The 131,288-nt window shown below is 44.9% G+C and overlaps 3 protein-coding genes and 1 pseudogene across 35 annotated transcripts; all 4 read right to left on the bottom strand.

The window, feature by feature from the left end:
• Positions 1-9,077: 9,077 nt before the first annotated feature.
• On the bottom strand, positions 9,078-12,782 carry LOC100341715 (ADP-ribosylation factor 4 pseudogene; annotated as a pseudogene). Its single transcript, XR_016221082.1, has 2 exons — positions 12,690-12,782; positions 9,078-12,093 (listed from the first exon to the last, which is right to left on the bottom strand). The product of XR_016221082.1 is annotated as an ADP-ribosylation factor 4 pseudogene (transcript).
• An 8,895-nt stretch (positions 12,783-21,677) lies between these two features.
• KIFBP (kinesin family binding protein) lies at positions 21,678-51,239 on the bottom strand. 10 transcript variants are annotated; one of them, XR_016222230.1, is made up of 7 exons: positions 50,682-51,239; positions 41,703-41,801; positions 35,055-35,134; positions 34,293-34,476; positions 31,639-31,735; positions 26,497-29,725; positions 21,678-23,113 (listed from the first exon to the last, which is right to left on the bottom strand). XR_016222230.1 is itself a non-coding variant. In XM_008270032.5 (7 exons), exons 1-7 carry the CDS (start codon positions 51,105-51,107, stop codon positions 22,238-22,240), a joined length of 1,878 nt encoding a protein of 625 aa, XP_008268254.1. In that variant the 5' UTR covers positions 51,108-51,238; the 3' UTR covers positions 21,678-22,237. The 10 variants fall into 10 exon arrangements, 7 of the variants coding, with proteins under 7 accessions (XP_008268254.1, XP_002718494.1, XP_089171110.1 ...); XR_016222231.1 differs by having other exon boundaries at positions 31,651-31,735; XR_016222232.1 differs by having other exon boundaries at positions 26,497-26,631; positions 31,651-31,735; positions 50,682-51,238.
• Positions 51,240-56,605: 5,366 nt separating this feature from the next.
• Positions 56,606-79,012, bottom strand: DDX21 (DExD-box helicase 21). The gene is made up of 15 exons (XM_002718570.6): positions 78,255-79,012; positions 76,062-76,499; positions 74,065-74,140; positions 72,298-72,476; positions 70,927-71,044; positions 69,547-69,732; positions 68,432-68,577; positions 67,643-67,792; positions 66,399-66,560; positions 65,042-65,161; positions 63,791-63,864; positions 61,294-61,453; positions 60,739-60,873; positions 59,575-59,619; positions 56,606-59,029 (listed from the first exon to the last, which is right to left on the bottom strand). Exons 1-15 carry the CDS (start codon positions 78,339-78,341, stop codon positions 58,763-58,765), a joined length of 2,343 nt encoding a protein of 780 aa, XP_002718616.3. The 5' UTR covers positions 78,342-79,012; the 3' UTR covers positions 56,606-58,762.
• A 4,851-nt stretch (positions 79,013-83,863) lies between these two features.
• DDX50 (DExD-box helicase 50) lies at positions 83,864-129,995 on the bottom strand. 23 transcript variants are annotated; one of them, XM_089314972.1, is made up of 17 exons: positions 129,442-129,647; positions 124,488-124,599; positions 123,496-123,786; positions 123,151-123,195; positions 120,255-120,330; positions 119,327-119,505; positions 113,056-113,173; positions 112,755-112,940; positions 112,117-112,262; positions 107,482-107,631; positions 94,951-95,112; positions 94,450-94,569; positions 93,621-93,694; positions 93,237-93,396; positions 88,925-89,059; positions 87,407-87,451; positions 83,864-84,361 (listed from the first exon to the last, which is right to left on the bottom strand). In XM_089314972.1, the coding sequence occupies exons 8-17, from the start codon at positions 112,813-112,815 to the stop codon at positions 84,083-84,085; spliced, it is 1,332 nt and encodes a 443-aa protein (XP_089171098.1). In that variant the 5' UTR covers positions 112,816-112,940; positions 113,056-113,173; positions 119,327-119,505; positions 120,255-120,330; positions 123,151-123,195; positions 123,496-123,786; positions 124,488-124,599; positions 129,442-129,647; the 3' UTR covers positions 83,864-84,082. The 23 variants fall into 23 exon arrangements, 19 of the variants coding, with proteins under 19 accessions (XP_089171098.1, XP_089171100.1, XP_069913871.2 ...); XM_089314974.1 differs by having other exon boundaries at positions 124,488-124,541; positions 129,442-129,584; XM_070057770.2 differs by lacking the exons at positions 123,151-123,195; positions 129,442-129,647 and adding an exon at positions 129,897-129,995.
• Between the last annotated feature and the right edge of the window lie 1,293 nt (positions 129,996-131,288).

Below are 131,288 nucleotides of genomic sequence, written 5' to 3'. Positions count from 1 at the left end.
TCCTCCAAGTGGTCTGGACCCCCCACGAGGTTGAGAGTCCCGAGCAGTGGGCACAGACCTACAGGGCTGACAACCAAGGCTTCCTTTCCTGCAGTACAGAGGTCTGAGGTCAGAGAAGGGGGAGGGTGCCTGTCTGAGACTGCACTTGCATCACCACACGGCTGGTACTGGAAGCCACTTTTCAGGGCTGTCAGCTGCCCGCTCGGCCCTGCCCAGCCCTGGCAGGCAGTTGAGATTCCTGGCCAGACAGCAGCATGGGGAGGGCGGGGGTGGGAAGTGAAGTCTGCGAGCTGCGCTTTCCACAGCTTCTCGCATCTACAAGGTGAACCACTCTGCACTCAGTTCTCACAGAAGTTTCCACAGAAACACACGACTTCCTCTTTTAAGTTCTTCTCCATCTTACTCAGCAAGAAGCTACAACACATCTGAGTCCCCATCTGCCACTCAGCGAGAGGCTCCCAGGGGAAGCCTTGCACCCTGGCCCCAGGCAGGGCAACAAGGGCGGGCCTTAGAGCCATCTGGCCACCAGATCCGATCCACAGGGAAGACTCCAGTTCTCCTGGTGCCTCCAGCTGTGTCGGCCTCGGTGCACTATTGGTTATGTCCCAAAGTAAGTGGTGTGGCTGAGAGATGAGCTCTGTGGGCACCTGATTTTTTTTTTTTAATTTATTTATTTGAAAGGCAGAGAAAGAGAGAGAGAGAGAGAGAGAGATTTTCTATCTACTGGTTCACTACCCAACTACCAGTAAAAGCTAGTGTTGGGCCAGGACAAAGCCAGAAGCCAGGAATTCCATCAGGGTTCCCCACATCAGGGGTAGGGGCCCAAGCACTGGGCCATCATCCTCTGCCTCCCAGGCACATTAGCAGGGAGCTGAATCAGAAGTGGAGAAGCTGGGACTCAAACTAATGCTCTGATGTGGGGTCGTGGCATTGCAGACGGCAGCTTAACCCACTGTAGCATGATACCAGCCATAGCTACCTGAATTTTGAAGTCGGACTCTTACTTTCTAGCTGGGGGCACGCGTTCTCTCAGCTCTCGAGTCTCCACGTTGTCCCCTGCTGAATGGACAGAATGTGAAACTGAATTAGTCACAGACACAGGAGCCCTGTGCTGGGTGCTCCCAAGCACCAGCTCTGGTCAAGCTCCCCTCTGCAGGCCCCCACCCTCCTGCCTGGCTTCCCCACCTGACAGAGAAATGTGTTCTAGTAACCTGAAGGGCAACCAAGCATTTCAGACACCAGCACATTTGGGTACAAGACTGATTAACCCCCAAGAAGCCAAAATAAAAATGACTATAGCAGTCAGCACTGTGGCATAGTGGGTAAGGCCACTTCCTGCAGTGCCAGCATCCCATATGGGGTTCAAGTCCCAGCTGCTCCACTCCCAATCCAGCTCTCTGGGGTCCTGCACCCGTGTGGGAGACCTAGAAGAAGCTCCTGGGTTCTAGCTTTGGATCGGCCTAGCTCTGGCCATTGTGGCCATTTGGGGAATGAACCAGCTGATGGAAGATTCTCTTCCTCTATCTGCCTCTTTGTAACTCTGCCTTTCAAATAAATAAATAAATATTTTTTTAAAAAAAGAAGACTATAGTTATTTCATCCAAAGCATGAAGAATATTCCTGCAACCATTTTTTTAGAAAAGATTTATGCATCTGAAAGGCAGAGTTACTGACGGAGGGGTGGAGCAGAGAGAGAGATCTTCCATTTGTTGGTTCAGTCCCCAAACGGCACAACAGCTGAGGTTGGGCCAGGCTGAAGCCAGAAGCCTGGAACTCCGTCTGCATCTCCCACATGGGTGCAGGGACTCAAGCACATGGGCCATGTTCCGCTGCTTTCCCAGGCACATTAGCAGGGAGCTGGATCAGAAGTGGAGCAGCCAGGACTCAAACTGGTGCTCATGTGGGATTCTAGCGACACAGTTGGTAGTTTAACCCGTTGAGCCACAATGCCAGCCCCTACTACAACCAATTTTTAAAGTCCACAAATTCCCACTAACAAACTGTTTCAGAAACTCCCAAGGACTCCTAAGGCAGGGACGTGAGGAACAGCGTGGATTTCCCTACCCCCTCCTGCTTGCCAGGTGGATGATGGGCAGAGGCAGCAGCTGGACACACTGACACCCACATCCTCGTCCCTTTCCCTGCCTCTGGGGACCGTGGCAGTCCTCATCACCACGTGGCCTCTTTTCCTCCCCGCCCACCTAATCCTTCAAGTCCCTCCTCCCAAGTGGATCCCAGGCCTCTCCAGCTCCTGTGTTTGCAAGTGTCCTCCTCGGAGTTCCCAGTGCTTGGATAACTTGCATCCCCTCCTGGCCTCGTCCCTGCAGGCTGGAAGCATGGGTGCCCAGCCAGGCCTCGGGGCAGGGGCCTGGCACCCAGCGGCACTCAGCCAGGCTTCGCCAATGGCTGGGTGGGACAAGCTGCACCACGAAGTGGAAGTAGAAGCACAAATCAACTCAAGGCCTGCACATCTCATGCTTCTGTCAAGCCCCACTGAACCTGAAATTGCAAAAGAGAGGAAACAGTGTTGCTGAAAACCACAGTGTGACACATCCCGTTTGTTATCAGCATGTGATGCCTTTGGTTTCAGAAACACAGCCCTGCTGTACCATTCGTTCTCTGGCCCAGAAGACAGGTCTTCTCTGCTGAGTCCCTGGAGACAGAGACAGGTGGGCCTCCCGAGGGGCAGGACAGCCTCCACGTTCAGAAACTTTCCCACCCACAGTCTTCCCATCAGCAAAACGAATGCCCAGGTCAAGAAGGCAGCATCATGAGAAGGAAACTCCTGCCGCTGTGTGTTTCTCCTGAACCGCAGCTTTGATGTCATAGCTGACAGTGCTGACTTGCATAATCCATCCAGTTTCCCTTTTCTCCTCAGCAACAAGGAAGCTCAGAGCCAATCCTGGGACCCACCAAAGTGAAGGTGTTCATTTCTAAGTTAGATTCTTGGTTGGCCCCTTTTCTGTTCAAATCATTTTTCCACTACTTTTCCCTTCAACCTGCTGAAATGTGTCCTCTTTCTAACAAGGAGGGTAAGAGAAAGGGGAAAATGGTACTTGCCTTGAGTCATCGAGAATAGATAAGTAAGGAGATCAATGACAATGATGAAACCACTATAAAAATGAACATTTCTGGGGCCGGCGCCGTGGTGCAGTAAGTTAATCCTCCACCTGATGCACTGGCATCCAATATGGGAGCCTGTTCTAGTCCTGGCTGCTCCACTTCTGATCCAGCTCTCTGCTGTGGCCTGGGAAAGCAGTAGAAGATGGCCCAAGTCCCTGGGCCCTGCACCCACATGGGAGACCAGGAAGAAGCCCCTGGCTCCTGGCTTCAGATCAGCACAGCTCCAGCATTGTGGCCATTTGGGGAGTGAACCAACGGAAGGAAGACCTTTCTCTCTCTCTCCTTCTCACTGTCTGTAACTCCACCTCTCAAATAAATAAATAAAATCTTAAAAAAAAAAGAAATTAACATTTCCTTAGCACTTCTGCAGGAGACCATAAATTAGCAAATACTCCAATCAACCCACCAGTTCACATTAGTATCACAGGTGAGGGAAAGGAAGCTGAGCAAGGCTCAGTCATGAGATCAAGGTTACGGTCCCACTGCTGGGGCGGGCACTGTGGTACAGTGGTTAGGCTACCACTTGGGATGCTGACATCCTACACCAGAGGGCCTGGTTCAAGTCCCACCTACTCTATGCTTTCTTTTTTTTTAATATTTATTTTATTTATTTGACAGGCAGAGTCACAGAGAGAAGTAGAGACAGAGAGAGAGGTCTTCCATCCGATGGTTCACTCCCCAGATGGCCGCAATGGCCGGAGCTGCACTGATCTGAAGCCAGGAGCCAGGAGCTTCCTCCAGGTCTCCCATGAGGGTGCAGAGGTCCAAGGACTTGGGCCATCCTCCACTGCTATCCCAGGCCATAGCAGAGAGCTGGATCAGAAGAGGAGCAGCTGGGACTTGAACCAGCACCCATATGGGTTGCCTGTGCTTCAGACCAGGGCGTTAACCTACCGAGCCACAGAGCCAGCACCACTCTATGCTTTTGATCCAGCTTCCAGTTAACGCACACGCTGGGAGGCAGCAGATGGCGGCTCAAGTACTTGGGTCCCCGACACTCACATGGTGGACCTGGAAAGAGTTCCTGATTCCTGGCTTGTGCCTGGCCCGGCCCTGGCTATTGTGAGCATTTGGAGAGTGAACTAGTTGATGGAAGATACCTCTCTCCCTCTCCCCCTTTCTATTAAATACATATTTTTAAAATGATCACAAAGCTGAAGGGGAGAGGGGCCATTTGGTGGAGTGGTTAAGATGCCACTTAAGGGGGCCAGCGCTGTGGTGCAGCAGGTTAAAGCCCTAGCCTAAAGCATCAGCATTCTATATGGGCACTGGTTCGAATCCCAGCTGTTCCACTTCCAATGCAGGGCCGACACCCACCCTCTCCCTCTCTCTCTCCCCCTGTATCGACCTCTCTCTGCAACTTTCTTTCAAATAAAAAAATAAAAAGATGCCACCTGAGATGCCTGTATCCCATGCCAGGGTGCCTGGGTTCAAGTCTCCAATTCCATCTCTGTTTCTGTCTCTCTGCCTTCGAACAAAGACTTTACAGCTGAAGATGGTAAGGCTGGGGTCCAAGCACAGAGTCTGGGTGATGCTGAAGTTTGGGCTCGTAGGCACCACAGTGATCAAATCACACATTAGGAGGCAGAAAGTGTAGGTGCCCTTGTGAGACTCAGAGTTGAGGACTGGAGAGCTCACTTCCGGCCAGCCAGTTCTAAAAACTACCTGTGTCTTTGACTCAGTTGCAGGATATTAGTAGGTACGTGGTACCTTGGTTGTCATGGTAAACAGAGCCTGTGGAGCCCCATTCTAAGGCTCCTCACTTGTCCTCAGAGCCAGGCCTCAGGGATGACACTTAGACTTCATGCAAGGACTGTGTCTGGCTCCCCTTCTGGTCCCCAGGAGCCAGCACAATGCCAAGCAGAGAGGAGGGCCTGCAGAACACATGTGGAATTAGCAGAGGAAGGATGGCCCAAGTGCTTGGGCCCTGCACCCCATCGGAGACCAGGAGAAGCACCTGGCTCCTGCCATCGGATCAGCGCGGTGCGCCGGCTGCAGCGCGCTGGCCGCGGCGGCCATTGGAGGGTGAACCAACGGCAAAAGGAAGACCTTTCTCTCTGTCTCTCTCTCTCACTGTCCACTCTGCCTGTCAAAACACACACACACACACACACACACACAAAATCATAGTAAAAAAAAAAAAAAAAGGAATTAGCAGAGGAAGCGGGTGGGTTCCCTTCACAGGCACTGACACTGGGCAGATGATGGACCAAGGCACAGACATGATCTGAGCACACCCGCAAGGCAGACACAGACGCAGGCACAGCTTCAGCTTCCTACAGCGCACCTGCTTTTGCCATGAGGACAGGGGCCAGGTAAGTGGTACATGGCTTTTCCAATTCTAATGAGGAAAAAAAAAAAAAAGAAAGAAAGAAAGAAAGAAACCTGGATACTTGATATACAAAAATAACAAAATTGAAGCAGCCTGCCTCCAGGGTCCCACAGAAGACTCAAGGGCCTGAAGTAGACAGATGGCACTCAGAGGGCTAGAGCGTGACTCCACCCTCCAGGAAAGCTGGGGCCGACATGGAATCAACCAGGGATGAGGGTTAGCCCTCGGGAAGCCCTCTGCAGGCAAGGCCATGCGAGTCTTTGGACTGCTCCTTCATCCTTAGTGCTGTGCTTGGTTGGGTCCTGGGCCAGCCTTCCAGACACATACAAGCTCTGTATGCACATGGGGCGTGGGGTGCGGTGGGGGCAGATGGAGTCATCTCAGAGCCCATCTTAGGCCCTGCGTCACTCAGGGCTCTCCACAAACACAGAATGTATATATAGGAGCGAGCCAGCAAGAGAGTTATTTAAAGAAATTGGCTCAAGACTGTGGGGGTTGGGAAGTCCAAAATCTGCAGGGCAGACCAGGCCGTGGGAATTCCAGCAGGAGTGGGTATTGCAGTCCTGAGTGTAAAGTTTAATCTGGAGACAGAACTCCTTCCTACTCTGGGGCCCTCAATCTCCGCTCGGAAGGCCTTCACCTGATCAGGTGAGGCCCACCTACATTCTGGCAGATCATCTGCTTCATTTGAAGTCTGCTCATTTAAATGTTACTCTCATCCCCAAAATACCTTCATAGCAACATCGAGAACAATCGCTTTCTTTTCAATTTGAGAGGGAGAGAGGGCGACAGACAGGATGGGGTACTTCTATTCACCGGTTCCCTCCTCAAATGTCCACAATCAATGGCCAGGAGCCAAGAACTCAATCCATGTCTCCCACATGAATGGTAGAAACCCAAGGCCGGCGCCGCGGCTCACTAGGCTAATCCTCCACCTAGCGGTGCTGGCACACCGGGTTCTAGTCCCGGTTGAGGCGCCAGATTCTGTCCTGGTTGCCCCTCTTCCAGGCCAGCTCTCTGCTGTGGCCCAGGAGTGCAGTGGAGGATGGCCCAAGTGCTTGGGCCCTGCACCCCATGGGAGACCAGGAGAAGCACCTGGCTCCTAGCATCGGATCAGCACGGTGCGCCAGCCGCAGCGCACCGGCCACGGCGGCCATTAGAGGGTGAACCAACAGCAAAGGAAGACTTTTCTCTCTGTCTCTCTCTCTCTCTCTCACTGTCCACTCTGCCTGTCAAAAAAAAAAAGAAAGAAAGAAAAGAAAAAAATAAACCCAAGTACTTGAGCTGTCACTGCTGTTCCCCTCTCAACCCCCAGGGATGCCGCAGTCAGGAGCCAGAGCCGAGAGGCACACCCAGGCACTCTGAGGTGGGAGGCAGGCATGTCAATGGTGTTTTAACCACTATGCCAAATGCCCGCCCCTAGGACAATGTTTAACCAGCTGGGCCTCACAGCCCACGCAGGCTGACACACAAAATTAACTACCACATGACTTACTGGCCTTGCATGTGACCTTGATAAAGATACCTGCTTAGTCAAGGCGTTGCAGAGTCTGGCGTGTGGTGTCAGGTCAGGCCTGCACAGGGTCCAGGCAGCACAGCATGGAGGGGATTCAGGCGTCTGGAGTCCCGTGTGTGTCAGTGGCAGCTGAGCCGCCTTTCACGCTGGGACCTGCAGCCCACCAGGTTGCGTGTTCAGCGTGGGAGCAGGGGTGCAGCACAAAAGCCACAGGGTCAGCAGCCTCTCCTCCTGGCGCTGCTCTGAGGGTAACAGAGCCATTCATATCCACAGGAGGGCCAGCTGCAGTGAGCGGTCCATGTGCCCTGTGACAACCTGAAGGGAGGACCAGGCCACCAGAGGCAGCCATCCCAGGCGGCCTTGCAGATCACCAGGAGGCCCCTGGCGGAGTCCACGTTGTAGGACGAGGCCAGATCCAGCAACACCATTCACAGCAGTAGCACCTGCTAAAGGATTCTTTCCCTCGTAATCAATGTACAAAGTATATAAGTTCCCAGATTGCCACTGTCCCCTTGTCAGCTGATGACAATGCCCAAAGCACCAGAAATATACTTTAACATTAGGAAACAATGACATTGTTGAAATCATACTGACCTTAAAAGTGGTCACAGTTTGCAACACCAAAATCCCATATAAGAGCGATGGTTCAAGTCTCAGCTGCTCCAATTTCGATCCAATTCTCTGCTAACGTGTCCAGGAGGTAGCAGACAATGACTGGAGGGCTTGGGCTCCTGCCACCCACAGGAAAGACCCAGATGGAGTTCCTGGATCCTGGCCCCAGCCATGATAGCCATATGGGGAGTGAATTAGTGGATGGAAGATCTCTCTTTCTCTATATGTGTTACTCTGTCTTCCAGATAAATAAATAAAGTTTTAAATTAAATAAAAATCTTAAAAAAAAAAAAAAATGGGGGCCGGCACTGTGGCACAGTGGGTTAAAACCTCAGCCTGCAGCACTGGCATTCCATATAGGTGCTGGTTCAAGTCCTAGCAGCTCCATTTCCAAGCCAGCTCTCTGCTATGGCCTGGGAAAGCAGTAGAGGATGGCTCTCAAGTTCTTGGACCCCTGTACCTATGTGGGACACCCAGAAGAAACTCCTGGCCCCTGGCTTCAGATTGACTCAGCACTGGCCATTGCAGCCATTTGGGGAGTGAACCAGTGAGTGGAAGACTGCTCTCTCCTGTCTCTACTTCTCTCTATAACTCTTTTAAAAAAATAAAATAAAATGGGCTGGCACTGTGGCATAGTGGATAAAAGTTGCTGCCTGCAGTGCCAGCATCCCATATGGGTACCGGTTCCAGTCCTGGCTGTTCCACTTCCAATCCAGCTCTCTGCTATGGCCTGGGAAAGCAGTAGAGGATGGCCCAAGCCCTTCTGCCCCTGCACCTCCATGGGAGACTTGGAAGAAGCTCCTGGCTCCTGGCTTCAGATTGGTCCAGCTCTGGCTGTTGTGGCCATTTGGGGAGTGAACCACTGGATGGAAGACCTCTTTCTTTCTCTCTGTCTCTGCCTCTACCTCTCTGTAACTTTGCCTTTCAAATAAATAAATATTTTTTAAAAAATAAAAAAGTACAATGTGAAAAAATGAGAATTCCAGGGCTTGACGGAAAGTTATAGGGAAACGTGGGCTGCTTCCTCCAAGATCATAGCCTGCTGGCGTTGTCATTCACAAGCACATGTTATTAGTTTATGACAACATAGACACTGAAAATAACCTGAGTGTTCACTATGAAGTCAGAAGCAGCTTCTAGAAAATTGCATCCGTAAATAGGGAACTAGGGAAGATTTATGAGATATGAGTGGGGAGAGAAAGCAGCACAGTAAGATGTATGATTCCATCTTGTAAAAGAACAAAGTGAGGGATGCAGATACGTGTTTTTATGTTTGAATATCCTTCACAAACAGATGCTCGCTATTCAGTTAGACTGGGGAAATAGGCTACTATTTGGGATCAACACTGGTGGAGCAGCAACAGGCAGGCCCAGGGCGAGGGCTGAGCTCAAGCTACAGCTGGAGAGCAGTCCGCCTGCACTACAGCGGGAAGCAGGTGGTCCTGAGGGGGCTCTGAAGGGGAAGAATCCCCGAGCAGGTGACGGTGACCGTTAGCTGGGCTGGGAGCCCACATCCCGTATCAGAAAGCCCAGGTTTGAGTCGCAGCTCCACTCCTGATTCCAGCTTTCTGCCAGCAGGGATGCCTCCAGTGAGGTTCCTTCCACCCACCCACCTGGTACATCTACACTGAATTCTGGGCTCCTAAATAATAAATAAATAAATAGATAAAAATGAGGACACTGCTGACTTCTCTAGTAAAGGCTTTAGCTTATTCACAATACCCCTCTCCCCTTCTTACTGTACCCCATGCATCTCCCAGTATAGTTTAACATTTTTTGGTTAAACTGCATATGAAGGACTTCAAAAAGTTTACGGTAAATGGAATTAAAAGATAAACTTATTTTGGTGCAAATTTTTTTAAATCCACGCATGAACTTTTCAAAAGCTCAAGAAAAATGCATATTATGAAAGTACTTCAAAAAGTTCATGGGAAGCATGTATTATGAAAAAACTATGCATGGGTTTCAAAACATTTTTGCACCAAAAACAAACTTTAAAAAAAAAATTCCATGTTCCCATGGACTTCTTGAAGTATCCTCACATGAAAAAACTGTGTATGAATTTCAAAAATTTTTGCATCAAAATAAAATTATCTTTTAATGTCATGTTCCATGATTTTTTTGGCTTTTTCATAATACATATTTTTAATGAGCTTTTTGAAGACCCCCTTATATGCATGGACTTCAAAAAATTTTGCATCAAAACAAGTTCATTTTTTCAAACTTCACTTTCCATGAACATTTTGAGGTAGCCTTGTAATTTTAAAACTCATTTCAAAAAACTGTGTGAGACCTAAATGATCTTTTGAAGTATTCTTGTATTTTCATTTATAAGAGGTTGCTAAATATACATTTCATTATGTAGTCATAATCAAGTTTTTCTCTGTCCACAGTGAGATTCTAAAATCTGGTAACCAATAAACAGTATCTACGTTACAATGTTCATAGAAGCACTGCTCCTTGCAGACTCAAATAAAACACAGTATGATTATATTCCTTTCCTGCGCAGATCTGTGCTCTTCATGGACGTCTTCGTTACTTCAGTATCTTCTGTTTACCACTCTTTGTCACAAATGTACTTATTTGAAAGGCAGAAAGAGAGAGACAGACAGAGAGAGAGAGGTCTCCCATCTTCCCAAATGTCCACACCAGTCAGGGCTGGGCCAGGATGAACGCAAGAGCTAGGAACTCTGTCCAGGTCTCCCACATGTGTGGCAGGGACTCAACTACTTGAGCCTTCAGCTGCTGCCTCCCAGGATGCACAGTGGCAGAAAGCTAGAATCAACAATGGAGCCGGCTCGAACCCAGACACTCTGATATAGAATGTGGGCATCTCAAACAATGGCTTAACCATTAGGCCAAATGCCTACTCCAGAAAATGTTCTACATCGATAAATCAAAAAGCAGAGGTGGGAATTTAGCCTAGAAATTGAGACACCCACAACCCATACTAGAGTGCCTGGGTTCAATGCCGTCTCTAGCTCCTGACTCCAGCTTCCTGCCAGTGCACACCCTGGGAGGCGGCAGGTGATGACTCAAGTGACTGGGTCTCTGCCACCCGTGTGGGAGACCAGCACTGGGTTCCCAGCTTCCAGATTCTGTCGTGGGCATCTGGGGAACAGGCAAGTGGGTGGGCACTTTCTGTCTGTCTACTTGTCACTGTCTCTGTCTCTCAGACTCTCAAGTTTAGAAGAAAAGAAACAGTGATAAGAGCATGTTGTTACAACAGATCCAGGTAACCTCTCAAAGACAGTTAAACAGGTCCCTTCCTAGCAGTGGTTACCGAGAGTAAAGCGGGAAGGACAATACTTGGGGCCGCTACTTTTAAGTTCCTTGAAATTATTTTTTTAGTAAGGTTATTATTAAATCAATAAAAGTATAATTTCAAGTAAAATAACTTATTTTTTTCCCAAGGAGAATTTCTTTAAATCCAAGTATATTGCTTACCAGCAACAATATACTTGGTGAACAATAATTGGCAACCAAATCAGTTTAAAGACTGTATTATTGGCTGGCATCGTGGCTCACTAGGCTAATCCTCTGCCTGTGGTGCCGGCACCCCGGGTTCTAGTCCCGGTCGGGGTGCCGGATTCTGTCCCGGTTGCTTTTCTTCCAGTCCAGCTCTCTGCTGTGGCCCAGGAAGGCAGTGGAGGATGGCCCAGGTACTTGGGCCCTGCACCTGCATAGGAGACCAGGAGGAAGCACCTGGCTCCTGGCTTCGGATCGGTGCAGCGCGCCAGCCATAGCGGCCACTTGGGGGGTGAACCAATGGAAGGAAGACCTTTCTCTCTCTCTCTCTCTCTCTCTCTCTCTCTGTCTGTAACTCTACCTGTCAAAAAAAAAAAAAAAAAAAAAAAAAAGACTGTATTATTCTGCCCAAACCAGTCCCAGATACTGTTTAACAACAAGATGCAAACTAACAGTGTGGTAATAAGCCAAGACCAGTTCTGGGAAACATCTCCGAGGTCAGGTCCAGTGTAACCTTTGGGAAGCTCCTCGGAGGCCAGTCAAGTCCCTCAGACAGACCAGTTCCTTGTGCAGCACCAGTCGCCTGAACATACCATGTTCTGTTACACAGAGATCGAAGACCTCATTTACTGTCATTTCACCGATGGCCACAGCATTTAGCAAAGCCTGTTTGTTCACAAAAAGCAGCAGCACTGCATGCTGAAGCTTGTCTTTCTGAAGGATTTTCTGCAGCTCTGCTGTTCCTCCCCGAATTCTTTCACGATCACTGCTGTCTACCACAAAAATAGGACTCTGGGCGTTCTGGAAGCAATGCCTCCAGAGAGGCCTCGTTTCATCCCGATCGCCAACAGCCCTTACCAGTAAACAAGTGTTCTTGCAGTCCACTGCTTCTGCCTTAAAACCCAAGATGGGAACAGTGGTGAAGAAGAGTTGTCTTGCCACCAGCATCCCCTCCAACCAGCCACATGCACATGTGCTTCTGGCCCAAGAGGAGAGAGAAGAGACAGGAAGACAGTGAGGCCCTTGGTGGTAGTGGCACCTGCTATGGGCAGAAGCACAAGAGGACTGGGCCTTCTTCCACCCTCCTGGCAAACTGAACGAGAAGGACCAGAAAGAGATGAGAAGAAAGAAGGTGGGGATGGCTTGCAGGCCAGCGCGTGGGAAGAAGCTCCGGGCTTCCGGTCAGGTCCCAGTGGGGCAAGGACCTGCTCGGCAACTGGCGCAACAGCTTAGGCCCTGGCTGTAAATCCTCGGCTGTGCTGCCTCACGCGGCAGCTTCGGCGACTCCAGCAGCTTCCCGCTAAAATGACTTTTTGTAGGAAACGAATGCAAGTGTGTGTGTGCTGGTCGAATTCAACAAATTCTGCCAACTTTGAGAGCAGAGAACAAACAAGATTAAGAACCAGACGTGGATGGTAAGCGATGTCTTAAGAATGGAATCCGTTGCCCTGGGGAGCCTGGAGAGATTAAGAACCCAGGTCAGAATCCTAAGGAGCTTCACAGGCAAGTGCCAGGTTGAAGAGCTCTTACGGGAAACACAAGACAAGGCTGATGAGATGGAAGAAGAGTGGAAACGGCGGTGCTGCACATGGAGAAGGGGAGAGCTTCGAGGAGCAGTCGGCTGGTCAGACACCATACTATCAAGAGGTCAGGGGTGAGCACTGAAGCATTCCTGGGCTCAGCAGAGAGGAGGCCCTCAGCCCCCAAGTCAGGGGCTGCTGATTTCTTCATGTCTACGTGCACTTAAATCTGCGGATAGAACCCCATGCATGAATAGAGACACATTGAACTGTCTGGCTGCAGAGATATGAGAGGGGGACCGCACTTTTCTCATTCCTGGAGTTTCAAGCACATGACTCTCACCCTCTCCCAAACAAAGCCAGCACTTGTGGCAGGTCCGAGAGGCACACATATGTCTCCATGCTGCAATCTGAGGAAGTCCCCCAGGAAGAGATGTTCTGTCTACTATAGGGAAAGGATTTCTTTCCTCAATTTTCATCTTAACCAGACTTCTCAAGGATGCAGCCCTTCTGGGTGAATCCCAGAATACTGGCTGGACCTGAGAGAGGGTCCTGGCTCTATATTGCAGAGTTAACAGCTTATATCACACCACTGGGACAACCACTGGGCATTTCCATTCAAATCTCCCAAGAATTGCTGCTCACCCAGTTTGTGCTCCTTGTCAAACAACCTCTCTCTCCCTTTCCTCACCTCCCTTGAGACACTCCAGTTTATTCTGCAGGCGTCACCAGGGAGTGTCTATATTCCACCTAGATGTCTCCTTGGGCTCTGAGACCCAGTGCTGTGGTAACCAGCTTCAGCCCCTGCCTGGCCTGCCCCCAGCAGAATTCTTCTCCCAGTACCAAGAGTTCCAGGAAGGGTGAGTGTTACAGCTCCTAGGTTACCTAAAGCCACTAGGAATGTTCATGCTGTCCCTTGTCCCCAGCTGGGTTCCCCTTGGGGAACCAAAAGCACAGAACAACTTTCTGTTCAGGAGGCAGTCCACGCCAGCTCCAGCTTCCTTCTCTTAACTCCAAGAGCAGGTACAGTTGGTTGTACCTAAGAATCACCTGGGGCTGTACTAAAATGGAGATTCCTGGACCCCAGCCCCAGAGTCTCTGATTAGGTCTAGGCTACAGTCTGGGAGCCTGCATATTAATAAATGTCTCAGTCTCTGATGTAAATATTCCTGGGAGTTGACTCTAGGAAACAATACACCTTACAGCAGATGCTAATACAACCTACTGTTAAAAACATGATCTAAGGATAATTATCCCAATTGATCAGTAATTGTTAACTATTAATTGCATGAACAAAGCCCTGCTGCTAGCCCTGGCCCTAGTGAGCAGCAGCCTAATTAGCAACGGATCCTTGAATTTGGAGTTCATATTTGAACCCTATTTGTCTTCTCCGCCTGTGGCAGCTTAGTACCATCTCTGCTGAAGCCCGCTCACCCTGGCACCCTCGCATTTTATCAGCAGACCTGATTAGCATCCGGAGGCTGTCTGCTTGGTTTTCTGAGCACCCCAAAGGAACTCAAAGTGACCTTCCTTTATGACACATGATCGCGTGATCATACTTCAAGTCAGATCATTCCAAACATACCCTCTGTATCTGGTCTACATGCTCTGTCAGAGTCATATGATAAGACAGGTACTGTTTTTTAATTAAAATGGTAAAAAGGCAGACCTGTGGAATTACCTATTTTCAACTTAGGACACTATAGTACATCTTCAATGAATGAAACTTAACCTACTTTCCAGGCAAACTTGAGAAATGCTTCTCCTTAGTTCTAAGTGGAATGTAATTAGATTTTTGTGGGCTCAGGAAAAAAATACAGGATTAACTACCCAGAAGCAGGGCTCTAAACTCTTGAGTCTAAAAGGCGTTTTGCACATTCGGCCATCCTACGGTTTTACACAGTCAATGGAGCAAATTGTAGGTGGCTGCTTCCATTGTTAACATTGTGTACGTGACTGTGCCATTTTCTTAGTATCCGAGCCAAGGCTTTTGGGCGTAAATGAAAAGTATAAAGATCACGCACTTGAGATCACAGAGGACTGTTTGGGCTGATAACAGCATCTGACTTAGGGTGGTAACAGGAAAAGGCAAAGTGATTGAGATCAGCAGCAGGGCAGAGCGAGCGGGCGGCGTCGGAAGGTAAGGGAGAGCGTGCTGGACTGATAGACCTGGCATGCAGCCGTTGCAGACCTTGTCAGATCCGGCACTCATTATCATCCAGCTTGCTCTCAGGTCTGCTGCTCTTGACTACATTTTTAATCCCGTCTTCACACAGAGCACGTACAATGCCTTCTAGTCGCTTCCTGTAGATAAGAGTAATTCTGAGAAAGGTCCTGGTTGGATCACACGGCTTACATGGGTGGGGTTTTATGACAGCTACACTCTCTCTGGGATTTCACACTGACACTCAGCTCCTGATTGCTTTCTCAAAATTTCTTTTCCATCTTAGGTTTTTTCAAAGTCTAATAGCCACAATAATAAAACTAGTAATAAAAAAAAAAGGAATGGACAAAATGGGCTCTAATTAATTTTTTTTCTAAAAAAAATGACCTCTCTGGAGTGCAAAAGGACCAAAGAGTCCATCTGTGTACTTCCTCCTACAATAGGATGTAAGTATATGTCTGGATTATTTATTTATTTATGCTTGTGTCATTTAAAAATGTTATTGTTGACATGGGCATTTAGCCTAGCAGTTAAGATGCCTGATTCCACACTGCAGTAGTTTTCTTCCTGGCTCTGGCTCCTAATTCTGGCTTCCTGCTAACACAGACTATGGGAGGCAGTGGTGATGGCTGGAGTAACTGGGTTCCTACCACCCAACCATTGTGGTCACTTGGAGAGTGAACCAACAGATGGAAGATCTCTCTCTCTCCCTCTGTCACCCTGCCTTTTTTTTTTTTTTTAAGGTTTATTTATTTATTTGTGTGAAAGACAGGGTCAGAGAGAGAAAGATCTTCCAACTGCTAGTTCACTCCCCAAAAGGCCTCAATAGCCAGAACTGGACCAATCCAAAACCAGGAGCCAGGAGCCCCCTCTGAGTTTCCCACATGGGCACTGGGGCCCAAACTCCAAAGCCATCCTCCATTGCCTTCCCAGGTGCACCAACAGGAAACTGGATGGGAAATGGAGCAGCCTGAATCCAACTGGTGCCCACACAAGATGGCAGGTGGTGGCTTCCCCTGCTCAGACACAGCACAGGCCTCCCCTGCCTTTCAAATAAATAAATGTTAAAAACATACAAAACGTATCAAATAAAAATGAGAAAGAAGTAAAATATGTATCTCTTTGCAGCTCCCCACCACCACCACACCCCCAGGATTCAGGAAGAACTAGTAGGATGGGCTCACACTGCATGGTCTAGGGCACAGAGATGAACAAGACAGAGGTGACCCAGACAAGCCCAGTGAATGACACAGTTGCAACAAATTTCCCCAGGAATGAGAGGAAAAGTCTTTCCATCACCCAATGCGGAATGACACCATAAGAAGAATAAGGCAGGGGAATGGCATTTAAACAAATCTAATAATAACTAGGAGTTCCCGCAAGATAGTTCGTGTTGTCAGGAAGACCTTCATATTCACACACACATTTCAGCATTTTTCTCAGCCAGCTGCTCAGGATGGACAGTAATGTGCAGTCTCCTGGTAATGGGCATTCAGTGTTTACCGCTGAAGAAGTCAATCAATGGATTAAGGAAGTGAATGAATGAATGATACCATTAGCCTATCAGGAATGAATGATGCCATCAGCCTATCAGTCATCTGTATCTCCAAAGCCTGAGAAGGAAACTGCAAAGCACAGTTGTGTTAAAGAAGCATTTTTTAAAAAGATTTATTTATTTATTTATTTGAAAGTCAGAGGTACAGAGTGGGGTTGGGTAGAGAAAGAGAAACAGAGAGGTCGTCCATCTACTGGTTCACTCTCCAGATGGCCACAATGGCCAAGGCTGAGCCAGGCTGAAGTTAGGAGCCTGAAGCTTCATCTGGGTCCCCTACATGAGTGGCAGGGGCCCAAGCACTTGGGCCATCTTCCATTGCTTTTCCAGGCACATGAGCAGGGAGCTGGATGAGAAGTGGAACAGCTGGGACACAAGCTGGAGCCCATATGAGATGCTGGCGCTGTGGGTGGAGGTTTTACCCACTATGCCACAGTGCCAGCATGGCACCTACAGAAGCATTTAGTTAGCTCAGTGTGCAGACTTTGTCCCTGTCATTGGTTTTAGGGGCGAGGAAAAGAGTAACAAAAGGTTATCTGAACTGAGTCTATGGCTCTGATGGGTTATTAGCTCTGCCCCAAATTCTGTCATGTACTTCTAAGAGTTCTGGGTGTACGAATTTCAGGGAAAATCTGGCAAAATTAGCACAGAATATTGAACCAGTTTTAAGGGTGAAAGCAAGCCCCTCATTCCCTATCAGCATCTTTTTTTTTTTCTTTTTTTAAAGATTTATTTAAAAGGCAGAGATACAGGTAGAGAAGGGGAGAGAAAGATTGAGATATCTTCCATCCCCTAGTTCACTCCCCAAAAGGCCACAACAGCTGGAGCTGGGCCGGTCTGAAGCCAGGAGCCAGGAGCTTCATCCAGTTCTCCCACATAGGAGCAGGGGCCCAAGGACTTGGGGCACCTTCCACTGCTTTCCCAGGCCACAGCAGAGAGCTGGATTGAAACTGGAGCAGCTGGGACTTGAACCAGCGCCCAAATGGGATGCTGGCACCGCAGGCAAAAGCTTAACCTTCTACACCACAGCGGCCCCCTCCCCCTGCCAGCATCTCTAAGTGACAGAGATGAAAACAATGAAACACCTAGCTTTACAGAGTTCAAGGAGGTGGCACAGCATTAATGAATCCAGTACTAGGGGGCCAGCGCTGTGGCACAGTAGGCTAAGCCTCCGCCTGCGGTGCTGGCATCCCACATGGACACTGGTTTGAGTCCTGGCTGCTCCACTTCTGATCTAGCTCCCCACTAATGCCCTGGGAAAGCAGCAGTGGTCAGGTCCCTGCACTGGTGTGGGAGACCTGGAAGAAGCTCCTGGCTTCGGATTGGTCTAGCTCCAGCCTTTGCAGCCATTTGGGGGGTGAACAAGCGGATAGAAGACCTCTCTGTCTCTCCCTCTGTCTGTAACTCTGCCTCTCAAATAAATAAATAAATCTTTAAAAAAAAAGAAAGAAAGAAAAGTAAAGCTATGATTTGAGAGGCTGTATTGGGGCCAGTGCTGTGGCGTAGTAGGTTTAGCCTCTGCCTGTGGTACCAGCGTCCCACTGGAGGGTCCGTTCAAGTCCCAGCTGCTTCACTTCTGACCCAGCTTGCCGCTAATGTGCCTGGGAAAGCAGTGGAGGATGACCCAAGTCCTTGGGCCTCTGCATCCACATGGGAGGCCAGTAAGAATCTCCTGGCTGTTGGCTTCACATTGGCCCAGTTCCAGCCGCTGCAGTCATTTGGGGAGTGAACCAGCGGATAGTAGATCTTTTTCTCTGTCTCCCTCTCTCTGTAACTCTGCCTCTCAAATAAATAAATAAATAAAAATTAAAAAAAAAAAAAAAGGCTGTATCTTAGAGATAGTATTCTCAGAGCTTAGTCCAGTGACTAGCACGTGTAGGGAGCCCTTCAAAGAGGTAATGAAAAATGCATGAGAAAACTATGCAGTTTCAGAAATGTCGTACTAAAATAAATTTATCTTTTAGTTCCATTTTTCCACCAACTCTTTGAAGTACCCTCTTGAATGCATGAATGAATATATAAATGAAGGCATGTAGTTGAATAAGTCTAGTAGGAAAACGGCTCTCTCAAGAAAGGCTCATGAGGGCCGGCGCCGCGGCTCACTAGGCTAATCCTCCGCCTAGCGGCGCCGGCACACCGGGTTCTAGTCCCGGTCGGGGCGCCGGATTCTGTCCCGGTTGCCCCTCTTCCAGGCCAGCTCTCTGCTGTGGCCAGGGAGTGCAGTGGAGGATGGCCCAGGTGCTTGGGCCCTGCACCCCATGGGAGACCAGGAAAAGCACCTGGCTCCTGGCTCCTGCCATCGGATCAGTGCGGTGCGCCGGCCGCAGCGCACCGGCCGCGGCGGCCATTGGAGGGTGAACCAACGGCAAAGGAAGACCTTTCTCTCTGTCTCTCTCTCTCACTGTCCACTCTGCCTGTCAAAAAAAAAAAAAAAAAGAAAAAGAAAAGAAAAAAGAAAGGCTCATGAGAATGTATCCCAGAATCAGTTCTCCAGGGAGCTGAGATGCAGTGCCATGTCCCTGTCCTCAAGAAACCCCTCCCTCTCACCTCTTCTGGATCCTCCTTGCTTTCTGTTGAAGTCTGATGAAATCAGTATCAAGCAGCACAGTTTCACCTCAAGCTTAGCATCCTAAACCCAATGTGACCTAAACAGAACTCTCAGCCCAGGAAAAACGCTTTGCCTGCATTCTTTCCCCCTCATGCCCTGCACTTAAACCCCCTGGCATGGCCTGTGGTTCTACTTCCAAAACACATCCTGAATTTACCCATTCCCTATTTCCTTACCCCTTTGCCCTTGTCCAAAGCATGTAACAGAATCTAGCTTATCTCCCTGCTTTCTCTGGTTCCCTCTGTCCCACCCTCTTTCAATCTATTCTCCCACTAGGAAACAGAATACTTTCTCCAAAATTCCAATCAAATCACATCACTCCTTTTCTAAAACGTCACAAAGCTTCCCATGACGCCTAGAAAAAGACCCAAACTCCTTACCTTGATCTGCAGAGCCCTCTAACTGGACTCCCCACCCCTGCTCCCCCCATCCCACTGCTTACTCTCCCCTGCCCCAGCCATATTGGCTTTTCATGTCTTTTAAAATGCCAAACTCCTTCCTAAGTGTGTTTTGGCCCAGCATTCCCTGAGCATTCTACCAAAGGTTTACTTGACATTTTTTCTTTCTTGTTTTATTCTCAGCTCAATATCACCTTCCACCTTCTCAAAGCCCTTTCCAGATTACCACAGCTAAAACAGCACCCTTCCCATAAATGTTTATCCATGTCACTCTATTTTCCTTCTTAATTTCTGTGACCTGAAATTATCTTGCTTATTTGTTTACTTGCTCATGAGAGCAGGACCTTGTTTATCTTGTTCATCACTATATCCTCTGGCCTCAGAAAAGTGAGAACAGTGCCTGACCCACAGCAGACCTCAGTAATAAATATTAGTCAAGGGGCTGTGATGTGGCAGGTAAAGCCTCTGCCTGTAGTGCCAGCATCCCATATGGTATCTGGTTGTGTCCCAGTTAGTTGCTCCACTTCTGATCTAGCTCCTTGCTAATGTGCCTAGAAAAGCAACGGGAGATTGTCCAAGTTTTTGGGTCCCCAGAAGAAGCTCCTTGCTTCTTGCTTCAGATGGGCCCAGCTCCAGCCATTGTGACCATCTGGGGAGTGAACCAGCAGATGGGAGACCTTCTTCTTTGTCTTTTATCTGTCTATAACTCTACCTCTCTTATAAATACATAAAATCGGGCCAGCGCCGCAGCTCACTAGGCTAATCCTCCGCCTTGCGGCGCCGGCACACCGGATTCTAGTCCCCGTCGGGGTGCCGGATTCTGTCCCAGTTGCCCCTCTTCCAGGCCAGCTCTCTGCTGTGGCCAGGGAGTGCAGTGCAGGATGGCCCAAGTGCTTGGGCCCTGCACCCCATGGGAGACCAGGAGAAGCACCTGGCTCCTGCCTTCGGATCAGCGCAGTGCACCGGCCACGGCGGCCATTGGAGGGTGAACCAACGGCAAAGGAAGACCTTTCTCTCTGTCTCTCTCTCTCACTGTCCACTCTGCCTGTCCAAAATAAATAAATAAATAAATACATAAAATCTTAAAAAAAAAAAAATACTAGCCAATGGGGCCAGCACTGTGGCGTATCAGGTAAAGCCGCCACCTGCAGTGCCGGCATCCCATATGGGTGCCAGTTCAAGTCCTGGCTGCTCCACTTCCGATCCCGCTCTATGCTATGGCTTAGGAAAGCAGTAGAAGATGGCTCAAGTCCTTGGGCCCTGCACCCACGTGGGAGACCCAGAAGAAGCTCCTGGCTCCTGGATTCGGATTAGTGCAGCTCCAGCGGCTGTGGCAAATTGGGGAGTGAACCAGCGGATGGAAGACCTCTTTCTCTCTCTCTCTCTGCCTCTGCTTCTGTGTAACTCTTTCAAATAAATAAATCATTAAAAAAATTAGACAAGTACAGAGTGAACCACATATTGTTGACTGCTATACTCAAATGCATTCTTTTACTGGCAAATTTATCTCAAAGGAAAAGCAAGGTAATTATCCTACACATACACATGTATACACATACATGAATGTACTCATTTATATATGAATCTTACAGCTGACCTAGTCCTAAGCTTTCAGAGACAAATGAATGGGTAGCCAAACTGTTCTTATTTTTTTATATAACTAAATTTTTTAAGGATTTATTTATTCATTTGAAAGGCAGTTACAGAGAGGCAGAGGCAGAGGCAGAGAGAGAGAGAGAGAGAGACAGACAGAGGTCTTCCATTCGCTGGTTCACTCCCCAAATACCCACAACAGCCAGAGCTGTGCCAATATGAAGCCAGGATCCAGGAGCTTCTTCCAGGTTTCCCACATGGGTGCAGGGGCCCAAGGACTTGGGCCATCTTCTACTGCTTTCCCAGGCGATAGCAGAGAGCTGGATGGGAAGTAGAGCAGCCAGGACTCGAACCGGCAATTATGTGGGATGCTAGCACTGCAGGCGGCAGCTTTACCCACTACGCCATAACACTGGCCCCTAAACTATCCTTTGTACTAAATTTTACAACTGGTCCTGACTATATGCAGGATAAGGACTCCATCTTAATTCTGTATTTCTTAAAATGACAAATATATATATCAACAATGCTTAATTATGACATGCATGTCCTTTTGCAACAGGGTTCAAAGGGTTATAAATACACAAAGATTCTCTGATGAGAAACCACAGCCAATAAAGTTTTCTGGCACACAATAACAGCTTAATAAATTTTCATTAAATGAATGACATTTTAAGGTTTTCTAACTGTGCAATGTTGAAGAAATATTCTCTGGTTTCAAATGAGCTGACATCTTTGAAGTGTCAAAAGTAAAATCAGTTCTTACAAGAAAATAAAGGAGAAAACGGAAGTTTTTATTAGGGAAACAGTCAATTTATTATATTCCCAATAAGGTCTTTTTCTTCTATAATGGGGACAAACCATTTTACAACACTTTAAAATAACATAACTTAGCTTTTAGTATTCTCAAAAAGGAAAGGTTTCTTTGAGAATTTAGGAAAAAAATATTTTAGAAGGAATAATTACAGGCAATTAATTTTTCAATTTTATAGAGTAACAGGCTCATCTACCAGGTGTACACTATCCAGCATGTTCCATTGTAAGGAGTCTATCAAGTACCAGCCAACAAAGAACTTACATTTCAAGATGGAGGTGGGAAATGTTTATAAGTAGGAAAAAAAAGCAACCTAAAGGATAAATCACATGTCATTTTAACAAGGTGATTTACATAATTAGGTACAAATTATTGACTCTATGCTGATTAAGGTCCTAGCAGACAGTTGATGCAGCTGTCTCTCAAGCTCAAACTGCACTCATCTCCCTCTGCAGAGAAATATCACAAGGAACTGGGCCTGTTTAACTCGGGAAAGAACCACCTCAATATTGCACATTTCCTTTTTACAAATAAGAGTTAAGTTTGGGCCATCTTGCTTCTGAATCTCTCCATTTTTGTTGGGAGAAGGCTGACCATTTCTTTACTAAGTTCTAACTCAACTTCTATCTCCTGGGCAGCCTCAGGGTGCTTTTCACAGTAATCAACGATAAATTTGTAATGTTCTAATGATGTTGCCAAATTTTCTAGCTCTTTCTTGGGATCTGCAGTGATGATTTTGCCATAGAGACGGGCAACTCGAAACTTAGCCAACATGGCAGGGCGGAGAACATCTTCCCCTATGTGCTCAGGGAAAACTTTATTTGGGTCTCTCAGGGAGTCTAAGAAGAGCTGGTAGTATTTCAAGGCTGACTTATTAAGATTATTTATTTTTTTTACAATGTGTGAGTCAGGATCCCTTAGCTTGTCGGCAATGGCAACCTTCAAATCCATCATATCATAGTAAGCATGTGCAATTTCAAACTGAATCTGTCTATTGACCAACAGATAATACTGTGGATTCAGGTCAACAATTAGGGGCTCTAACATGGCTATTCTGCGTTTATGCATCTTGCACCGTCTCTCTAGGTCAGTTTCAAAGAATGCAAGCACCTTAAACAGAGCACTGTGGTCTTGGACAACCTCAATATGGTCAGTGACATAACCATCAATCTGAAAGAATTCTTTTGCCTCAAAGACATACTGCTGCCCTGTTAAGAAAAGTTCTCTGGCCTCTTCAAAATCTAAAGGTCTCAGATAGCTCACTTTTTCTTCCACTGCAGAGATGGCGTCACACAGCTCACCGGTTCCAAACTGCACAGCTTTCTTCCGAATGCTTTCTTCCTCATCTAGTTCTTTTTTCCTTAAAGCTCTGAGTTCACACTGTTTATCAAGATCAAGCTCTCCTATGTTGTCCTGAGAGAAAAACATAAATTACGGTTAAGTAGACTACTCATCTCGTGCTGTCAAATAACACAAAAGCAAACTTTAGAGTCAAGGAAATTCTTACTTCCCAGCATGGTAAAGGAAGACATTATCGTAAATACTTCCTAAAATGCCTTTCTTTCTTCCAATTACTTCTTTTCTTCCAAAAAATGTGGAAAAAGTATTTAAATAAAAAATAAATAAACCTCTTATAAATTACTTTTCCTCTCTGGGGAACTCAAACTCATTTATAATGAGTCCTCAGAGTACATCTGAAAGCACTCTGAGTGGCCAGTGTTGTGGCACGGCAACTTACGCTGTTCTCATATTGTGTGCCAGTTCAAGTCCTGGGTGCTCCACTTTTGATCCAGCCTGGGAAAGCATCAGAATATGGTTCAAGTACTTGGACCCCTGGCACCCTTGTGGGAGATCTGGATGGAGTTCCTAGCTCCTGATTTTGAACTGGGCCAGTCCTGGCCATTGCAGCCACTTGGAGAGTGAACCAGCAAATAGATGATCTTTTTCTCTCTCTCTCTTATCCCTCCCTCTATATATATTTCAAATAAATTAATAAATTTAAAAAATCTTTTAAAAAATCTGTCAGCGCAATACTCTAATGGAATGCTTCAGGAGTTTGCCATCTTTGTATGAGACAACTGCTCATTGTCTCTGTTATCAGTCTAATTTTACTACAGGTGCTGCCAGAGTGAGTGCTGTACAGTCTTCAAAGCTTGAATTAAATAAGTCTTTCAGAAAAATACAGATGATCAAAAGATGAAGTTAAGGTTTAAAAAGTCAACGTAAGGGAAATTTGAGTAATTTCACAGCATGGCAAATGTCTAAGTTTATCACATGATGAAGTTCTAGTTCCAATCTGGAAACATCAACTAAATGAAGGCTAAGGGTTCAATCATAATGCATTTCACTTGACACCATTTCTATGCAGGCCCTGAGCCTCTAAAGCTCATTTACTTGCTTGTTTCCTGGCTGCTTGTCTATTTACATGCTCTCCAGGCCTCTTTCTCAAACTAGCTCCCTATTTTGCTCCAATGGCCCCTGCAGCCCCCATCTCCTCAGTCTCCCATGCCTGATCAGAAGAAAGCTGGCAGCTCTTCCTGGCTCCAACTTCTCTAGACATAAAACCCTGTAGTCCTTTCTCCTAATTCCTTCCTTTCCCTAACACCTCTCACCTTTACTTTCTACTTCTAAAATGAGCTCATCTTTTCAAGACCTATGCTACTAGAGTTTTGAGATTTCTTTTGTTTACCAGCTTCATAAAGTTTTATGTTATTTACTGTTAAAATTATTACAGTTTATGTTGAAATCCTTACTTAATGTATACTAAGCTGATCTTCTGTATATTAAGATAATCGAAAATGAATCTTGATGTGAATGGAAGGGGAGAGGGAGTGGGAAAGGGGAGGGCTGTGGGTGGGAGGGACGGTATGGGGGGGAAGCCATTGTAATCCATAAATCGTACTTTGGAAATTTATATTCATTAAATAAAAGTTAAAAAAAATTATTACAGTTTATACATGCAAATTGAAAAGCAAAAGCACAATAACTCCCTCAGGAAATTCTTATTTATTTTCCTCCTTAGTCATTAGGAACTAGGACTAAATACAGACTAGTAATAACAATGCTAATGATGATGGTAGTTAACATGTCCTGAGGATTTAGTATGTACCAGGTAGTTTTCTGACACCTTTATACATACTGATTTAGCTCTTGTAACAGCATTAGGTACTGTGATCTCTGCCTCAACAATGAGGAAACAGAGGCACAGAAAGTGCCAAGAACCCACACAGGTATGATGCAGCAGACCTGGGATTCACACGTAAAGTGTTTCTAGGGTTCATGTTTGCCACTGCAATCAGTGCTGCTCAACATCTGAACTGTTACATAAGCTATGTCCTAAAAGTCTCTTTTCAGGGCCAGTGTTGTGCTGTAGCAGGTAAAGTGGCTGTCAATGACACTGGCATTCCATATGGGCACTGGTTCATGTCCCAGCAGCTCCACTCCCAATCCAGCTCCCTGCTAACAGTCTACAAAAAGCAGAAGATGGCCCAAGTGTTTGGGTCCTGTCACCCATGTGGGAGACACACATGGATACCCAGGCTCCTGGCTTCAGCCTGACCCAGCACTGGTCATTGTAGCCATCTGGGGAGTGAACCAGAGGATGAAAGACCTCTTTCCCTGTCTCTCCGTTTCTCTCTGTAATTCTTTCAAAAAAAAATTTAAAAAATTCTATCCTTTTGTATTTTATCAAATCCATATAATATAATGCTGCGAAGTATATAAAGATCGGTGAGAATTAGCTCCTGACCTCAAGTTGGCTTATATTATAAAAGGAAATAAAGGAGTAAGAACACAAAGTGGGAAAAAAACAAAAGAGAATTTCAATGACTTATGAAAGAGCAGAGAAGTTCTATGGAGTTTCAGGGAGGGGATAAAGAACTTTGACTCAATTATTATATATTGAGAACCTATTATGCCGAGTGATAATGACATGAATGCAATACAGAGCCTCCTCTCAAAGCTTATATTTTAGCCAAAAGAAAGTCTTCAAGGAAGAGGTGCTATTTAACATAGGCCTTCAATGAGTAAGATATTTAAAAGGTAGAGATGAGGAAGGCAAGAAATAAATTTTATGAGTACATTCTCCATGACTTTCATAATAAATACACAGTGAGCCCGGTGAGCACAAGCCCACTGTAAGCTTTTATTTACATCTTGCTCATTTAAGAAAGAAAAAGAACAGGATCAGCATTGTGGCGTAACGTGTTAAGCCTCTACCTGAAATGCCAGCACCGATGGGTGCTGGTTTGCATTCTGGCTGCTCCATGTCCAATCCAGCTCCCTGCTGGTGTGCCTGGAAAAGCAGCAGAAGATGGCCCAAGTGCTTGGGCCCCGCACCCATGTGGGAGACCCAGATGCAGCTCCTCAATCTTGGCTTCGGCCTGGCCCAGATCTGGCCACTGCAGCCATTTGGGTAGTGAACCAGCAGATGGAATTCTCTCTTGCTCTCTCCCTCTCTTTCTCTGTAACTTGCCCGTCAAAAAAAAAAAAAATCTTAAAAGAAAGAAAGAAAAACATCTTTCTTTTTTTTCCCCCCAGATGGCCATAACAGCCAGAGCTGTGCTGATCTGAAGCCAGGAGCCAGGAGATTCCTCTGGGCCTCCCATATGGGTACAGAGGCAAAGGACCTGGGCCATCTTCTACTGCTTTCCCAGGCCACAGCAGAGAGATGGATCGGAAGTGGAACAGCCAGGACTCAAACCAGCATCCATATGGGATGCTGGCACTGCAGACAGTGGCTCCACCTGCTGTACCACAATGCCAGCCCCAAAAAACACATCTTTCAACTGCATTACCTGCATGGAGAGCTGAGCATTCTGCATGAGAGTCAAACAGTACTTGATCCAGCATCTTGCTATTTCCCCTTTTCTTTGATGATAAAGTTCTGGCACATCTCCTTCAGCTTCGGGAGCTAAAATCACACAAAAGTACTACTGATATTAATAGGGACAGCTGTAATTTTCATGTGTCCTCTGTTGTTTCTAAAGTTATTTTTACTTTTATACTTACTTATTTTCACTTTTATTTGAAAGGCAGAATAAGAGAGAGAGAGAATGAGAGAGAATTTTTCATCTGCTGGTTTACCCCTACTCCTCTCCTGCCCCAATGCCCACAACATCCAGGACTGAACCAGGATGAAGCTAGGAGACCAAAATCTTCCACATGGGTCTTCTACATGGGTGGCTGGGACTCAATTACTTGAGCCATCATCTACTGCCTTCCAGGATGCACATTAGCAGGAAGTTAGATCGGAAGTGGAGGCAAGACTCAGTTCTAGGTACTGCAATATAGGATGTGGGCATCCCAAGCTACAGCTTAACCTACTGTACCACAGCCTCCACCATCAGCTTCATTTTCAAGTACGGTATTATATACAACTAAATAGATACTCCATACTTGAACCACTCTTCTAATACTGAGAGGTCATTATTTCTTTTTTTAAAAAAAATCTATTCGAAAGGCAGAGCAACAGAAAGAGAGGGAAAGATATCAGTATCTTCCATCTGTTGGTGCACTATCTAAATGGCTGCAAAAGGGATAGGCTGAAGCCAGGAGCAAGGAGCTCCATCCTGGCCTCCCACATAGGTGGCAGTAGTCCAAGCACTTGGGCTACCTTGCACTTCCTCCCCAGACACACTAGCAGGGAGCTGGATTGGAAGCAGAGCAGTTGGGACTTGAACTGGCACTCTTGTACAGGATGCTGGTGTCATACACAGTGGCTTAACCCACTGTGCCACAAAGTTGGCCCCCTCATTATTTCTAATTCTTTACTATTACCAACGACTACAAACTCAAAGATCTTTGTGCATAAATCTGTCTGGACTTTGATTAGATCCTGAGGATGGATTTCTAGCAGTGAATTTACTGAGTCAAATAGTTTCCACAACTTTAAATGTCCTTATCATACTGCCAAGTTATTTTCAACTAAGACTCAAACCAACTATGAGGATACTCAATAAAAGCATTTTGAAAAAACTGAACATTGTCACTTTCTTCAGCTATTTTGAAGAGTAAAAACAAAGGATATCTCACTGGTGGTTTAGTTTTAATTAATTTTTGAGACAAAAGCCTTTTGGGTTTTAACCAATCTACAATTAATTCAAAGCTATTTAATTTGGTAATGTACATTCCTTTAACTCTTCAGAGCAGGTTAAAGTCCCGGCCTACAGTACTGACATCCCATACACGCACTGGTTTGAGTCCAGCTTCTGATCCAGCTCTCTGCTATGGTCTCAGAAAGCAGTAGAAGATGGCCCAAGTCCTTGGGCCCAGGCACCCACATGGGAGACCTAGAAGAAGCTCCTGGCTCCTGGCTTCAGATCAGCCCAGCTCCAGCCGTTGTGGCCATTTGGGGAGTGAACCAGCGGGTGGAAGACCTATATCTTTCTTTGCCTCTGCCTCTCTATAACTCTGCCTTTCGAATAAATAAACCTCTTTTAAAAAAAAAAGATAATATTTTATACACATCACTTAAACATGTCATATTCCAACTAAAAACATATAATCTGGGGAGCCAGCACTGTGGCACAGTGTGTTAAGCTACAATCTGCAATGCCAGCATACCATTACCACAGTTCTAGTTCAAATCCCAGCACTTCCACTTCAGATTCAATTTCCTGCTAATGGACCTGTGAAGGCAGTAGATGATGGCCCAGTTACTTGGGTCTCTGACACCCACATGGGAGACCAAGATGGAATTCCTGGCTTCTGAGTTCACCCTTGTCCAGCCCTACATGTTGCAGCCATTTCAGGAGTGAAAGAGCGGATGGAAGATCTCTCTGTCTTGGTCTCTCTGAGGCTCTGACTTTCAAATAAATTAATTAATAAATATTTAAAAAATGTACAGTCTGCATCTTAGCACAGGAAAATAATAGGCAAACTCCAACTGATAGAAATTATACAAAGTAAGGCCGGCGCCGCGGCTCAATAGGCTAATCCTCCACCTAGCGGCTCCGGCACACAGGGTTCTAGTCCCGGTCGGGGCGCCGGATTTTTTCCCGGTTGCTCCTCTTCCAGGCCAGCTCTCTGCTGTGGCCCAGGAAGGCAGTGGAGGATGGCCCAAGTGCTTGGGCCCTGCACCCCATGGGAGACCAGGAGAAGCACCTGACTCCTGCCTTCAGATCAGTGCGGTGCGCCAGCAGCAGCGCGCCCGCCATGGCAGCCATTGGAGGGTGAACCAACGGCAAAGGAAGACCTTTCTCTCCGTCTCTCTCTCTCACTGTCCACTCTGCCTGTCAAAAAAAAAAAAAAAAGAAAGAAATTATACAAAGTAATTGGCCTAAATGGTGTGTGGATGAAAGATAAAGACAGGCTGAGGAAGTATTCCAGATGAAAGACTAAAAATGCAGACCGGCGCTGTGGCCCACTTGGTTAATCCTCCGCCTGCAGCACCAGCATCCCATATGGGTGCCAGGTTCTAGTTCCGGTTGCTCCTCTTCCAGTCCAGCTCTCTGCTGTGGCCCGGGAGGACAGTGGAGGATGGCCCAGGTGCTTGGGCCCTGCACCCGCATGGGAGACCAGGAGGAAGCTCCTGGCTCCTGGCTTCGGATCGGTGCAGCGTGCCGGCCATAGCAGCCATTTGGGGGGTGAACCAACAGAAGGAAGACCTTTCTGTCTCTCTCTCCCACTGTCTACAACTCTACCTGTCAAATAAATTAAAAAAAAAAAAAGACTAAAAATACAATATGCAAAAACCCATATTGGGGCTGGTGCTGTGACGTAGTGGGTGAAGCACTGCCTGCAGTGCTGGCATCCCATGTGGGTGCTGGTTTGAGTCCTGGCTGCTCCACTTCTGATCCAGCTCTCTGCTGTGGCCTGGGAAAGCAGTGGAAGATGGCCCAAGTCCTTGGGCCCCTGCACCGGTGTGGGAGACTCAGAAGAAGCTCCTGGTTCCTGGCTCCGGATTGACGCAGCTCCAGCCGTTGCGGCCATCTGGGGAGTGAACCAGTAGATGGAAGATCTTTCTCTCTCCCTCTTTCTGCCTCTGCCTCTCTGTAGCTCTGCCTTTCAAATAAATAAATAAATCTTAAAAAAAAAAAAAAAAAAAAGGAAGGCTGAGGAACTATTCCAGATGAAACACTTTAAAAATGCAATATGCAATCTTGAAAACCCAGTACTAGAAAAAATAGCTATAAAAGATATTATAGGGACAACTAACAAAATAAAAACACACACTGAATAAAAAGAATTGTATAAGGGACCATGCTGTGGTATAGCATGTAAAGCTGCTGCCTGAAGTGCTGGCATCCCATACGGGCACCAGTTCAAGTCCCGGCTGCCCTACTTCTGATCCAGCTCTCTACTACGGCCTGGAAAAGCAGTAGAAGATGGCCCAAGTGCTTGGGCGCCAGGCTTCTGGCTTTGGCCTGACCCAGCTCTGGCCGTTGTGGCCATTTGGGGAGTCAATCAGTGGATGGAAGACCTCTCCCTCTCTCTCTGCCTTTATGTAACTCTGCCTTTCAAAAAAATTAAATAAATAAAAAATTTTTAAAAAAAGAACTGTATCAACGTTACATTTCCTGAGTTGTAAACTGTTTTATGATTATGAAAGAAGATATTCTTGGGGTCGGCATTGTGGCATAGTAGGTAAAGCCGCCACCTGCAGTGGCATCATCCCATAGGGGTGCCAGTTCAAGTCCCAGCTGCTCTACTTCCAATACAGCTCTCTGCTATGGCCTGGGAAAGTAGTAGAAGGTGGCCAAAGTGCTTGAGCCCCTGCACCTGCATGGTAGCCCCACAGGAAGCTCCTGGCTCCTGGCTTTGGATCGGCACAGCTTCACCTGTTGCAGGCATTTGGGGAGTGAACCAGTGGATGGGAGATTCTCTCTCTTTATGCCTCTGCCTCTCTATAACTCTTCCTTTCAAATAAATAAATATGGAAGATGGGATGGTTGCGGGTGGGAGGGAGGTTATGGGGAGAAAAGCCGCTATAATCCAAAAGTTGTACTTTGGAAATTTATACTTATTAAATAAAAGTTGGAAAAAAAAAAGCTTGAAAAAAAATAAATAAATCTTTAAAAAATATTCTTGTTCATATGAAATACACAGTGAAGTACTGAGGACAAGGAAGCCTAATGTATGCAATCTTCTCTCAAATGGTTCAGAAAGAAAAGTAAATTGATGGCAAATGAGGCAGATATTGAAAATTGGTGAATTTTGGAGGAGGGCATATGGTAGTTGCAACTTTTCTAAAATTAATAATTTCAAGGTAAAAGGATTTAAAAATTTTTTAAAGTATCTGAGAGGCAAATATATAGAGAGAGAGACAGAGAAAATATTCGTCTGCTGGTTTACTTCCCAAATGTCCACAATGGCTCCTAGCTGGGCAGGAACCAGGTTCCAGGATCCAGGAACTCAATCCAGGTCTCCCAGTTGGGTGGCAGGAACCCAGGCATGAAGCCATTATCAGCTACCTCCCAGGGCACACATTAGCAAGAATCTGGAATCAGGAGCAGAGTCAGGAATTAAACCCAGGCACTCCAATATAGCATGTGCCAAGTACCCAAGGGTATCTTAACCATTCTACCAAATGTCCATCCCAAAATAAAAAAGTTTTTAAAAGCTTCATCACGGGGGCCAGCACTGTGGCGTAGCAGGTAAAGCCACCACCTGCAGTGCTGGCATCCCACATGGGTGCCAGTTAGAATCCCAGCTGCTCTACTTCCGATCCAGCTCTCTGCTATGGCCTAGGAAAGCAGTGGAAGATGGCCCAAATCCTTGGGCCCTTGAACCCTCATGGGAGACCCAGAGGAAGTTCCTGGCACCTGGATTTGGATCAGCACTGTGGCCATCTAAGAGAGTGAACTAGCGGATGTAAGACCCCCCCCCCCGCCCCCTCTCTCTTTCTCTCTCTCTGCCTCTGCCTCTCTGTAACTCTGTCTTTCAAATAAAAATAAATAAATCTTAAAAGAAAAAAAACTCCATCACGAAACACGCACATGTAAACGTACTGTCTTCGGTGGTTGAGATCTTTCCAATTTGACCAAAAATGACATTTGCAGCTGACAAACAGTGCCTGGCCTCCATGAAGCACAGCTGTTGAGGGGGAAACGAGTAAAGATAACTATCAAACAGCTTTTTTTGCAACTGATGCTTGCAAAAGTCTTTTATCATAGGAAAAGCTACAAAATCATGTAAAATACATAAAGCAAGCCCTGCGTAGTTGCTGAACATTAAGGTATATCACACATATCCTAGCATTATCTATCTGGTTAAAAGGCTACCTCAAAGATTAAAATGACAATGCTCGCAAACACTTAGTAATTGGGTAAACTGGCTGGGTGATGACTGCTAACTGATGTGAGCAATCTATCTATAGAACAGTTGTCATCTCAGACTCAGACTGCCACAGAGTCCTTCAGGTTCAGTCTGAGCAGCCATGATAAATTCTTGACCATTTATACCCTGTCAGAGGACTGACAAGTTAATTTTTATCAGGTTTAGAGATCCCTTTTACCTCCTACAAGTCAAAGGCACAGAGGATTCACTCTGAGAAGAAAGTATTCTGTCTTCTAAAATCTTAGGAGGAATTTAGTTACAAGCAGGCTTCTCATCAAGTTTTAAAGTCAACAGATCTACAGATGAACTTTATGGAACTGCCTTACAAACACACTTCCAAGACTTCATCATCCAAATCTGGCATAGTACATGTCTCAAACACTTAAACACCCCCTTGTTAATATATACATCTTGGCTTGTGGTGTAAGTCACAGGACCACAATGTTAAAGTCCAAAATTGGTTGGACACCACCCTCAGTCAATAGAATATCTACTTTATATTAGTTGTAAGTGAAAGACTTTAAATAGTTGGTGATGACTTTAAAACCTCAGCACTGAACGTTCTGCTCCACTGGGCTGAATTCAGATGTCATCTCAGGAACAGCTGAGTACATGTGTAATATTAGCCCAGAACATGCGTGGATCAGATTGTTGGTGTTAAACCCAGAAAGCCAGAAGTTACAGTTTACATAAAGAAACTTGCATTGTTCCTCTACACTCCCTTAACCATCATTGTCTCTTCCATTTGGTCCAGAATGGTTCCCTGTGAGCACCACTACCAGAACGAACAGTGAGTGCCTTATGCTCTACAGATGGCTGGTAAATGTGGGACTTTAGCACCTGCCAGGTTGGCATTCACGGAGTAGCAAAACCTCAGCACTAGAATCAAATGAAGATGATGATGATACAAATGACAACTGCATTTTCTAGCGTGGTTCAAATCCCTCTGTTAGCAGGTTATAAAACTTAAAAAAAAAAAAAAAATTTGGTAAGAGAGTGTCGAGAGAAGGGGCCAGCACTGTGGCGTAGCAGGTAGAGAGGGAGAGGTGCTCATGAAAATTACCTCACGTTCCACTTAAGTAACGCTTAACAACTTCAAACTTTATATTTTAAATTAATATCTAGAATTTTAGCACTGTCAATATCCATGGAGTTTTAAAGTATTGATTAAAATCATAGTAAACACATAGTTTTAAAGTTGCTTAGCAAACAAGGGGCATCCACAGCTATAAAGAAGGTGCCACAAGCAGAGGCACTGGACACACTGTTGGATGATGACCACAGTGAAATGGATTCAGTAGAATTAGATTAGCTGAATGCTCTGTTATATGCTGTAGCGTTACTTACACAATTGATCTTAGACCAAAGTCCTAGAAGCGAAGCTACAGTCACCACAGCCCTTTCTCCTGCTAATAGCTTTTTTGAATGAAATTCTGTGGGCTAATACTTTAAACACAGGGCACATTTACAGAACCAACACTAACATAAAGGTCAGAAAGGATAAGGGCATGTGGATAAGGCAGCTGTTAACCAGAGCTGAAAGAAGGAACTCTGATAAGCAGAGAATTACCAAATTTCAGAGAGGCTTGTGAATTAGCAATAATTTCAATTGCTAAAATAACTTATTAAGGATTAACAGTGGGAACACTGGCTTAAAAGAGTTGTCGGATTGGAAACTCTTCAGGACTAAAGAAATAAGTCAATTAAGAGTACAACAACACGACTCTGACCAGTTCTGATAAACAACGAAGAAGCTAAAATGTGTCCCCATATGGCAGTCCAGAAGAAGCATGTCATAAAGGCCTGGACCTTCAGAATTCAGCAGAAATCGCCAAAATTGAAAAATAAGCATGAAGTTAATTCTGAAAAAAACTGAAATGCATCACATGCTTTTATCAAAGCCCACATTTAACAGTCAACTTCCTCAGACAAATTCTCAGTTACCAGATTATCATTACATAAAGATAAAGTTTTATCTACAGGATAAGATCTTCAATTTACTGCAACATCTCCCTAAATGAATTGAAATAGTGTGCCCATATCAAAAAATATTTGGTCTTCAATAACATGTAGCTTTACTGACTAGCAACATATGAGACAATGATAAAAATCAGAACTTTAAGACTTAAAAGGATTCATGAAACAAAAAAGGTAAAAAATGTTAGTTTACTGGCAAATCGAGCTGCATTTTCCTGTCTCATTTTACATTATAAAATATAAGCTACCTGGTTCTAAAAGATGATCTTTTTCATGGTACTACTGGTTCTATTCCTTTCACTATTGGTTCCCTGTTAGATAACTTGGAGAAGCCTACCTTATTGATGTAAAACTGTGATAAGGTAGCGGCATTAATAGCCCATTCCATTGGATGGTAGGCATTATATTCAAGTTGGCGTTTGAGTGTACTGTGGCAATAGTGAGCAGCCTTCTCAAACATTTCCATGTGCTGGTAGACTTGAGCCAGGTAATACAGGTTATGAGTGTAAACCTTCTCAAATCTGTGAAGGGAAAAAAAATCTGTATAATGGCTTACAATTTATAGGTAAATCTCTCATATATATATATAGATAGATAGATATAGATATCTATATATATCTAAAATTAATATATATATATATATTTATCTTGATTTTCCCACCAACCCTTGAGATGGGTTTGGTTATTCTATCTATTTGATAGATAAAGAAACTGAGTCTCAGAACAAAAACACATAATTCATAGGTAGAAAATGGGAGTTACACTCATGTCAGAATACATATTACATAACATTTAGACTTGCCTTGAAGCAGAAAGCACTGTGATTTTTTTAATCATCTTATTTATACTTTGTGGAAATACCCTTTGAGCTGGAAACTCAACCAGTTCTCCCAAGTGGGTGACAGGAACCCAACTATTTGAGCCATCAACCCCTTATCACTGCCTCCTGAGGTCCAGGAAGTTGGACTCAGAATCCAGAGCCAGGAGTCAGATGTAGGCACTTTGATTTGGGACACAGGTTTCGCAACTGGCATCTTAACTGCTAGGTGAAATGCTCAACCCTCTATAAGAATTTGGGCTGACTTCTATACCTACTTACCTTTTTGATCTCTCTTGGTCAGTAAGTTTCTCTTCTTCAGGAAGAAAATGCTCAGTAGGATCAAGGGGAGGACTCCCAATCTAAAATTAATCAAAAGCTCTTTAAAATGTTAAACTGTAAATGTCAAGTGCCCTCTTCTGGAGGAAGTGGAGAAATCAACTTTAGAAAGCCTGATATACTTCATTTTTTCCTAGTTTACTTTCATGTTCCCCAATAATTAATTTTCTTTTATTTTTTAGAAGTAATTTTTAAAATCATAAAATCCAAAACACTCAAATAAAACGAGACTGCCTACAAGATCACACTTGACAAAATTTTAACTGCTTTTGCAGTTAAGCTGCAAATACATAAAAAAAAAAACCATAAAACACTAACTTGCCTTTACAGATGTATAATTTAAGTGATTTTTGTTGAGAGGCAGAGAGTGACAACACAACATAGAAAATAAGACAGAGAGAGTACTCATCCACTGGATCACCCCTAAACTCCCTTGCAGAGTAGGGAAGGAAGCCAGGAGCTGGAAACTCAACCAGTTCTCCCAGTGGGTGACAGGAACCCAACTAGCTGAACCATCAACTCTTCATCACTGCCTCCCAAGGTCCAGGAAGTTGGAATCAGAATCCAGAGCCAGGAGTCAAATGTAGGCACTATGATTTAGGACATAGGTGTCCTAACTGGCCAATGTTCACCCCTCTTTAAGAATTTGAAATCTTAATTTTGTCTGGTAAAAAGTCTCTTACATAATTTACATAAGGGAGCCAGCACTGTGGCGTAGTAGGCTAAGCATCTGCCTGCGGCACTGGCATCCCATATGGGAGCCAGTTCACATCCTGGCTTATCCTCTTCCAATCCAGCTCTCTGCTTCTGGCCTGGGAAAGCAGTGGAAGATGGCTCAAGTGCTTTTGCCCCTGCACCCATGTAGGAGACCTGGAAGAAGCTCCTGGCTTCGGATAAGTTCAGATCCAGCTGTTGCAGCCATTTGGGAAGTGAACCAGCAGATGGAAGACCTTTCTCTCTGTCTCCCTCTCTCTGTCTATAATTCTACCTCTCAAATAAATAAATAAAATAAAAAAAAATACACAGGGGCAGGCATTTGGTTCAGCAGTTACTTATGACTTGGGATGCCTGTAATCCATATCAGACCTGGTTCAAGTCCCAGTTACTCTGATTCCATCTTCCTGTTAACTTGCATCCTGGAAGGCAACAGATTATGGCTCAAGTACTTGGGTCCTTGCCACCCACATGGAGACCCAGGATAGGTTTCAGGCTCCTGACTTCAGCCTGGCCTGGTATTTGGAGAGTAAATCAGCAGATGGAAGATCTCTTTCTCTCTCTCTGCCTTTAAAATAAAATGAAAACAGGGGCTGCCAAATCAGCACAGCTAGTTAAACCACCATCTGAAGTGCCAGCATCCCATATGGGTGCTGGTTCACATCCTGGCTGCTCTACTTCCAATCTAGCTCCTTGCTAATGTATCTGGAAAAACAATGGACGATGGTCCAAGTGCTTGGGCCCCTGTCATGTATGTGGGAAACCCAGATGAAGCTCCTGGCTCCTGGCTTTGGCCTGGCCCAGCCCTCCCTGTTGCAGCCATTTGGGGAATGAATCAGTGGTTAGAAGATCTCTCTTTCGGGCCGGTGCCGCGGCTCACTAGGCTAATCCTCCGCCTAGCGGCGCCGGCACACCGGGTTCTAGTCCCGGTCGGGGCGCTGGATTCTGTCCCGGTTGCCCCTCTTCCAGGCCAGCTCTCTGCTGTGGCCAGGGAGTGCAGTGGAGGATGGCCCAGGTGCTTGGGCCCTGCACCCCATGGGAGACCAGGAAAAGCACCTGGCTCCTGGCTCCTGCCATCGGATCAGCGCGGTGCGCCGGCCGCAGCGGCCATTGGAGGGTGAACCAACGGCAAAGGAAGACCTTTCTCTCTGTCTCTCTCTCTCATTGTCCACTCTGCCTGTCAAAAAAAAAAAAAAAAAGATCTCTCTCTCTCTGTGTCTCTGCCTCTCTCTGTAACTCCGAAATTCAAATAAATAAATACAGAAATAAATATTTAAAATTGTTTAAGTGAAAATAAATAAATCTTCTAAAATAAGAAGAAACCTAAGTAAGTATAACAGATAGGAAATAAATATTTTTGTTCTGAACTATCAAATGAAAATGAAACCAAGATTTTTAATATTTATTGTTTTTAATATTTAGTTTTCCTGTTTTTTTTTCATGTTTATTCTACTATTTTTCCTCAAGGAAACAAAAAAGTACTATACAGATTATCCTCCTTTTTTAAAAAAAATTATTTTATTTATTTGAAAGACAGTTACTGAGAGAGGCAGAGACAAAGAGAGGGGTCTTCCATTAGATGGTTCACTCCCCAGATGGCCACAACGGCCAGAGCTGTGCCAATCTGAAGCCAGGAGCCAGGAGCTTCTTCTGGGTCTCCCACGTGGATGCAGGGGCCCAAGGACTTGGACCATCTTCTACTGCCATCCCAGGCCATAGCAGAGAGCTGGATTGGAAGAGGAGCTGCTGGGACTTGAACTGGCGCCCATATGAGATATGGTGCTTCAGGCCAGGGCTTAACCCACTGTGCCACAGAGCTGGCCCCCCTCTTTTTTTTATTTGAAAGGCAGAGGTACAGAGAAAAGAGACAGTGATCGTCCAACTGCTGGTTCACTCCCCAGATGGCTGCAATGACTGGGATGGGCCAGGCTGAAGCCAGGAGCCAGGAGCTTCTTCCAGATCTCCCCCATGGGTGCAGGGGCCCAAGGACTTGAGACATCTCTGCTGCTTTCCCAGGCACATTAGCAGGAAGCTGGATCGGACACGAACCGGTGCCCATATGGGATGCCGGTGCTGCAGGCCATGGCTTTAACCCACTGTGCCACAGCACCAGCCCCAAGATTACCCTCTTTCAATACAAGGACATTAAAAACCAATGATTCCATTGGTTATATATTTTATTTTTAAATTTATTTTAAAGGCAGAGTGACAGAGAGTAAGAGACAGAAAGATATTTTTCATCTACTGGTTCTCTCCCCAAGTGTCCACAACAGCCAGATCTGGGCCAGGCACAAGCTAGGAGCCCAGAATTCAATTGGGTCACCCAAGTACTTGAGCCAACATCTGCTGTATTCCAGGGTGTGCAAAGGCAGGAAGCTGGATTTGGAAGTGGAGTGGCTGGAACTAGACCAGGTACTCTGATATAGGATGTGAGCAACCAATGATTTAACCATGCACCAAACACCTTTCCCTCAATATTAGTTTCTAATGAAACACTATAGGTGTTGGGCACCTTTACATTTTAAATGAACAACTTCATGTACAAGAGTGAGACCCTAAAAGCGTGAAAGGAGACCAACATCTCTGTTTGGCTTTGTGGTGCTGTTATCTTAGCATTTTAGGTAAAAATTAAAATGTCAAGGCAGAAGGGCCATGAACTTAAAAATTCTCCAACTTGGGGATATGTTCCTTGTGGGGAAGGAGGAAGGTGTTGTAAAACAGGCCAGCGCCACGGCTCACTAGGCTAATCCTCCGCCTTGCGGCGCCGGCATCCCGGGTTCTAGTCCCGGTCGGGGCGCTGGATTCTGTCCCGGTTGCCCTTCTTCCAGGCCAGCTCTCTGCTGTGGCCAGGGAGTGCAGTGGAGGATGGCCCAAGTGCTTGGGCCCTGCACCCCATGGGAGACCAGGATAAGTACCTGGCTCCTGCCATCGGATCAGTGCGGTGCGCCGGCCGCAGCATGCCAGCCACCGCGGCCATTGGAGGGTGAACCAACGGCAAAGGAAGACCTTTCTCTCTGTCTCTCTCTCACTGTCCACTCTGCCTGTCAAAAAAAAAAAAAAAAAAAAAAAGCTTGTAAAACAATGTACATTCTAAAATTCCTTGTGGTTGTAATTTACATGTTGGTTACTCCGATCTTTATTCTCAAGGGGAATGGTAAAACCAGATTTTATTTACATTTGATTACTGGGCATTTTGCAGTGCCTGGTACACAGTAAAAACAATAAATGTCTGGTGAGTTAAGCTAACAAAACAAATAGAAATGGTCATTCCAAGCATTTTGCTCATAGCTCTTTTCCTTTCATGTGCTAGCATCCTTTTGGTATAGCTATGGGAGTCCTCTAACTGTACAGCTCTTAGAGAAGTACCTTGCACTTGTATTCACCTAGTAAGTGATACAGTAGAAAGTAGGAGTTCTGGGGGCTGGCATTGTGGTGTAGCTGGTTAAGCTGCCACCTGTGATGCTGGCATCCCATATGGGAGCTGGCTGACATCCTACTTCTGATTCAGCTCCTTGCAAATGTGCCTGGGAAGGCAGTGGAATATAGTCCAAGTGCTTGGGCCTGCACCCATGTTGGAGACTCAGAAGAAACTCCTGGTTCCTGGCTTCGGCTTGGCCCAGCGCTGGCCTTAGTGGCCATCTAGGGAGTGAGCCAGCAAATGGAAGATCTCTCTTTCCCTCTCTCTATGTAACTCTGACTTTCAAAGTAAATAAATAACTTCAAAAAAGAAAAGTATGGGTTCTAGAGGCAGATCATGTGGGCTGGAATCCCAGCTTCATCATTTACTAATGAGTCAATCTCTGTCGCTTCTGTTTCCTCATCCATAAAAAAAAGAATAGTACCTACTTCACAGAGTTCTGAGGATTTTATTTTACTTTTTTTTTTTTTTTTTAGATTTCTTTATTTGTTTGAAAGGCAGAGTTAGAGAGAGAGACACACACAAAGAGACAAAGAAAGCAAAGATCTTCCATCTGCTGGTTTACTTCCCAGATGCCTCTGCCTCTCTGTAACTCTGCCTTCCAAACAAATCCATCTTTAAAAAAAAAAAATGTAGATATTCCTGGGCTGGCACTGTAGCACGCCTGGCTCAGCCTTGGGCCATTGTGGCCATTTGGGGAGTCAAACTGCTGATGGACAGTCTCTCTCTGCCCCCTCATTCTCTGTAAACTCTGCCTTTTTATTTATTTAAATGGCAGAGTTACAGAAAGAGGTAAAGACAGAGAGAGAGAGAGAGGTGTTCCATCCACTGGTTCACTCCCCAAATGGCCACAATGGCTGGAGCTTTTTCTGGGTCTCCCATGTGGGTGCAGAGGCCCAAGCACTTGGGTTGTCCTCACTGCATTCCCAGGCATATTAGCAGGGAGCTAGATGGGAAGTGGGGAAGCCAGGACTTGAACTGATACCTATAAGCACCAGCCCAATTAATAAGTTGTTTAAAAAAAAATTTTTTTTTTGACAGGCAGAGTTAGACAGTGAGAGAGAGAGACAGAGAGAAAGGTCCTCCTTCTGTTGGTTCACCCTCCAAATGGCTGCCATGGCCACCACAGCTGGCGCACTACAGCCGGCACTGCACCGATCCGAAGTCAGGGGCTTTCTCCTGGTCTCCCATGCGGGTGTAGAGACCAAGCACTTGGGCCATCCTGCACTGCACTCCCGGGCCACAGCAGAGAGCTGGACTGGAAGAGGAGCAACCGGGACAGAATCCGGTGCCCCAACTGGGACTAGAACCCGGGGTGCTGGCGCTGCAGGCGGAGGATTAGCCTAGTGAGCCATGGCGTCGGCCTTAAATTTTTTTAAACACACCGACTTTAGTATATAAGAATTTCAGCTGCAAGGTGACCTCTCAGCGATGCAGCAAGGATAAAAGACTTAGATCTAGCTTGGACTCCCACTTGTGTGACTGAAAACGGGCCCCCAGTTCCCTGCATCCTCCTTCAGCTGGCTCAGCCCTGCCTTGCCTCGACTGCTGGCCACATCACTATCTTAATAGTCCAGCCATTAACCCAAGCTCTCCCCACCATCTTAAGAGCTCAGCCTTAGTCCAAACCCTCCCAAGCAACACCACTACATTGAGGGATCAGCTGCTACCCCAAGCTCTCCCCACTATCTCAAAAGCTCAGCCTTGGGCCAGCGGGTAAAGCCGCTGCCTGCAGTGCCGGCATCCCATATGGGCGTCAGTTCCAAGTCCTGGCTGCTCCACTTCTGATCCAACTCTCTGCTGTGGCCTGGGAAAAGAGTAGAGGATAGCCCAAGGCCTTGGGCCCCTGCACCCCTGTGGCAGACCTGGAAGAAGCTCCTGGCTCCAGGGTTTGGATTGGCGCAGCTCCGGCCAGTGCGGCCAGTTGGGGAGTGAACAAGCAGATAAAATGGTCCAAATCCTTGGGCCCCTGTACTCGTGTGGGAGACCTGGAAAAAGCTCCTGGCTCCTGATCAGCGCAGCTCCAGCTGTTGTGGTCATCTAGGGAGCGAATCAGCAGATGGAAGATCTGTCTCTCTCTCTGCCTTTCAAATAAATAAATAAATAAATCTTTAAAAAAAAAAAAAAACCAAGCTCAGCCTTAGCCTTAGCCCCAACCTCTCAAGCCTTCCCAACTACTTTATGCCAGGTAAGCCACTAGTTTGTGCGAGCAGGTGCTCTCTCTGCCATGCGTTCACTGGCGGTGAGCACCTCCCAGGTTTGTGAATAAATCTTTTCTGGCTGTGAGTCCATGTTCTGTCTGCTGCTTGTCCTGCTCTTCTTTTCTTAAACCCAGACAGCACTACAGAGAAGTTCTTCAGTACACAGAAGAGTTGTATCAACGTGATGAACAAGAAATCTTTATTATTAATTTTTCACTAGTTTAAATTAAAACTTAAGACATCTGGCACATCACATACCTCTTTCATATACTGGTTATATAGTGCTTCTGATGATTCCAGGTAAGCTTGTGCAGTTTCAATTTCTTCTCTTTCAGACCACAAGATACCCAGGTTATTCTGGAAAATAAAAATAAAGAGAAACAATGATGATCTAACTCTTTGAATTAAAGTGACTTTCAAAGTCAATATTATCAATAAAATAGCACTGGAGTTTTATTAACAATGAATTAATCATTTTTTTTTTTTATTTTTTGACAGGCAGAGTGGACAGTGAGAGAGAGAGCGACAGAGAGAAAGGTCTTCCTTTTGCCGTTGGTTCACCCTCCAATGGCCGACCGCGCTGATCCGATGGCAGGAGCCAGGTACTTATCCTGGTCTCCCATGGGGTGCAGGGCCCAAGCACTTGGGCCATCCTCCACTGCACTCCTGGGCCACAGCAGAGGGCTGGCCTGGAAGAGGGGCAACTGGGACAGAACCCGGCGCCCCGACCGGGACTAGAACCCGGGATGCCGGCGCCGCAAGGCGGAGGATTAGCCTAGTGAGCCGCGGCGCCAGCCCGAATTAATCATCTATACTAATAGGGTCCTTAAGTATTGGTGGGCAGCTGCTAAAATGAACCCCCCACAGATGCATGCTTCCTACTATTCTCACCCTTCTGGAATCTCTTACCCTAGTAGTGTTGGGATTTAGTGGCTTGGTTCTAAAAAACAGAATATGGCAGAAGGGATAGAAAGTCATTTACAAGATTAGATTACAGGGCCGGTGCTGTAGCACAGTGGGTTAAACCCTGGCCTAAAGCCCCCGTATCCCATATGGGCATCGATTCTAGTCCCAGCTGCTCCACTTCTGATCCAGCTCTCTGCTATGGCCTGGGAAAGCAGAAGATGGTCCAGGTCCTTGGGCCCCTGCACCCACATGGGAGAACCGGAGGAAGCTCCTAGCTTCAGATCGGCGCAGCTCCGGCTGTTGCGGCCAACTGGGGAGTGAACCATTGGTTGGAAGATCTATCTCTCTCTCTGCCTCTCCTCTCTCTGTGTAACTCCAACTTTCAAATAAATAAATCTTTTTAAAAAAGATTAGTTTATAAACATGGTATTGTGGTACAGCAGGTTAATTTCTTTTATTTTTAAGATTTATTTATTTATTTGAAAGGCAGAGTTACAAAGAGGCAGAGGCAGAGAACAAGGTCTTCCATCCACTGGTTCACTTCCCAAATGCTGCAACAGCCAGAGCTGATCTGATCCGAAGCCAGGAACCTGAAGCTTCTTGTGGGTTTCCCATGTGAGTATAGGGGCCCAAGGACTTGAACCATCTGCTGCTTTCCCAGGTGCACTAACAGTGAGCTGGATCGGAAATGCTGAAGCCAGGACTCGAACTGGTCCCCATATGGGATACTGACATTGCAGGCAGTGCCTTTATCTGCTATGCTATAGCGCAGGCCCCCAAGTTAATTTCTGTGACCTGAAATTATCTTGCTTATTTGTTTACTTGCTCATGAGAACAGAACCTTGTTTATCTTGTTCATCACTATATCCTCTGGCCTCAGAAAAGTGAGAACAGTGCCTGACCCACAGCAGACCTCAGTAATAAATATTAGTCAAGGGGCTGGTGATGTGGTGTAGCAGGTAAAGCCTCTGCTTCCAGTACTAGCATACCATATGGGCTCTGGTTTGTGTCCCAGCTGCTATAGTTCTAATCTAGCTCCTTGCTAATGTGACTGGGAAAGCAGTGGAAGATGGCCCAAGTGCTTGGGCCCCTGTACCCAGAGACCCAAATGAAGTCCCTGGTGGTTAGGGCTATTTGGGGAGTGAATCAGCAGATGGAAGATGCCTCTTTCTGACTTTCCCTCTCTCTCTGTAACTGCCTTTCAAATAAATGAACACATTTTAAGAAAACAAAAAAAAACCACCACAGCTTCCATCTTGGGAGCTTGGTCTTCCTTGCTCTGAGGGAAGCCAACTGCCACACTGGGTCAGAAGTGCAGCAGCTGGGACTCCAACTGGCACTCTGATATAGGACGCCAGTGTCACAAGCAGCAGTTTAACCCCCTGTGCCACAACACAGCTCCAGATAACTTTTCAAAAGCCTGTGAGGAACTAAACCCTGACAACCTTGTGAGTGAGCTGAAAGAGGATCCACCCCAGGGAAGCCTTCAGGTGGGAATGCAGCCCCAGCAGGGCAACAATGTGATGAGGAACCAGGAGCCAGAGGCAATTAGCTACACCTGTGAGACTCCTGCGCTAACAGAGACAAACTGTAGGTAAACTCACTGAGACCTCTTTTTTTTTTTGACAGGCAAAGTTATAGACAGTGGGAGAGAGATCTTTCCTTCGTTGGTTCACTCCCCAAATGGCCACCATCCGAAGCCAGGAGCCTCCTTCTGGTCTCCCATGTGGGTGCAGGGCCCAAGCACCCGGGCCATCCTCCACTGCACTCCCAGGCCACAGCAGAGAGCTGGACCGGAAAAGGAGCAACCGGGACTAGAACACAGCAGCCATTTGGGATGCCACTGCGGCAGGTGGAGGATCAACCAAGTGAGCCACGGTGCCGGCCCCAACACTGAGACCTCTTTAAAACATATAAGCAGTCTCAATAGTCACCGTTAGTTTGAGTCAAGTCTGAAAAAAAAAAAAAAAAGGTGAACTCTCAGGTTCCAGAATAAGCCAAAATTGAATTATTATTATTATTATTTTTTTTTTTTTTTACAGGCAGAGTGGACAGTGAGAGAGAGAGAGAAAGGTCTTCTTTTTGCCGTTGGTTCACCATCCAATGGCCGCCGCACCGCGCCAATCCGAAGGCAGGAGCCAGGAGCCAGGTGCTTCTCCTGGTCTCCCATGGGGTGCAGGGCCCAAGCACTTGGGCCATCTTTCACTGCACTTCCTGGCCTGGAAGAGGGGCAACCGGGACAGAATCCGGCACCCAGACGGGGACTAGAATCCGGTGTGCCGGCGCCGCTAGGCAGAGGATTAGCCTAGTGAGCCGCGGCGCCAGCCGCAAAATTGAAATTATATTGTTTGAAAATTCTGAAGACACCACGTGCCTTTTCTCATCAGTTAAGACTCCTCACATTTACCATTCCAAAAACTAAAACATATTTGCATTTTCCAGAGTTTTTTTTTAATTTTATACAAAAGTGATTTTTTTGAAAGTTTTAATAAATATAAATTTCATAGGTACAGTTTTTTGGAATACAACAGTTCTTCCCCTCATACCCTCCCTCCCTCCCCCACTCAAGTCCCACCTCCTACTCCCTCTCCCATCTCACTCTTCATTAAGATTCATTTTTAATTATCTTTATATACAGATCAACTCTATACTAAGCAAAGATTTCAACAGTTTGTAAAGGTGATCTTTGTTTTTAAAGATGTATTTATTGGAACGGGTGCCGATTCATGTCCCGGTTGCCCCACTTTTCTTTTTTTTTTTTTTTTTAAAGATTTATTTATTTATTTGAAAGAGTTACACAGAGAGAAAAGGAGAGGAAGAGAGAAAGAAAGGTCTTCCATCTGCTCGTTCACTCCCCAAATGGCACTGCAACAGCTGGAGCTGCACTGATTTGAAACCAGGAGCCAGGAGCCTCTTCTGGTCTCCCATGTGGGTGCAGGGGCCCAAGGACTTGGGCCATTTTCTACTGCTTTCCCAGGCCATAGCAGACAGCAGGATTGGAAAAGGAGCAGAAAGGACTAGAACCAGTGCCCATATGAGATGCTGGCACCGCAGGCAGAGGATTAACCTACTGTGCCACAGCGCCAGCCCCCAGCTCCACTTTCATTCCAACTCCCTGCCAACTGCAGTCATCTGGGAAGTGAGCCAGTAGATGGGAGATCACTGTTCTCCCTCTCTCTGTGTAACTATGGCCTTCAAACAAATTTTTAATTTTTAAAAGATTTCCTTATTTATTTCAAAGGAAAAGTCACGAAGAAAGAGCTCTTCCATCTACCTGTTCACTCCCCAGTGGCTGGGGCTGGGCCAGGCTAAAGCCAAGAGCCAAACACCCCATTCAATGCTCCCATACGGCTGGTAAGGACCCATGCACTTGGGCCATCTTCCACTGTTTTCTCAAGTGCATTAGCAGGGAACTGGATAGGAAGCAGAGCAGCATGGATTCAAACCAGCACTCCAATACGGGATGCCAGTGTTCCAAGTAGCAGCTTAACCTGATATGCCACATTAGCCTCCAAATTCTTAAAATTATAGTTTTAAGCAAAGTGTAAGTTGACTGGATTTGGAGTTATAGGCTATATAATATTTTGAAATTTATTTTTGAGAGGCAGAGACAGGCAAAGCTTCCATATGCTGGTTTACTCTCCAAAGGCCTGCAACAGCTGGGACTGAGCTAGCCAGGATTTGGTAACTCAATCCAGGTTTCCCACATGGATGGCAGGGACCCAATTACTTGATCTATCACCACTGCCCCCCAGGATCTACATCAGCAGGAAGCTAGAACTGGGAGTTGAGCCATGACTCAAACCCAAGCAACTCCAATACAGGAAACAGGTATTCTAACTGGCAGTTTAACCATTATGCCAAATGCCCACTCCCTACATAATGCTTGTTTGTTTATTTATTTAAGATTATTTATCTGAAAGGCAAGTTACAGAAGGAGAACTTCCATCTGCTGGTTCAGTTCCAAATGGCTTCAATGGCTGAGGCTGGGCCAGGCTGAAGCCAGGAGCCAGAAACTCCATCCGGGTCTACCACATAGGTACAGGGGCCCAAGTATTTAGACCATCTTCCAATGCTTTTCCAGGAGCATTAGCAGGGAGCTGGACTGGAAGTGGAGCAACAGGGATATGAACTGGTGCTCATAAAGGATTCTGGCATTGCAGGCAGTGGCTTAACCCACTAAGTCACAACACTGGCCCCATAACATTTCTAAAAAAAGATTTATTTATTTCAAAGGCGGAGTTTCAGAGAGAAACAGAAAGAGATTTTCCATCCAGTGGTTCACTCCTCAGATGGCCCTATGGCTGAAGCCAGGAGCCTGGAACTCCATCAGGGTCTCCCAAGTGAGTGGCAGGGGCCCAAGGCCATCTTTCACAGTTTTCCCAGGAGTATCAGCAAAGATGGATTGGAAACAGAGCAGACAAGACTTGAACCGGTGCTTATATCATACAGCAGCATTGCAGGTGGTGGCTTAACCTGCTGAGCCACAATGCCAGCTCTGCTATAAAACATTTTTAAAATCATATTTTTAAACCAGGTTTTAAAAACCAGTTTGACCCATTAAATGGTTCTCTTATCAGGCTCTGCAGGACAAACTGGGCCCACAGGTGGTCAGAACTCAAGAGTAGAGGCTGAGCTTCCCTTAGACAGTGGGATTAGACTGTCTCCCATTCCTTGGAATAGTCCTTTAGACACAAGGATACTTTGCCTGGCCTTCTACCATCTTCTGATCACTTCCCTACGGAAGGGAAAAGGATAAGGAAACAGTTTTTAATGTAGATCCTTAACCTCAGATCTATGAGCTGTCAAGGAATCCATGAAATGAATTCATAAATTTGCAAAGGGAAAATATTACAAATCTAAATGCTGACATTGTGGCACAGCAGGTTAAGCCTCTCCTTGGAATGTCAGCATCCCATACCAGAGTGCTGGTTCAAATCACAGCTACTTTGCTTCCAATCCAGCTTTTTGCTAATGTGCCTGAGAAGACAGCTAATGATGGCCCAAGGACTTGGGTCCCTGCCATCTATGTGGGAGTCCAGAATGGTCTCCAGACTTCTGGATTCAGCCTGGCCTACCTCTGGCTGTTGTCATTTCAGGAGTGAATCAGGGGATGGAAGATCTCTGTTTTGCCCTCTTTCTCTGTCACTCTGCCTTTCAAATAAATAAGAATATAAATCTTCAAAAAAAAAAAAAGCTAAAATTCAGCATTTTAAAAAATTATGAATGCAGGAAACAAACTGCAGGTGTATTATAGTACCTGCAACTTTGACCAAAAGAAATGGAAAATTTTTTTTACATTATGCTAGCTTGAAGATATCTCAAAATATCACTTAGTGCATTAGAGTTATTGAAGCTACTAGATATATTAACATTATTTAATGTGTTGATAAAGAACTATTACTGAGTCATATGTTTTAAAAATATCTTGGTAACTGTACTTCTATATTATTGGGTTTTTTGTAACGTTATGTATTTTACTTTATAGATTAAAAATCATTATTTATGGGGTCCGTGTTGTGGCTTAGCAGGGGAAGCAACCACCTGAGATGCCAGCATCCCATATCCTGGCTGCTCCACTTCCTATTCAGTTCCCTGCTAATGGCCTGGGAAAAGCAGCAGATGATGGTCCAACCACCTGGGCCCCTGCCACCCATGGGAGACCTGGAAGAAGCTTCTGGCTCCTAGCTTTGGCCATTGCAGCCATCTGGGAAGTGAACCAGGGGATGGAAGATCGATTTTCTCTCTCTGTCCCCCTCTCCATTCCCTCTTTCTGTAACTGACTTCCAAAATAAATAAATCTTTATACATATATTTTAAAAATAAAATCATATTCATTTATATAAAATTCCAGCTTCTCCAGACTGCCAAAGGGGGCATGTGAAATAAAAAAGGTTTAGAAACCCTACAGTTTAAAAGTGACTTGGGGGGGCCCCCAACACTGAGGTGCAGCAGGTTAAAGCCTCAGTCTGCAGCAGAAGCAGCTCCTGGCTCCAGACTGGCACAGCTCTTGTCATTGCAGCCATCTGGGGGAGTGAACCAGCGTTTGGAAGACTCCCCTCTCTCTCTCTGCCTCTCTGTAAGCCTGTCTTTCAAATAAACAAAATAAATCCTTAAGAAAAAAAAAAGTGACTTGGTCATTCCACAGAAACATAAAATATATCAACTCAATAATTTTATGAAAAAGTGACTTGATCTGTCCTCAGTAGTTAGCACTGTAGGTCATACTGATAATATAATGAGATTGGGCAGTTCTCTGTTCAACATTATTTACTTATTCTTTTTAACAGATTTTTTTTTATTTGACAGGTAGAGTTACAGACAGTGAGAGAGAGAAAGAGAGAGAGAGAGAGCAAGGTCTTCCTTCCGTTGGTTCACTCCTCAAATGACTGCCACAACTGGAGCTGCGCCGATCTGAAGCCAGGAGCCAGGTGCTTCTTCCTGGTCCCCCATGAGGGTGCAGGGCCCAAGCACTTGGGCCATCCTCCACTGCCCTCCCAGGCCACAGCAGAGAGCTGGACTGGAAGAGGAGCAGCCGGGACTAGAACCAGCGCCCATATGGTATGTCGGTGCCGCAGGCGGAGGATTAACCAAGTGATCCACAGTGGCATCGGCCTTTAACAGATTTTTTAAGATTTATTTAATTTATTTGAAAGGCCAAGTGACAGAGACGGAATAACAATAGAGAAAGAGATCTTCCATCACTGGTTCACTCCCTAAATGGCTGCAACAGCTAGGGCTGAGCTAGGCCAAAGCCAGGATCCAGGAGCCCCATCTGGGTCCCCCATGTTGACGCAGGAATACCTGCTGTCTCCCAGGGAGCACATTAGCAGGGAGCTGGATTGGAAGTGGAGCAGCCAGGACTCCACATCAGGGCTCCATGCCTCAATCAAGTATGCTGGCATTGCAAGCAGTGGTGTAACCCGCTGCGCCACAACAACCACTCCTTAAATAATTTTTAAAGTACTTATTAAGATCTGAAGTTATGGCCGGCGCCACGGCTCACTAGGCTAATCCTCCGCCTTGCGGCGCCAGCACACCGGGTTCTAGTCCCGGTCGGGGCACCGGATTCTGTCCCGGTTGCCCCTCTTCCAGGCCAGCTCTCTGCTGTGGCCAGGGAGTGCAGTGGAGGATGGCCCAAGTGCTTGGGCCCTGCACCCCATGGGAGACCAGGAGAAGCACCTGGCTCCTGCCTTCGGATCAGCGCGGTGCGCCAGCCACAGCGCGCCGGCCGCGGCGGCCACTGGAGGGTAAACCAATAGCAAAAGGAAGACCTTTCTCTCTGTCTCTCTCTCTCTCACTGTCCACTCTGCCTGTCAAATAAATAAATAAATAAATAAAAAATCTGAGGTTATATGGTTAAGGAAAACTTCAGATAACTGAAGTTTAGTTTGAATTTAACATATTACAAATTTCAATAGTTCCTCATCCACTCAAGAGATATTTAGAATCTGCACACTATGGGCCACCTACTGGGGTGAGTTTAAGAAAAGGTAGTCTCTGTTACTGTGTGGCTTTCAAATTGCTGGACCATGACAAAAGAATATGATCCAGTATGAGTTGTCTCTTAATTTTGAGGTTTGTCTTTGAGACCTACTTGCCATCAAATCCACTTTGGTAATATTCCCTCAATCACCTACACTGGGTCCTGGAACTACTGGCTGTGAGAGTAAGCAAACATCCTGGCACACACAGGAAGCTCATGCATCCTTGTATTTTCAAGAGTTTTGTTCCCAATGCAGAATGTTGGTTTATTTCTTATCAAGCACCATAAAAACGGGAATATTGTAAGTATTCAAAGGTGGTAAAGAGATCAGTCTGAACCAAGATGATCCAAAGAAAGTTACTGAAATGAGGTGATTCTTGGGATGGTTTTGAATGGGCAGGAATCCCCCGGGGGGGGCGAACCAATGTAGCAACGGAAACTGAAGACTTCAGACATTTTGTTTTGAATTATTAATGTTTTACGGTCACTGTCATTTTCACGACACCTTAAGTTAAGATTTACATTAGTCTGGATTTTAACAGAATGACCAGTCTCTGGACAGCGGAGAGCCGGCGGGCACATGACACGCAGGAGGGCCCCGGAAACCAGCGTGCTGCCCGTGGGCAAGCGAGGCACGGAGAGGGAGTATGGAAGCCAGCGCAGGGGGATGCGGTTACACGGCTCCAAGTCCTAAGGCTGGCCTTTCCCACCGCTTCAAACACACGAGCAGAAGTCGTGCCATATCTAACACGGCCCGGAGCGGGGGCTCCTCTCCACGCCCTCGCCTCGCACGGCCCGGGGCCGGCTCTGGGGGCTGCACGGCGGCCGGCCGGGCTCGCTCTCACCTGCGCCTGGATGTAGAGGGAGATGCAGCCGTGCGAGAGCCGGTACCTGCGCAGCAGCCGCAGGCATTTCACCAGGTGCTCCTCGCCCGCCGACAGCTCCTCGGTGTCGATGTGGTTCACCCCGAGGTGGAACTCTATAACCGCCAGCCTGACCGCCCGCTGGGCGACGGGCCCTTCGGCCTCCACCACCTCCGTGGGCAGCCCCAGGGCGTGGTCCCCAGCGCCCAAGCCCTCGTCGGCCTGCAGCCGCTCATCCTCGTCGTCGGGCGCGGGGCCGAGCAGCGCCTTGACCTCTTCCAGCAGCGCTCTGGCGCTGTATTTGGACTTGTACGGTTCCTTCTCCGGGTTTTTATGCAGTTCCACTCGCGACAGGGCCAGCGCCGCCTGGAATTTCTCTCGGACCTCGGCCCACTGCGCACTCGCCATAGCGGCCCCTACAGCCGGGGCTTTCTCAATGTTTGCAGTCAGGACTCCCGCCTTCCTTCTGCTTTGCGACACTTCACTTACGGCTCTCGACAGGTCGGGCTGCGGCAGATCGGCAGCCAATTAAAGTCCGCTTGGGGAACCGCAATAGGTTCGGCAGTGACCAATGGGAAGGCGAGGTGGTAGCCATGGCAACTGCTGTCTAGAAACTAGGTCCCCGAGGGTGTCCCGCCTCCAGCCCCGCCCCCTTACGTCGTGATGTCGTCTCCTGTTAGTTCACCCTGTGAAGTGTGTGTATGTATAGTGCATATTAAAATGTTTAATATCCGCTTACTTTACCGAAACATTTTGGAATATAGTTTACAAAAATATCAGGGCCGGCATTGTAGCGTAGCGGGTTAGGCCCCAGCCTGTACCCCCGGCATCCTGTATGATCACCGGTTCGAGTCCCGGCTGCTCCACTTCCAGTCAAGCTCCCTCCTAATGTGCCTGGAAAAGCAGTGGAAGAAGCTGCCTCCACGAGTGGGAGACCTGGATGAAGCTCCTAGCTCCCTCCTGGACCAGCCCTGGCCATTGCAGCCATTTGGAGAATGAACCAAGCCGATGGAAGATTTGTCAGTCTCTTGCTCTCTCTGTAACTGCCTTTCAAATAAAAAATAAATTAAAAAAATTTTTTTAAAAGAAGGAAAATAGCTAATGGATGTAAACTGGAAGGCAACCGACCTTTGAGATTAAGGTATACCCTACCCATCGCTGGTTAAGTTTCTTTGGAAAAGGCTCTGCTCTCTAACAGGGATCGCTTACTAGGACATGAATTCTTGATGGGAAGTTATGGATATGAGCACTCACCGGTAGGTACCTATTTCACTGAGCCTGGAATACAGAGGTGAACTGCCCGAGGTAACGGGCTGGAAGACCGGTTACCACTGAAGTAACCAAGTGGGGAAGGGAGACTTTTACCAAGCTCTAGCTGCATGAAGTGCCTTGAGATAGGTATTTTTATTTTTTAATTATTTTATTTTATTTATTTATTTATTTATTTATTTGACAGGCAGAGTGGACAGTGAGAGAGAGAAACAGAGAGAAAGGTCTTCCTTTTGCCGTTGGTGCACCCTCCATTGGCCGCTGCGACCGGTGCACCGCGCTGATCCGAAGGCAGGAGCCAGGTGTTCCTCCTGGTCTCCCATGGGGTGCAGGGCCCAAGGACTTGGGCCATCCTCCACTGCACTCCCTGGCCACAGCAGAGAGCCGGCCTGGAAAAGGGGCAACCGGGACAGAATCTGGCACCACGACCGGGACTAGAACCCGGTGTGCTGGCGCCGCAAGGCGGAGGATTAGCCTAGTGAGCCGCGGCACCGGCGAGATAGGTATTTTTAAAAACATACCAATTTGGGGCTGGCGCTGTGGTGCAGGGGTTAATGCCCTGGCCTGAAGCACTAGCATCCCATATGGGCACCGGTTCTAGTCCTGGCTGCTCCACTTCCAATCCAGCTCTCTGCTATGTCCTGGGATAGCAGTAGAAAATGGCCCAAGTCCTTGGGCCCCTATACCTACGTGGGAGACCTGGAAGAAGCTCCTGGCTCCTGGCTTCAGGTCGGTGCAGCTCCGGCTGTTGCGGCCATCTCGGGAGTGAACCAGCGGATGGAAGACCTCTCTCTCTGTCTCTACCTCTCTCTGTAACTCTATCTTTCAAATAAATAAAATAAATCTTAAAAAAAAAAAGTACCAATTTAGGAAACTCCCAGACACATTAAAGTTTGAATCTTAGATCCATGTTAGCTCTTCTAAGCTTCAGTTTTCTCATACTGAAGTATCACTGGTATCACTGATCTCCACGGGATCTGGAACAATCACACCTGAATGTTTCACCTGCTTCTGCACATTAATAATCCCTCAGTACCTGCAGGGATTGGCTTCAGGACCCCAAGAGACATCAAAATCACTGGATGCTCTAGTTCTTTATGTAAAATGGCCTGTTGTTTGCATATAAGCTCCCCACCCCTTCCTTTAAGCCATCTCTAGATCATTTTTATTTTAAAGATTTGTTTTATTTATTTGAAAGACAGAGTTAGAGAGAGAGGTAGAGACAGAGCGAGAGGTCTTTCATTCGATGGTTCACTCTCCAATTGGCTGCAATGGCCAGAGCTACGCTGATCCAAAACCAGGAGCCAGGAGCTTCTTCCTGATCTCTCACGCAGGTGCAGGGGCCCAAGGACTTGGGCCATCTTCTACTGCTTTCCCAGGCCATAGCAGAGAGCTAGATCAGAAGAGAAGCAGCTGGGTCTTGAACCGGCGCCCATATGGGATGCTGGCGCTTCAGGCCAGGGCGTTAACCCGCTGCGCCACAGCGCTGGCCCCTCTAGATCATTTTTAATACCTAAAACATGTAAAGAAAGTTTGAATTGCTTATTATACTTTTTTAATTAAGATTTTTATTTATTTGACAGGTAGAGTTACAGACAATGAGTTAGACAGAAAGAAAAGTCTTCCTTCCATTGGTTCACTCCCCAAATGGCTGCTACGGCCAGAACCGCACCAATTAGAAGCCAGGAGCCAGGAGCTTCTTCCTGGTCTCCCATGCAGGTGCAGGGGCCCGAGCACTTGGACCAACCTCCACTGCTTTCCCAGGCCACAGCAGAGAGCTGGACTGGGAGAGGAACAACCGGGACTAGAATCTGGTGTTCAAATGGGATGCCAGCGCCGCAGGCAGAGGATTAACCAAGTGAGCCACGGTGCCAGCCTCTATTATACTTTTTTTCCCAAATATTTTAAATCCAGTTGGTTCAATATACAGATTGGGAACCCAAGGATACGGAGGGTCAATTCTATGATCAAATCAGAATTCATTACTTTCTCCTTCTCATACACCCCTTCTCTCCTACACCGTATGTGCCACATTTGCCTTTGATATCATCCACCAGGCTGGGTTTGTACTGTTCTCTTTTAAAGTGTAAAAATACTGCTCATCCCACCTCCTCCTAAACAGCTCTTTCCTCGTCTCTGTCTTTTCATCTCTAATTTAAGCCACCATCATCTGATTACTACTAAGAGGCACTCTTGCTGCCAGTCTGGCCTCCTGCCACTCCATGTCCGACAGTACTGAGTGATTTGTTCGCTTATTCAGTATGTAGTGTCTATGATTTGACAGGCACTGTTGTAAGCACTAGGAATTCAGTAGCTAGTAACAAAAACCCCTGCTCTGCTAAGGGAAAACATTCTATTTTTTGCAACATTACATTCAAAATCACTTCAGGGATGTGCCTTTAGGATGCTGCCACTGGGGTGCCTGCACCCCACACGGGAGCGCCTGCTTGGGTCCCAACAACTCTGCTTCTGACCCAGCTTCCTGCTAACCCATCAGGGAGGCTGATGACTGCCCAAGTACTTGGGCCCCTGCCACCCAAGTCTCCAAGAGGGAGACCTAGATGGATTTCCTGGATTGTGGTTTCAGTCTGGCCTAGCTCTTGGCTGTTGCAGCCTTTTTTTTTTTTTTTTTTTTTTTGACAGGCAGAGTTAGACAGTGAGAGAGAGAAAGGTCTTCCTTCCGTTGGTTCACCCTCCAAATGGCCGATATGGCCAGCGCACCGCACTGATCCGAAGCCAGGAGCCATGTGCTTCCTCCTGGTCTCCCATGCAGGTGCAGGGCCCAAGGACTTAGGCCATTCTCTACTGCCTTCCCGGGCCACAGCAGAGAGCTGGACTGGAAGAGGAGCGACCGGGACAGAATCTGGCGCCCCAACCAGGACTAGAACCCGGGGTGCTGGTGCTGCAGGCAGAGGATTAGCCTAGTGAGCCGCGGCGCTGGCCCTGTTGCAGCCATTTGAGGAGTGAACTTGCAGATGGAAGCTGTCTTCCTGTCATTCTGCCTTTCAAATAATATTTTATAAATTAAATTACTTCAAAGTATTTATTTTACTGTACCACTCTTTAAGACTCATTCATTTTATTTATTTATTTATTTATTTTTGGACAGGCAGAGTGGACAGTGAGAGAGAGAGACAGAAAGGTCTTCCTTTGCCATTGGTTCACCCTCCAATGGCCGCCACGGCCGGCGCACCACACTGATCCGATGGCAGGAGCCAGGTACTTCTCCTAGTCTCCCATGGGGTGCAGGGCCCAATGACTTGGGCCATCCTCCACTGCACTCCCTGGCCACAGCAGAGCTGGCCTGGAATAGGGGCAACTGGGACAGAATCCAGTGCCCCGACCGGGACTAGAACCCGGTGTGCTGGTGCCGCTAGGTGGAGGATTAGCCTAGTGAGCCGCGGCGCCGGCAAGACTCATTCATATTTTAAGACATGGATCAGTAACCTTTATAACCTTGGTGGTAATTTTCCAAGACAGCCAGAAATAAGATTGGTGTTCACAATGACATAAAAACACATTTTTCATGTCAAACACCCTACAGTTGAGATGGGTGTGTGGCCTAGCAGTCGGGATGCTTGCATCCCAGGTAGGAATGGCTGAGTTCGTCTTGGCTCAACTCTGGATTCATTTCCTGCTTGGCCATACCTTGAGAAGATGGCTCAAACTGGCCCCACCCGTGGCTGTGGGCACTTGAGAAGTGAACCAGCAGATGGGAGCTCAGTCTCTCAAGTAAATAATATTCTACAGTTAAAAGATAAATAAAACCCTGGAAAATATATTTGCTATATAACAAGTTCTGCTAACTTGTTAACAAGAACTCCAAGCAGAAAAAAAAATGACAGGTCAAAACAAAGACCACAAATACGGCTGCTTTGAGATGTTAATCCTAATTAAAAGAGGCAGATAAAAATGATGCAATTTTATTTTGTCCTACCAAATGGATAAAAGGAAAACAAGTTCTGGCCGTGGCTTTAAACTTGAGTTGATCTGCACCAAGGAAAACTACACCAAAATTTAAAATACATTCTCTCTAACTGCAATTCTGTATTTAGAAAACATATCCTAAAATGACAGGCAAGTATGCGAAGATTTATATAAGAATATTAACTCAGGGTTTTTAATAGTGAAAAATTATAAATAACTAACACAGTGTTGGGTAAATGTATATTGGTGTATATGTAAGACGCAATATCTGGTCATCAAAAATTGCTATGTGGGGCTTGTGGCTGCCACCTGCAGCACCAGCATCCCATATGGGTGGTGGCTGCTCCACTTCTGATCCAGCTCTCTGCTATGGCCTCAGAAAACAGTGGAAGGTGGCCCAAGTCCCTGGGCCCCTGCATCTGCAGAGATCTGGTAGGGTGAACACCTCTGGTTCTCTGCCTCTCTGTAACTCTGCCTTCCAAATAAATCCTTAAAAGAAAATGCTACATTATATCTGGATCTACAGAAATATGCATACTTGTGGAAGGGCAAAAATGCAATTCTCCAAACAGAACCAATTACTGCAATTTTATAAACAAATACATGGAAAATTGCTGACTAATATTGTATGAGGTGACTGGTTTTTCCTATGTTAAGATTTCTTTACTAGCTGTTTTAATAATTTCAATATTAGAAAACCACCACAAACATAAAATACTAATACCTTTATTACAGCATAAAGCAGTATTTTAAACATTAGTTCATATTACAGTAAAAACATTTTATGTACAACTGTAGAGAAATCGCTGCACATAGCTCCAACCTAAAAATGGGTTATAATTTAAAAGTGAACTGAATTGTTTGATACATAAATTTAAAATATTTTTACTATAGAAAACAGTAAAAATGGTAACATTGTCCAGGGTAGCTCAACAAGCCCATTTAAACTAAACAGTAGCTGAATTATACATTTATAAATATATGGTTTGAATTCTGGGATAAAGAAAAAATGTCAGCTTAATTTATCAAAATAGTCGTTCTTAAAATTAAGTTGCATGAAGCAAAAAATCCTCATGTTTGTCCCTCATAGTCTTGATTTACGCCTATTTTTCTTCTGACTACCCACAATCCACAGCAAAGTTCCAGGTTTTTCTTTCTAGGAGAGTTTTTGATCTGTTTGCTGTAAGCACCTATTCCTACCCAAATCATGAAATGTTTTGGTTATTATTAAATCATGCCCATATTTGGGCAAAACCAGAATCTAATAAATTTTAACCCACAAGGCACATGTGGGCCATCGACACCTTACCCTAATTCCCCGTGGCTTCATGGGATGCCACAAATAAAAGTGATGAGACTGACAAGAGGGCCAGGGAATAAACACCAAGAACAGAGGGCAGGAAGGTCTCAGGATTCAAGGAAAGAGCTGAAGCTCAAAGAGAAAAGGTTGTTGTCTCAAGGACAATGGAGTTGAGTTGGCTACCAGAGCCCGACTGCAAGGTGACCAACTCAGAGGCAGTGAGAGACAAGATTAAATGAGAGAAACTGGGGCCTAGAATATCAAGTTGCTAAAACTATTTGAATGAAAATGAAGCAGTGCATGAAGTTTTAATCTTGTAATAGTTTGTTCCAAGACTGCCAGGGTGAGTTTCTAGAGCTAAGGCAAGAAGACAACACATAGCATTCTTAGTCCCCTGTACAGAATGCGTCCTAGAGAAACAGGCATCAGTCATCTCTCTAGGGCTATATTAAGTTCTTCAGTTTCTCCAAATCAATACCTTAAAATAATCAGTTTGCCTCAAAAGGAAGTCTCCAAGCAGCTAGATGCAGTTTAACAGAAATAGGTACTACTCTGTGGTTTTCTCAACTATGCCACTGAAAAGTAAAGTGGATCTTTCTACCCCTAAACCCAGCATGCCCACTAAGTCAACCCCTAGAAATATTAACAATCCACTCAAATTTCCACCACTAACGGGACACTTTACTTGTTCTTCCCTTTGCTCTCCACAGCTTGGAATCTGTCTCCTCCTAGCATGTGGAGAATACTTGCAGTGGGTTTTTTGACATAATCTTCAGCCATGCAAACCTGTGCCCTCTCTTTTCTTGATTTCTTCTTGTAAAATAATGTTAATCTTCCAATAGGAAGAAGAGCAGTACATAATTATTTAAACACCATTTATCCAGCCTCCTTACATACAAAGAAGGCTGTGGAGCCATCTTGTGTATTTGCAGTTTAAAGATACTGGCTATATGGTATCTGCTAAGAATTCACTGAAGCAGGAACCACCTTGTAATGAGAAGCTAAAACACATCAAAATGCATACAACCACAGATCATCCCTAGAAAATGGATTATATCCTCCAAATTTAGAGCATACTGTGTTATATACTCAGCCAAGTCTGAAATCTCATTTCAAAACATTGCTCAGTATCAACTCTCAGAAGACACTTGCCACAGGACCACAGCAGTAATTATCTGGCAGGTGGCTGGGGAATGCCAGTTACAGAACAAAGCCTTGACTTTTCCAGGCTTAAGTGGTCCTTCAGAGACTGCTGCAAGCCCTTAGGCATTTACTTTAGGGAACGAAGGGACACTAGAGTGAGAGACATTCAAGACATCTCAACTTACAAAATACAGGCAGACTGAATGATTCCAAATAAAAATGTAATGAATTCATATGTCTTTCAAAATCTGACAGACGCAGCACACCACAAACCATAACGAGCGGATGAATAATTTACATGAGGCTTGTCCCTGTGGAAGAGATGGGAACCAGGCAAGTGGTCGAGAGGAAGCACAGAGTGCTCTGACTTTGTGTAAGGAGTAACGGCAGTCCCACGCTGTGAGCAGTTCTGTTCCTCCACTAATTAATTACCAAATGCTTTACTGAAGCTGCGCTTCTGGCCTTTGTTCTGGGACTTGTTTCTGTTGCCACCTCCTGCTCGCTGTCCCCTGAAGCCCCTGCTTCCATCCCGCTGTCCCCGGAAGCCCCTGCTTCCTCCTCGCTGTCCCCTGAAGCCCCTGCTTCCGTCTCGCTGTCCTCTGAAGGCCCCATATCCTTCCCGGGGGCCTTCCAGCTCGGGCTGCTCGGTGGCCACGGACAGCTGCCAGCGCCGTGAATCGTGCCATTTCTCCTGTGGAGAGAAGTACATATTTTCATCTGCTTTGATTTTTACTGGATTTGGTTTTGTAAGCATTAGAAAAGCAATGCTCTGCTGCAATTTTTCCAAAGAAAAACCAGGCTGACAACTTAAGTGCTAAGGGCTGACCAAACACAGCATTACCCTTCTTGGTTGAAAAGGCCAGTGTCACTGAGGTGGGGAAAGCAGCCCTTGTCACTAGGTCATTTATCCAATTCAACTGTTACAAGGTGTCTAGAGCTGTCTGTGGCAATAAAACAGGTGCCAACAGGTTTCTCATAGCAGTACTGAAGAAAGATGGAGAAGTGAAAAATGTCGATGAAAACATATAAGAAGTAGAGGGGAGAACTCTGAAAACAGATAATAGACAGGCTCAAAGACAAAACATCAGAGTAAAGGCCAGGATAAAAAGTGCCAAAATATAACTCTGAACTGCCTTTTACCAAGGAGACAGGAGCTGTTGCTTCCCATTCTACTATGCTGTATTGGGCATTTTACTAGTTAGATACATTAACTTTAAAACCCAAGAGAAATAATACCTGTATTTCAGTAACTGCTGCAGTGGGAACATCAAAGCAAACACCCTAGAAATCAAAGCAAATGGAAGTGAATCAAACATAAAGCATATTAAAGTGATACCTCAAAAGACAAGGTTTTAGGGCCAGGGTTGGGCAAAGGAAGTTGTCACTTGATTCTCCATAACTGACACAGGCAACCCTCTGGCCTGCTCTTTAATTTCAGTATTTTACAAGGAACACCTCCTTCCATTCATTTAGCCAATGATAACAGAGCTGTCACCATGTAATGAATACCACCATCTGCAGGAGTCTTCATTCTCATATTTACCAGAGTTTCAGAGAATAATATGAGGCATTCATAGGGACATACGAATAACCAGTAAACAGTCTTTGCCATTGAGTAGGTCATAGTGTTCTTGAGACTCAGCCAGCAAGGACAGCAAAGTAGTATTTAACTAAATAAACCAATGTCCCGAATACTGAAGTACAGAGAAGGATGTTCCTAACTCAGTCCGATAAAGCCAAGGAAAACATTATAGGAAGACTTAAGGTTAAGCCAAGTGATAACACACCATGGAGGGGAAAAACACTATAAACACTATAAGCAGCCAGCAAGCAGGTGGATGACAGCATGGTGTACTTGACACTGCTGGAATGGAGGGGACTGGTGGTGGTGACGGGGAGATGAGCTGGTGCAGAGGAAGGAGCCAGCCCATGAAGGACCTTATCCTCAGTGTGGAAGGGTAGGGGCTTTCTCCCATAGCTTATGTGGCACTCCTAAAGGAGACACAACCCAGTCACAACATGATACTCTGAGTGGGCCTGTGATCCTCCAGATGTAGTCCACTGACCCCTAGGGACCCAGTCTTGCAGGGACCCCACAAGTTACTTTCATAATACGTAGACATTAGCTGCCCTTTTCACTTCCACATTCCCTCACAAGGGTGCAGTGGATTCCCAGAAGTGAGAGGCAAAATCTGAAACTCAAGATTCTGAGTCAGTTACTTAATAATCTATCTAGGTAGAGATGCTAGGGACAGTGCAATCTCCAAGTCTGATGATGTGCGTAGAATGGGTCAGGCTGGCAATGACTCCCCTACAGGACAGGTGGAAGCCACCTTGCTGCTTCCCTGCCCACATTAAGCCACAGAACTGAAGTGATGCCATAACAGAGGCCTATCTTACCAGCTTTCCTTTGAGAAACACCATTCCCTTTATTTTGGAATCAACATCCTCACCCAGTTGCTCTTTAAGTTCTTTCCAGGCATAACTGATGTTTGGCATTTCAATTGAGCAGCGCAAAATCATAGTCACAAAACCCTTATGGAAGAAAGGAATAAAATTAAAAGGGTAATTTCTGAAGTTTCTAAATATGTTGGTTAAATGTACTGTATGAATTCAGGGCTATGTATAGACTAAAAAACTAAGATGTAATTCACATACTATAAAACTCATTTTAAAGTGTGGAATACCGTGGTTTCTTTTTCCTTTAGTATATTCACAAGGTTTACAACCATGACCACTATGTAAATTTCCAGAACATTTCAATCACCCCAAATGAAACCTGATACTCATTAGGAATCACTGCTAGTCTTCCCTCCACCCAGCCACTGGCAAGCACTAACATATTTTCTCTCTATGAATTAGCTTAGAAACCTCAAAACACAGTTAGTTCCTCCCTGGCTCAAGGAAGTGAAAGCACCCCAGATGACAGTGTCAGCGTCTGACAGGGAAGTTTACCGCGTCTGAGTTGATGAGGGAGCGCTGGTCCACTGACGTGGCCCCTGAGATATGGGCCAGCGCTGCTGCCAGGGCTTCCACGGCTCCCTTCTCCTCGATGAGCTTCTCAGCAGACTGCTTGAAGTGGCTGATGGCAGTGGGAGGCACAGAATCCAAAAGCCTATAATGTGCGAACACATTTGTTAGGAAAAGTAACAGACGTCATTCCAAGCCAACAGCACCTCAAGGTAAATCAGTATTTTCAAACAACCACACACATACACGTTGACACCATTTTCATGCCTATACGTATATACACCGTTGGCCTTCTCTGTTATTAGATTCTACACCTTTGATTGAACCAACCACAAATAGAAAATAAAAAATCCTCCACCCCAAAAATTCAAAAAGCAAAATCTGAATCTGCAGCATACGATATACTATATGCTTAAAGCACATGAATGAAGTGATGTGCAGGCACCATTTTCGGCATCAAACAACCTACTGATGATACTAAGTATAGAGGAGCACGTACATGGGTAAAATGCAAATATCCCACCATTTTCTGTTAAGTGATTTGAAAATGACAGAATTATGGTATCTAGGCCAGCGCCGCGGCCCACTAGGCTAATCCTCCACCTATGGTGCCAGCACCCCGGTTCTAGTCCCGGTTGCTCCTCTTCCAGTCCAGCTCTGCTGTGGCCCGGGAAGGCAGTGGAGGATGGCCCAAGTGCTTGGGCCCTGCACCCGCAGAGGAGACCAGGAGGAAGCACCTGGCTCCTGGCTTTGGATCGGCGCAGCACGCAGACTGTAGTGGCCACTTGGGGGATGAACCAACGGAAAAAGGAAGACCTTTCTTTCTAATTCTGCCTGTCCCCCCCCCCCCCCAAAAAAAAGGTAACCACGGGGGTCCTGGAACCAATCTCCCATGGATACTGACAGATGACTATAATTATTACTTTTCTGTTGCAATAAGTCCACCCCTTTAAACGATCAATTCTAACTTACCACCAAACCACTCTCCAAATGTTTTATTATAAAGAAAGCAATTATATTAAAATATTTTCCAGTGTTACTGATAATTACAGAAAATGTGAACAATTATAATAAAATGTGTGCCAATAGATACAATGAACAAATCTTTAAATAACTCTTGGGGGAGGGGGTCGGTGCTGTGACACAGTAGGTTAATCCTCTGCCTGTGGCACCAGCATCCAATATGGGTGCTGGTTCTAGTCCTGGCTGCTCTTCTTCCAATCCAACTCTCTGCTATGGCCTGGGAAAACACTGGAAGATGGCCCAAATGCTTGGGCCCCTGCACCCACATAAGACACCGGAGGAAGCTCCTGGCTCTTGAGTAGCTCAGCTCTGACTGTTGTGGCTATTTGGGGAGTAAACCAGCAGATGGAAGACCTTTCACTGTCTCTCCCTCTCACTGTCTGTAACTCTACCTCTTAAATACATAAACAAAACTACACAAGGTACCTCCTTAAAGGTGGCCTCTTTACCTTTCCAGCATTGTTTAGCTTGTTTCTTTCCTGATCACCTAACCCTAAAATTTCCTGAAATGTCATCCCAAGGAACCCTGGCCTGCAGGACACAAAGCAGGCAAGGCTAAAATAAATCCAAAAACTGAAAAAAGTTAAAATCTTCTCATTTGCTGAACTTTCTTAAGCTATTGATACGCTGATACCTAGCATTAAATGTTATCATGAACTCTCCCTGTTTACTTTTTAAAGATTTACTTAATTATTTGAAAGGCAGTTACAGAGAGGGAGAGGCGGACAATCTTCCATCCTCTGGGTCACTCCCTGAATGGCCACAATGGCTAGGACTGGGCCAAGCTGAAGTCAGAAGACAAGGACTCCCTTGGGTCTCCCATGTGGGTGCAGGGGCCCATAATGGAAGCCAGTCAGTCACAGGAAGCAGCTTAACCTGCTGTGTACAATGTTTGCCCCTCCCTGCCGATTTTTGAAACAGGCATTTTACATATCTATAATAGCAAGTATGGAAAGCACTCTAAAAATGATGCTCAATGTTCAGTGGATCCTCAGCAAGGCATACCACCACCAGTAGCAAGCAGAAAATGGTTTCACGCTTTCATGGTGCCAACCCTTCTCAGCCCTGGGAGAATGCTGCACAAAGGCAACAGCCAGAGATCCTGAACAGCTAAACATCCTTCAAATTGTAGGACAATCTGACATAATTCTCCTGCCCCTAATGCCAATAAGCACATATAAACTGACAAACACTGGTGGTTAACCCAACCCTACTAGTTACTGACTATCACTCAGCCTACTAGGCTGGGGACTGGATTAATGAAGGTTTGGAATGTAACCTGCAACCCAATCTAACCAGTTGCCAGATGCAAAATACCTACACTGCATCCAAAATGCCTTTCCTTAAAATTTCCAAGACAAATCCAAGTATTAATAATGGTCTCCTCTGGTGAACAGGATTGGGTAGAGATCAACATCAGACATGCATCAGAAGACCTCAGGAATGACAGGGAACATACCTGATGGCATCTTTGCTGGAAGCTTTTATTATTTCTGTGGCTGAAGGAACACCTATTCGTTTAAATTTAATTCCCTACAAAAAAATGAACCATATTTCAATGATTATGAAGTTTCCATCGAATTTCTCAGATGTACCAAATATCACTTAAAGTCTTATTTGCAATATAGTATAGTTCATTTACAGCATCTATCAAATTTCCACTACTGTTTCATGTTACTATGTTACCTATTACAAGAAAACAGCACTGCTAAATTACTATTAACTAAAACTAGACTTTATTCCACATCTGTCTCTCCTTGTGTTTCTTGACCTTGACATTTTAAAATTTTTAAATTTCATGTATTTGAGAGACAGAGACAAAGAGAGTTCCCATTCAGGGGTTCATATTCCAAATGCCTACAAAGCCCAGGGTGGGGCTGACCATGGGAGCCAGAATCTCAATCCTGGTCTCCTATGTGAAGAATCTGTATTAGCAAGAAGGCAAGAATCAGGAGCTGGAGCCAGGAATCAAATCTAGACACTCTGATGCAGGACACAGGTGCATTAACTGCTAGGCTAAACACCTGTCCCAACCTTAACCATTTTAAGGACGTCTGGTTAGGTACTTCGTAGAATGTTACCACAAACTGAGGCCATGCTTGGACTGGGATTACAGGTTTCAGGGATGATCAGAGGTTAACAACTGTCTCCCCACCTCTTGTTAGGGCGCATACTTATCACTGATGATGTGCACCACGATCACCATTCATATGGCCCAGAGAGTGTTTGCTGGTTTCTCTCCTGTCAGGTTCTCATGCCTCACCATACTCTATTCAAGTACAGTCCACGCCAGGTGAAGGGGGTAGGCTAATCTCTACCTCCTGGAGCGGAAACTATCTATTCACTAGAATTGTGTAAGTAAAGCTAATCTCTTCCTCTTTGTCCTTCTAATATACCTTGATATTTTTGTTTTTTAGCAACTTCTCTACTCATTAGACAAACTAGAAACATTTAAGCAAAGACTAAGTTTATATTAATCGGTCTTACAATTGCCTTTCAATCACCTGGAAATGAATCCACTGCTTTCAAATGCAAAGATATTTCAAAATAGGCCTTATTTCACAGAACAATATTCAAAACATGTACCCAACAAGCATTCAGTCACAGCCACATGCTAGAAATACAATCTAAAGTTAATAAAACTTGAATGAAGAAACAAAAGACTGGCTCTAAAACTCAACATTTGCTAAATGAAAATTAATAGTTTTACCGCTTTTTGTTCCACTTGTGCTAACTGATATTCCTCCTTGTGCTGATAAAAGCAGATGCAAACGCCTGTCCTTCCAGCTCTGCCCGTCCGCCCAGAACGATGAATGTAGGACTCCACATCCTACGGAAATGAAATAGGAACGACACTGAACCACAGAAAAAGACAAACGCCTGAGCAGCCCACGCAGAGGTTGGTGACTAAGACCAGGCTAGTGTAGTTCAAGACCTGGAGAAGAGGGACAAGGTCCTCCTATTTGAAGACTTGTCACAACTAGCGAAACCTCTACAACAGTGGTCCCTATCCCACAAGCAACTTTACAAAGAGCACTGGCTAGTGCTTGTCTAACAGAGCCATACATATGATTCTAATTTTCTAGCAGCCATGCCAAAAAGCTAACAAGCTAAATTTACTTTTATATTTTTATTTAACTAAATACAATCAAGTCTTATCACTTTAATAAGCCACCTATATAAAACCAGCTACCAAGATATTTTTAAAATTATTTCCTCACATCTTCAAAATCCAGAGTATACAGTAAGTTTAAAATTTTTAAAAACTCCAGTGTCTGATATTTATAGCATACAAGCAATCAACTCAGACTAGCTACACTTCAAGTGCTGACCAGTTGAAGGTATGGTTAATGGCCACCACCCTGGATAACACAAGTCTATATATAGGTTCACTGCATTGTTGCATCCATGTCTACTGGTTTTCCTTTCTAAGACAGGTTAAAAAACAAAAGTGAATTCAGAGTAATCAAGTGTTTTTTCCATCACTGTAAGTAACTTTTAATTGTGATTTGCAGTTAGGCATGCGCGTGCACGCGCGCACACACACACACACACACACACAGACACACAAATCTTTCATTTGCTGGTTTGCTCCCAAGATGACCACAATGGCCAGTGCTAGTCTGGCCAGGCTGAAGGCCAGGAGCATGGAATTCCATTCGGGTTTCCCATGTGGGTGGCAGGGGCCCAAGTACTTGGGCCATCTTCTGCCTTCCCAGTAACATCTACAAGGGGCTAGACCGGAAGCAGAGCAGGCAGAAAGATTCAAACTGGCACCCTAATATAGGAAGTCGGTGTCCAAAGTGATAGCTTAATCCACTGTTCCACAATGCTGGCCCCTTTCTACCCCTACCCATCTTCAAGATCCAGCTCAAAATGGCACCACCTCCACTCTGACCAAAAGCCAGCTTTCCATCCTTTAGCCACTGACTGCATTTGAGGGGAAAGGCTTACAACAGGTTCATTTTAAAATCACCCTTGGCATCCTGGCAATCAAGACATTGCTATTACCGACTGCATGCAAATATACAACTTCGTATTTATTAGTTACAATACACAACACATACCTTTGGTGGACAGCTTTGTACAACCAAATCAACCTCAGGGATGTCTAACCCACGTGCAGCAACATTGGTTGCCACCAAAACGCCAAAATCACCATTTCTAAAACCTTTCAGAGTGATTTCCCTTTGCTTCTGTGGAATGTCTCCATGTAATGACTGGGCATCCTGCCAAAAAAAAATAAAATGCGTAAGAATTTCAGATCCAACAACACATCCTCAGTTAGGTCTATAAAAGATATTCATAATTTGGAGCTATCTTTCCTGAAAACAGTATCAGGGAGAAAACATGTGTCTTAAAGCAATTCAGAGCACTAATCAAAAGGGATGGAAGCTACTTTGTCAATTAATTTTGAGCCACCCATTCCTCATCTGTAAAATGAGACAAGCTCTTGCATGTATATATATCCTTTAAAAAAAAACAATTTTTTAAAAGTTATTAGGAAGACAGAGAGAAATTTTTTTTTTGAGAAAAAAAAATTTTTTTAAAGATTTATTTACTTGAAAGTCAGAGTTACAGAGAATAGAAAAGATAGAGGGAGGGAGGGAGGGAGGGAGGGAGAGGGAGAGGGAGAGGGAGAGGGAGAGGGAGAGGGAGAGGGAGAGAGAGAGAGAGAGAGAGAGAGAGAGAAAGATCTTCCATCTGCTGGTTCACTTCCCAGTTGGCCGCAACGGCAGGAGCTGTGCCAATATGAAGCCAGGAGCCAAGAGCCTCCTCCGGGTCTCCCAGGACTTGGGCCGTCTTCTACCGCTTTCCCAGGCCATAGCAGAGAGCTGGATTGGAAGTGGAGCAGTTGGGGCTAGAATTGGCACCCTATGGGATGCTGGCACTGCAGGTGGCAGCTTTACCTGCTAGGCCACTGTGCCGGCCCTGAGAAATTTTTAATCCTCCATTCACTGGTTCACTACTCAAATGCCTGCACAGCCAGGACTGAGCCAGGCATAAAAGCCAGGAGCCCATATCTCAAATTGGGCCTCCCACTTGCATGGCAGGGACTCAAGTTTTTGAGTCATCACCTCACTAGCAGGAAACTGGATTGGGGTGGAATAGCTGAGACTGGAACCCAGGCATTCTGATAGAGGATGCAGGTGTCCCAAGCAACAATTTAACCACTGTGCCAAACACCAACCCCCAATAAGTATATTCTGACCACTAGAGTTCAAAGGAATTGGGTCAATGAAAAACAGACCATGAGCAGCAACAGCCAAAGAAAAGACACCTCTGGCTTGGCAGGCAATAAAGGACCAACCTGTTTTATAGAGGAATTCTGTGACAGCTCCTGGGCTTCTTTCTTGGTCTCACAGAAGACAATCGTGCGCCCTTGATGACCACTATACACTCGGATCACATCTCCAATAACTGCTGCCCTCTGAGACCAGTGGCACTTGATAGCCAGATGCTTTGAGAAGAAGAAAAACACATCTATACAGAGCACTGCCAGAATCTGTAATTACCTGCTCAACATGAATGGTGCTGGTAGTGAGCAGCCTGCTGCCACCACTGCTTAGAAAAGACAATAATAAACTATCAAAGGAAAGCGTTACATGGTCCTGTCTCCTCATACTTCCCCCCTTTCTCCAAAGAGCCACTGGCTTCATTAATCAGGAAAAGAAATGCCATTCCTTAAGAGTCTTAGAGGAAACCAAGTAACTGACAAGAGCAAAGTTTCTGAATGCTTTGCCCTCTCATCCACTGAAAAGTGCAACCCGCAGTCAGCTACTGTCCAGGTCTGTTCCTTGGGTAAAATGAATTCATCTAGGTACCGGACCCTAGGAGGAAGACAGCTTCAAGACAAAGTATTACATGTCTTTGCTGCCCTGTAATGTCCACAAATTCTAGGTTTAATCTGTTTACATAATTCAAACAGATTTATGTTCTATCAGACAAAATTTAGAAAACACACACAACTTGAGTAGAATGTCTTCACTGGGCCCTTTACATGGAAAGCATTTATATTTGCCAGTCCTAATTACCCTCAGACATGAAACAAATGATATACAATTTCACACTAATTCCGGCAACTAAATGAATCATTTACCTCCACAGTTATTGCTGTTTTCTGAGTCTTTTTACCAATCAGGTCCACCTGTTCATATGTAGCTTTCATGTATTTCTTAGCAACATTAAATACCCAATGAGGGCATGTTGCAGAAAAAAGCAATGTTTGGGGGTTGTCTTCAGAATCTTTGGGGGGAAAAAAAATCAGTATGAATAATCAAAACAAACCTACACAGAATTCCACTTCACTCAGTTCTTCCAGGGTTCCCAACAATCATTAGCAAGCCTCATACTGAAGACACAGGTAACACGTTTTCCAATGGACACAGAAATAATGCTTCAATCATTTATGCAATGGTGAAAGTACTTTAACTTACTTTGTTTTCTGAACCCTGGCCTTAATGAAACACCAAGGAAATCCGTCCAATACAGTGAGAACAACCAAGTGGACAACAGCAATTCAAGAAGCCCAGCAACCAGTTAATACAGATCACCAGACAAACACCCTCTCAGACACACCAGAACTGTGTCTGAACTCATCTCTATACTGCCTGATGTTTGAAACTGTACCTTATTTGTTCTTTGTGGTCAACTACTATTTTTTGTTTGCACACAAAGTTGCATCATAGTCTCACATTTCAAATGGCAGGGTAAGCTGGTACAACCCTTCTGAAGAATAATTTGACGATGTACACTGAGTTGCAAGAGCTATTTACAACTTAATTCCACTTATGGAAATCCAGCCAAAATAACCAACTTCAGATATTGATGAGGTGTGAGGAAAGCTATCTGCATAAACATGACTACAAGAATTATGAAAGTGACAATAAACAGAAAATAGAATTAAATCATGGCCAATTACTTCATGAAGCAAATCTATGTGGAATTTTTATATTTACAGTAAGATTATAACTAGCAAAAACCTACACAATAACATGCACCAAGTCAGGGATATATCATAAAGCAAAGGACAAACTGGCAGGACATATTATTTTTCTTCTCTTACTTTCCCATGTTTCCCTACTATAGTTATGTGATAAAGTAAGTCCTCTTTCAATTTCCCAAGGCTTTGCCTTTTTTTTTAATCTCTTAGATGACTATTTCATCATCTTCCTTTGGTCTCTTTTATATTGGTTTCTTGAATTTGGGGTTTACCTTTCTTATATGCCACTTTTAAAATGTCTTCCACTTGATCAGCAAAGCCCATATCCAACATCTGGTCAACTTCATCAAGAACAACATGCTTAAGTTTGGAGAGATCGAGCTTGCCATTCTCTAGATGGTCTTTGATTCGACCTGGTGTCCCAACCAGGATATCAATCCCATTCCGCATGCGTTCAACTATAAAGAACATCAATGATAAAATTTACTGGATTTTTAGAAGTCCTTTTATCAGTCTACACAATTAAATATAACATGCTAAGTAATGAAGATGAAGACCATCAAAGCATTCCATCTAGTAGAGAAATCATGTAAGAAGTCACAGTCTAGTGTATTAAGTGTCATAACACATGTCCACATAAGCAACTGGAAAGAAATGACTTCCTTGGCTGCAGAAATTATCAAGACACAATGAGAATTAAGAATCTTAGTGCCAGCGCCGCGGCTCACTAGGCTAATCCTCCGCCTTGCAGCGCTGGCACACCGGGTTCTAGTCCCGGTCGGGGCGTCGGATTCTGTCCCGGTTGCCCCTCTTCCAGGCCAGCTCTCTGCTATGGCCAGGAAGTGCAGTGGAGGATGGCCCAAGTGCTTGGGCCCTGCACCCCATGGGAGACCAGGATAAGTGCCTGGCTCCGGCCATCGGATCAGTGCGGCGCACCGGCTGCGGCGGCCATTGAAGGGTGAACCAACGGCAAAAGGAAGACCTTTCTCTCTGTCTCTCTCTCTCACTGTCCACTCTGCCTGTCAAAAAAAAAAGAATCTTAAAAAAACAGGAACTTTCTATGAGGTGAGACAGACAGAAGTGCAAACTTGCAAGACTATACAGAGATTCGTAAAAGGAGCTGTTCAGTTTTAACCAAGAAGAGATGGTACACTAGTGTATTTCCTGAGCTGCTATTGCCGTCAAGGGGTTCAGTCAAGGTCTTCAACAGAAAAACAATGAAATCATGGAGCAGAGGGTGCAACAATAAGCCCTAGCACCCCCAAGAAAAGCAACCTTAACCGCATCAAGAAAAAAGCAAGGATACAGAAATAGGCAGAGATCCAAGGTCTTGAGAAATCAAAATAAATAAAAAATAGTAACCTTGACTTCTGACTTTCTAGCTCCCAGGGGTCTACTAGATTCTGCCTTTTGAATTCAATAAATTGCTTCTGCCATCTTTAAGTAAATACTGACAGAAAACACAGAAGTCTTAAGAATCATATACAGATATACAGTCCACAGGACTCAGTTTCTTGACCACCTTTAAACAATGGCAAAAGCAAAGCATCATCTGTAACTAGACCAGCTAAAGAAAAAAATGCCAAAAGGTCAAAAGGGAATCTACTCTGCATCTAAGGCATTTCCCTCCCCCTGTTTTTGAATTTACTTACTTTGATTTCCATACGGAGTTCCACCGTAAAAACAAGCTACTGCCAGTTTTTTTGTGATATCACTGAAGTCTTTGCTTACTTGATTTGCCAGCTCCCTTGTAGGTGCAAGAACCAATACCTGTAAAGGAAAAATTGATATCTGAATTCAAAGCATTATGCAGTACTGGTTTCCTAATTACTGGTTTTCCTAATTACCAGAAAGCTCAATGCATCCTACCCTTTTTGATATTTTCAAAGCATCTACTTTGCATATTGCAATAGCTTGCATAGAAGGATCCTATAGTTCTTGATAATTACACTCAGGAGAAAAACTTGCGACCACACCAATCCCAGGGGCCCAAATGCACTAAGCAGCCTGCTTGAACTGGGGCAAGTTTCACAGAGCTGCTAATCCTTCAAGTACAGCATTCTAGTAAAAGAACAATCTGATCAAGGAGCAATACTGATGATGACAGTTAGCTACTATCTGTGCTTTTACTGTGTCTGAGGCTCACATAAACCCTTATATGCATTATTCTGATTTAATTCTCACAACCTTTGGAGGTGGGTATTAGAAGGTAATTAACAACCAAAACCAAAAAACCCAAGAAGAGGCAGAGCCTGGATGTAAACTCAGGCAGTCTGACTCTAAAAGCTGTAATCCTCATCTCTGCACTACATTAAATCCTAGAGCTCAAACTCTGGAGTGGTCTTGAGCCTGATGTGGGACACACAGCACAAAACCACTACAGATCCTCAAGTAGAACGGCATAAACCAACCAACTCAGGCACTCACCCAGGTGATATTTACTACCCTCTATGTGCCAGGCACTGTTTTACACAGTGATAAACAAATTAATTGAGGAGGAGGAATGGACACTAGAGGGCAGGGAGCTAGTGACGTTAAGACAGAAAGGCAAGTGCAAGAACCCACAGCTGAGGTAACAACGTGAACATCATCAGTGATTAAAGTTAAAGGTCGTCAGATGGCAGCTTCTCTGAAAAATGAGCCCAACAGCACTATCCTGATAAGGAGGCTTGGCCTAATCTTTACTCAGGTGCCCTTCCTCCTATTCCTGTCTCTCAATTAAAATTAATTTTCTCCAGGCAAAAATGGTCACTGAACATTTTAAATCCCAGGGACATGGAATGGTTCTAAGGGGCTATGAGGCACACAGGTGACCACAAGCATGGCCAGATTCTAACATTTAAATACACAGGGCTTGTCTTTCAAAAATGATCTCATTTACCTTCCCATAAAGAGCCACTGCAAATACAATGAGTAACTTTAACGGAAACTCAATTTCAAAAAATAGGGCACAAAAATAATTCCCAGGATGTTTTTCCCTACGCTGCCTGGAGCCTCTGAGGCCTGTGTTTTGAGATAATTACCTGAGGTGGACGGCCCCTTTTCCTGTCTTGCAGTTCTCCCTGAAGTTTCTCAATCAAAGGGATAGCAAAGGAGAATGTCTTCCCAGTTCCTGTCCGTGCCTGTGCAATCAAGTCTCTCCCACTGTAGACATGGTGAAACGTCTTTGCTTGTACAGGGAACAGGAAGGTCACCCCCCGGGCTGTGAACAAATCAACCTTGTTATCTGATGTCACAATTCTTAAAATATACAAAGAAGGACAGAAGCACGCTCATGTTTTCTGTTCCTACAGAATTAAGAATTCTAAATTTTGGTCATCATCTGCAAAGTCAAGCACAAATATACTCTGGTAATAAAGAATTTGCTCAACTGAAAATATCATCAAACTTTAAAGCATCAAAATACAGTAATTATTTATTACTATGAGATTATATCACAAAAACAAAATTTTTTTTTTTTTTTTTTTTTTGACAGGCAGAGTGGACAGTGAGAGAGAGACAGAGAGAGAAAGGTCTTCCTTTGCCGCTGGTTCACCCTCCAATGGCCGCCGCTGCAGCCGGCGCACCGCGCTGATCCTGGCAGGAGCCAGGAGCCAGGTGCTTTTTCCTGGTCTCCCATGGGGTGCAGGGCCCAAGCACCTGGGCCATCCTCCACTGCACTCCCTGGCCATAGCAGAGAGCTGGCCTGGAAGAGGGGCAACCGGGACAGAATCCGGCACCCCAACCGGGACTAGAACCCGGTGTGCCGGCGCCGCAAGGTGGAGGATTAGCCTATTGAGCCACGGCGCCGGCTCAAAAACAAAAATATTAACATGGCATCAACTCACTGCTTAATGTCACCAGCACTATCAGCTGTAACATTTCTGAATACAGAATAAACTGTAATCACTCATTTAAGTGGCAGCATAGGCTATCACAGCCATAGTGCTACCTGAATATATGAGAGCACTTCAAAGAGGAAAAACGGAAATAAAAAAGTTACTTCTCAAACAAATTTTTTTTTTTTGACAGGCAGAATGGACAGTGAGAGAGACAGAGAGAAAGGTCTTCCTTTTGCTGTTGGTTCACCCTCTAATGGCCGCTGCGGCCAGTGCACCGCGCTGATCCGAAGCCAGGAGCCAGGTACTTATCCTGGTCTCCCATGGGGTGCAGGGCCCAAGCTCTTGGGCCATCCTCCACTGCACTCCCTGGCCACAGCGGAGAGCTGGCCTGGAAGAGGGGCAACCGGGACAGAACAGGTGCCCCAACCAGGACTAGAACCCGGTGTGCCAGCGCCGCAGGTGGAGGATTAGCCTAGTGAGCTGCAGTGCCGGCCTCAAACAAAATATTTTGAAACCCATGAGTGACAAATTAATTTTTTTCACACCAAAAAACCTTACCTTGTTTGGGTGCAGTTCATTATATGGCTACATATATGATCTTACAGTAAGGGTATGTCCTTGGGGCAGGCATTTAGCCTGCTGTTAAGATGCTCACATCCCACACTGGAGTACCTGGGTTCAATTTCCAGCTGCGGCTCCTGGGGATCTAGCTTTGGGGGGCAGCAGTGATGACTCGGGTAACTGGGTTTTCTACCAGCTATGGAGACCTGGACTGAGTTCCAGGCTCCCAGGTTGAGCCCCAACTGTGGGGCCACTGTGCACTTGGCTGTGAAACAGTGGGTGGGGTCCTATATGGTTGCCTCTCAAGTAAAATCAGAACCAAAAAAAAAAAACAAACCAAAACAAAACAAAACAGAAGCATATTTCCAAATATGTTCCAACATTACAAAATACTTTCAAGAACATTACCTTTGAGAAGCTTAATAGTCTCTTCAGATATAGGAAAATTAGAGAAAGCACCTTCCTTTTGCTCCACAGGGATTTCCTAGCAAGCAAAGGACCACAACAGAAAATTAATATAAGCCATACAAGGTAATACAGAGAAGACTTCAGAAAAGAAACATTGTCTGTAACTCATCTAAACCCATCAGTTTAAAAATCAACCAAAAATTACCAAAACCCTCCGGAGGCAATTAGACATTTGGCAGCAGCAGTTAAGTCACCTGGGATGCCCATACCCCATACCCCATGCCGCAGCACCTTGGTTCGGGCCCATGTCCACCTCCTGCTCCAGGTTCCTGCTGATGCAGACCCCGAGAAGCAGTAGGTGATTGCTCTAGTACGTGCCTCCTGTCCACCCATGTGAGAGACAGACCGAGCTCTAGGCTGCTGCCTACAACCGTTAAGGGCATTTGGGGAGGGAACTAGCTGTGTCTACCTTTCAAATAACTAATAATTTAAGAAAGCTTTAAAAAAAATCCTTGATAAGTAAATTTAGATATGAAAAGGAAATGCACCATAGTATCTAAAATTCAACAAAATAAAAACCTGCAGCAAATACATACTGCACACATGCTCTGGGTGACCAGTGAGGGCAGACTATTTCAACCAAGAACTACTCTATACTCATTCCAAGCCAACAGTTCCTGGTGAATGTCATCAGCGCTTCTATAGAGCAACCTCCCTCATACACATCCAGACACGTGTGAAGTCACTATCGCATTACTGGATTGCAAAAATCCTGACTGCTCAACAACAGAGGAATGAAATGAATTTCTAAACATTCATGCTGCAGTATGCAACCAAAGAACACATTTAATATTTAATTTAAAAATCAGTTGCTGGCGCTGTGGCATAGCAGGTTAACCTGCCTTCTGCAGCACTGGCATCCCATAAGGTCCCAGCAGCTCCGTGCTAATGACCTGGAGAAGCAGTGGAAGATGGCCCAAGTGCTTGGGTCCCTGCACCAACATATGAGACCAGGTAGAAGCTACCGGCTTCAGATTGGCCCAGTTATGGCTTTTGCAGCCATTTGGGGAGTGAACCACCAGATGGACCAGTGGATGGAAGCTATGTCTTTCCCTTTCTCTCTCTGCTTTTCAAATAAATTTTTTAAAAATGAAAAAAAAAAAAAAAGAAATGCTAATATTAAAATGCAAAAGGATATAAAATGAAGTATAATGGACCAGAGTTTGTGGCATAGCAGGTAAAGCTGCAGTATGGGACACGAGGATCCCACATGGGTGCTGGTTTGTGTCCCAGCTGCTCCATTTCTAATCCTCTTCCCTGCCTGGGAAAGCAGCTGAAGATGGAAGCGCATGGGCCCCTACCACCCACTCTCACCATGCGAGAGACCTGGAAGAAGCTCCTGGCTCTGGCCTGGCCCAACCCTGGTTGTGTAGCCATCTGGGGCATAAACCAGTGGATGGAAGACCTCCCTGATTCTGATCTGAAAGTTATATACCTCTGTACTTGGAAAGTGGCTAGTATTGCTTTAACAAATAAATGCTGAAATTCTGGGGCGTTCTGTTTTTGGTTAAATTTTGACATTTTCTAAATTCTCTAGATCACTTTTTTTTATAATCAGGAAAAGAACTCTAAGTGTTGAGCATGACAGCAAACAGAACATTTATTAAAGTTCCGATTTCTTACCTGAGTTTCTGAACAACCCTTTCCAGTGGATCCATTTAACGATTTGGCAAAACCTCTTCCCGGGAGGGAAGTTAGGGCCCATTTACACAACATACCACTGTATCTCCCCTGTAGAGCTGACTTGCAAGTAAGCAGACCAAGTCGATCTCTACCTGAGTCGCGTTGTAAAGAAGGCATTCGGACACTATAACCTCTAAAATGAAGTCCCTCTTTGCATCTCAAGGGACCACCCCACCACAAGGTGCTGACATACCGGATTCCTCTACTACTAACCAGTCTGCCTAACAATCCTGCCTACTAAAGCGTAACTTCACCTTCTCTGCCTCACTGCTGCTTTCCTCACTGGCAGCTCCATCGGCATTCGAGTCAGGTTCGGAGTGCGGGAGGCCATTCTTCATCTTGGGACTCTTCTCTCCAATTTCTCCATTCACTTCCTTTTCTTTCTTCATCTTCTTGGGCTTAGGAGCGCCTATTTCTTCTGACGGCTCTTCACTTTTTATTACTTTTTTGGTTTTAGAAGAAGCAGTTTTCTTTTCAACGTTCTCCTTTTTCTTACTTTTGGCTTTAGGAGAAACAACTTCATCTTGAGATGGTTCCTCTTGCTTTTTCTCCTTTTTGGACTTAGGAGGATTCATGCCAACCTCAGATGGCTCTTTCTTCTTAGCTTTTTTAGCTTTAGGGGAAACCATTTCTTCCTTTTCTTCTGCTGATTCTTCGATTTTATTAGATTTTGGCTTCTGTTTTTTATCTTTCTAAAAAGATAATGAAAACGCAAACATTGAACAAAGCAGATAAACGTTTGCACAGTCCATCAAATATGGATTATTTCAGGATCGCTTTCAATGATAAATAACACAATTCAGGGGCATTTCAACAGTTGTACTTTATCTGTGACAGATACAAATCAAACAGTATGCTTTTTTAGTACTGTGTCTTAGCTAAGATGGAGATAAAAAGTTCATGAAAAAGTTTATTTTGGTGCAAAAAATTTGGAAATCCTGTAGTTATTTTGTTACCTGTATTTTCCATAAACTTTTGAAGCCCCTTGTTTATCAAGTTTCATTAGCTTGAGATCAAGGGTGTCTCTTAGTAACTGTTCATATTGGTCGAACTTTGACAATTGTAAAACCAGATATGATTAAGGGAATGACTCATAGTGGCTCAAGGGATGCTCCAACAGGCTCTAAACTAAATACTATAAAAAAGTGATCAAGTACAGTTCCAATTCTGAAAGCAATAATGCTATATATGTACACAGATGGAGGGTGTTAAATAGATTTTATTTCTTCCTGTTAAAATTTTTGTACAGACAAAACAGGAACTCACACCATTTGCACCTTGTGTATCTCTCACAATGGCAAATGAACTTACATAAAGACACTGCTTCAAACATAATCACATAAACTCACAACCCATCATCCCCTTATGTAAAACAAAATAAATGCACAAGTTACAAGTACATGGAAAGGATAAAATCTCAAAAACCAAATTAGGTGACTACAGCTCTTCCTGAAATTTCTGATTCTCTCCATCTTTTCACATTACTGAAAACTTTTAACAACTGGACAGGTGCAGCCACCCTACAAACTCTCTAGCAGCACCTCGGCCAATTCCAGCAGGATGGAGACTACTGCGCTAACCAATGTGTCTCCCTAAAACTTCCGATCCGACCTGTGGACTCAAAGCAAGCACGAGGGGTAACCCGTCCACCACATGACCCCCTGGACTTCGGTTTTTCATCCCTTAGTTTCAAAAATTAAGAGGTAATTTCCTATCTGTAAGTCCAGACGGTTGCTCCTGCTCTGACTATCCCACAGAGGAACACACTGACTGATGCAGAAACTTAAACCAGGACCTCCAGTAACAGCAAAGAAGCTGACGACGACGACCCGGGGAATTTAAAATTAATGCACACTGCTGCCCTATGTAGAACAAAAACAAGGACAGAAAAAGCGATATTCAATTAGCACTAGTCCCTGTGTTTGTTTTTCCATGGGAGATGTGGCCAATAAATTTAGAAGGCTTTAATTACCTCATCTTCTAAGGGCTGCTTACCTGAAAGCAAACTGTACTTCCCCAGCTAAGGCTTTAAAAAAAAAACACCCACTGCAGACACCACGCACGTGCGCAGATGGCCACAAGACCTCTCTAGTCTGGTCCACTGCTACGGTCCCCACCTGGACTTCGGAGTCCAGTGAGAGGACAAGCCGGAACCTGTGATCCCAGTTCCCGGGGCCACGTGGAACGCCGGTCCCGTCCAGCTCTGCGGCGGCCTCACGGCCAGCGCCCCCGGGACGCACGGATGCGTCAAAGACTGGAGCAAGGGGCCGGCGCGCGGCACAGCCAGCTCCGGCCCGCGGGCCACGCGCCTCCCAACCCGGGGGGAGCACCCCTCCTGGGCGCCGCTGGCGGGGACCAACGCGCGTTCCGCGGCTCTGCCGGATCTCGACTCGCGCCACGCGCTCGCACTCCCGCCCCTCGCCAGCACCCGGGCCCCTCGGTATCACCTTCTCATTTTGCTTTCGCGTCTTCTCCACTTTTCCCATGGTCGTGGCTGATTCCAAACTGGCGTCGCTACGGAGTTTGCCCGGCATCACTCAGCACCCGCCGCGCAGGCCGTCCGGTGCCCTCAACCGCGTGGAGAGGAAAAGATAGTACTTCCCCTTTGGCCCCCCCAACTCGCGTCACTTCCTGCGGCAAAGCATTTCCGGCGGAAGCAGGAAGCGCAAGGAAGGAGGCGGGTGGTGGGGTAGTTCCTGGCCTGAAAGTGGCAGGGCTTAGCGAAGCGACCGCTTTCGGCGCTTGCCCAGACGGCACCTACAAAAGGATAGAACTGGAGAACCACTAAGGTTAGCATTGTATTCTGAAACACTGGCCGGATTCTCGCCAGCCACACCTGATAAAGGATGACTTGTGACTGACTGCTTTTGAATGGCGCTTCTTCATTGCCTACTTTTTTTTATTTATGTATTTGAAAGTCAGAGTTACACAGAGAGAAGAGGCAGAGAGAGAGAGAGAGAGAGAGAGAGAGAGAGAGAGGGAGAGGGAGGTCTTCCATCCGCTGGTTCACTCCCCAGATGTCTGCAACGGCCGGAGCTGTGCCGATCCGAAGCCAGGATCCAGGGGCTTCTTCCAGGTCTCCCACGCAGGTGCAGGGGCCCAAGGACCTAGATGATCCTCCACCTCTTTCCCAGGCCATAGCAGAGAGCTGGATCGGAAGAGGAGCAACCGGGACTAGAACCGGCACCCATATGGGATGCCAGTGCTTCAGGCCAGGGCATTAACCCACTGAGCCACAGCGCCAGTCCCCTCTTCAGTGCCTTCTATCAGGTTGCTCAAGCTTGCAAGGTATTTTTACTACAAACGTGCGGGATTTGCGTCCTTAATCATTTTGTGGAAACTTTTATAATTGACGCCAAACTCACGAGCCTGGGTAAGAGCCAGAGTTCAGTCGGGTCTTTCATGCATGTGTGCCGGCAACAAACATCTAGAGCATTCCCCCAAGTCGGTGTGAAAAGCGGCATGCAGACAGCCCACAAGTCTCATCTGCCAGAAGCTTGGTGGGAGAGAGAGGCCTCAGTTGTTTTGAAGGCACAAAGAGGTACCTAAACCGACCTTGGCACCCAAGCCATGTACATCTCTGATGGAAGTTGACAGGGGCTCTTCATCGTGAGTGGTTTGGACACCATAGTACTTCAGGAAGTTGAGGGGAAAGTGGCCAATTAAATGATCAATGACACTGTTGTTAAGCTTTTCCTACAGAACCAGTGGTCCAATGCACTGGGAAACAATTTATTTTACAAAATGGGTTGGAATCCTATCTATGAAGACCTGCCTTGGCCACTATTTTGAGTTTCCATGTATGAAACGGGGTACCAAAACCGTTAACAAAATAAACTGAGAAAATTAGACAGTGAATGGTTTGGCAGGGCCTGGCACATTGAGTACATCAAACTCATAGGTCAGGCCAGCATCGTGGCATGGTGGGAAAAGCCCATTGCCCCTGAGGCTGGCATCTCATATGCGTGCCTGTTGGAGTCCCACCTGCTCCACTTCTGATCTAGCTCCCTGATAATGGCCTAGGAAAGCAAAAGAGAATGGCCCAAGTCCTTGGGTCCCTGCCACCCACATGGGAGACCCACAAGAAGCTCCTGGCTCCCGGCGTTGGCTGTTGTGGCCATTTGGGGAGTAAACCAGCTGATGGAGGATCTCTGTCTCCCCTTCTCTGTAAATCTTTCAAATAAACGCTGGAAGTTTTATTTCTGTATTTCATGAGATTACTTTTTCCTGCACATTTTTCATCACTTTTAAGGAAAATTTTTGCTTCAAATGAACTATTGGATGTTTCATAGTCTGAATTTTGTAATTTTTAAAAAGATTTATTTATTTGAAAGGCAGTTAGAGAGGCAGAGAGAGAAAGAGAGGTCTTCCATCTGCTGGTTCACTCCCCCAAATGGCCACAACAGCCGAGCTGGGCCAGTCCGAAGCCAGGAGCCAGGAGCTTCTTCCGGGTCTCTCACGTAGGTGCAGGCGCCAAGACGGACCGTCTTCTGCTTTCCCAGGCAGTAGCAGAGAGCTGCATTGAAAGAGCAGCCGGGACTTGAACTGGCAGCCATACGGGATGCTGGCACTGCAGGTGGCAGCTTTACCCGCTATGCCACAGCACTGGCCCCAGTTTTTTCTTTGACAATTTAGGTAAATGTACAACAACTTATATTGTGATAAACTTAAGCCAGGAAATTTGATTTATCCATCTTTCTGTCCTTAAAATTTCAGACATTTGTTTGACGCACAGTAAGTAATCTCTAACTCAGTGTTTATTCAAACATTAACACGGCAATGGTGGAGGAAAACCACTTGAAGTAAACTTTATCCATACGCCCAGGCAGCAAAGTGTTTCAGTCATCCTGGTGTTGGGTGCAAGAGGAGAATAAGCATGGATGCAGTCAACCAATTGACCACCAAAATGCTCAAAATATAGAATTCCAGTATTTTACCAAGAACACTGGAGTTCATAAGTGAAGGCCTAGTCCTTGCCTCAAGAAAACCTGCAGTGGGGCCTGCGCTATGGCCCAGCGGGTTAAAGCCTCAGCCTGCAGCACCCGCAGCCCATATGGGCGCCGATTCATGTCCCGGCTGCTCCACTTCGGATCCAGCTCTCTGCTGTGGCCTGGGAAAGTAGAAGATGGCCCAGCTCCTTGGGCCCCTGCACCCACATGGGAGACCTGGAAGAGGCTCCTGGCTTCAGATCAGCTCAGCTCTGGCCATGGCCCTCATTTGCAGACTGAACCAGTGGAATGGAAGACCTCTTTCTGCCTCTACCTCTCTCTGTGACTCTTTCAAATAAATAATTCTTAAAAAGAAGAAAGAAAACCTGAAGGGGCTGGCACTGTGGTATAGTGGGTAAAGCTGCTGCTTATAGTGCCAGCATTCCATATGGGCGCCGCTTCAAGTCCCAGCTGCTCTCTTATATGGCCTGAGAAAGTAATAGATGGCCCAGGTCCTTTGGCCCCAGCACCCATGTGGGAGACACAGAAGCAGCTTGTGGCTCCTGGCTTCTGACTGGCCCAACTCCGGCTGTTGCGGCCAACTGGGGTGTGAACCAGCGTTTGGAAGACGTCTCTCTCTGTCTATGCCTCTCTGTAACTCTTCCTTTCAAATAAATAAATCTTTTTTTTTTTTTTAATTCCCTTAAAAAAAAACTGCAATCTGCTTGACAAACCACAAAATTGTGTGATAACTGCTATACATGACACCACTGCTTACAGAACAGGGGCTTATTACCAACAGATGTTAAAGAGGATGTCCCAGAACACCACTGAATGGTAAATTGCCGTTAAGGCTTATAAAATACATACCTTCCTTTTAAACATAAGCCTGCATAAAAGGCACAAACCGAAAATTCCAAAAAGCACACAAATGGCCCCTCTGGGATCAAAGGTGGTCAAATTATTACACTGAGTCCAGTCATCAGTATAAAATTCAGTAGCAAATGGAAGAACTCATATATTTGCTAGGAAATGTGAATTTTTTTTTTTTTTGAAAGACAATGTTAGAGAAAAGTCTTCCATCACTGATAAACTTCCCAAATGGCCGGCGCCGTGGCTCAGCAGGCTAATCCTCTGCCTGCGGCGCCGGCACCCCGGGGTTCTAGTCCCGGTTGCCCCTCTTCCAGGCCAGCTCTCTGCTGTGGCCCAGGAGTGCAGTGGAGGATGGCCCAGGTGCTTGGGTCCTGCACCCACCTGGGAGACCAGGAGAAGCACTGGGCTCCTGGCTTCAGATCAGTGTGGTGCACCGGCTGCAGCGGCCATTGGAGGGTGAACCAATGGTAAAGAAAGACCTTTCTCTCTGTCTCTCTCTCTCACTGTCCACTCTGTCAAACAAAACAAAACAAAACAAAACAAAACAAAACAAAACAAAACAAAACAAAACACCTTCCCAAATGGCTGCAACAGCCAGAGCTGTGTCAATCTGAAGCCAGGAGCCAGGAGCTTCTTCTGGGTCTCCCACACGGGTGCAGGGGCCCAAGAACTTGAGCCATCCTCCACTGCTTTCCCAGGCACAAGAGCAGGGGGCTGGGTTGGAAGTGTAGCAGCAGGGACTCAAACCAACCCCCATACAGGATGCTGGGGCTGCAGGCCAGGGGTTTAACTCACTGCACCATAGCACTGGCCCCAAAGTTCTGTTTGAATGTCAATTCTGCCAAGCCTGTTTCCTCATATCTGGAATATATACTATATTCTCTTAAAATCAGTGGGACAATTCTATTTTAAAAAGTTTGTATATGGAAGAGCTAGTGTTGTGGCACAGCAGGCTAAATCCTAGCTGCTCCATTTCTGATCCAGCTCCCTGCTAATGCACCTGGGAAAGCAGCAGCGAATGGGCCAAGTACTCGGGCCTCTGGCATTCACATGGAATACCCAGATGGAGGTTCAGGCTTCTGGCTCTGGCTGTTGTGGCCATTTAGGAAGTGAACCAGTGGATGGAATCTCTCTGTCACTCTGCCTTTCAAATAAATAAATCTTAAAAAAAAAAAAAAAAAAAAGTTAAGATGCTGCAGGACACCCACATCCAGTATCAGATTACCCAGGTTCAAGTCCCAGCTCCACCCTTGATGTGCATTTTGGGAGGCAGAAGATGATAATTTGAGTTGTTGGGCCCCTGCTATCCACATGGGAGACCTGGAGTGAGTTCAAGTCTCCTGGCTCAGGCCTGGCCTAATCCTATTACCTATAATTAGTTCAGATAACCAGTATCTTTACCGTGGACTACTCTTATAGCCTCTTTTTTTTTTATAGCCTCTTAATGCAGTTTCTAGGCCTCCAGTCTAGCCCTGCTCCAGTCCATCCTCTTCAGTACAGCCAAAATTAAATCCAACCCTTTAATGGTTCCCCAATCTTCAAGAAAAGTTTTAAATTTCTTAAAGATGCAATATGACCTTTAAGATCTGGTCCCTGTTAAACACTAAATCCCTGTCTTATTCTTCCCCTCTGCCTATCACATGTAAGCCATACTGAACTATTTGCGAGGTTCTTCTTTGCCTCTAAGTTCCTGTACCTGTTGTTCTCTCTTCCTATAAGCCCTCTTCCTACCATAAACATGGCTAGATCAACTGATATTTCTACTTTACTTCTCTGTTGGGTATCATTTCTTCTAAAAAGCCTCCTGACTCATAAAACTTATTAGGTACACCTAACAAGGTTCTTAGTATCCCATATCTACCTTTATTTTAGCCTTTGTTAATCTCTATCATAATTGCTTAAGTGTTAGAGTCTAATTTTCTTGAGGTTAGTTATAGCACAACTGTATTCCCCAATAACTAGCATAGTGATGGACACACAGTTGACATTCAGTAAATTAATGAGTACACTGCTTGTGCAGCCTCTCAGTGAACTATAGTTAGAGTTTAAACCACTGTACCTAACTAACCATAGCACCAGTTTGTCAGCCTTTAATGTAGACAAGATTTCATGTTCTAAGATATTACCTATGAAAGGAATGATCTGAATATAAATACACCATATTTTGTAAAATGTGAGTGACTTTAGCAAAATTAATTTGACTGTCAAATTTTAGGAAATTTTAAGACTACAGTTAGAAAATTCTTAAGGCACAATGAAAAGAGACAATAAAAGGAATTTTTTTATTCAAAGGTATATCTGGATAAGTAGATATGTTTACGACCATTCTTGTGAAATACTTTTTAAAAAAATACGACCAACTTCTTTGCAAATAGCAGACACATACACTTCAACTATGATGACCTAATTTTTGGTGGATAATGTACATGATTAGGCAGAAATACACAAGCTCACACTGGCAGATTATCAAATACTCAGTCAAAATTCCGTTTGTGGCCCCCACTTCTTGATCGATTTCTCCCACCTCGTCTTCGGCCATCTTGTCGACTTCCTGACCGACTCCCCTGTCGACCCTGTCTACCTGACCGGCCACCTGATCGACCACCTGATCGACCACCCGATCGGCCTGACCGGCCACTTGACCAGCCACTCCTCTGTCTCGAATTAGAGGATGTGTTTCCATCATAATATTCTTCAATTTCAGGTAATTTGGCTGGTACTGAGAGGATCCAGTCTGAATCATGCCACTCTGCCTGTTAGGGAAATTTTAAGGGTTAATATAAATGCAAAACAGATTCCATAAGCAAGCACATGAGTAAAGGAAATGCCCCTCTCACAGTCATTATCTATTAGCTAAAAAAGCCATCCCATTAAATCCAAAGTGTCTGGGACAAAAACAGAAGCCAGAAAATAAATAAAATGAAAGCATGTTTAAAGCTCATTCACTAACTTTTAGTCTCAGTAGAGACAGTGAGGCTCATTTCAAGATTCTAAATTCATCCAGTTTATACTTCTGGAAGAGAGCACTCTCTGGTTTCTCAGCACGTAGCAGATAGACAATTAATAAGTGGTACATTTTTTCAGCAATTATAGACAAGAGCATAAAGTAGAGAGCGGATGCCAGAGAATAAACAACATAGCCATTGGAAACAATTTAGTAATGGAGTAAAATCCAGGACACAAATCAGCAGCTTATAAGAACATCAATGTGTTCTGTCTTGCTAGATCAACTGCTGTTCATTACGATCATGAGTTGTCAAGGAAAACTGGTAATCAGATACCTTGTTCGTAAGAATGGGAAGCAATAAATACCCACACATACCATTAGTGACCAAAATCTTAAAAATGTACAAACCAGGGCAGGTATTTAGCCTAGCAGTTAAGATGTCTGCATCTCATATTAGAGTGCCTAGGTTCAATTCCCAGGTCAAGCCCCTGACTCCAGCTTCCTGCTAATGCAGATCCTGGGAAGCAGTAGTGATGGCTTAAGTAGCTGTGTCTCTGCCACCCGTGTGGAAGACAAGGATTGAGATCCCAGCTTCAGGGGTTGGTGCTGTGGCACAGCGGGTTAAAGCCCTGGCCTGAAGTGCTGGTATCCCATATGGGCGCTGGTTCTAGTCCCCCTGCTCCTCTTCTGATCCAGCTCTCTGGTATGGCCCGGGATAGCAGTGGAAGATGGCCCGGATCCTTGGGCCTCTGCACCCGTGTGGGAGACCCAAAAGAAGCTCCTGGCTTCAGAATGACACAGCTCTGCCGTTACGGCCATCTGGGGAGTGAACCAGCGGATGGCAGACTCTGTCTCTACCTCTCTCTGTAACTCTTTCAAATAAATGAAGTAACTTAAAAAAAAAAAATGGCTTGAGATCACAGCTTCAGCCCAATGCTTCAGCCTTTAGGGAGTAAACCAGCAGCTCTGTCTCACTCTCTGCCTCTCAAATACAAATAAGATATAATTTTTTTTACAAAGTCTAAACATGGCAGGTACTCCATTAACTAAACTAAACAAAACAACCACAAACCTTTGGCTACACAGTCACCCTAAAACGTTCATCTTAAAAGAAAAACATGAGGCACAGCATGTAAAGCCGCTGCCTGCAGTGCCAGCATCCCATTTGGGTGCTGCTTTGAGTCCTGGCTGCTCCTCTTCCGATCCAGCTCTCTGCTGTGGCCTGGGAAAGCAGTAAAAGATGGCCCAGGTGCTTGGGCCCCTGCACCCATGTGGGAGACCTGGAAGCTCCTGGCTCCCGGATTCAGACTGGCCCAGCTCTGGCAGTTGTGGCCATCTGGGGAGTGAACTAGCAAATGGAAGACCTCTCTTTCTCTGCTTCTTTGTGACTCTGCCTTTCAAATAAATAAATCTTAAAAAAAAAAAAGGGGGGGGGGGGCGGCACTGTGGCGCAGTGGGTTAACGCCCTGGCCTGAAGTGCCGACATCCCATATGGACACTGGTTCGAGACCCAGCTGCTCCACTTCCTGTCCAGCTCTCTGCTTTGGCCTGGGAAAGCAGTGGAAGAAGCTCCTGGGTTCAGGTCGGCACAGCTCCGGCCATTGTAGCCATCTGGGGAGTGAACCATCGGATGGAAAACCTCTCTCTCTCTGCCTCTCCTCTCTCTGTGTAACTCTTTCAAATAAATAAATAAATATCTTTAAAAAAATAACTGTCTACAATATGTTATAAATTTTTAAAAGGACCTCGGAGGGGATGGCCTGTGTTTTGGTGAGGAGGGTAAAGCCACCACCTCAGATATCAGCATCCCATATTGGCACAGGTTTGAGTCTCAGCTGTTCCACTTCCAATCCAGCTCCCTGTTAATATGCCTGGGAAAGCAGTGGGAGACGGCCCAAGTTCTTGGGCCCTTGCCACCCATATAGGAGACCTGGATGGAGTTCCAGGTTCCTGGCTCCAGCCATCAAGGGCCATCTGGGGAGTGAACCAGTGGATGGAAAACCACTTTCTCTCTTTCTCTCCTTCTCTCTTTGTAACTCTGCCTTTCAAATAAACAATCTTTAAAAAAAAAAAAAAAAAAAGACCTCAGAAAAAGAACTAATCCGATTCTTATTTCAAAATATTTGTGTGTGTGTGTGTGTGTGTGTGTACAGGGATCAATAAACTCTTCACTATAGAAATCTAGTGGACAACCTGTTTCTTTTGTAGGAAAAGTAAAAATTTTAAAAGTTTTTATTGATTTATTTACTTATTGAAAGAGAAAGAATGGCAGACAGAGGTCTCTCATCTGCTGGCTCACTTGCCAAACACCTGCAACAGCTAGGACCAGGTCAGGCTGAAGCCAGGTGCCAGGAACTCAATTCAGATCCCAAGTGTGGTGGCAGGGACTCAACTACTTGAGCCATCAACTACTACTTCCAGGGTGTACTTTGGCAGGAAGCTGGAATCAGGAGCTTGGTAATAGGCACATCAGGGTTATTATAATATTCTATCATTTTGGAGGATGGTATTGTGGCATAGTGGGTAAAGCTACCTTCTATGACACTGGCATATCATACAGGTGCCAGGTCATGTCCTGCTGCTCCATTTCCAATCTAGCTTCCTGCTAATGGCCTGGGAAATGCAGCAAAAGATGGCCCAGCGCTTGGATCTGTGTCACCCACATAGGAGATCTAGATTAAGCTCCTGGCTTCTGCCTGGCTCAGCCCTGGCTGGTGTAGCCATATAGGGAGTGAACTAGCAGATGGAAGATCTTTCTCTCCCCCACCTCTCTCTTTTTCAAATAAATAAATAAATAAAAGACATTATCTTTTAGAGAAACATACTTTAAAAAATAAAATTTTTAAAATACCTGTAAACTTTCTGACTCGATTGTAGGAACATCAAAGCAAACACCCTAAAAGAAAAAAATATTTTTATTTGAAAGTTAATTGTTTATCAATAAACTAATATTTGCTGGTAAATTAGGCTTTAATGAAAGGATTAGATTTGTCCCATGATTGCAGAGAGGATCAAAATAGATAAACTATCAAAGCCTGACAGAGTGGAGCTTAATATATTTTTCTAAATCTGAAAAGTAACACCATAGTATCTAATGATTAACTACAGTGAATAAGAATCTACTCTCTAGTAGAAGTTTTTGTAAACACTATAAAATCCCTTATAAGGGGCTGGTGCCGTGGCTCACTTGGCTAATCCTCTGCCTGCGGCGCTGGCATCCCATAGGGGCACCAGGTTCTAGTCCCGGCTACTCTTCTTCCAGTCCAGCTCTCTGCTGTGGCCCAGGAAGGCAGTGGAGGATGGCCAAGGTGACTGGGCACATGCACCCACGTGGGAGACCAGGAGGAAGCACCTGGCTCCTGGCTTCGGAATGGCACAGCACCGGCCGTAGTGGCCATGTAGGGGGTGAACCAATGGAAGGAAGACCTTTCTGTCTCACTGTCTAACTCTGTCAAATAAGTAAAAAAAAAAAAAAATCCCTTATAGAATCATTCTTATAATACATTCCTTTAAAACTTCAGTGTCAGAAAGTTTCTCTCCTGAAGAGCTTCAGTGTTTATCAGATAACGAGGTTGAGAGAACTGAGGATATCTCCTCTTTGATCTTGGCTGCCAATACACTGGAAGTTTATTTAATATTCAAGTACAACTACTAGTTTGGCCTGTGCATACTGTAATACTTTCCCTCTTCTCTACTTTTTTTTGAATGTGTATATTTGTCTCATACTTGCCTCAAATCTTTTTTCAAGGTAAGTAATAAGACACTTTGAGACAAATGATTATCTGCAATACACAATCTAGTTAATAAATTCTATTCTAGAATTAATCTATGTAGTAGATTAGATGAATAAATATAACATCTCTCAAATCCAAAAGAAGAAATCCTAGTCACTAAGATTATAGAGTATCAACTGTTAAATAAATATTAAAATACCTCAATTAATTCATACTATTACCCTCATTAACAATCAACAACAGCCACTTAACAAACAATAATACATGTTCTCTAAATTATAGAGCCATGTAACTCTTCCAAGCATTAGTTACTTAGTCTTGGAGCATAAATATACAGCCACACATAATATATACACAAAAGCAGAAACTTAGATAACCTGAGTATTAAATAGTGAAACCAAGCAGAATGACTTCCAGCTCTAAGGTCAGACTGTTTACATAACACCCAAATTTATAACTGGAAACAAACTAACACATAAAGAAAGCAGTATTAGTCATCCCATTAGACTTCAAAAAAAAAAATAAATAAAAAGGAGGTACAAAATTTTCCAGTCTTTATAAATGTTTGAGGTAGTTGATTAAAAAGATTTTTTTAAATTTGTTGATTAAAAGACCTTTTTTCTAGAAAAGCCTACCATATTTCCTTTCAGGAGGCACATTCTGGTAACTTGGGACACAGCATTGCTACTCAGCTTTCTGTTAAGCTCTTTCCACGCAGAGCTGACATCCTGTATTTCTTCAGGGCTTTCCAGAGTCATGGTCACAAACCCCTAAGGAATAAAGTCACATTATATTTAGAAAATAGCAGCAGCAGCAGGACAATGGCTATAGACCTTCATGACTTTTTTTTTTTAAGATTTATTTATTTATTTGAAAGTCAGAGTTACACAGAGAGAGAGAAGAGAGAGAGAGAGAGAGAGAGAGAGAGAGGAGTGAGAGAGAGAGAGAGGTCTTCTATCTGATGGTTCACTCTCCAATTGGCCACAATGGCCACAATGGCTGGAGCTGTGCTGATCTGAAGCCAGGAGCCAGGAGCTTCTTCCAAATCTCCCACGCAGGTGCAGGGGCCCAAGAACTTGGGCCATCTTCTACTGCTTGCCCAGGCCATAGCAGAGAGCTGGATTGGAAGTAGAGCAGCCAGGTCTCAAACTGGCGCCCATAAGGGATGCCAGCACTTCAGGCTAGAGTGTTAACCCACTGCACCACAGCACCAGCCCCGACCTTCATAACTTAACTGTGTACTTCTTATAAGCCAATGGCATAACATAGCCACTAAAGAAATAACTTCTTTGCAACTACATTTTGGAGATCGGCGGTGTGGTGTATTAAGTTTTTTTTTTTTTTTTTTTTTTTTTGACAGGGAGAGTGAACAGTGAGAGAGACAGAGAGAAAGGTCTTCCTTTACCATTGGTTCACCCTCCAATGGCCGCTGCGGTAAGCACACTGTGGCCAGTGCACTGCGCTGATCCGAAGCCAGGAGCCAGGTGCTTCTCCTGGTCTCCCATGTGGGTGCAGGCCCCAAGGACCTGGGCCATTCTCCACTGCACTCTCGGGCCACAGCAGAGAGCTGGACTGGAAGAGGGGCGACCAGGACAGAATGCAACACCCTAACCGGGACTAGAACCCGGTGTGCCAGCGCCGCAGGTGGAGGATTAGCCTATTGAGCTGCAGTGACGGCCTCAAATAAATCTTAAAAAAAAAGAGGTCAAGGTGCAAGACTGCCCACATTCAGATCTTAACTCTTAAAAAAAAAAAAAAAAAAAAAAAAGTACAAAATATGAATGAAGTACTCTTGCCAAAAAATTTAACCTGAATATAAAATCAACTTCTGACACTGCTTCCAGCTTATAGGAAAGATTCTGGATAAAGGCAAAAGTAAATGATGCACTAAGAAAATAAATTCAGAAAAATACAGGTGAAGTATTCTAGTAGACAGCTTACCTAGACTTTTCACACATACACACAAAAAATCAATGCAATGAAAAATAAAAATTTTCAGTTACAGACTGAAAAAATCCGAAAACCAAACACAACCTTATTTGGACCTTGATCCGTGTGTGTGTGTGTATGGCAAGAGAGATGGGTATAATAAGTTACTCCCAGTACAATGATATTTGGCGAAACTATTAGCCTTTTTTTTTTTTTTTTGGACAGGCAGAGTGGACAGTGAGAGAGAGAGACAGAGAGAAAGGTCTTCCTTTTACCGTTGGTTCACCCTCCAATGGCCGCTGCTGCCAGCGCGCTGTGGCCGGCACACCACGCTGATCCGAAGCCAGGAGCCAGGTGCTTCTCCTGGTCTCCCAGGTGGGTGCAGGGCCCAAGCACTTGGGCCATCCTCCACTGCCTTCCCGGGCCACAGCAGAGCTGGACAGGAAGAGGGGCAACCGGGACAGAATCCGGTGCCCCGACCGGGACTAGAACCCGGTGTGCCAGCGCCGCAAGGCGGATGATTAGCCTATTGAGCCGCGGCGCCGGCCTGGCTAAACTATTAATGACCTGCCAGGGAGACCAGTCAGCTGCACTCATTTGTGCTACACCAAATAACTTCCATGTAAGTTAAGCTGCTCTGCCCCTTTTGCTCCCTACTCCCAATGGGCTGCTCAAAATTAGTCTGCACAATGGTTGTTCAAAAACCTGTCAGCAGTCTCTTATCTGATCGAGATCCCCAGGACCAGGCTCTTTCTCATTCTCTACCCAGACATCAGAGAACTCTCCCACTGATGAGTGTCTCCTTGCTTGTACCCAAGTAATTTTAATTACTTGTAGACTTGGTGTGGTATGTGTTGACATCTGATAACAACCTTCTAGTGGCCTGGTCAGATGGTGTTACAAAAATGCATGTGCACACAGATACCCCTCCACACATACATGCAGTTCTTACTTTGCCAGCTACCGTATTAAATGCATAGTCTAGTTCTTACTTGGCATGGGTCTGTAGCAAGCTACAAAATGAAGAGTAGGTTCTGGTATACAAGTTTCAACTAGCACAATACTGTGCAAAGAAAGAATTTTTTTTTTTTTTTTTTTTTTTTATTTTTGACAGGCAGAGTGGACAGTGAGAGAGAAAGACAGAGAGAAAGGTCTTCCTTTGCCGTTGGTTCACCCTCCAATGGCCGCTACGGCCGGCGCGCTGCGGCCGGCGCACTGCGCTGATCCGATGGCAGGAGCCAGGAGCCAGGTGCTTTTCCTGGTCTCCCATGGGGTGCAGGGCCCAAGCACCTGGGCCATCCTCCACTGCACTCCCTGGCCACAGCAGAGGGCTGGCTTGGAAGAGGGACAACCGGGACAGAATCCGGCGCCCCGACCGGGACTAGAACCCGGTGTGCCGGCGCCGCTAGGCGGAGGATTAGCCTAGTGAGCCGCGGCGCCGGCCAGAAAGAATTTTTTATTTTTCTCTCCAGATAGATACTTTTCGGATTATGAGGCAAATCTGTTTGTTTGTTTGTTTGTTTAAAGATTTATTTATGGGGCCAGCGCTGTGGCGTAGCGGGTAAAACTGCCGCCTGCAGTGCCAGCATCCCATATGGGCACCAATTCAAGTCCTGGCTGCTCCACTTAGGATCCAGCTCTCTGCTGTGACCTGGGGAAGCAGTAGAAGATGGCCCAAGTGCTTGGGCCCCTGCACCCGCGTGGGAGACCCGGAAGAAGCTTCTGGCTCCTGATCAGCACAGCTCCAGCCATTGAGGCCATCTGGGAAGTAAACCAGTGGGTGGAAGACATCTGCCTCTCTGTAACTCTTCCTTTCAAATAAATGAATCTTCATTTTTTTAAAGATTTATTTATTTATTTGAAAGCATTACACAGAGATAGAAGGAGAGGCAGAGAGAGAAAGAGAGGTCTTCCATTCGCTAGTTCACTCCCCAGATGGCCGCAACGGCTGGAGCTATGCCGATCTGAAGCCAGGAGCTGGGAACTTCTTCCAGGTCTCCCACATGGGTGCAAGGCCACAAGGACTTAGGCCATCTTCCACTGCTTTCCCAGGCAATAGCAGAGAGCTGGATCAGAAGTGGAGTAGCCAAGACTTGAACCGGTGCCCATATGGGGTGTTGGCACTGCAGGTGGAGGTTTTACCCACTACGCCACAGCACCAGCCTCAATGAGGCAAATCTGAATACGGACTACATTAGATGATACAGAATTATAAATCAATTTTCACAGATGAGATTATGGGTCCGTGATTATGGAGGAGAATATACTTATTCTTAGAGGATGAGTACTGAAATATTTAAGGATCAGGCTGTGATGTTTTAACCTACTTTCAAATGGTTTAGAAGAAAAAGTACAAATGAAAATAAAAAGCAAATGCAGAATATTAACAGTTGTTAAATCTAGGTGGAAGCATATGGTTATTTATTACCCTCTTTTTTCAATTTTTCTATAGGCCTGAAAATTTGGAGGAGCTAGCTGTCAAAAAGCATTTCTTGGGGGTAGGTGTTGGGGTGCAGTGGGGTAAGCCACCACTTGGGATGCCTGTTTCCCATATCAGAGTTAGGAGTTAGAGTCCCAGCTACTCCACTTCTATTTCAGCTTCCTGCTAATGCATCTGGAAGACAGTGAAGGATGGCCCAGACACTGGGGCTCCTGCAACCCCATGGGAGACACAGATGGAGTTCCTGGCTCTTGGCTTTGGCCCAACCCCAAAGCTGTTGTGGGCATCTGAGGAGTGAACCAGTGAATGGAAGATATCTATCTCTTTGCTCTCCCTCACTCTGCCTTTCAAATAAATCTTTTTTTTTTTTTTTTTATAAAAAGGCATTTATTGAGGGGCTAGAGAAAATGGGAAGCCTAATTTCTAAACAGAGCAGAGCAAAACAGTTTTTTTCTGCATAACAAGCAAAGTATATTGAAGAGATTAAATTCAGTACTCAGTAATTCACTCTACAGTATCTGCAATGGTTCAATTTTGACTTTTTAACAACCACATACAATTTCCTCACAGATTTCTACCTTATCAGAAGTGATCAAAGATCGTGGTTCAAAGCTTGATGCACCAGAAATGTGGGCTAATGCTGCAGCCAGTGCATCCACTGCCCCTTTCTCTTCTATCAGTCTCTGGGCTGATGGTCGGAAAAAATCCACAGCAGCATAAGAGACAGAAGCCAGAGACCTATGGTTTAAAAATAATAAATGTCCTTGGTCAAGACACAGCAAAAAAAAAAAAACAATAACAAGAGAACGAATGGGAAAAGAGTAACGTTTTGTATTTTAATAAAACTAAATGTCGCTGGTAAAACTGGTGATTAAAATTTTCTGATATATGAACTAGGAGAGCTTAAAGATGAATAGCCTAACACAAAAGAAAATATTATTCAGCAAGTTCAGAAAGCATACCTGATGGCATCCATGCTTTTAGATTTAACTAAATCCATTGTAGAAGGAACACCTACACGTTTAAAAGTAATTCCCTGAAAATGAAAGAATTACATTAAAGAAAAATGGAAGTCTTCACAAGTAATTCCTAAGTTAATATAGTTTGTTGAATTTCCACTTCTTGGATTTAAAGATTTCCAAGCCCTAGCAGACAACAAAAGATCTGCTTTTTCTAATAAATCACTGATTTATTCCAAAATTCCAAAAAAGAAATTTTTTTTTCAATTTTTCCTTAGTTAAAATCATGGAATTTCACTTGCAAAACAAAGCTGATGCTAAAGAAGAAAAAGATGTTTAAATTTATCAACTTTTTCCTTATTACCACATCTCATTTTATAAAGTATATGAAATAGCATATAAAAAAGTCAAAAATATGAAAAATGTGAAATACTTCAAAAATCTAGACCACAGAAAATGTTTAATTTCTTACATAAATTGGCCACTGTACCATTAAGTACTGTTATGTACCATTATGTAACATATCTTAACTACACCAAAACTGTGTCACAGCCACCCCGTCTATGAGCTGGACCATGAATTACTGAAATCACAGTGCACTTCTAATTTTAGTATCAAGGGAGGAATTCAAGGGAAAAATGAGAAAATAAGTTCTTCTGTCTTCGCAACAAAAGCTGTATTAAAACAGTCTTGTAGCTGACATAAATTTAGCTCTCCACAAGCTTCATATCCAAATGCTGTTTACATTGAGAAAAGTTATGAGAATAGAAAATGAGTTATCTTCTGAGAGACCAATTAGATAACAAGACTGAAATAATTTAACTCTACTTACTGCTTTTTGTTCCACATATCTTAGTTGACCTCTTTCTCTTGGTTGATAAAAACATATGCAAATCCCTGTCCGGCCAGCTCTACCTGTGCGTCCAGAGCGATGGATATAGGACTCAACATCCTAAAAACAGAAGTGGTAATACTTTTTCAAAATTTGCTAATAACAGTAATAACATTTTTATTTCAATCCTGTTGCATGTACTTTTCAACATCCCAATGAATTTACACAGCTGTATTTTAGGGCAAAGGTTTTTATTCACCTTACACCAGAGTACTTTCTTCTTCCTTTGCATGATTTTATTGCTCTGTTTCAGCACCAAACAATGAGGTTAATCATTTGCAAAGCCACCACATGCTGACCAATTTAACACCACACTAATAAACAATAGCCTTAGAGTAAGAAAAAATGACATATTTTTCACATATCAAGCAATTCTGTGTCAATAAAATAGGAATTTTTAAAGTTACTCTTATCTTCCCCAAACCAAATCCCATTTCCTACCTGTGGAGGAGAACTTTGAATCACGAGGTCAACCTCAGGAATGTCCAAACCACGGGCAGCCACATTGGTTGCCACCAGAACTTTAAAACTACCTTCTCTGAAGCCTTTCAGAGTAATTTCTCTCTGTGACTGTGCAATGTCCCCATGTAAACACTGGGCATTCTATTTGAAAAGAGGGGAGAAATTAAGTGTGAATAGCTCATACTTGCAAATAACACAGTAACACTATACAGTCATGCTCTTTATGCATTTTTTAAAAGATTTTATTTATTTGAAAGACAGATTTATAGAGAGAGGTCGAGACAGAGAGTTCTTCATCCATTTGTTCACTCCCCAGATGGCCACAATGGCCGGAGCTGCACTGATCCGAAGCCAGGAGCCAGGAGCTTCTTCCTGGTCTCCCATGTGGGTGCAGGGGCCCAAAGACTTGGGCCATCTTCCACTGCCATCCCAGGCCATAGCAGAGAGCTGGATCGGAAGAGGAGCAGCTGGGACTAGAACCAGCACCCATATGGGATGCTGGCGCTTCAGGCCAGGGCTTGAACCTGCTGCGCCATAGCACCGGCCCCTGCATTGTTTTTTAATCTTCTTGTTTCCTGATAATTTTAATGATGCATGCTTACTGTCTTTATTTATTTGAAAGTCAGAGTTACACAGAGAGAGAAGGATAGGCAAAGAAACAGAGAGAAAGAAGAGATCTTCTATTGGCTGGTGAACTCCCCAATTGGATGCAACAGCTTAAGCTCTGCTGATCCGAAGCCAGGAGCCAGAAGCTTCCTCTGGGTCTCCCATGCAGGTGCAGGGGCCCAAGCATCTGGCCTATCTTCCACTGCTTTCTCAGGCCCCAGCAGAGAGCTGGATCGAAAGAGGAGCAGCCAGGACTAGAACCAGTGCCCATATGGTATGCCGGTGCCGCAGGCAAAAGACTAACCCACTGCACCACAGTGCTGGCCCTGCTTATAGTCTTTTAAAACATCAGACACAAAATATTTAATAAAATGTACATGTTTCTCTAATACCAACCAACCTCTCAGAACTAATTCACACTTTGGTGCACATTTTTTTTGAAGATTTATTTATTTGAAAGGCAGAATTACAGAGGAGCAGAGAGAGAGAGAGAGAGAGAGAGAAAGATAGAAGTCTTCCATCTGCTGGTTCACTCCCCAGATGGCCACAATGGCCAGAGCTGTGCCAATCCAAAGCCAGGAGTTTCTTCAGGGTCTCCCACGTGGGTGCAGAGGCCCAAGGACTTAGGCCATCTTCTACGGCTTTCCCAGGCGACAGCAGGGAAAGCTGGATCGGAAGTGAAGCAGCCGGGACTCAAACCGGTACCCATATGGGATGCTAGCACTGCATGCAGCAGCTTTACCCATTACACCACAGCACAGGCTCCTAGTGCATATTCTATCAGCTATTTTATATTACTTATATATTAGCATATACTATAATTTATATATTTATTTATAATGAATTATACTATTTAGGTACAATTTTGTGACCTACTTCATAAATCAAATACATATTTGCCCTGTCTCCATATCTACAGATCTAACTCTACTTAACTGTTAAAAACTGAATACAATTTCTTCATATGGATATAGTATCATTTATTTGAGCAGTTAGGTCATATTCAAATATTCACCTATAGAAACAATGCTACAGTAAACAACTTTGTACTTGTACTTATATCCCCAGATGCCTCAGTGTATTTCAGTAGGACACCTACCTAGAAGTTGAATTTTCTGGGTCAAAACTATGAACATGTAGTCTGGCAGTTAAGATGCCCATTTTTTCCCCACATCAAAGCACCTGTGTTGGATTCCCAACTCCAGCTCCTGACTCCAGCTTCCCATCTATGCAGACTCTGGGAAGCAGTGGTGATAGGTCAAATTGGGCTCCTATCACCTGTGTAGATTTGGATTGTATTCCTGACTCCTGGCTCGGATTCAGCTCCAGTCACTGCAGCATCTGGGGAGCGAACACTGAATGGAAGATCTTTCTCTGGCTCTCAAATGTATTTTAAAATTACAAACATTTTAATATTTTTATAACTATTATAAAAGGTGTGCTATTTACTTTTTTTTTTTTTTTTTTTTTTTTTTTTTTTTTTACTTATTTGACAGGTAGAGTTACAGACAGTGAGAGAGAGAGAGAGAGAGACAGAGAGAAAGGTCTTCCTTCCATTGGTTCACTCCCCAAATGGCCGCCACGGCTGGTGCACTGCGCCAATCCAAAGCCAGGAGCCAGGTGCTTTACCCAGCTGTTCTGGCCATTTAGGGAGTGACCCAGCAGATGGAAGATCTTCCTCCCTCCCTCTCTGTCCCTTTCTCTATAACTCTTTCAAATAAATAAATACATCTTTCTTAAAAACTGCAAACAGGCTGGCGCCGCGGCTCATTAGGCTAATCCTCCGCCTGCGGCGCCGGCATACTGGGTTCTAGTCCCGGTCGGGGCGCTGGATTCTGTCCTGGTTGCTCCTCTTCCAGTCCAGCTCTCTGCTGTAACCCGGGAGTGCAGTGGAGGATGGCCCAAGTGCTTGGGCCCTGCACCCACATGGGAGACCAGGAGAAGCACCTGGCTCCTGCCTTCGGATCAGCGCAGTGCACTGGCCACAGTGTGCCGGCCGCAGCGGCCATTGGGGGGTGAACCAATGGTAAAGGAAGACCTTTCTCTCTCTCACTGTCCACTCTGCCTGTCAAAAAAAAAAAATTGCAAACAAAAATAAGACTGCCTCTAGCCTCATGGTTTACACTCTGGTTAGATATGGATGTCAACCAAATAATAAGGCATGGAAAGAAATGTAGTTAACAAATTTAAGAGAACCATGTGGCCTGGTTCCGAGCCAAAAGAGACCGCCTGAAAAGTAAAGCTTCAGACAGACCTGAAGATGGGGACTTGCTAGGTATGATAGACTACTAGGAAGCCAGCACTGTGGCACAACAGGTTAAGCTGTGGTGTGGGACACTAGCATCCCATTTGAGTCCCAGCTGCTCTACTTGCAATCCAGCTCCCTGATAATGCACCTGGGAAGGCAGTGGAAAATGGTCCAAGCCATTCAACATGTGGGAGACCCAGATGGAGTTCCAGGCTCCTAGCCTCAGTCTAGACCAGCCTGGGTCACTGTGGCCATTTAGGGCAGTAAACCAGCAAATGGAAGATTTCTCTCTGTGTGTCTCTCCCTCTCTCTCTGTAACTCTGCCTTTCAAACACACAAATCTTCTTTTTTTTTTTTTTTTTTTTTTTGATAGGCAGAGTGGACAGTGAGAGAGACAGAGAGAGAAAGGTCTTCCTTTGCCGTTGGTTCACCCTCCAATGGCCGCCGCTGCAGCCGGCGCACCGCGCTGATCCGATGGCAGGAGCCAGGATCCAGGTGCTTTTCCTGGTCTCCCATGGGGTGCAGGGCCCAAGCACCTGGGCCATCCTCCACTGCACTCCCTGGCCATAGCAGAGAGCTGGCCTGGAAGAGGGGCAACCGGGACAGAATCCGGCGCCCCGACCGGGACTAGAACCCGGTGTGCCGGCGCCGCAAGGTGGAGGATTAGCCTATTGAGCCACGGCGCCGGCTCAAACACACAAATCTTAAAAATAAAAAGGTAGACTAATAGAACCCTGTGATGAGAGAAAGTACAGCTTACATGAAGAGAGTGGCAGAATGAGACAGAAATGTAATAAAAGGAGGCTGGAAAGGTAGGTAGGGGCTAAGCTGTAGCTGAATTCCAGAACTACTCTCGTTAATGAAATGGAAAGGACTTGGTTTAGGGTGGAAATGAGGTGTAAAGGAAAGAGACATACTAAATGTGACTCCCAGATACTGAGCTTCTGCAGCTAGGGTAGAAAATGAACCATTTTAAACCACAGGATATAGAATCCAAAAATACCTTGTAGCTATCTGAATGGCAAATGGGGAGGAAAAAAATCAAGGGTGATACACAAATTTCTGCTTAGGCTTTGGGTAGATATATCATTCAACAATAAAGACAGAGTGGGTCTAGCAGTATAGAAAGAATGAACTCGATTTTAGGCACATAATGTGTTGAGATGTCTGGGGCCAGCAGAATAAACACAGGACTAGTGTTCTGGAGGCAGATCTAACCTGGAAAAAGATCTGAGCACTATTAGCATGTATACAATGACTGGAGCTACAGGTGTGATTTAATATATATGTATCTATATATACACATAGTTTCTATTATTTCTACAGTTATTGCCCATTTGCTGCAAAAAAAAAACCCACTACTTTTTTAGGTCTTAAAACTATTTTTAGGGGCCGGCGCTGAGCATGATAGGCTGCTCCACTTCCAATCCAGCTCCTTGCTGATGGCTATGGAAAGCAGTGGAAGATGATCTAAGTGCTTGGACTCCTGCACCCACATGGGAGACCCAGAAGCTCCTGATCAGCCTAGCTCCAGCCATTGTGGCCATTTGGGGGGTGAACCAGCAGATAGAAGCTCTCTCTCTCTCTGTAACTCTACCTCTCAAATAAGTAATTTTTTAAATATCTTTTTTTTTTTTTTTTTTTTGACAGGCAGAGTTAGAGAGAGAGAGAGACAGAGAGAAAGGTCTACCTTCCGTTGGTTCACCCCCCAAGTGGCTGCTACGGTCTGCGTGCTGCGCCGATCCGCAGCCAGGAGCCAGGTGCTTCCTCCTGGTCTCCCATGCGGGTGCAGGTGCCCAAGCACTTAGGCCATCCTCCACTGCCTTCCCAGGCTGTAGCAGAGAGCTGCACTGGAAGAGGAACAACCGGGACTAGAACCTAGTGCCCATATGGGATGCCAGCGCTGCAGGCAGAGTATTAACCAAGTGAGCCACGGTGCCAGCCTAAAAAGCCTTTTTTTTTTTTTTTTAAGATTTATTTATGTATTTAAAAGTAAGAGTTACACAGAGAGAGGAGAGGCAGAGAAAGAGAGGTCTTCCATCTGCTGGTTCACTCCCCAGCTGGCTGCATTGGCTGGAGCTGCACCGATCCAAAGCCAGGAGCCAGGAGCTTCTTCCAGGTCTCCCACACAGGTTCAGGGGTCCAAGGACTTTGGTCATTTTCCACTGCTTTCCCAGGCAATAGCAGAGAGCTGGATAGGAAGTGGAGCAGCTGGGACTTGAACCGGTGCCCAAAAGTGATGTTGGCACTGCAGGTGGCAGCTTTACCTGCTACACCACAGTGTCGGCCTCAGCATCTGTATGTTTATACCAGACACTTGAAAGATCAAAGCTGGGGCTGGCGCTGTGGCACAGCGGGTTAACATCCTGGCCTAAAGCACCGGCATCCTATATGGGCACTGGTTCAAGACTCGGCTGCTCCACTTCCGATCCAGCTCTCTGCTGTGGCCTGGAAAAGCAGAAGACGGCTAAGTCCTTGGGCCCCTGCACCAGCGTGGGAGACACGGAAGAAGTTCCTGGCTCCTGGCTTCAGATCAGCGCAGCTCCAATTGTTGAAGCCATTTGGGGAGTGACCCAGCGGATGGAAGACCTCTCTCTGCCTCTCCTTCTCTCTAACTCTTTCAAATAAATAAATATTAAAAAAAAAAAAGTCAAGGCTAATGTTACACAATTAATTAAAATGATACTGGGGAAGACGGTGACAGCATAGTCTTTAACTCTCTAATTCCTATATAGAAACAGAGCAACTAGGAAAACAAAACTAATCAAAAACATATCTATCATGGACTGGCGCTGTGGCACAGCGGGTTAATGCCCTGGCCTGAAGTGCCAGCATCCCATATGGCTACCAGTTTGAGACCCGGCTGCTTCTCTTCCAATCCAGCTCTCTGCTACGGCCCTTGAAAGCAGCAGAAGATGGCCCAAGTCTTTGGACCCCTGCACCCGTGTGGGAGACCTGGAACAAACTCCTGGCTCCTGGCTTCGGATCGGTGTAGCTCCAGCCGTTGTGGCCAATTGGGGAGTGAACCACCAGATGGAAGACCTCTCTCTTTCTTTCTCTCTCTCTGTGTAACTCTGACTTTCAAATAAAAAAAATAAATCTTTAAAAAAAAACCACATCTATGACAATAATAAATGACAAAGTAGTTTTGTGATTTTCCAAACATAAGCAGGAAGGGTCAGGATCTGCAGGTGTGAGGGAAATTCACTAGTTCTGAGAACAGCTGCTTCTCTGAAAGCATATTTCTCAAGCAAATTGCTGAAAATAGCAACTGCAACTGGCAGAGCACACCCAGGGATCACTGTGAAGAGCCGCAAGGAAGGTCTACAGAGGTTGAAGTAGCTCTGGTTCCTAAAGAGTTGGCCTCACATGAACTTTCAAACTAACAAGTCAATGCTTCCTATCTAGGACACACTGTCCTGAGGAAACACTGTCAGGCTCATCCAAAATAAGGAAGATAGGGGTAATAGGAGCAAAGGAAATGCAGAGATCCAGAAAAATTAAGGAAGAACACAGCTAGAGCTCAAAAAGTGGGACAACTTTTTTTTTTTTTTAACAGCTTCATCAGTAGAATTTACAAAGAATATTTTTGAACACTAATAAAAATAACAGAGGAAGCAGTGCTAAAGCCAGGAAGCTAAAAAATTATTCTGACCCAAGTCTCCCCATTTAAAGTTCAGAGAGATTAATTTCAACTAAAACTGAGCAAAAGACAGGATCACAGTTAAGTCCCATAGAAAGTATTAAGGGGTTGGGGGAAAAAAATTAGCAGAATAATATCCCCACAGGTAATGAAAATATTCTTGGGTCCTTGCACTGACATGGTAGATATAATTTGAGTTCCCAGCTTGGGACTTTGGCCTGGCCCAGCCTCAGCTGTTGTGTGCATTTGTGGAGTGAACCTGGAGCTCTATCTCTATCCAATAAAAACAAATACATAAATACATTTATTTTTTTTTTTTCAAAAAGAAAAAAAATTTAAGTGAATAAAAATGATGAGAAAGATGTAAAATCAGGTGACCAAGGGAAGCAGAAAAGGGCGCAGCACTGTGGCGTAGTGGGTTATGGCCTTGGAAAGCCACAGAAGATGGCCTAAGTCCTTGGGCCTTGCACCCATGTGGGAGACTCAGAAGAAGCACCTGGCTCCTGGCTTTGGATTGGCTCAGCTCCAGCCATTGAGGCCACTTGGGGAGTGAACCACTGATGGAAGATTTTTTTTTTCTCTCTCTCTCTCTGTAACTCTACTTTTCAAATAAATAAACCTTAAAAAAACAAACAAAAAAACAATGCTGTTATCACATTAAGAAAATGAACAGTAATTAACATTTTCAAACATCACTTAGTGTTGTTTTATAAATGCCATTTTTCTCCTTGTTATGTTTCTGGAATCTGGATTCAAACAGGATTCTTAAATTGTATGATTTTATTGATTCTCTTTTAACATGTGGATTTCTCCTTTACCTGTTTATTTTATATTGTACAGTTACTGAGGACACTAAGTTTCCATAAATCTAGAATGTTACTTTCCATGATATTTAACATGTTCCTCTATCTTCTACACTGCCTGAAAATTCAGGCTTGTTTGTGTAGGTCAAACTAGCAGGATATATAATGTCTACTTCTTTTTGTGATACTATCATTTATTGATTATGCCATCAGTCCTTATGTCAGTGTCTCTCGAAGCATTTTTCTGTGACTTGTTGTCTAGTAGATTCCTGAAGAAGAGCTTGTGGAGACAATACTGCCTGATGACAATAGCTCCTTTGTGATTTTCTACCTGAAAATTATCTTGGCTGGATATAAAATTACTATTTACATGTTCTTTTCTTTGATATCTTAAATGTTTTTCCATTGTTTGTTGGAATAAAACATTACTATAAAAAATCAGATGCCAGTCTGATTTTTTTCCCTTGTAAGTAATTTTTAAAAATCAGTAGTTCTACTGGAATATATTTTGGTGGTGGTCTTTTTTATGTTGTTGCTGGTACACAATGTATACTTTAAAAAAAAAAAATCCTTATTTATTTGAAAGGCAGAGTTACAGAGAGGAAGAGGCAGAGAGAGAGAAAGAGAGAGAGAGAGGTCTTCCATCCACTGGTTCACCCCCTAAATGGCCTCAACAGCCAGAGCTGGGTGGATCTGAACTCAGGAGCTAGGAGCTTCTTCTGGGTCTCTCACGCAGGTCAGGGGCCCAAGCACTTGAGCCATCTTCCACTGCTTTCCCAGGCCATAGCAGAGAGCTAGATTGCAAGTGGAGCAGCTGGGACTTGAACTGGCACCCATATGGGATGCCGGCACTGCAGGCAGCGGTTTTACTCACTATGCCACAGTGCCAGTCCCACAATGTACACTTCTTTTAGAATTTCAGACGTATTTTTAAAAATGTCAGCCATATTTTCTTGAATAGTAATTTTTAGTATTTGGTTTATCTGATTATTTTCTGCTTTAGGGTCTTGAGCTGTATGAATTTTGGCTCTTTTTTAAGATTTATTTATTTATTTATTTGAGAGACAGAGTTACAGAGAGTGAGAGAGATACAAAGGTCCTTCATGGGGCCGGCGCTGTGGCATAGTGGGTAAGGCCGCCACCTACGGCAGCCCGGCTGCTCCACTTCCAATCCAGCTCTCTGCTGTGGCCTGGGAGAGCAGTACAGGATGGCCCAAATCCCTGGGCCCCTGCACCCATGTGGGAGACCCGGAGGAAGCTCCTGGCTCCTGGCTTCAGATCTGCACAGCTCTGGCTGTTGTGGCCATCTGGGGAGTGAACAAGCGGATGGAAGACCTCTCTTTCTCTACCTCCCTTCTCTCTCTGTGTAACTATTAGGAAAAAAAAAAAAAAAAGTCCTCCAACCCGCGGTTTCAGTCCAGCTGCAACGGCCGGAGCTGAGCCAATCTGAAGCCATGAGCCAGGAGCTTCTTCTGGGTCCCCCATAGGGATACAGGGGTCCAAGTACCTGGGCCATCCTCCACTGCTTTCCCAGGCCATAGAGGCAAGCTGGATCAGAAGCTCAGCAGCCAGGAACCGGCACCCATATGGGATACTGGCACTGCAAGCGCTACATCACAGCACCGGCCTGTTTTATAAGAGTCCTTCTGAAGACGCCCAAATATTTATGAATATAATATGGCATTTGGGGTTTCTATTAAGATCATTCCTCAAGAGAAGCAATCATTTAATCTAGGGGTTAAAATATCCTTGTTTGGGGCTGGCACCCTGGCACAGCAGTTAAGCCACTCCCTGCAGCACCAGCATTCCATATGAATGCTGGTTCAAGTCTCAGCTGCTCCACCTTTTTTTTTTTTAAAATTAAAGATTTATTTATCTATTTGAAAGGGAGAGGCCGGCGCCGGGGCTCACTAGGCTAATCCTCCGCCTTGTGGCGCTGGCACACCGGGTTCTAGTGGGGCGCCGGATTCTGTCCCGGTTGCCCCTCTTCCAGGCCAGCTCTCTGCTGTGGCCAGGGAGTGCAAGGGAGGATGGCCCAAGTGCTTGGGCCCTGCACCCCATGGGAGACCAGGATAAGCACCTGGCTCCTGCCATCGGATCAGCCGTGGCGGCCATTGGAGGGTGAACCAACAGCAAAGGAAGACCTTTCTCTCTGTCTCTCTCTCTCTCACTATCCACTCTGCCTGTCAAAAAAATAAATAAATAAAAATAAAAATAAAAAAAATAAAAAATAAAAAAAAAAAGAAAGGAAGAGTTACAGAGAGGCAGACAAAGAGAGAGAAAGAGATCTTCCATCTGCTGGTTCACTTCCCAAGTGGCTGCAATGGTTGGAGCTGGGCCTAACTGAAACCAGGAGCCAGGAGCTTCTTCTGGGTCTCCCACATGGGTGCAGGGGCTCAAGGACCTGGGTCATCTTCCATTGCTTTCCCAGGCCATAGCAGAGAGCTGGATCAGAAATGGAGCAAGCTGGGACTCAAACCAGCACCCATATGGGATGCCGGCACTACAGGAAGTGACCTCACCTGCTATGCCACAGCACTGGCTCCAAGCTGTTCCACTTTTTTTTTTTTTTTTTTTTTTTGTGACAGGCAGAGTGGACAGTGAGAGAGAGAGAGACAGAGAGAAAGGTCTTTCTTTTACCGTTGGTTCAGCCTCCAATGGCCGCCGCAGCCGGCACACCGCGCTGATCTGATGGCAGGAGCCAGGTACTTCTCCTGGTCTCCCATGCGGGTGCAGGGCCCAAGGACTTGGGCCATCCTCCACTGCACTCCCTGGCCACAGCAGAGAGCTGGCCTGGAAGAGGGGCAACTGGGACAGAATCCGGCGCCCCAACTGGGACTAGAACCCGGTGTGCCAGCGCCACAAGGCAGAGGATTAGCCTAGTGAGCCGCGGCGCCAGCCTGTTCCACTTCTGATCCAGCTCTCTGCTAATGTGACCAGGAAAGCAGCAAAAGATGGTCCAAATGCTTGGTCCCCTCTACCCACGTGGGAAACCTGGATGAAGCTTTGGTTTCTAACTTAGCCTGGCTCAGCCCTAGCCATTGCAGTCATTTGGAGAGTGAATCAGCAAATGGAAGATTTCTCACTCTGCCTCTGCCTCTCCCTCTCTGTAACTCTGCCTTTCTGCCTTTCAAAAGTAAGTCTTAAAAAAAAAAAAAAGAAAAGAAAAGAAAAGATACCTTGTCTCTTAATGGAGAACCTGAGTTTGATTTCTACCTCTGACTCCTGACTACCCACCAATGTAGATACCCTGGGAGGCAATGGTGATGGCTGCCACCAGTGTGGGAGACCGAGACAGACTTCTTGGCTCCTGGTTTCAGCTCTACCCAGCCCCAACTATTGTAGACATAAGGAGAGTGAACCAGCAGATAGCAGATCTTTGTGTCTTTCTCTGCTCTTCAAATATTAAAAAAAATAGTAATTTGGAGAAAGAAGTAAACAGGCATATAGATGAAATAACATATGCGGGACCCTCAGATAGTTCATGGAAACGTGTATTACAAGGGTTGGTGGGGCCAGCGCTGTGGCATACAAGGTAAAGCTGCTGCCCATAGTGCTAGCATCTCACATGGGCGCCGGTTCGAGTCCCATCTACTCCACTTCTGATCCAGCTCTCTGCTATGGCCTGGGAAAGCAGTAGAAGATGGCTCAAGTCCTTGGGCCCCTGCACCTGTGTGGAACACCTGGAAGAAGCTCCTGGATCCTGGCTTCAGATCGGTGCAGCTCCAGCTGTTGCAGCAACTTGGGGAGTGAAACAGCTATCTTTCTCTCTGCCTCTAACTCTGCCTTTCAAATAAATAAATAACTATTTAAAGAAAAATAAGGGTTGGCACTGAAGAAGCCATTTGAGAGGCACACATCTCATACTGGAGTGCCTAGGTTCAAGTCCTAGCTCCACTTCCCATTCCAGCTTTCTATTATTACATACTCAGGGAGGCAGCAGGTATTGGCTTGATTACTTGGATCCCTGTCACTCATATGGGAGATTGAACTAAATTCTAGGCTCCTGGTTTCAGCTTCGTCCAGCATTGGGCATCTGGGGAGTGAACCAATAGACAGAAGATCTCCCTCTGTCTGTGTGTCTCTCTCCCTCTCTCTGTCTCTGCACTTCAAATAAATAAAAAATAAAGAAAATGCATATTATGAAAAAACTATGGGTGGGGGACCAGCGCTGTAACACAGTGGGTTAAGCCCTGGTCTGCAGCATTGGCATCCCATATGGGCACTGGTTTGAGTTCCACCTGCTCCCCTTCCAATCCAGCTCTCTGCTATGGCTTGGGAAATCAGTACAAGATGGCCCGAGTCCTTGGGTCCTGCACCCATGTGGGAGACACTGAAGAAGCTCCAGGCTCCTGGCTTCAGATCGGCCCAGCACCAGCTGTTGTGGCCATTTGGGGAGCGATCCAGCAGATGAAAGCCTCTCTCTCTGCATATACTTCTGTAACTCTGCCTTTCAAATAAATAAATCTTTAAAAAAGAAAAAGATAAAGACATATGGATTTAATATTATGATCCATTCATTCAATAAATTTTGGTAATTCATTTTATAATACAACTCTAGATTATGTACTTTTACTCATACAATTTCACTTTATTTCAACCTTTACATTTTCCAGAATATTTTCAAAGCCTTAAAAAAACTTCTGATCAATAATGATAGAATTCTATCCTGATACCATTTTGTAATGTTCAAATATACATAATAAAAGTTATTCTAAGGCCGGCGCCGTGGCTCAATTGGCTAATCCTCCGCCTTGCGGCGCCGGCACACCGGGTTCTAGTCCCGGTTGGGGCGCTGGATTCTGTCCCGGTTGCCCCTCTTCCAGGCCAGCTCTCTGCTATGGCCAGGGAGTGCAGTGGAGGATGGCCCAGGTGCTTGGGCCCTGCACCCCGTGGGAGACCAGGAAAAGCACCTGGCTCCTGGCTCCTGCCAGGATCAGCGCGGTGCGCCGGCTGCAGCGGCGGCCATTGGAGGGTGAACCAACGGCAAAGGAAGACCTTTCTCTCTGTCTCTCTCTCTCACTGTCCACTCTGCCTGTCAAAAAAAAAAAAATGTTCTACCCTAAGAGGCTGAGAGGCTAGCTTAACTTCTTTCTGAATAAGACTCAATCTCAGAATGGCAGATCTGACCCACGAAGGACAACATGATTTCTGGTTCAATGATTCATCCTCATAATCTTAATTAGAGAAAACATGAAAAAAAGACTTACCTGTTTTATGTGCGGATTCATGGCCATTTCAGTTACATTCTTTTTGGTCTCACAGAAAATAATAGCTCTCCCTTCAGACCCACTGTACACCTGAAGGACATCTCCAATGACTGCTGGCCTCTGAGACCAATGGCACTGGATGGCCAGATGCTTTGAACAAAGAAAATGTGAAAGATCTGTTTCATTAAAATTACTGAGAAAGATTTCTTGTAAGCATTTTTCTCTATTTGTTTTGCTTTGTTTTTTAAAGATTTTATGTATTTTATTTGAGAGTTAGAGTCACAGACAGTGAGAGAGAGAGAGAGAAACAGAGAGAAAGGTCTTTCCTCTGTTGGGTCACTCCCCAAATGGCCGCAACAGCCGGAGCTGTGCTGATCCGAAGCCAGGTGCCAGGCGCTTCCTCCCAGTCTCCCATGTGGTTCAGGGACCCAAGCACTTGGGCCATCTTCTACTGCTTTCCCAGGCCACAGCACAGAGCTGGACTGGAAGAGGAGTAGCCAGGACTAGAACTGGCGCCCATATGAGATGCCGGCGCCACAGATGGAGGATTAACCTACTGTGTCACTGCGTCAGCCCCAGCATTTTCTCTATTTGGTCAAGAACCAGCTTTCTTGGGAACCTCAACCTCATTAAAAAATAATATACAAAGTGCCATCCATAGGTAAAAGAATATAGTATATTAAAGCAACAGAATACTACTGAGCATTTAAAATATTGAACCAACTGCTGTTACACAAAACAATGTAGATGAATTTCAAAATTACTGAGTGAATGAAGTCTTATAAAAGAAAGTACATATAGCATGATTCCACTTATATGCACTTCTAGAATAAGCAAAAATCTCTGGTGGAAAAAAATTAGAGAGTGGTTGCTTTAGATGGGTGGGTAGAGGGGAAATCTGACAGGAAAGGACATAAAGGAACTTTTCTAGGATGACTTAAGCATTTAATATCTCGATGAGTTTTTGAGTTACATGTATGAATATAGCAAAATTAAGCAAATGAACACTGAAGATTTTACAATTTGTTGCGCACAAATAGTACTTTTAAAAATTTTATTATATGAATCTCAGACACATTATATAAGTGAAAGGAAATAAGAAATAAATGTACACAAATTATATAACTACATTTATATGAATATCCAGAACAGAAACATCCATAGACAGAAAGCAGACTGGTGGCTGCCAGCAACTAAGAAAAAGAAAAGAGAGGTTGAGGAGACATTGCTTGATAATTGTGGGGTTTCTCTTCAAAGTGATGGAAATGTTTTGGAACTAAATAGAAGTGATGGTTGTAGATCATCAATATACTAGACAATGCCCCATTTTATACTTTAAAATGGTTAGTTTACGTGAATTCTTCCTCAATTTAAAAAATTTTAAATACTGTGCTTTAGTTAAAGACACATATGATAAATAGTTATGGGAAATTATACCAGATTTCTGCAACTGGAAATGAATCAAAATTAAGATGGATATAAGGATAGCTAGATATGTGATAAAAGAAATACAGTAAAATGTTAACAGTAGAATCTATATGGTTGCTAAGAGTGTTCACTGGAACTGGTGCTCTGGCAACAGTGTGTAAAGCTGCCACCTGCAGTGCTGGCATCTCAAATGGCCACCAGTTCAGGACATGGCTGCTCCACTTCTGATGCAGCTCTCTGCTGTGGCCTGGGAAAGTAGAAGATGGTCCAAGTCCTTGGGTCCCTGCACCATGTGGGAGGCCCGGAAGAAGCTCTTGGCTCTTGGCTTCGGATTGGCGCAGCTCCAGCCACTGCAACCATTTGCGGAGTGAAGCAGCAAATCTAAGACTTCTCTCTTTCTCTCTGCCTCTGCCTCTCTGTAACTCTGCCTTTCAAATAAATAAATAAATCTTAAAAAAAAAAAAAAAAGAAAAGAAAAGAAAAAGAAGTGAAGGAGCTGGGACTCCAACCAGTGCCCATAAGGGATTCCAGCATTGCATGCAGTGGCTTTACCTGCTATGCCACAGCACCAACCCCCTCTCACTCTTTCCAATAAAGAAAATGAATCTCTTTAAAAAAAATTTTTTTTTAATTTTATTTATAGTTAGAGATGGAGAGACAGAGAACCATCTTCTGGCTCATTCCCCAAATGGCCATGACAGCCAGAGCTGGACCAGACAAAAGCCAGGAGCTAAGAGCTTCCTCCAGATACCCCATGTAGGTGCAAGGCCCAAGGACTTGGGCCATCCATCTTCTGCTGCTTTCCCAGGCACATTAGCAGGGAGCTGGACAGTAAGTGGAGCAGCCAATGTCCATGCGGGATGATGATGCCACAGGCAGCAGCTTAACCTACTATGTTACAACGGTAACCCCAAAATGAATCTTTTTTTAAAAAAAGTTTCATGATAAAATGTTGGGAAAAAACTTACATTGTACATTTCAAATTTGTGTATTTTAACACAAGTCTCAATAAAACTGTTTTAAAATAAACAGCACATAATGATCATAAAATATCTGAGTAAAGCACAAAGAAATCTAAAAATCATTTGTACCACCTCTGACAAAGTCATGTCTCTTCCCCACCTCAAAACAAACAAACAAACAAACAAAGGAAACCAGAACCAGATCAAGTTCCATAATCTAACCATCAACTCACAGGAAAATAACATAACATGTTAAATAATGCCACAAGGATGAAAATTAGCAAAACTGTAGAAAACTTATAAGACAAATGAGTTTTTTCAACAAAAATTAGAAGGCTTGAGTTCAGTTCCTGGCTTCAGTTCCTGACTACAGCTTCCTAGCAATGCAGGCCACCCACATGGCAGACCCAGATTGAGTTTCTACCTCCAAAGTGCTGCTGGCATTTGGGGAACGAACCAACAGATGGGAGCTCATTCTCTTTCTCTGCCTTTTTAAATAAATAAAAAATTTTAGAAAGTCTTTACTTATCCTTTTACAAATATATACAATCATATGAAGATGAAATGATGATTAAGACTGCTTCAAAAGCAGAGGTAAAGAAGGTACAAGTATATAGAAAAATTGTTAAATTGTTAAATGGGTACTTCATGTTCCTTACACTATTAAATTGCTGTATATGTTTAAAAATGTCCTTAATGACTTTTATTTCCTGAATACAACTTACATTCTTATATACAATTTTCAACCATTACAATATACAAAGCTTCCTTTGGCCATCCTGTATTCTAACAGTCCCCTTTCTTATACATAATCATTATTTGATACTTATTCCTTCAAACTTATGTACATTTACATAAATACCTAAAAAATCCATTTAGTATTTATTTATGTGTTTTTAATAGTGTAACTCTTTTATTTACCAGTCTACAATTTACATTTTATCACTTACTCCAATCACTTTTTATTTTTTTATTTTTTTAATTTTTTGACAGGCAGAGTGGACAGTGAGAGAGAGAGACAGAGAGAAAGGTCTTCCTTTGCCGTTGGTTCACCCTCCAATGGTTGCCACGGCCGGCGTGCTACGGCCGGCACACCGTGTTGATCCGATGGCAGGAGCCAGGTGCTTCTCCTGGTCTCCCATGGGGTGCAGGGCCCAAGGACTTGGGCCATCCTCCACTGCACTCCCTCCCTGGCCACAGCAGAGAGCTGGCCTGGAAGAGGGACAACCGGGACAGAATCCGGTGCCCCGACCAGGACTAGAACCCGGTGTGCCGGCGCCGCAGGCGGAGGATTAGCCTAGTGAGCCGCGGCACCGGCCACTCCAATCACTTTTTAACCACTGTATTGTATTCTGTGGATTAAACTATCATTCATCTAGCCTCCTCACTTTTCCTACACATAAATGTGAGCTATTAAATAGGATAAATGACATAAAAGACATATACCTGACATATATACTGTAAATAATACTTTTTAAAAAAATTATTTATTTATTTGAAAGGCAGAGTTAGAGAGAGGGAGAGAAAGATCCTCCATCCACTGGTTCACCCCCAAAATGGTTGCGGTGGCCGGGGTTGGGCTGATCCAAAGCCATGAGATTCCAGGCTTCCAGCTTCTTCCAGATCAGAAGTAGAGCAGCCAGGACTCGAACTGGCACTCATATGGGATACCAGCACTTCAGGCAGTGGCTTTACCTACTACGCCACAGTGCTAGCCCCTGTAAATAATACTTTTAATTCTTTTTTTTAAACATGCTAGTAGATTTTCATGAATTCAAATTAATCAACCTTTTCCCTTATGGTTTCTAATCATATATTTGGATTAGATTCCTTTTCCTGAGACAGAGTAACTATTCACTCTGTATCTTCCTTAAATTATTTTATGGTTTGATTTTTTTAATTCTTTCAGAATTTTTTGGGGGAAGATCTGAGTTTCTTCACCTATTAAAAAAATTAGAATAGCACTATTCATTTTTAGTTAATATGAATCACCTCTGACACATTCTAAATCCTTTAAGTCTGTCCTGATGGCTGCTTGCTTGCATGTTCTGGCTAGCACTTGCCTGTTCACACTCTTTTTATTTCCTTCTTTATTCTGTTTTGCTCCTCAGTCTCACACTCACTGACAAGAAGCACAGAGAGACTATGCCTGACTAGATATCCAAAACTTAAGTTTAGCTTCAACAAATTTCAAAAGTAAATATCAACTAAAAGCTAGAATCTATCATGCTGGAAAGCTACTTACTTCCACAGTAGTTGCAGCCTTTTGAGTCATTTTTCCAACAAGGTCAACCTGCTCATATCTGGATTTCATGTATTTTTTTGCAACTTTGTACACCCACTGTGGGCAAGTTGCAGAAAAAAGTAAAGTCTGAGGATTGTCTTCAGAATCTTAAATAAACAAAAAGAATTAAAATGTTTTCTTAATAACGCATGATGTAGCCAGCTCTTAAAAGTCTCCCCAAGCTTCAAAGAAATAATCAAAAATTCAAACCTTGGAGTGAATTTTTAACATACAGACTTCACTGCAAGTATTAAAGCTCTCAACTTTCAAAAATGGGAACAATATGAAGAAAACTGAACCCAGAAAGAAGGTGAGGATTTAAGAAGTAACAATGATGAAAGAAATCAGTAAAATGAGTTAGTAAATCTAATTAGTGACTATAAAAAATAACATATGAAAGAAAGCATTGGAAGCTAAGAAATCAGTTAAAGTGTGCTATCATACTTTCTTTTCTCAGGGAGAGAATAAATACCAAATAACTTTAGTTTTCTTAGAATCTCAGGGGACAATGTAATAAAAACTAAGAAATAAAAAAATTCATAAGCTATTTTAGGATCAAAGGACAACTGCTAATGTACTTATTTTGAATTAGGATATACCAGTTTTGTAGGATTCATGGATAATATCTTCAACTTGTTCAGCAAAACCTAAATCTAACATTTGATCCACTTCATCAAGCACAACGTGGCGTAGTTTGGAAAGATCCAACCGGCCGCTCTGCAGATGGTCTTTGATTCGACCAGGTGTCCCAACCAAGATGTCAATACCATTTCGAATATGATTAACTGTGGAAGAAGAGACATGCCAGTAATATGTAAAAAGCAAGCACACACTTTCACATGATTACTTTAGATTTAAGTAGCAGACATCTTCACACTACTGTCATTCATATTTACTCACTCTGGCTTTGATATGATGTTCCACCATAAAAACATGCCACACTGAGTTTCCTAGTTATATCTTTGAAGTCTTTGGCTACTTGGTTTGCCAGTTCCCTTGTTGGAGCCAAAACAAGTACCTGAGCAAGAGTTTAAAAAAAAAAAAAAAAGATACTTTTCTAAAGACTTATGAATGAGAAAACCTTTTTTTTTTTTTTTTTTTTTTTTTTGAAGATTTATTCATTTTGAAAGGTAGAGTCACAGAGAGAGACAGACAGATCTTCCATCCACTGGTTCATTTCCCAGATGGCTGCAACAGTCAGGGCTGGGCCAGGCTGAGGTCAGGAACCAGGAGCTTCTTCTGGGTCTCCCACATGGTTGGCAGGGGCCATCTTCCTCTGCTTTCCCAGCACATTAGCAGGGAGCTGGATAGGAAGTAGAGCAGCCAGGACTTCAGCCAGTGTTCACATGGGATGTTAAGTGCAGCAGGCAGCAGCCTAGCCTACTGCACCACAATGCCAACCCCAAGAAGACTTTTTTAAAGTGGCATTTAAAACTAGAAATCTCTGGCGTGGATGTGCGGCAAAATGGTTAAGTTGCCACTTAGGACATCTACATCTATATTAGAGTGACTGGTTCAAGTCCTGGATACTCTACTTCTGACCCAACTTCCTGATAACGCACACCCTGGAAGGCAGCAGGTGAGGGCTGAAGTACTAAGTCCCCACTATCCATGTGGGAGTCCGGATTGAATCCCAGGTTCCTATCTTCCGCTTGGCCCTACCACACCTATTGTAAGCATTTGGGTAATGAACCAGTGCGAGATCTCCTTATTGCTCTGCCTTCCAAATAAATAAACAAAGCTTAAAAAAAAAAAAACCCTAGAATTATCAACATAAATGTACTAACTATTTTAAAACAGCACAATTAGCAACAATAAAAACCACAGCTTAGATCCTCTTATTCTTCCATCATATCTCTTAGTCACTACCCCAGTGAGGTCTCCAAGCTTCTTTTCCTATCTCCCTGTCCTTGTTCCTCCTCAATGCTTACACTGCTTACAATATTAATTTTACTTATTTACTAAAAGGTAAACTCCATGAAGGCAAGGATTGACATCAGGTGGATAACTGTATTACTTCAGATTTAAGTAGCAGACACATCTTCACACTGTCATTCATATTTACTCACTCTGGCTTTGATATGATGTTCCACCATAACAACATGCCACACTGAGTTTCCTGGTTATATCTTTGAAGCTGGAAGTTGAACTTCCAACACAGAAGAGGTATTCAAAAATACTTGTTAAGGCCGGCGCCGTGGTTCACTAGGCTAATCCTCCGCCTTGCGGCATCAGCACACTGGGTTCTAGTCCCGGTCGGGGCACCGGATTCTGTCCCGGTTGCCCCTCTTCCAGGCCAGCTCTCTGCTGTGGCCCAGGAGTGCAGTGGAGGATGGCCCAAGTGTTTGGGCCCTGCACCCACATGGAAGACCAGGAGAAGCACCTGGCTCCTGCCATCGGATCAGCGCAGTGCGCCGGCCGCGGCGGCCATTGGAGGGTGAGCCAACGGCAAAGGAAGACCTTTCTCTCTGTCTTCTCTCTCTCACTGTCCACTCTGCCCTTAACAGTAAAAAAAAAAAAAAAAAAAAAAAAAACTTGTTAAATGAACAAACGGGGCCGGCACCATGGCTCACTTGGTTAATCCTCCGCTCGTGGCGCCAGCATCCCATACAAGCAATGGGTTCTAGTCCCGGTTGCTCCTCTTCCAGTCCAGCTCTCTGCTATGGCCCGGGAAGGCAGTGGAGGATGGCCCAAGTATTTGGGATCTGCATCCGCATGGGAGACCAGGAGAAAGCACCTGGCTCCTGACTTCGGATGGGCGTAGTTCCAGCCGTAGCAGCCATTTGGGGAGTGAACCAACAAAAGGAAGATCTTTCTCTCTATCTCTCTCTCTCTAACTCTGTCAAAAAAAAAAAAAAAAAAAAAAAAAAACAACGAATGATCACCATGTGCTAGGTACTTTGCTCTACATGAATTACCTAATTTGATTCTCACAGAAATACCTTTAGGTGGCTTTATTATCCAAATTTTATAGATGAGAAATCTGGGTGTTAGAGAATTTAAAAGACTGGGGCTGGTATTGTGGCGCAGTGGTTTGAGCCACCTCTTGGGATACCTGCAAACCATATCAGAGTGCTGATTCGAGTCCCTTCTACTCTACTTCAAGTCCAGTTCCCTGCACCCAGGAAAGCAGGAAACCATGGCCCAAGTACTAGAGTTCCCATCACCTACATGGTAGATTCAGATGGATTTCCTGGCTCCTGGTTTCAGACTGGCCTGGCCTTAGCTGTTGCAGCCACCGCAGGAGTGAACCAGTGGATGGAAGATTTCTGTCTCTCTCTCTTTCTCTGTTACTCTGCATTTCAAATAAATAAATCCTTTAAATCTCTAGTAACATCATTTACATAAAAGCTTTTTAAGGCAGTGTTGGAATTCTGTCCTATTTCTATAACCTGTGGTCTTTCATAATTTCAGCCAAGAAACAGAACTTCCAAAAAACATTTTCCCTGTAAGCCAACACAACCAACCTCATTTGGGATAGGTGATCCAAGATCCTTACGACCTAATTATATTTATATATGTGAATTTTCTTTCTTTCTTTTTTTAGAGCATATACACTCTATTTATTTATTTGAAAGGAAGAGTTACAGAGAGGCAGAGGCAGAGAGAGAGGTCTTCTATCTGCTGGTTCACACCACAAATGGTCTCAAAGGCCAGAGCTGTGCTGATTATAAGCCAGGAGCCAGGAGCTTCTTCCAGGTCTCCACACAGGTGCAGGGTGCAGGGGCCCAAGTACTTAGCCATCTTATACTGCTTTCCCAGATGATAGCAGAGAGCTGGATTAAAGTGGAGCAGCTGGGTCTTGAATCTGCACTGCAGGCAGCAGCTTTACACTACACCACAGCACCAGCCCCTTGCTTTTATTCTATAATATCATTTAGGAGTCTTTCAAAGAACAAACTACTTTTAATCACATATCTATTCAAATTATGATGCTGGATTTTTTTTGTAATTTGTGAAGAACCTTAAAGCTCATATATGTTCCCAGAAGGTCAAATTTCAGGCTAAAATTTTACTAGTATGCTCAAATAGTTGATTTTTTAAAGATATATATATATATATATACTTTTTTTTGACAGGTAGAGTGGAGTGAGAGAGAGACAGCGAGAAAGGTCTTCATTTTCCATTGGTTCACCCCTCAATGGCCGCTGCGGCCAGCGTACCACACTGATCCAAAGCCAGGAGCCAGGTGCTTCTCCTGGTCTCCCATGGGGTGCAGGGCCCAAGCACTTGGGCCATCCTCCACTGCACTCCCAGGCCACAGCAGAGAGCTGGACAGGAAGAGGAGTGACTGGGACAGAATCCGGTGCCCTGACTGGGACTAGAACCTAGTGTGCCGGCACTGCAGGCGGATGATTAGCCTATTGAACCGCGGCGCCGGCCTAAAGATATATTTGTTTATATATTTATTTGCTTATTTTATTTCAAAGGGGGAGCAACAGAGAAGAATCATATATCCGCTGGTTCACTCCTTAAATGACTTACAACAGCCAGGGCTGGGCCAGGCTACAGCCAGGAGCCAGGAACTCCATCCTGACTTCCCACAAACATAGCAGGGGTACAACTACTTGGACCATCTGCTGCTGCTTTCCTAAGTGCACTGGTAGAATGCTGGATTGGAAGGAGAACAGCAAGCCAGGATGCAAATCATCACTCTACATACAGAATGTTGGCTTTGAAAGCAGAGGTATAATCTGCCACACCACAGTGCCAGCCCTATTAGTTGATTTTACTACCTATAAATTAAGATACATCTCCAGTCCCTCAGTAACCACAAGAACTAACAATAACATTTCTATAATACCCTTTTTTAAAAAAAGATTTGTTTTATTTATTAGAAAGACAGAGTTATAGAGAGAGGTGGAGACAGAGAGGTCTTCCATCTGCTGGTTCACTCCCCAGATGGCTGCAATTGCCAGAGCGGTGTGATCCGAAGCCAGGAGCCAGGAGCCAGGAGCCTCCTCTGTGTCTCCCACATCGGTGCAGGGGCCCAAAGACTTAGGCCATCTTCCACTGCTATCCCAGACCATAGCAGAGAGCTGGATCGGAAGAGTAACAGCCAGGACCAGAACTGGCGCCCATATGGGATGCTGGCACTACAGGCCAGGGCTTTAACCTTCTGTGCCACAGCACCGGCCCCTATAATACCCTTATTAAAAAGTCAACCAATGAAACAAAATATATTGAACATTTATTGAATGACCAAATAAACGAACACTTCTTTAGAAAATTATTCAGGGGAGAAGGAGCTCAGCTTAGCAGACAAGATACCTGTGTTCCACATCAGTGTGCTCGAGTTCGAATCCCAGTTCCAACTCCTGACTCCAGCTTCCCAACAATGCAGACCCTGGGAAAATTGACAGCTCAAGTAATGGGGCACCTGCCAGCCAGGTAGAGATTGGACTGACTTCCTAGCTCCCAGCTTCAGCCCTAGTCTAATTCCAGCTGCTGTGGGTATTTGTGGGAATCAATCAACAGATGGGAGCTTCCTCTCTCTACCTCTTAAATTAAAATTTTTTTCAAATCACTGTTTAAAAGCAAAGTCAGGGGGCCAACATTGTTGGATAGCTGTTAAAGCCACAGCCCTCAATGCTGGCACCCCATACTGGTGCTGGTTCAAAACCTGGATACTCTACTTCCAATCTAACTCCTTGCTAATGCACCTGAGAAAGCAGCTGAGGACAGCCCAAGTGCTTGAGCCCCTGCAACCTCTTGGGAGACCCAGAAGCAGTTCCTGGCCCCTGGCTTCAGAACAGTCCAGCCGAGCCATTTCGGCCATTTGGGGAGTGAACCTTTGGATGGAAGCTCTCTGTCTCTCCCTCTCTCTCTTTCAAATAAATAAATGAATCTTTAAAAAGATAGTAAAGCAAAGGCCAGGACTGAAAAAAGATAAGTCACTAAATGCACTTCTATGAATACTCTTAAAATAAGATATGCTGGTTTCAAAATACATTTATGGGGCCAGCACTGAGGTGTAGTAGGCTAAGATTCCACCTGCAGCACTGGCACACCATATGGGCGCCAGTTCGTATCCTGGCTGCTCCACTTCCAATCCAGCTGTTTGCTAAAGCCTGGAAAAGCAGTGGAAGATGGCCCAAGTCCTTGGTCCCTTGTGTGGGAGAAGAAGCTTCTGGCTCCTGGCTTCAGATCAGCTCAGCTCCAGCCGTTGTGATCATTTGGAGAGTGAACCAGTGGATGGAAGACATTTTTCTCTGTCTCTCCCTATCTGTAACTCTACCTTTCAAATAAATAAATAATTAAAAACAAAACCATAGTTATCAAAGATATATAAAGTTCCATACATATTACATTCATATGAAATAACTACATTACTTTAACTTTGCTTGAAATTTACTTATTTGAAAACCAGCAAATTTTGCTTTAGGACTCAAATTTTTACAATCCGAGGCTGGGACCAGTGCTGTGGCATAGCAGGTAAAGCCACTGCCTGCAGTGCCAGATCCCATATGGGCACAGGTTCGAGTCCCAGCTGCTCCACTTCTGATCCAGCTCTCTGCTATGGCCTGGGAGAGTAGCAGAAGATGGCAGAAGTCCTTGGGCCCCAGACCCGTATGAGAGACCCAGAAAGAAGCTCCTGGCTCCTGGCTTCAGATCAGCCCACCTTTGGACATTGTAGCCATCTGGGGAGTGAACCACCGGATGGAAGACTTCTCACTCTCTTTGTCTCTGCCTCTCTGTAACTCTGCCTTTCAAATAAACAGATAAATCTTTGGGGAAAAAAAAAAAAGGAAAGAAAGAAATTTTTATAATATGCCTCAGGGCTTGTTTGAGAGGAGAAGAGACAGGAGAGAAAGACAGAGAGAAAAAACTCCCCAAATGCGCACAAATGGCTGAGCCAGGTTAAAGTCAGGAGGTGGAAATACAATCCAAGTCTCGATATGGAGAGCAAAAACCCAATTACCTGAACCATCACTGCTGTTTCCACAGGGTCCACATTGGCAGGAAGCTGGAGTCAGAATCCTGAGCTAGGAATGAAACCCAGGTACTCCAATGTGGGACATGGGCATCTTAATCACTAAGCTAAAGGCCTATTCCCAAGGGTTAACTTTAATGTCTTAGGGATACTGGAACTTTAGTTTTTTCAGTATACTTTTTCTTTCCCTTTTAAATACAGGAACATTTAGAACTTTTACTCCCTTATAATGATTACCTTTGGTGAGCGGCTTTTTTTAACCGTTTCTTGATTTCTTTGGAGCCTTTCAATCAAGGGGATGGCAAAAGAGAATGTCTTCCCTGTTCCTGTTCGTGCTTGAGCAATTAAATCTTTTCCTTCATATATGGGGCCAAAGGTCTTAACTTGAATAGGAAAGAGATACGTTACCCCTCGACCTGTAAAGTAAGATTTCATTAAAATATTTAAGACAAAAAAAAAATACATTCACTTGAAAAGGACAATCCTGATTCCTCAGTGAATGACTAAAGATACACTACCTAATGACATTTACACTTATTCCTACACCCAAAGGAAATTATTTTAAAATTGGGTTTGGGGGTCAACATGAGTGTTTTTTAAGTATTGGAAGGAATTTCCCTGTTGCTGGGTTCCTGTGTTGAAATCACCTGGAAAAACTGATACCAAGGGAACTATGGTTTCATTTAACTCTACATTTCTGGGCAGGGAGATCTATTATAGCTTCTTCTATTAGTCATTAAAGATTATTAGTCCATATTCTATGCTCCACATCATAAACGTTCCTTTGCTTTAGTTCAATGACATTGCTTCAGAAAAGTAAACCTGTGCTATTATTGTGCTTTCTTTATAAAATTAATCCTCTTCTATCACCTCCCTATACGGTGTTACACATTCATGTCAGAAATATTAAAAATAATGTGTTTGAGTCTTAAAAAATAAATAAAAATAAAAAATAAAGAGTTGGTATGAAACTGGACAAATACATTTACTTTTTAAGGTTCAAAGTAGGTCAGAATACTGAAAAGTCCGACACAAAAGTAACTGTAATTACAAAAGAGCTACTTCTCTGTCTTTTTATATCTGGTTTTGGTTAGAAAAGGCACAAGTGTTTTATAAAATATAGTATTAGATTTTTCAAATGTATATCTGCTAAAATTCACAGTACCTTTCAGAAGCTTTACAGTCTCTTCAGAAATTGAGAAATTGGAGAAAGATCCTTCTTTCTGTTCACGTGTTAGGGTCTGTCAAATGAAATAAAAGTTCTAAATAACATAGCTTACATTTGACTCATTTACCATTTTTAGCTTTACAAATTAGCTAACTGATCAATTTTAGTTAATAACTGCAGATACTGCAGAATTTTTTCAAAAAGATTTAATTATTTGAGAGGGAAAGTGACAGAGAGAGTGTTGGTTCACTCTCCAAATGCCTGCAAGAGACAAGTCTGGACCAGACCCTCCATCTGGGTCTCCTACATGGGTGGTATGAGCCTGAGTACTTGGGCTGTCATCCTCTGCCTTCCTAGACACATTAGCAGGGAGCTGGATTAGAAGCAGAGCAGCCCAATCTCAAACCAGCACTCTGATGGGATGTGGGCATGGGCAAGCAATGGCTTAACCCACTGAGCCACAAGACCAGCCCCTGATATTGTATAAGACATTAAAGGTGTTTAAATTGTTTTGCTATTGTCAAAAACATCACTGTGATAAGAATACTTATTCATGGGGCTGGTGCTATGGCATAGCGGGTAAAGCTACTGCCTGCAGTGCCAGCAGTACAGTACAGGCTGCTCTACTTCCGATCCAGCTCTCTGCTATGACCTAGGAAAGTAGAAGATGGCGCAAGTCTCTGGGCCCCTGCACCCACATGGGAGACCTGGAAGAAGCTCCTGGCTTCGGAACAGCACAGTTCTGGCCACTGTGGTCAATTGTGGAGTGAACCAGCAGATGGAAGACGTCTCTCTCTCTGCCTCTTCTCTCTCTGTGTGTAACTCTGACTTTCAAATAAATAAATAAATAAATCTTTTTTAAAAAAAAAAAAGCATTAAGGAAGTATCACTATGTTCCTAAATCTGTATATATGAAATACATGAAATCTGTATAACCTAAAAAAATTTTAAAGAGTACTTATTCATATAAATCTGCATACCTCATGATCATCTCCTTGGGATAAATTCCTAAAAGAATTACTGAACTCTAATACAATCCAAACAAAATAGTAAACAGTTAAGCCTATTATAATACTAAGTATTGTACCAGGCAAAATCTCAATGAAAAAACAACCTGTAAGTTTTTTCCCACTCTTAGCAATACAGATTTGTAGGGCCTTTTTAGCTCAACTAATATATGTGCTTCCCAACAAACAGCAAACTCACAAATAAAAAACATCATCCTGGCCGGTGCCGCAGCTCACTAGGCTAATCCTCCGCCTAGCGGCGCCGGCACACCGGGTTCTAGTCCCGGTAGGGGCACCGGATTCTGTCCCGGTTGCCCCTCTTCCAGGCCAGCTCTCTGCTGTGGCCAGGGAGTGCAGTGGAGGATGGCCCAGGTGCTTGGGCCCTGCACCCCATGGGAGACCAGGAAAAGCACCTGGCTCCTGGCTCCTGCCATCGGATCAGCGCGGTGCGCCGGCCGCAGCGCGCTGGCTACAGCGGCCATTGGAGGGTGAACCAATGGCAAAAGGAAGACCTTTCTCTCTGTCTCTCTCTCTCACTGTCCACTCTGCCTGTCAAAAAAAAAACAAAAAAACAAAACAAAACAAAAAAAAACACATCATCCTGTAAGGCAGGGATTCGATAGCTTTCCCCAAATCTTCCCAAAGATTATACATTAAGTTCCCATGTATTTAAATGAATAGCAACTGTCAGGTTTAAAGAATATAAAGAACTATTAATTATCAAGAATAAGAATAGCATGAGGTGGGCATTTGCTTGACACAGCTTGGGACTCCCACATTTCACCCTGGAATGCCTGAGTTCAAATTCCAGCTTCCTTCTCTATTCTAGCTTTCTATTCATGTGCAACCTAGAAGGCAGCAGGTGACAGCCCTTACCATCCACATGGTAAACCCAGACAGAGCTCCATGTTTACCAGCTCTGGCCTGGCCCAGCCCCAGCTGTTGCAGGCATTTGGACAATGACCAGCAGCTGGGAGATTTCTCTCTCTCTCTCTCTGCCTTTCGAATATAAAAAAAATTTTATAAAGATTTAGGTGGGCATTGTGGTACAGTGGGTTAGGCTACCCCTTGAGATTCCCAGATCCCATATCTGAACGTCAATTAGAGTCCCAGCTACTCAGCTTCCAATCCAGCTTCATGCTAATGCACCTGAGAGGCAGCAAATGCTAGCCCAAGCTACTTAAGTTCCTACCACTCACACGGGAGAGCAGGAGCTCCTGGCTCCTGGCTTGGGCCTAGTCCAGCCTCAGCTGTGGCCAGCATTTGAGTGAACCCACAAATGGAAGCTCTCTGTCTCCCTCTCTCTGCATTACTCTGCCTTTCTAATAAATAAGTAAATTATTTTAAAAATTAAGAATATCAAAGTTGTTTACTTCTAAAGATCCAAGTAATTTACTGACAATTTATGACACCTAGATAAACCTAGGAACTCTGCTAGGGGAAAACTGCAAAACAGCTTTTGAAATAAATTCTGTCAAGAAAGTATCTTGGGGTGGGCATTTGGCCTAATGATTAAGGTGCCTGCTAAGATGACAGAATCCCGTATCAGAGTGCCTGGATTTGATTCCCAGCTAAAGATCCTAACTTCAGATTCCTGCTAATGCAGATCTGGGAAGCAGCAAGTGATGGCTCAGAGCTGCATTCCTGGATTGGGTCCGCAGTTCCTCACTTTGGCCTCAGCCCATCCCCAACCTTTATGGGCATTTGGGGAGTGAACCAGCAGATCAGACCTCTCTCTCTTTCACTCTGCCTTTCAAATAAACACTTTTTTAAAAAATACAGTTTCAACACTGAGTCACAGTAAGACCTAAAAGATCATTTGTTACTGCTGTTATAGAAGCAGAAAAAGCAGAAGGCAAAATACACAGTCAAGAGGCCTTCTGTACCTTGTTGCAAGAAGTCAGAAGTCAGTTCATAAGTACTGGTAGGAGCTGAAATAACCATAAGAAATGCAAGTTGGTGACCATCAATACAATGTTCAAAAAAACCGTTCAGGATCCGAAATGTACAAGAAAGGTTTACGTTTGGCAACTCTCCCACCCACCCCCAAGGAAAAGGCGAAAACAATGAAAGAAACAGGGCAAAAGGAAAAGGGCTCAGATTTCAGCCAGACTCTGTAGTCCAAATAAGACACTAAGTAGGATATTTTAATCAGCCCTAATTAGCCTAAAAAATCACATCAGCCTTTATTTGAAGGATAATGTTAAAAGCAAAATAAAAAGTATCCTTACCTCCTCTAGTTTATTATCACTTGATTTATGAGCATTGTCCAAGGAGGATACTCGCTTCGATTTTTTTTCATATTTAATATCTCCATTTGGCAGATCTTTTCTTCTTGACTTACGTGATTTAGAAAATTCATCTGAAAGTCTATTAAATCCTTCTTCAGTGTCTCCATTTAGCTTCTCTCTCATTTTAGCTTTTTTGGGCTTGGGAGTATCCAAGTCATCTGCAACACCATTTTCCCTTGTTTCTGATTTCTCATCTGAGTCATAATGGTGCCTTGACTTCCTTCTGTCACTCTGCGGACAAAGAAGCAGAGAAAGGAGGGTCATGGATCTCCTTTAAACGCTCTACAAAAGTCAGAGCATGACTCCCCAAACAATTAAGCTCAATCTGCAGTTACTCTGAAATCCTACCTGGTAGAAATCCACCCTGGTTATTAACATCAAGCTCTAAACTTTGTTACTAATTTTGTCATCTCAACTCTTGCATTCTCAACCCTCAAACTCTCTAATCCCATCATAATATTGAAGGGAAATTAGGGGCCAGCATTGTGGCATGGTGGGTAAAGCCGCCACTTGCAGTGCCGGCATCCCATATGGGCGCCGGTTCGTGTTCTGGCCGCTCTACTTCCAATCCAGTTATCTGCTATGGCCTGGAAAATCAGCGGAAGATGGCCCAAGTCCTTGGGCCTCTGCACCCGTGCAGGAGACCTGGAATAAATTCCTGGCTCCTGGCTTTGAATCGGCCCGACTCAGGCTGTTGTGGCCATTTGGGGAGTCAACCAGCAGATGGAAGACCCCCACCCCTACCCCCCCCCCCGCCTCTCCATAACTTTGCCTTTCAAATAAATACATAAATCTTTAAAGAAAAAAAAAAGACTGAAGGGAAAATAAAAGTTCTTTCTCAGGAAAAGAATGAGAACCCCAAAATAAAAAAAATAAAAAAAAAACTTCTAACATCTCAAGAGAAAAAAAATTAGTATTTATTGAGTACCTACCCAGCATTGAGTAATGTGTTTTCAGCTTATCTTGTTTAAATCTTCGTAACAACCCTATAAGGGAAGTACAGGTCCATAATCCCTTATCCGAAATTCCGATATCCATTAAGCTCTGAAAACCGAAAGTTTTTTTTTTTTAACTTATATGGAGGCAAAACCTTACCTGACCTCAGCTGATGGCAAAATTTGGCGAGTACTAATGTGAGGCTATTTATAGTCTTTCTTTATCACACCTAGTATGAACGCTCATATTTAATACTAAGGTGTTTGATAACAGGTTGTAGATCCCAAATCCTGCTGGAGTATAACCTTTCTAAAAATCCCCTCAGTTCTGAATTCCAAAATACAGCTAGCTCCAAAGATTTTGGATAAGGGAGAGTGAACCCATGTTACTTTTGCCATTTTACAAAGAGGGAAACAGAAGTTCTCACAAGTTGAGCAACTTGCCAAAGATCCACACGTGGGATTTCCTGCAGAGGCTAGAAATCAAATCTAGTCCTGTATGACTTAAAAGCCTATGTTCTTTTCCTATCAGGCCTTCTCCTGAATTTGGATGATTAACAGAAAAACAAAACTATATAATTCATATAAAACCCTAACTGTTGTACTTCCATGGAAGGACAGTAATCCTGGGAACTTAAATTTTTATTAGTTAATAGAACTTATTTAAAACACACACACACAGGACCAGCGCTGCGGCACAGCGGATTAAAGCCCCAGCCTGCAGCACCAGCAACCCATATGGGCACTGGTTGAGTCCCAGTCGCTCCACTTCCCATTCAGCTCCTTGCTAATGTGCCTGGGAAAGCAGCGGAGGATACCCCAAGTCCTTGGGCCCCTGCACCCACATGGGAGACCCAGAAGAAGCTCCTGGCTCCTGGCTTCAGATCAGATGAGCTCTGCTCGGGTTGTTGCAGCCATTTGGGGAGTGCACCAGCAGATGGAACACCTCTCTCTCTCTCTCTGCAACTCTTTCAAATAAATAAAATAAATTTTAAAAACATAAGAAAATCCTAAACAAAGCAAAAACAAAACAAAAAAACTATTCTGCAACTTTGGTTTTAAAATGCCAAGCTGTTTTTTTTTTTTAATTTTATTTATTTTTTTTACTTGAGAGTCAGAGTTACACAGAGAGAGAAGAGGCAGAGAGAGGTCTTCCATCCGATGGTTCACTCCCCAATTGGCTGCAACGGCTGGAACTGTGCCAATCCAAAGCCAGGAGCCAGGAGCTTCTTCTGGGTCTCCCATGTGGGTGCAGGGGCCCAAGGACTTGGGCCATCTTCTACTGCTTTCCCAGATCATAGCAGAGAGCTGGATGGGAAGTGGCGCAGCTGGCGCCTATATGGCATGCCGGCGCTTCAGGCCAAGGCGTTAACCCGCTGTGCCACAGCGCCAGCCCCCAAACTGGTTGCTTTTTTAAAGATTTATTTATTTATTTAAAAACAGAGTGATAGAGATCGTCCATCCACTGGTTCACTCCCCAAATACTTCCAACAGCTGGGTCTGGGCCAGGCAAAAACAACGAGCCAGGAATTCCATGCATGTTTCCCACATGTGTGGCAGGAACTCAAATGCTTGGGCCATCTTCTGTGCTCCAGGCACATTAGCAGGAAGCTGGATCAGAAGTGGAAGTAGGGAGCCAGTGCTGTGGCGTACATACTAGATAAAGCTGCCGCCTGCGGCACTCTCATCCTATATGGGCGATGCTTCAAGTCCTGGCTGCCTTACTTCTGATCCAGCTCCCTGCTAATGTGCCTGCAGCACAGAAGATGGCCCAGGTGCTTGGGCCCCTGAACCCACAAAGGAGACCCAGAAGAATGTCCTGGCTCCTAGCTTCAAACTGGCCCAGCTCTGGCCATTGCAGCTATTTGGGGAGTGAACCAGCAGATGAAGATTTCTCTCTGTCTCTTCCTCTCTCTATAACTCTTTCAAATAAATAAATAAATCTTAAAAATAAAAAAAAAAAAGTGGCAGGTGGGAGAGGGATCTCACTCCCAACAAGGGATGCAGATGTCCCCGCTGCGCTTTAATTTGCTGGAACACAACACCCACCCCAATGGCCACTATTTTTTTTTTTTTAAGATTTATTTATTTATTTTAAAGGCAGAGTTAGAGAGAGAAAGAGGAAGAGATCTTCCAGGTGCTGGTTCACTTCCCAAACGGCTGCAGCAGCTGGGGCTAGGCTGGGCTGAAGCCAGGAGCTGAGAGCTTCTTCCAGGTCTCTCATTTGGATGCAGGGGTCCAAGTACATGGGTCATCTTCTGCTGTTTTCCCAGATGCATTAGCAGGAGCTAGATCAGGAGTAGCCAGAACTCAAACCAGTACCCATATGGGATGCCAGCGCTGCAGGCTGAGGCTTTACCCACTATGCCACAGCGCCAGCCCTCATCACTGTTTTAATATTTGTAAATCACAAGACATGATTTGGAAATCTAACACTTCTTCAGAATGACTTGGTCAAATGTTCAAAATAAATTAGTAATAGTGATTAGTGGTAGTAAAAACTGTCGTCACCAAAGTCCTCACCGTGATGCACAGAATTTTTAGAGTACTTTACCATACAATATTCTCGTTCATGAAATGGAAACTGCCGTGGAAACTGGACAGCATACTATGTGTGACAACACTTTACAATTACATGTTACATCATTTGATCTTTACTTAACTGCACTAGCCCTCAGCTTTCCAAACCAATAGAGTCTATAGAATAACAAGATTATTTATAGAGCCAGCCTGGGGTTTGAATTGCTCCTGGGCCCTGCACTTCAGGGAGAGGATAAAGCAAGGCAAAGTGAGACTTCTAAGCCCAAGCCCAGCAACGTCCTAGGGTGATGAAATACATTATTCCACATCAGACTCACAACGCTTGACACTTTCAGCTCCCTCGGTTTCCATTATACTCTGTATGTCCTCTCATCCTCTCACCTCTATCACTTCTATGGTCTCTCTCCCTCCTCATTCTATAGTTGGTCCTTTTTAAGTCTCTGCTCTCCAACTATATTTTCACACCATTTTCATTTTCAACACATTCGTCCAGGCTCCTTTCTTCATCTGCATTCCAGTTCTGAGAACCTGTATCTCAGCTCTGTATCTCATATCCAAACCATAGTTATCTTCATCTCAGAATCAGATCACCAGTCTAAGGCTCTACTTCTAGTAGCTGATACTCCAATCCATTTCCAAATTTCTATTTATCTTTCAGAGTTACAGCGGATTCAACAAGTATTTCTGAAGAATTTACAATGTGAAAATCAGCAACTTAGAAGGATACAGTAAAACTTAAGGATTGACAAAGATATAGTTATTTTCCTCAAGAACTCGGGAAATATTTGGGAAAGATATACACAGGAAAAAATGAGATAACTTTACAAGAAACACATAATAAATCCCAATTACATGATAACTACTGGAACAGCCTTCAAAGGGGAGCCTGACAGATACAAGATTTGGATGCAAAAGGAAAAAAGAAGTGTTCCAAGAGGAGCTAAAATTAAAATAACTGCTTAGAGATTCTACTTACACCCTAGTACCTAACTGTGGCAGTGAAATTCAGGGACAGAAAGCAGAATGGTGAATGTCAGGGACAGGAGAAGGGGGGAATTTGAATTAGTATTTAATGGGCAGAGTCTGGGAAAATAAAAAAGTTCTGGAGATAGATGTTGGTGATGGCTGCAAAACTCAATGCCACAGAACTATACACTTAAAAATGGTAAAAGCTGGGGCTGTCGCTGTGGCGTAGTGGGTAAAGCCGCGACCTTTAGTTCCAGCACCCCTATGAGCATCAATTCAAGTCCCAGCTGCTCCACTTCAATCCAGCTCTCTGTTACAGCCTGAAAGATGGCCCAAGTCCTTGGGCCCCTGCACCCACAAGGGAGACCCGGAAGAAGCTCCCACCTGCTGGCTTCGGATCAGCTCAGTTCCAGCTGTTGTAGCCATTTGGGGAGTGAACCAGCAGATGGAAGACCTCTCTCATTCTCTCTGCCTCTGCCTCTCCATAACTTTGCCTTTCAAATAAATAAATAATTTTTTTAAATGGTAAATGTTAAGTTTTGTGTATCCTACAATAAAAGAAACCAGTTGGTAAGTTTACCCTAGTGATATGGCTGGTCAGGTAGGTTCTACTCTCTACCACTTCACAGACTACATCTTATTCTTTTGCCAAATGTCACAGTTCAAATACCGCTACCTTCTCCCACTGCTTTCTTTCTGCAGGTCTGATGTCTCCTGTCAAAATTTTACCTATGCATTTTTCTGCACCTGTACTCCCCTAATTGTTTCGGGACTTGAAGTCTCTACAGGCTCCTTGAGGTGAGGATCATTTCTTACACTTAATTAAAGACCTTCATACTCAACAAAGAGGCTGGTGCAAGTTAGACACAAATAATAAATACCCACGGATTGAATGAGAACACCAATAGTAAGCGCTATTAATAATGCAATCTACACGATCTCCCTCACAGGCAAATCCTGGCAACCCCGGCTTTGATACCATTCCTTAAGCCTCTATAGTTATCAAGGTTTATAAACCTACGCTCGCTGTCCCCAGGATGCTTGCACACAGGACAGGGTGACTGAGAAACAATACATTTCCAAGGGAATCGTTTTTCTTAATCGTCTTCTAAGGTAGCCAACGAGAACCAAACAGGCCTCTCTGCTTAAGAAAGAAGAGCAAAGAAACGGATATCCCGGTGATGGGAGCTTGAGCCTGCCCATCTCGCACACGCTTCGGGCGCCAACAGGAAGGGCTGAAGGAAGGGCCAGCGGAGGCCGAGTCAAAGCCCAGGGCCGCCCTTCTGCAGGGCGGGAGTGTGGCGGTGGGAATGGTCCCGCAGCGACCGCAGAGGGCCGAGGGCCAAGCTCCCGCTCGGATGTGACAGGCCATCATCAGGGACAGCTCCCCTCCCCGCCCAAGCCGGCGCAGCCCCGAAGGAGGCGCGGCCCATCCTCAGCGCACCTTTCGCCTCTGCTTCCTCAGGCTGTCGGGCTCCTCCAAAGGTGCTTCCAGCTCCATAATGTCCCCCCACAGGAGTTTCCCAGGCATTACTGGCCGCCGCCTCCGCCTGCCTCAGGGCGCGGTGGCCACAACCACCTACGGGCAGCGCCAGCGAAAAAGGAAACGGGGGCAGGACAGCCGCCCGGCCAGGGCCGTGCGTCACTTCCGGGACACGCACCGCTCGGCGGGGAAAATAATCCCGGATCCTTTCGGCGCACACTTTTTCCTTGCGCCGCTACCTCCCAACCAATGAGAATGAAAGTTCTCGAGTGTCCCGCCCTCGTTCCAAAGTGATTGGCGTGCAGAGTAAAACTCTGGCCAATCATCATGAAGGACGCACGCGCTGATTAGCATAAGTGATTTCTCTGTATCTCTTCCCCACTGCAGAGTTCTGCTCGGGAATCTTCGACACTCACTTCTGAGGCTGGGGAACCCCTCGATGGCGGTGGAGAGGGTCGGCCCGCGCGGCGACCCGGCTCGCGGGCCGGCCGGAGCCGAGGTGGGTGGGGGCGCCACGCGCAGCCTCGCTATTCGCGGCCGGAAGCTGCGGCCCTGGGCCCCGCCCGTTGCGGGCGGGGTGCGAGGAGGCGTTAACGTCCAACGGCTTCGCGCCAGTCCAGCAGCGCCTCGCAGTGGGGAAGGGGTTTCTTGGGGTCCCGAGTGGGCTTGAGGTGAAGGCTGGGGCTGACTGGATAGACGTCCACCCCGAACTCTTAGGTTTTGATCATTTAGCTGGTCCTCGGCTGGTTTTAGTCCTCACGCTCCGCGTTTGACTTGAGGAAGCCGAACCCACCCAAGAAAGGAATTTACTTCCCTGGGTCACAAAATCTTTGAGTGGTACAGTCAGGACTAGCGAATGTTTTGCTTGGATCTGAGATGAGCGAGTGTGCTTTTCTGCCACACCTACCTGAAAGCCTCGAGTCTGACAAGGGTTTGGGGGGAGATGCTCCCATGAAACAATGAGCAGGAAAAACCCGAAGACACCTAACAGTTTCGGCCAGAGAGAAAACCTAAATGCGTTCAACAGATAACGTGTTTGCGACGAATAAAAAGGGGTTCAGTTTTACGGATGGGGATTAACTGCCCCTAAATCGCAGCCTTACACAAAACGGAAGCCTTTGGCGTTACAAAGGGTAACTTCCTTAGCCTGTCCCTTTTCCTACACCAGTGCTAGCTAATTGGCTTTATTTTCTGCGCCTTTTCTCAATGATCTCTTCAACCCAGGAACTCAACGCCTAAGAGAAGAACCCAAATTGAGATGAAGGCGCAGGGGCACTCAGCGAGCCACTTGACAGTGTGTGGGGCACATACTGCTAACATGAGCATCTCATTTGTCTTAGCAAAATTACCCACTGCGACGTGTGCTGATTTGGGGTGTTCACCCAAGTAACTGGGACCAAATATGTTAAATTTCTGATTCCGCCAGGTCTTCTGCATGATTTAGGGATTGACTTGAGGTGAAAAAAAATAAAGTCTAAAAGTAACTATGGATTCAGTACTAAACACAAGGAGTGTTCAGCTACTGATTATGGAAGAATGCATCTCCCTAGGTTATGAGAATAGGTACACATCTCTGGATCTGTGTTTTCCACAATCCTAATTTAGTCCCACTCTTCGCTCCCACTCCCCATTCTACCGTGTTAAATCAGTCTCTACAAAGGGTGTGATGATGAGCACAGAAACGGTAGACATGGATAGCAAATCACTATGTAAAACTGGGATAAAAGGAACAGATGTTAATATCTTGTGGTCAAAGGTCAGAAAGTTTCAGCTCCTCAGAAATCAAAAATATTTTCGGTATTCACTTA

This window comes from Oryctolagus cuniculus, chromosome 15, assembly GCF_051225735.1.
Source record: "Oryctolagus cuniculus isolate XC-2025 breed Fujian yellow rabbit chromosome 15, ASM5122573v1, whole genome shotgun sequence".
Lineage (NCBI taxonomy): Eukaryota > Metazoa > Chordata > Mammalia > Lagomorpha > Leporidae > Oryctolagus > Oryctolagus cuniculus.
This window is presented reverse-complemented; position numbering and strand designations above follow the sequence as displayed.

Coding starts and splice junctions, on each gene's coding strand:
- KIFBP (XM_008270032.5), bottom strand. CDS start 51,107: ATGGCGAGTGCGCAGTGGGCCGAGGTCCGAGAGAAATTCCAGGCGGCG. Junction 41,802..50,681: donor CCCTCTACATCCAGGCGCAG/GTGAGAGCGAGC, acceptor TTTATTTTCCAG/AATAACCTGGGTATCTTGTG. Junction 23,114..26,496: donor ATGCTCAGCTCTCCATGCAG/GTAATGCAGTTG, acceptor TTTTTCTCTCAG/GACAACATAGGAGAGCTTGA.
- DDX21 (XM_002718570.6), bottom strand. CDS start 78,341: ATGCCGGGCAAACTCCGTAGCGACGCCAGTTTGGAATCAGCCACGACC. Junction 74,141..76,061: donor GCAGCAGTGAGGCAGAGAAG/GTGAAGTTACGC, acceptor TTTGCTTGCTAG/GAAATCCCTGTGGAGCAAAA. Junction 59,620..60,738: donor TGTTTCTCAAAGGAAAGCTG/GTAAGATAGGCC, acceptor TTTGATTTCTAG/GGTGTTTGCTTTGATGTTCC.
- DDX50 (XM_002718449.6), bottom strand. CDS start 129,528: ATGCCTGGGAAACTCCTGTGGGGGGACATTATGGAGCTGGAAGCACCT. Junction 89,060..93,236: donor CTTTGATCACTTCTGATAAG/GTAGAAATCTGT, acceptor TTTATTCCTTAG/GGGTTTGTGACCATGACTCT. Junction 84,362..87,406: donor TCGAGTCAGAAAGTTTACAG/GTATTTTAAAAA, acceptor TTTCCCTAACAG/GCAGAGTGGCATGATTCAGA.